At 37.5% G+C, this 144,179-nt stretch overlaps 1 protein-coding gene across 5 annotated transcripts; it reads right to left on the reverse strand.

Annotated features, from left to right (window-relative positions):
* Positions 1 to 4,634: 4,634 nt before the first annotated feature.
* Positions 4,635 to 99,854, reverse strand: MINDY3 (MINDY lysine 48 deubiquitinase 3). 5 transcript variants are annotated; one of them, XM_027121957.1, is made up of 16 exons: positions 99,518 to 99,788; positions 87,825 to 87,904; positions 83,959 to 84,019; positions 82,109 to 82,282; positions 78,801 to 78,852; positions 77,810 to 77,924; positions 75,155 to 75,228; positions 74,178 to 74,257; positions 62,634 to 62,704; positions 57,452 to 57,532; positions 29,358 to 29,430; positions 14,530 to 14,602; positions 11,823 to 11,910; positions 9,143 to 9,214; positions 8,944 to 9,048; positions 5,468 to 5,579 (listed from the first exon to the last, which is right to left on the reverse strand). In XM_027121957.1, the coding sequence occupies exons 1-15, from the start codon at positions 99,609 to 99,611 to the stop codon at positions 8,959 to 8,961; spliced, it is 1,278 nt and encodes a 425-aa protein (XP_026977758.1). In that variant the 5' UTR covers positions 99,612 to 99,788; the 3' UTR covers positions 5,468 to 5,579; positions 8,944 to 8,958. The 5 variants fall into 5 exon arrangements, with proteins under 5 accessions (XP_026977761.1, XP_026977760.1, XP_026977757.1 ...); XM_027121958.1 differs by lacking the exon at positions 5,468 to 5,579 and adding an exon at positions 5,626 to 7,263; XM_027121959.1 differs by lacking the exon at positions 8,944 to 9,048 and having other exon boundaries at positions 4,638 to 5,579; positions 99,761 to 99,854.
* Positions 99,855 to 144,179: the final 44,325 nt, after the last annotated feature.

Here is a 144,179-nt window from a genome sequence, read left to right on the forward strand (position 1 = left end):
TGGGATTCACTGTGCTTCCTGGACTTGGGTGGCTATTTCCTTTCCCATGTTAGGGAAGTTTTCAACTATAATCTCTTCAAATATTTTCTCGGGTCCTTTCTCTCCTTTCCTTCTGGGACCCCTATAATGCGAATGTTGTTGCGTTTAATATTGTCCCAGAGGTCTCTTAGGCTGTCTTCATTTCTTTTCATTCTTTTTTCTTTATTCTGTTCTGCAGCAGTGAATTTCACCATTCTGTGTTCCTGGTCACTTATCCGTTCTTCTGCCTCAGTTATTCTGCTATTGATTCCTTCTAGTGTAGTTTTCATTTCAGTTATTGTATTGTTCATCTCTGTTTGTTTGTTCTTTAATTCTTCTAGGTCTTTATTAAACATTTCTTGCATCTTCTCCATCTTTGCCTCCATTCTTTTTCCGAGGTCCTGGATCATCGCCACTATCATTATTCTGAATTCCTTTTCTGGAAGGTTGCTTATCTCCACTTGATATAGTTGTTTTTCTGGGGTTTTATCTCGTTCCTTCATCTGGTACATAGCCCTTTGCCTTTTCATCTTACCTGTCTTTCTGTGAATGTGGTTTTTGTTCCACAGGCTGCAGGACTATAGGTCTTCTTGCTTCTGCTCTCATTTCTGATGTTTGAGTTCTGTTTTTCTTGGCGAGTCTAGCCAAATGTCAATTTTGTGTATCTTCAAAAACTAGCTTAGTTTCAATGATCTTTTAAATGTCTTTTTAGTCTATTTTATTTCTGCCTGATCTGTTATTTCCTTCCTTCCACAAACTTGGGATTCATTTGTTTTTTTGTGTCTTCGAGGTGTAAAGTTAGGTCGTTTATTTGAGATCTTTGTTTCTTTACATAGGCATTTATCAGTATGAACTTCCCTCTTAGAACTGCTTCTGGTGTCCCATAAGTTTTTGTATGTTGTATTTCCATTTTCACTTAATTTTTGATTTCTCTTTTGTATTCTTCTTTGACCCATCAGTTGTTCAGTAGCATGCTGTTCAATATCCACATATTTGTGAATTTTCCAGTTTTCTTCTTGTAATTTCTAGTTTCATACCACTGTGGTCAGAAACAATGTTCGATATGATTTCAGTCTTCTTAAATTTGTTAAGACTTGTTTTGTGGCCTAACATCATATATCCTGGAAAATGTTTCATGTTAGCTGGAGAAAAATGTGTATCCTGTTGCTTTTGGATGGAATGTTCTGTATATGTTAAGTCCATCTGGTCTAACATGCAGTTTAAGTCCAGTGTTTCCTTTCTGACTTTATGTCTGGATGTGGTATCCATTTATTAAAGTGTATTATTAAAGTCCCCTACTATTGTTATACTGATGTCTACTTCTCCCTTTAGGGCTGTCAATATTTGCTTTATATATTTAGGTGCTCCTATGCTGTGTGTAATTTACGCGTTACATCCTCTTGTTGGATTGACTTATCATTTTATAATTACCTTTTGTCTCTTATTACAGTCTTTGTCTGGGAGCCAGTTTTACCTGATTAACATTTAGTTACCCCAGGCTTTTTCTTGTTTTCCATTTGTGCAGAGTATCATTTTACATCCCTTCACTTTTGAGTGTGTCCTTACAACTGAAGTGAGTCTGTTGCAGGCAGCACATAGATGGGTCTTGTTTTTTGTTTGTTTTTATACCTATTCAGCCATGATATGTATTCTGATTGGAGAACTTAGTCCATTTACATTTTAGGTAATTATTGATAGGTATGTACTTACTGCCATTTTGTTCATTGTCTTCTGGCTGTTTTGTAATTCCTCGTTTTTTTTTTCTTCTCTTGATCTCTTCATATGTGTTGTGATGATCTTCTGTAGTGATATGCCTAGATTCCTTTCTCTATCTTTTGTGTATCTATCTATTACAGGTTTTTGCTTTGTTGTTACCATGAGGTTTAAATTTATGTCTCTTTTAAGATAATAACAATTTAAGTTTGAATGTACTCTTAACTCCAGTCTTTTTAATATCTGGAGAATTTAAAGCAATGTTTCCCTTTTCTTTTTTGGTGTTAATAATTTATTTCTCATTTCGTTCTTGATCAATTTTGTTAGGTGTTTTTATCCTTTTTTATTAGTCTCCCCCCTCCCCCCAGAGAACTAACTTCTGGTGTTACTGACGTTTTTCGTATTACATATCTGCTATTTCATGGGTTTCGTGTTTTATCTTTTATTCTTACAATTCAGTGTTTTTTAGTATATTCTGTTGTGTAACCATCACATCTATTCTAGAACATTCTTATCACCCCAAAAGAAACCCCTATACACTGGCAATCATTTCCCAATTCTGTGCCTCCACTCTGTCCCCATCCTAGGCTCTTGTGACTGCTAATCCCTTTTCTCTCTCTATGGTTTGCCTATTCTGGACATTTCACATAAATGGAATCATAATGTGTGGTCTTTTGCAACAGGCTTCTTTCTCTTAGCCTGTGTTCCAAGTTCATCCGTGTGGTTGCACATATCAGTAATTCTTAATTTTCAAATAATTTTTCATTGTATGTATATAGTACATTTATTTATCCACCCATTGGTTAATGGACATTTAGGTCATTTCCATTTTTGGCTAGGACGAATAACACCACTATAAAGAAAAAATGTTGTGTGTATATATGGCTTGTAGTTGTGTGTTTAAATGTTTAAGAAAAAGAAAAAATGTGTGTATATGTTTTAAAGAAAAAATGTTGTGTGTATATATGTTTTGCTTCTCTTGGGTGTATACCTAGGAGTGGAAATGCTGGGTCATATGCTCACCCTTGATTTAACTTTCTGAAGAACTGCACTACTGTTTTTCTAAAGTGACTTCACTATTTTATATCCCCACCAACAATTTAAGATTTCCATTTCCTCCACATCTTTGCCAACACTCGTTATTATCTAGCTTTCTGATTTTAGACATCCTAGGGTAGGTGAAGTGGTATCTCATGGTTTTTAGTTTAATTTCCCTAATGACTAATTTTGTTAAGCATGTTTTCGTGTGTTTACTGGCCATTTGTGTATCATCTTTGGAGATATCTCTCTTCAAATCATTTGCCCATTTAAAAATATTTTTAATTTTATAAGATTTCTTTATATATTCTGGATACAAATTCCTTATGAGGTATGGTTTTCAAGTATTTTCTCCCATTCTGTGGGCTGTCATCTCACCTTCTTGATGGTGTCCTTTGATACACAAAGGTTTTAATTTTGATGAAGTTCAATTTATCTTTGCTGCTGCTGTTGTTTTTGGTACTCTAAGAAACCACCGTCTAACCCATTAGATGGATTTGATGATGAGGATTGTTTTTTCTTTTATAGTTTTAGCTCTTACAATTAGATCTCTGATCATTTTAAGTTAACTTTTACAGATGGTGTGTAAAGTCCAAATTTGTTTTGCATGTCAGTATCTCTTTTTATCTCATTATTTACTTTACTTTCAGTTTTTTTTTGAGATGAAAGCTTATTTTTCTAATTTCCAAACTTTCTATTTTTCTACCATATTTACTTAAAGTTATACATTTCCCTCTAAGCACTGCTTTATTTACATTCCACAATTTTTACTATGTACTATTTTCATTATCATTCAGTAAAAAATATGTTCTAATTCCCAGTGCAATTCCACTTTGACCCTTGGGTTATTCAGAAGTGTGCTGCTTAACTTCCAGACTTTTGGGGATTTTCTAAGTTTGTTTTATGGTCCAGCATATAGTCTGTTTTGGTAAGTGTCCCACTTGGACGTGAAAAGAAAATGTATCTGCAGTTTGTTTGATGTCGTGTTTGACAGCTGTCAGTCAGATCAAGCTAAGGTCCCAGTCATGCCAGTCATATGAGTTAAGAAACCTACAGTTTCCCAGCTGGGCCTCCAGATTGAGAGGCAGATAAGCCATGCCCACTGTATTCTGTTCAAACTCCTGAGCCACAGGCTTTGTAAAATGATTATGTTGTGGAATTCTGGGATGGTTTGTTATGAAGCAACTGTAAGGAGAAATGACTACACTGTAGGCTCAATGTTTGAGAAGAATCTATGCTTTTTCATAATCCTTATGGAATTTAGGACCAGAGTTAGAGACTAATTCTAGTATAATGTGTTTTACAGCCATTTGGTAATAGGCAAGATGTACCAAAAATACACTTTACAGCTGTAACTGTAGTAGCTAGTATCACACTCCTGAACACAGTGCTACCAAAAGTTGTTATATATAAAATTTTGTGCTACTTTTTTCCTATGCTAAAATCTAATCATTGTAATTGTTAATGTCTATAAAAATATAAATAAAACCCCCAAGAGACTTAGAGAGGAAATACATATTCAACTATACCGTTGAAGGTAAAAGTTCAGTTCTAAAATTCCTAAGAGGATATCTTGTTGGCTTCTCAAGTGAAGGAAAGAAAGTATTTTCTGGCTATTCACATCTCAAATTGCTGGGCAACAAACCTGTCAACATAGAGTAAATCTCTCTCAGTGAACAGGATGGGGCTTCTGCAACTTTGTCCTCTGAGTTACAGAAGTCCTAGGTAAGCATAAGGTTTGGTGTCCCTGTCGAGGGGTCGTGTGCATCCGGCAGGTGTCTGTTCTATGCTGTGCTCTCAGGGTTACTGGGCAGAATCATTTAAAAGTATTTATTTTGAGCCATGAATGTGAAAAATCAAGGATATAGTTGAAGAAAAAAAAGTGTTTATTTAGGCCATCCACTAGGATCATAATAAATAATGCAATATACTAATGTAATAACAGATGTTCTCATGCATTTATCACATTTAAAATATACAAGAAAGCTGGCTTATGGGGCTGTTAGGACAAATTTGGAGAAGTGTATTTGGCAATACAGTGAAAGCTGACAGTCTTAAGACTATCAGATTCTCTTTCCTCTATATGTCTGTGAATAAATGGTAATGTTCCCTTATAGCTTCTACTTTTTATAAACATGCCAGAGCTAAGCCAATTGTCAAAGGTCCAGGTTGACAATTTGTTATTTATCAATCAATGTTTCTAATGGAAACCAGATTTTAGAAAATAACAAAGATAAACTCTTTTGCATTTCAGTGTGGAGGCTGATATATTGCATGCCAGAATCATTTAAACAATAAACTGTGCCTGAATGAAATAAAACCCCAAAGTAGAAGTTTATAAATAGTACCTTTGATGCTCAATATAAAAATGTTATACTATGAGGCTTGATAAATGTTACCTGGCTGCAACAGTGACAAACTCTGATTACAGCTTAGCTTTGCTAGTAAATGTCACATAAAGAGTTTAAACAGGGTGACCTTTAACTTAAAGCTTTAAAACAAATAATTTAAACATATCTTAAACACTGAAAATGTGTTTTCAATTGTTATTTACAGTTAATCAATGATACCAGTGTATAGCTTAATTGAGCCAATCGCCAGTCTTTCATCCCTCTTTCAACATCTGCTATTACAATCTTCCTTATAAATACTTCGGCAAATCAGTTTAGTGAAGGAGACCGATCTGTGGTCCAGAGTAATTCAATGTATGGCCATTTGGTTTGGAGACAGCGTTTAATAGGAGTGTCATCTGTCTGTAGCATGGGATCTTCAAAACCCATAACAACTGCGGTTCCTTCCACATACATTACCTGTTGAACAAAATAAAGCCACAAGGTCAATCAATCAATATCCTTAGCGAAGTCTTGTGAGGGATCCAGAGCTTTTCATAGGCTGGCAAACAGGGCACTGTGTACTGTTTCATATGGAACTTTATATCTAGTTTTATTCTGATAGAAATTATAAGCTAGAATATCTGCTTCCTGATTAATGTGAAAATAAATCTGGAAATGAGATGGTGAAACAATTTTAACTACTAGCTGAATTTAGATTGTAAGATCATGATTTATAAGAAGTGTATGCAAATCCCAAGAACATACTATTTCTGATAAAAGAAAAATCATGCTTCCAGTAATAGATTTTCTTTATATAACATTTACTTAGTTCCTATTGCTTTAATATGGAGGCACTCAGCTATATATTCTGAGAAGGACTTATTTTCTTCTGTCAATCTAAATGTTGAATTTCCAGAGCTGCAAGCAAACTGGATGTTTGTCAATGAAATTTTCTATTATTGTACTAAATACTTCTGAAATACTATTCATGAATATACTTTGTTCTGCATGAAAAATCATGGAGAAAAAAAATTAAAGGACGTCAGGTCAGAAACAAAAATCTCTATATGTAATGGCAATGACTATTAAAAAGATACACTGGCAGGTGGATAGATACCAGAAAAGTTTAATTCTGATTTCTTTAAACAACTTTTAGAAGTCATTTGTGAAGTAACATACTAGCTAAAGCCCTACCTCATTTTAAGCGCCCACCGTATACATTAAAGCATTCAGTCATGAATTTCGCTTTGTACCAAGAGAAATTCTAACTGCATAATTTAAAAGGAACAGATACAGACGACTACCCTCTTCCAAAGTATGTGTAATGATTTTTACACTCAGTGGCTGATACACATGATTGTAATTACGTTCTTCCAAGATAAAAGCTATAAACTATTTGACCAAGGAGCCAAGAGAAACAACAACCTGATTAGCCTTAAGTTGGAGTCTCCTTAAAATACATTAAATATGGGAATATTTTCTATTACTAGGCCAGATAATTTGGTTTCATAAATCTCTTTTTAGGAGGCTCTAAAGACATACTTTAATGTGAAACAAATACTTTTACTTTTTTGCATCTGTACTTTGGTTGCTGTAGTACTTTCTAGTTTTGATGGAATAAATTTACTATTAGAACTGTGAAGTCATGCTTTTCAGCTCTCCAAAGCAAAACTTTTCTCTGAAAATCCCTTGCTCATGGTGTTAGAGCAGACCTGCTTGGGTGGAGTACCCCGACCTACCTGTGTGGCCTCCCTGGCCTGTGCCCCCTGGTGGGCCACATTCCCTTCTGCTTGGCCAGCCTTCTGTTGTCTGTTTCCTCAGCTATTTTTAGTAGTACCTTACTCTGAGGTCTACCAGATTTCTAGCTCCTGAGTAACTTTATGGTATACCTCTGCAACTTAATGGCATACATGCTTTGCGTTAAGAGTGCTTACATACTACTGTCATGTTAATAGTTCATCTTTGATTTCTGACCTCTTTGTTAGTATGTCAGACGCTTGTCATGAGCACAACTTGAAAACTTACTATATACAGGTAGCGTGGTCAAGCAGACCAAGGACACGATTGGGAATCAGGAACTCAGTTCCAATCCCTGCTCTGCCAATGACTTGCTGTGTGACCCTGGCTGAGTCACTTAATCTCCCTGTCTCAGAGGCCTCATCTGTAAAATATGGATAATATGTGACTGACCTACCTTGCAGGGATTGTATAGGCAAGGAACTAAGTAGTGACTGTAAAGTACCTTCTATGACAAGGCTACATAAAACTTCAAACTCTAGAGGAAGCACTCATTCACACGTATTAGAACAGAGCATACACGTTGGCTTACTGACAATTTATATTTTTCTATAGATATCAGTAAATCATTTTACTATGAAAAAGATCTTCAAACCTAATGTAATAAAAGTTCTAATTTATATTGTTATGAAAATAAATTTTAGTCACAGGTTTAGATTTGCTCTAACTGAAATTATGCATCTAATATACATTATGATCTATTTTCTCTAGCCATCCTCATTTAGATACATCTGAAACCAGCATGCGTATTTCAAATTAAAAAGGCATGTTAGCCACCAAATGTAAAATAGCTAGTGGGAAGCAGCCGCACAGGGAGATCAGCTCGGTGCTTTGTGACCACCTAGAGGGGTGGGATAGCGAGGGTGGGAGGGAGACACAAGAGGGAGGAGATATGGGGATATATGTATGTGTATGTGTATAGCTGATCACTTTGTTATACAGCAGAAACTGACACACCATTGTAGAGCAACTATACTCTAGTACAGAGGGTAATCGTTTAAGGTATTAAAAACGGAACCACTTGCTTCAGGACAATGGGGCCAGTTGCTGGCACTGGAAGAAGACACCCCCTGCCACAGTATTTCAAGACACCGGAGGCCATTCGTGAGGGCATTCATGAGGGCAGTAAACAGCGGTTCAGCACCAACTGTCTCTATGGCACCTTCCAACTCAAAAGCCAGTGGGAGCTCCCCACTGTGAGGGGTGAGTCTGTTGACGCTGCCGGGAATCGCCCTGCTCTCTGAAACACAGCGTGCTCAATTATCACCCTTTCTGTCATCATTTGTTCAAGTCTTCCTTTACTCCCTTAGTACAGTTTTATAGTTTATTATTTTATTTGTATAAATACTTGGTTTTTTGGTTTGGTTTCTGCTTTCTGAGATTTAAAAGTTATAGTAAAATAAAGGAATAACTTCTGTATTCCCACACACACACAAAAAAGGCACGTTAGGCTTTACACCTTCTAATATTAGCTATAGCTACTGTGACCGTTACTGGCATAAATGCAAACATAGGAGCTACATCTTAGGTGTAGGCAAAGCTCATTAATCAAAGAGGGTGAATGGGCGAGACCAAAGTTTTGATTTAAAGCCGGTGCGTATATCTGGACGTGAAGCACTGATGTGCCTTTGCCCGTGGAGCAAAGCACAGCGGGTGAGCCGCGGGCTCTAAGGGGGACGCCCTCGGCTCCCGTCGCAGCTCCGCCGTTTCCCGGCTGCCTGACGGCGGCAAGCTGCTTACCTCTCCCATGCGGCAGTTTCCTCCACTGTAAAAGGGGGATATACAGGCAATACTTACTTCATGGGATGGTGTTAAACTTCAGATAAAACGAAGTGCTTAAGCCAATTCCAGGTAAATGCTCAATAAATGCTAGGTGTTATGGATGTTAATTGAAATCCTTTAAAATATTTTTCGAAATCAAAAATCTCACTCTCACCCCTTCCTTCTCCATTTAAACAGATCAGTAACTTTCAGCACACTAAACTTGATTTAGTAAAATATCTACAACACCCAGGGGTAACAACACGTATGTAGATGGAGTTACCTTGTCCCAGTGACACTACTGCTCCAACATTCCAATGAAGATCTCACTGAGTCCAGGTCTAAAATATGCTCTGATAGTGAAGAGACTCCTAGAATAATCTCCTTCCTGAGGTGGCAAGTTTATGGGAATCAAACACTGTTATATACGCCTATATTTTATCAAGCCAGGTGAAGACAAATTACAACGTGAGTTATCTTACCTTTTCATTGTAATTTGATTGCTTCAGTCCATTGTAGTGGTAGACAGTAAAAGACTCTGGACCACTGGAACCCTGTTATAAACAAAGAACAATTAAAACTTTAAATCTCTATATCAGGCAATTTCTAATTAGCAATTGAAATTAAAATGGAAGTTTCTTAATTCCACATCCTTTGATTATGGAATCATCTGACAAAGCAAGACACTTAGACTTATGCAGTTAACTACCATAAAATCTAAACGCTGAAATTTGCTTCTGGGGAAGAGACTGGAAATTGGGGGAGTGCTGATTTTTATTATAAGCTCTTCTACAGTTTATATTTTTAAATAAATGCATGTATTACTGTAATTTTTTTTTTTTTTTTTGTGGTACTGTAATTTTTTTTAAAAAAGGACACAGTTTTAAAATGCAAAAAAATTTCCTAAAATGTATCTCTGCTTTTTTTCTGCTTATAATTTGTTCCTCTCAATAAATACAGAAAGGCAGTGATACCACTTTCGCTCAGATTCCAAACATATGCACCAATACTTCCAATTCGGTCCATAGTACCAAATTGGGGGTTTCCATCCCCACAGATATCTTCTGAATATTGTGAACCTTAACTGTGAAAAGGAAACATAGTGCTGAGAGATTTAAACAACATTCAATAGAGAAAGGAAACTGAATAAATCATTATACTAACTTCCAGAGAAAGTGATCATGTCATTCCCACTGTTCTTTGGTTCTCAGTTCGCTAAAGCTCAAGTTCACCTCCCTAAACGTAGCCTTGAAGGCCGTTAACGGTCGGGCCCCTGCAGGTGCCTGACTCCCAGTGATTCCCTTTAGTGCCTACGGCTGAGTGCCCCGTGCCCATGCCCCTTAAGGATCTTCCTGGTCATATCTGATTGTGACAAAAGTTGGTCCAGTGTCCCTCCTTGGAATTTTTTCCAGTTGGAAGCAAGAGAAGGAGCTCCTTTCCAACGAGGAGGGATGAGGTGGGGATGAGACTCCTTCCAGCCCCAGAGGCTCCCGGCACCACCTTCCAGGCGCTGCTTCCTCTGTCCTCCCGTTGCTCTGAGCTACTCCTCCCAATTCCTATCTTTCTGGCCCACGTCAGGCAGTTCAGGCTGGGATTTGCAACCAAGAAGCCTAAACTACAGGACCTAACCGACCCTTCCAGTCTTATCTCCAACCACTCACCTTCCTGAATTCTGTTTGAGACAAGCATATTCTTCATCTTCCCATGAAGAGACCTTTGGTTGTTGGCTCTTTGCAAGTCTTTTCTCATTTTTCAAGATCTGGTTCAAATCTTACTTTGTAAAGTTTGCCTTGAATACACTATTTGGGTTCCCTATTACTTTGGGATCTTTCTAACAATCGTCTCAATTTATGAATCATATACTACTTTGCATTATCTCTTCAGCTGTTATTTTGAAAGACTGTTTACATTTTTAACTGTTTTCAACTTTTCATGTCTAAAATCTAAGCTCTCATAATTTTTTGTATCCCCTTCAAATGCTTTACAAAACAGAAAACTCTAGAATTTATTCAATCATCTTAATTGTATACATGAGTCAGTGCAGTTAGTTGCTTAGATAATTTGGCTGTTGATTTTCAGAGTTAGTTAATATACTTTAACCTACAAAATAAATATTTTACTACAATTGAATACAATTTACATATCTCCAGTTCTAGTAACTAACAACTGATATAAAATAAATAGCAACGAAAGGTAGTGTAAAACAGTGGTTAAAGTACTTTGGCTCTTTGCCTGGATAACCTACACTGGATCCTGAATTGGCCTCATGCTAGCAGTATGACGTTAAACCATTTTCTTAAGTTCTCTAATCCTCTGTTTCCTCATTGACAAAAATGGGGGGGAAAATAATACCTAATTTGTAGGGCACACGGTGCCTGGGTGCATAGTACATGCTCAATAAATGGTAGCTGCGCCTGCTAGTCTTCCCGTAAACCATGCTGGTATCTGATGAAATGATCACAATACACCTGGCTAAATAATTTGGGTGGGTGGTAAAACCCTGCACTCAGATAGGAAGACAAGCCAGGTGTAGGCTGTAGAATTAGCCAATGACACAGACATAACCTGAGCATACTGAGACGGGTATAGATAGATCCTTCTAACTCAGCTCCTTCACAGCCAGGGGAAGGCATGTCCCAGCGTGAAGCAGCACAGCTCCACTCCAGTAAAAGGCTTTCCTTTTACTCAACTAAAATTCTCCTCGAACTTAGAGCACTGGTAGCAGTTCGCACTACATGCAGGCTCCTTTACCTTCTTTGCTAGTATTTAGAAAGTTCTAAAAAGATACATACCAATCAATTAACAACAGTCACCCGAGAGAAGGAAAACAGGGGTGGGAGTGGGTTAAGAGAATCTTTCTCTTTTTACTCCACAAACTTCTGAATTTGAATCTTCCTTTAGAAAAACAATATCAATGTGTCTATATTGGTGTATATACTCTCTTCCACCAACCCTGTCCCCCAAAGTTTTGTGTTGCTGTATTGGAACACACAACTCGTCTAACCTCTCTGTTGGGAAAGTATTTACATGATAATAGTGCTTTATTAGTCTAATATCTGCATGTGAGAACATTTTTAACTAGTAGAAAAAAATGCTGAAACAATCATAATATGATCCTCCCAACAGAACAAAACAATAAATATATTTCTTCAGCTATGTTACCTGATCAGGAAAAAATTCTTGAAGAAATGGACCCAATAATATGATTCCTAATCCTTCTGGATCTAATTTATTCTTCATGAGATTTATACTATGGGGAGAGAAAAAAGAAAAACAGTGGATACCAATGGGAAAAAAGCTTATTTTTCTTCTTCCATGATTAAATTACTATAACACATCTGACTGCCAAAAATCCTGACAGCTGTTCTTTTTAAACCCTTAATGACAAATACACAGGATGACATCTAATTTGCCAAAACTTGGTTATTTTTAAACCAGAGTAATCTGTTACTATTTAGAATTTAAATTATGATGATGACTTTGGAATATTGTTCCTTATTAGGTAAAGTAACTTAAAAACCCAGGCTTGTGAAAACAGGCTTTTAACCTCCCAGAGGCACAGTCTCTTTGCTTCATGGCTATGCCTGAATTTAACTATCAAAAGAGGCATTTAACTTAAAATAAACTTTTTTTTCTTTTTAAGCCCAAAGAGAAAAAGAAACAGCATCAAAAGCAGTGGTACATCAGATAAACAGAAACATCTCTGAAAAAGCTTACTTTCAAGAACCAAATGAGGTGGAGGCTTAAAATTCTTACAGTGTAAACTGAAGGTTAAAAAAGGTAAGATAATTCTCAAAGAGCTGAAGTATAGGTGTAACGATCAGGTGTAGCCGAGGCTGCTGACAGGTATTATGTGTGACTAGAAAGAAGGCGGAGCAAAGTGGACTGCAGTTTGAAGAGAGTTTTAAAAATGAAAATGGTCTTTGCAGAAAATTTTCATTCTCCATGTTATCTTTCAAACTATAAATGTCAGGTTAAATACAACTTATTATACAGTTGACCCTTGAATAACATGGGTTTAAACTGCACAGGTCCACGTATATGTGGATTTGTTTTTCAATAAATACATACATGTACCATAAATAAATTCTCTTCCTTATGATTTTCCTAGTAACATTTTCTTTTCTTTAGCTTACTTTAAGAATACAGTAATATAATATATATAACATACAAAATATGTGTTAATAGACTGTTTATGTTACTGGTAAGGTTTCCAGTTAACAGTAGGCTATTAGTAGTTAAGTTTTGGGGGAGTCAAAAGTTACACACGGATTTTCATCTGTGCGGGGGTCAGTGCCCCTAACCCCTGTGTTGTTCAAGGGTCAACTGTACAACATGCAAAGGATATGACACTTTAATGGGTCTGAGTAATGCCAGGAGGTTATGACATGAAACAGAGAAAGGCAAGGTCATATTATATTTAATATAATTTACTAGTCCTTGATAATAAGGCCCTGTTAATGGGCCATCACATATTATAAACGTGACTAGACCAAAGGACCGAATAAATAACTCAGTGCAATCTTTCAGCTACTTCTAGAAAAACAATTTGACTCTACTGTGCTAACTTTAAAATTCAGGGTATGTTATGTATTCTGATGAAACAAGGAAAATTAAGTAGCTGACGTATAGGCATCTACGTAAGAATCTGAAACAAAAAACCAATTTTGCCTTTTTCCTCCTTCCCATCTTAAGAATTGTTAGTAACCAAAATTACCTCCGTTCAATTCCCTTTTGCATATTAGAGCAATGTAAACAAGGTTTCCACTTGGAAATCAGTTAAGAAGTACGGTAGTTACTATTATCTCATTTATTGGACTAGTTCAACTGTCTCTGAATTTCTCCTCTTTAAGTTGGAATCAACAATTATGTCTAAGTTACCCTTACTAAGTAAGGGTAACATCACAGCGCTAGGTACTGACATTGAGACATATTAATTCAGATGTGATTAGTCTGCAAATGTTTATATGTATTTCATACTTTTGAAGAAAATACACCCTAACTATTTAAAAACAGAACAGGATCAAGTTCTAAAAACTGTGTACCAATATGTTTTATGCTGCTTTTGCTGAATCCTTTCCTTAAATGTTTGTAAGCTAAAGTTTGTTCACTGTCAGATACATTTTCAGAAGGGGGAAAAAACAAAAGACAACTGTGCAGAAAAAGGAAAACATAGTGTAGATCAAATGTGATTTTTAAATCACCTATATTTGATTAATATATATTTGATTACCATATTTGATCAAAAGATCTATCCACTTTACCAGAGAGAGCTTTTCCCATGGATAATAAAGATCCCAAATTTATGGAAGAAGTTATAGATGTAATAATGTACATTATTAACGAAGACAACGACTGATATTAATGTTAGGCAATACTGAAAATTATATTCTGTAACATACTGGGGCCACTTGCAAAGGTTTCAGATCATTTAGAATGTTCAGGGTCTTTAAGACTGAATGTCAAAGGCCTGCTGGTTATTTAAGCGGGACGACTAGCAATACAGACATTCTACATACCTGTCACTACTTTTGCTGAAGGTGCTAAAGACATGCACAAAATTTCAAAATATGGAAGAAGTTTCACAGTGAGAAAAATAAGGAAAAAGGCATTTACATTTTTAGGACCCTTTTGAAAAAACTAGACCATAAGTGCAGAGTGGAAAAGGAAGCTCACTTTAAGTAAGTCAAGTCTCTGCTATAATACTGATTGGTCTGACTGCTTCCTAAATCGTTGCTTAATATCAAGTGCTATGCTTCATATATGCATAAACGCTTAGATTTTTTTAAAAAAGGCAATAATGTGTGTATAATGTTTTACATTTAACAGAACCAAGAGTTGGTTAAGTAATACTTCGTATGTAGCTTACTATTCAGGATCTGAAACAAGGTCCAATGCTTTCATCACATCTTCTAGGAGTGAATCAGGTATGAATCCATTATCTGGAAAAGAATTACAGAAGCAATTTGGATCAAGTTTACTTCAAGAAATGCTATTATTGCTGCTCAGCCAGATGCCAGTGAAGAATCACATAAGAGGGATACAAAGAATCAAGAAACAGCATATTAAGTTTATTTGGGGCACAATATTATTATTAGGTACTCTCTTAGTTTTCTTGGGCACATAGGTAAAGATTTATTTTCAAGGTTAGTTTTCTAATACAAAAATGAACCACATGACTTCTCCCTGAGAACTCCAAGGAAACCTGAAAGCCAAATTACTTCTTAAACAGGCTTACAAAGTTAAATGAGACAAGTTTTTTCCTACTTAAGTTTTTAGCAGTTATCCAATTAAAATAAATCTTTACCAGTAAATTCTTTTTGTCGCCATGTTATTTTAGCTTCTTGCAAGAATGCTCATGAACCACTGTTATTTAGATCTCTGACAATATACGATCAAGAAAAGATATCTCTTGACTTAAATCAAAGATCTCTGACAATATACGATCAAGAAAAGATATCTCTTGACTTAAATCAACAGACCTGATTTAAATAAAAGCCATAGATTTAATAGCGAAAAAAATTCAAAGTTGGAACGCAGAGTAGAATCAAATGTTGATGCAGAGTAGTTTATGGAAAATGTTCCTTTTCTTGGGCTCGATGAGGAAATAGCATTGGTAAATGGCCCAAACTCAGATGATGCAATAGGACGTGATACACACAAAAAGCTTGTAGGGCAGTTTGAAACCACAGTACTTATAAACAAGCAACTTGATTCCCTTAAATGTACAATTCCCTTAAATGTACAATTCCCCTACCCATTTATTCTTTCCTGAAGACTGTCTCAGCTTTAAATCAGCTTCCAACACAATAACCTTTTCAGGGATTAGGATAATTAAGGAAAAAAAACAAAAACAACCTTGTCCTGGAGGACAAGATGCCCAAAAGCCCTGCTTCTATAATTAAACTATAGAATACAGTGGAGTTACTCTTTCTGCACATAGTGGTACTCTATCAGCAAGGAAATAAAGAAGTTAAGATTTTTTTAAGTCTTTTCTTAAACCTCATAAGCACATGCTTGCCCATGTGAAGACAGATTGGCTTTGACTAAAAGGCTAAGAATCATTTAGGATAATTAAAAATTATCCTAAATATAATTTTAGAAAGTGAACATTTAGAATAATTCCAGTTTGTCAGGTTACCAATAACTGAAGGTATAGAGAATAAAAAACTTGTTTGAAGGCACCTGTGAAAAGCATTCAAGCTTTTAAGCCTCAGCTGATGAGTCTGAAAGGCAGAAAATTACTCCTTTTGCTTAGTTAGGTCACAGCTAAAAGCTTAGCATTTCCGAATGTAAAACAGGCTTTATGTGGCTACTGGCGGCCAGCAACAGTTATCCGGATAGGTTTCCATGTTTATGGGCTGTCATGTATATCCACTTGACAGAAGCAGTGTGTATTACAATATTCTTCTGAAGCATTGAATGGCAGGCAGCCTTATCTCTTCTTACTGTAACCCGAGACTCAGCTCCCATCCCCAGAAAGGGCTAATGGGCTGTATACGGACACAAACAACTAGGAAAACAACACAATGACCTCCTTAACTCAAACGTGATTAACCTCAAGCTTAAACATTCCAACACATTTTTAAGGGGCCTAAGAGATTTACAACGTGTAAACTCGGCCATTCTGGAGTACAGCAGTGACTACACCAAGCCAGTGACGCTAGTTTTTGTACATACAGTATTTTATAACTGGAGACTGCAGAACCATTTTTTTCAATACCTCAAAGACGTTTAATACACCCAAGATTAGAAGAGGAGATTTGGAATTACTTTTTAAAACACTAATTTTGAAATTACTTTAATAATCATACCTGTCAAGACAAATTCTTTAGAAAAAGCAGCCTTAAGTCTAAGCAGATCGAAACTCACTCCATCTAGTATTTAGTCAGCTGGTTCCTCAGAGAATATGGAAACAGAGACACAATGATAAGCCCTCAATACCAACAGCAGAGGAAATCTGAGCGTACAATTGGTTGATTGCTCAAGCCGACCTAAGAAGCACCAAAGGAAAAAGCAGAACTTAAATGCATCGGTAATTTAACCACATGAATATAAAATGGCCTTGTACAGGCTTTCAAGCTCAGAAGAACGGGGAGGATGGGCGGGGAGGGCAAGGGGGCAGTGCCCGCGGTTGTGACGGTACGCAGCTACAGTGCCAACATTCACATACAGTTAAATTGTGTTTAAGACATTTGAAAAGGAGGAAAAAAGCTGTTCGTTTATAAATTTAAAAAAGAGGGGTTTTTTTGTTTCTTTAAAACCCAGTAAACAGACGGCAAGAAGCGCCCAGCTCCTAGAGCTCGGGAAGAGGAACTCTGCGCAGAGCAGCGCTGGGTAGGGGCACAACAGTGAAGTGAGTTAGCAATTTGCTGGGTAGGAGGACCAGTTCAGAATGGTGAAGAAGTCGAGCTGGCCTCGAAGGAGAAGGAAGGACCCATCCTGATTCCCATTTGGAAAGACGGTGGGGAGCTTGGCAGGCCTCCTAGCAGAGGCACCAGCTGAAGGGAGAGCTGCAGGAGAGAGCAGGTGTCAGGAAGCCACAGCGGGACGAGAAACAGCGTGAGAGGAGATGGGGACCCAGCACTGGGGACCGTTAATGTTTTCAAACCCCTGTAGGTGAGAAAGAGTACAGTTTCTTAGGAACAGAGGAGACAATCAAGATCAAGTTGAGAATTTAAGTGCTGTTGTTTTTAGTAAAAAATTAACAAATTATTTTATTTTTACTCAATGTTGTATCATACTTTACCTAGCTATTATTATTGACGCTTTAATAACATATCCCTACAATTTAATAGAACTCTTAGTGAAAAAAAGTATGTGGCTTTTGCCCAGAGGCAAGGTTAGGGCATTTTCGTAGTCGCGCTAGCCCTGGTCTCCTGGCTTGTGTCTCCCTGCTGCTTCGCGCCTCTGGCCCTGTAAACAGAGGCCATGGACAGCAGGGATGCCATGACCAGGGGGCCGAGCGCGGTGCTTAACACAAGTAGCTGCTCAATAACATTTGTTACATTCAATTATTCAAGCTAATCCTAACTTCAGATTTAAACAAACTGCTCTGTTCAGGCACCATGGTTCAACCAAAAACAGCTCTGTGAATTGTACCTAGGAAGTTTACCAAGAAATGAGTAGCTGCTTTACGGCCTGTCCTGCAGAACCACTTCAATTATGTGATGGGAAAGTTGCAAACCAAACTAAACAAGGTGCACAGGATAAAGAAAAAACTATGGCTGGGGCAGCAGGAAACAGTGATGAGAATGGTACAGCAAGGTGAATGGAAGTGACGGAAGGGATGCAAAGGTAGAGAGAAGACAACGTGATTTAAAAGGAAGAGAAAAGACAGAATTAAACAAAAGGCAACTTCTAGATAATGTCTAAGGATGGGTGAATACTAAACTATCTACAACAAGTAAAATTATTCTTAAAGATGAAAAAAATGTACCACACTGAAATCATTCAGACAAAAGATGCTATCAATATATTTTAGCAACCTACAAAGAATACAAGGGCTCTTTAAAATTAACATATATATCCCTTGTCCAAACAGGGTTGATGAAGTCTACAACGGGGCGGGGTGAAGAAAGAATAAGAGGGAGAGAGAGAGAAGAAAACAAAACAAACCCCATTACGGGTGATGCTAAAAATTTCAAATACCATCTGCGTAGAATTCAGTTCTTTGGAGATTACTGAATAAGCTCTATGCTACACAGTTTTGGATTTTTTTTCTTTTTTAAACAACAGTATGGTCAACTTATTGAGTACCTGAATAATGATGTAAAGTAGATACAAAGGCCATCTTACAGCTGAGGAAACTGAGGTTAAGGAACTTGCCCAACACCACACAGCCGAGTTTACAGAGGTGGGATTTAAATCCAGGTTGTCTGATACCCACTGGAATGCTTTTAGCATTTTAGAAAGCCATTTTCTGATACCTGGAGGCATTCCAAAATTCCTCTCTTGTCCAGTATCTTTGATCACATTGATCAATTTACCTCTGTCCCTACTCTTTTGTTTTTAAAAATTACTATAAAATGTGTATCTGAATACAAACCAAATATCCAAACTTTCCCCCACAAAAGAGGTGTAAAAACCAAAATGAAACGAAACAAAACGTAAAAACGCCACCCCCCACCCCAAATCCCCAGGAAACAAAACTATGGACTTTCTCTAAAGCCCATATGTAACACTTTATATAGGACCAGTACCTGATTCTCTTTAGGATCTGAGCACACACACTAGTGTTCATTTCCATTTCTGAATTTGGGATTCTTCATTAAAGGGACCATGTAATTAGAGATGGTATGTCAAGGTCCTGCTTGAAATTAAAATTCTGGAAGTATTACAAAGGAGAAACTAACAGCTAAAAATACATTTTTGAACTTATTTTATATGTACGCTTGGCGTCAAAATAATGATTGAGCTCCTTAGATCCTAAAGACTCTGAAGTAGAGACTAACTGCTCAGTGGGAATGACAGTCAATATCATATCCTTATTCCAATAAATTAAAAATAGTTAAAAGTAGACAAAGAGGTTAAAACACAGCTCTTTATGACCTCAGCCTTTTAAAAAGGTACTGGTAGTGGAGAGAGGGGGAAAGATTGCTTGACCTTCTGGAAGAACACCTCGAATCTGGTCTCAGTTCTCACAACTAGGCATGCAGCTCTGAAGAAGTGAACTAAACCCTCCTCACAAGGTTGGTTTTTCTTAAGAACAAAATGGTACTGGTCATCCCTGCTTATCTCCTAGATTTATGGTAAGGTTTTAATGAGACCACGCAGGTAAACTGCTTTATAAGCTGTGATGTTTCATGCAAAGGCCAGCCATCATGATTATTACTATTTTTAGACAGGTCCTCAGTTACTGATGGTCTTTTGAAACCTAAACCTGATTTATAAGTCACCTGTTTAGAACACTGAACATACAGTCTCACGGAGGCAATGCTGTAAATGGTGATTAGCCTGCAACTGCATTTAATTCATAAGATGCCTAAAGCAGGAGCTAACAGTGCTGATTACAGGTCTACCTACCTGACAGGCACGTGCAGACACCCGGGGTAGGAGCGAGGCTGAGGTGGGGAGGGTGAGACAGACACCAGAGTACTCACGGGTACCAGAACTTGGATTCTCTTCTCTTTAGCTTCCTTCTAGGTCAGTTTTTCTACAAATATTCTAAAGAGGGTGACAAACGGCAACTGTCACCACACCAGCCTCTGCTAAACGGAAACTGGAACTACCCAGAAACTTGTCAGTACTGTTAATATAGTAAGTGTTCTGAGAAAGCCAGATCTGTTCAGATCCTGAAATATAACTGTGCTATGTTGGGGGAAGGGGGGATCAAATCAGTAAATTAGCTGATTAGTTTGTGACTAAAAATGAAGAATTTTCTATTTTTAATCTTTCAGCTTCCTAGAGTGGACTGTCAATAGCTAAACCATAAACAGGGATATTCAAATGAGAAAGTGGAGTTTATTTTCTATGTAAGTCATAGACAGAAAGAGATAGCTTTTCTAAGATGACCGAACAAGTTTTGTTTGCTTCTTAACAATTCAGATTATAGTCCTGCTAAGTTGTCACACATAAAACTATATAGATGAAAACTAATTTATTTAATCAATAATTTTCTCTCTCTAGTAAAAACACAGCAAATTTATTTTCATATGTATTTCTCAGGACTCAATTCTGAAAAACTGCCACTGATCATAAATTGTTTTAATATTGCCAATAAGATAATTTTCTTTGTAATTTAGTAGACAAAATGGAGCCTGCTACCTCATTAATGATTTTAAAAAACTGAAATTGCAAAAAGCAAACAAATCTACTACTTGTGACTATAAGACACTAAAGTTTAGTTTTAGTATCTTTATTCCTGACAGAGTTGTTTCAAACTGGCCTTCTAGATAACATCAGGCTCTTCAAATCCACGTCTCCTACGGCTGTGAACACTCCTTCTTGCTCTGAAGGCGTTTCTCTATGCCTTTGTTCCTTCACAGTTATTATCTCCTAAGACATTCTGATACTCTCCTTGTACATTTCCTTTCTCAAGAAACTCATTCACTTCCAATTTCAATTTCAGTTCTAAAATTCTCACTAAAGGAACTAACGCAGAGGGATCCAAAACGCCAGGTTACAGAAAAGCCACACGTTTGATTTGACAAGGGTCTGTAGTGGTTACACTGGGGTAAGAGTATGCTTGATATCTGGACAATCATTTCAAGTCAAAATTAAGCAGCCCTATAAAGACCTGACTGGAAACTCCGGAAAGACACCCCGTTTATCCATGCCACCTTACATACTTCATCCTATATAATGTATTCCACTCTAGAAGGAATCCTCCTCTCATACAGTAATTACTATCAATATGGGTAGAAACATGTCACCTAACGTATCTTGAAACAGAGCAGGCATTTACATATGTATGTGTATACCACTTCACGACCACTCTCCCCTGGGATGTGAGGTATAGAAAAGGCAAACATCTAGAAGCGGGGTGAGAGAAGGCAGGGGGAAAAAAACCTAATACTTTAAATAAATCCTTAAGAGGAGGGTATGCCACAGGAAATCGCTTGACTCATTCTCTGAAATATATTTCTTTAAAATATAAATCCAAGCCTTGACCGTTAATTTCCTTGATTATTCCAATAACCATCACTTCTCTTTAGTACATGCTACATAATTATTTTTCTTGTGTCCTGTCTTTCCATTCAAGTCAAACACCTGCTGGCTATTCCTGGTATATAAATTTCTACCTCCTACCTCGTGTTCATAGGTATCATTTTCTCTTCTTTGTGCTTCCATTTGCCAACGTGATCGTACCTCCTCAGGTCTCCATGATAGCTCTCTAGCTAATCTCAGTTCACTTTGATCACATTTCTTTTAATCTTATATTATTTATATCAATCTTATTTTCATTTTAACTTGCTACAGTTTCCAAAAACTGTACTTGATTAAGTTTGATCCTAACTCAAAATATATTAAAAGCATTTAGGAATAGAAATGATTTATTTTCTATCTTTTCCATCAGAGGATTCATATTGGTAAGAGAATGACTGTATTTGTCACCCTCCATGACACAGTTCAATGTGCTACATATCTCAATGATTCCAGCTGAAGTTGTTAACTTACTATAAGACGAATTTCATTCAGTGGTGGGAAGATATAAAGAAGTAAATTACTTTTACTTCTAAAGACTTAGAATGAAATGTTATTGGAATGAAATGTTATTGGAAGTTTAAAAGATTATTAATTCCAAGAAGAAAGCAACATTTATTTTTCTAAGTTAGGGAAAAGGCATAGTGGAAGAAGCTAACTGAAGGTCAACTCACCAATACCAGCACCAATTAACTTGAGGTGTAGAGAGAGAGGAACTCACATTTATGAAGTACCTACTATGTGTTAAGGACTGGGCAGGTGATTTCTACAATGCTATTCATTTAATCTTCATAAGGATTCTCAAGAAACAGGTGGTTATTATCATCTGATATATAAGAAAACAGATTTATAGACTGAAAAGTAACTAAAGTTATATGGTTACTAAGATTCCTAGAATTTCTATGACTGAAATTTTTAGAGATGGAAAGAGTATATCTCCAAGAGTTAAAAATTTCAAGACAGAAGAAAGTGTATTTATAAAGATAACTGAGTCCATTCAGGAGTTGATAAGGATTAACCCAACAACGTAGGTTCCTTCCTGGTAATTTACAATGGAACATAAGGCATGGCTCGGTTTTCAAGTTATACTGGAAAAGTCAGTGAGTCAGCTGTCATACTTTAGTCATAACCATTATCGAAGTACATAAATGCAAAGATGATTAAAATAACCTAGCTAACAATGACAGAGTTGACACTGCAGTGACATATATGTGAACTTTTAAGACAACCTTTGTTAGTGTGGTAGAGAAGCTAAGCTCAGGCTCAAAAGAGAATCCTAAAGATGATTTTTCTTATCCTTCTTCTGTATTTTCTTCTGGCACAATCAATTACACAGAAATATTCTGGGGAGTGACGTCAGCAAGATGGAGGGCTAGGAGACCCCAACTCATGCCTCCCACACAAGAAGCCAACAAAAACAATAAACAGCACAAACTGAAGAAAACCCCCCAGGGAAAGTACTGGGCTACAAGGAAGCAGCAAAAAGCCCTGCAGAGCTCCAAAATAAATCAAGGATAGCTGCACAGGACAGTACAGGAAGTGTACTACCCGAGTCAAGCCATCACCCTGTCAAGAGCAGCCTGGCACCAGGAGGGATGGCCTCAGAGGAAGTTCACCACGCGGGGAAAAGGAGAACCCTGCAGGCCTCTCCGCTGGAGACGTGTGCAGCCTCTGCTGCAGTGTCTCCTACCAACATTGCTCCCAGCTGACGGAGCTGACCACAGTGCTTCCCAGCCCCTGCAGCTACTCCCAGAGGCTAGAGCTGTCGCTCAGGAGACCTGCCCTCAGGGACCCCAGTCTCTCTCTGGAATGAGGCGCGCCTCAGCACCTCACCATGTACAGGATGAGCTCTGGGCCTCAGCCTTGGTTTCAGGGTAGTGGCTTTGTCCCACAGTTACCAGCACAGTGTCTGCTGCCCTGGGCCCCGCCTACTGGATACCAGGTTATAGCTCTGACCCATCATCCTCAAGGATGCTACCATCACTGAGCCCTGCCCCCCCCCCCCCGCCCCCAGGTTGAGGCTCTGACACATCAGTGCTGAGACTGGGCAGCACTGCCCTGAGCTCGGCTGCTGAAGCTCAGCTTTAACAGATCAGCACTGCAGTTGTGCTGCTGCTACTGCCTTGTGACTGCCGCGTGGGGCCAGAAGTGAGACTCCGACCCACCATCCCCAGTCTATGCTGCTACTGCAGCCTGGGCCCAAGCCGCCACCACAGCTTGTCATCCCAGGGCCTGTGCCACTGTCACACACCCCCACACCCATAAGCCACTGTGAGGAGCCCCTGAAACTCAGGTCCCAGGTCCACGGAAGAGCTGTACGTATGTATACCGCAGACATCAGTGCCATACCTGCAGCAAGTGCACCTGTACCTCAGGACTACTGTGGTAGTTCTGTACGCACCGGATCCTAGGACCCTGGCTCTGTTACCCCGAATGAATAGCCAAAATGATCTTGAGAAAAAAAGAACAAAGCTGGAGGTAGCACACCTCCTGATTTCAAACTATATTACCAAACTATAGTAATCAAAACGGTATGGTATTGACCTAAAAACAGTCACACAGATCAAAGGAACAAAACAGAGAGCCCAGAGATAAACGTACACTTAAATGGTCAATTAATTTACAACACAGGAGCCATGATATACAATGGAGAAAGGCCAGTCTCTTCGATAAGTGGTACTGGGCAAACTGGACCACTATCTTACACCACACACAAAATTTGATCTATTTTGAGTTAAGACTTGAATGTAAGACCAGAAACATTAAAATTCTTATTATGTAGCAAACACAGGTGGTAAGCTCCATGACATCACTCTTGGCAATGATTTTTTGGATTTAACACCAAAAGTGGGGGAGTAGGTGAAATGAGTGAAAGGTTTCAGAGGTACAAGCTTTCAGTTATAAAATAAGTGAGTCATGGGGATGTAAGGTACAGCATGGTGACTATAGTTTATAATACTGTACTGCTTATTTGAAAGTCTCTAAAAGAACAAATCTTAAAAGTTCTCATCACACACATAAAAAATTTGTAATTATGTATAGTGATCAGTGTTAATAGGCCTACTGAGGTGATCATTTTGCAATACATAAAAATATAAAATCATTATGTTGTGCACATGAAAGTAATATAATATTAAACATCAGTTACACCTTAAAAAATAAAAATCCTGTGGTGGTGGTGTGTAAATCACTTTGAACTCTATCATACAGGCTAAGAGACAAGGGTTAAAAATAACTACATCTACAATATTATGTTAATGGATACACAATATAAAGAGGTGTATACTGGGACATCAAAATAAATTATGGAGGTCACGTAAATGCATTGAACTTTCTTATGTAATTGAAGTTAAGCTGTTGTTAGCTTAAAACAGTTATAAGACTAAGATGTGTTACAAAAGCCTCATGATAACCAAAGAGCAATAGACAAACCATAAAGAAGAGAATCAAAGCATACTACTATAAAAAAAATCAAGTCACAAAGAAACCAACAGAAGAAGAAAGAAACTACAGAACTACAAAACAATTAATTAACAAAGTGGCAATAGTAATTCCTTACCTATCAACATTTACTGTAAATGTAAATGGTTTTATTTCTCCAATCAAAAGACACAGAGTGGCTGAATGGATAAAAGAACAAAACCCAACTCTATGTGAGTCTATAAGACTCACTTATGCTTCAAGGACATGGATAGGCTGAAAGTGATGAGACGAAAAAGATATTGCATACAAATGGAAAACAAAAGAGAACCGGGGTAGTCATCCTTATGTCAGATGAAATACCTTCTAATCAGAAACTGTAACAAGAGACAAAGAAGGTCATTATGTAATGATAAAGGGGTGACTATATCAGGAGGCTATAACAACTATAAACATGTATGTACCATATATTGTAGCTCCTAAATGTACTAAATAATTATTAACAAATCTGAAGGGAGAACAGAGAGCAATGAAATAAAGTAGGGGACTTCAATACCCCACATTCAACAACAGTTTGATCATGCAGACAGAAAATCAGTAAGGAAATAATGGATGTGAATTACACTTTAGACAGCATATACCTAACAGACATATACAGAACACTCCATATACCAGCAGCAGAATATGCATTTCTTCTCAAGTGTACGAAAAGGATTCTCCAGGATAGATCACATGACAGGGCATAAAACATGTCTTACCAAATTTAAAAGTATTGAAATCACACCAAGTATTTTTTCCTACCACAATGACAGGAAACTAGAAAAAAAACCACAGGAAGAAAATGCAAAATATATGTAGATTAAACAACATGCTCCTGAACAACCAATGGGTCAAAGAAGAAATCAAAAGGGAAATCAAGAAATATCTTGAAACAAATGAAAACAGAAGCACAATGTATCAAAACTTAGGGATGCTGCAAAAGCAGTTTTAAGAAGGAAGTTTATACTGATAAATGCCTACATTAAGAAACAAAAAGACCTCAAATAAACAACCTCACGTTACACCTTAAGAAACTAAAAAAAGAAGAAAAACTACAACGGAGATATATGAAATAGAGAACAGAAATATAGAAAAAAGCAATAAAACTAACAGCTGATTTTCTGACAAGATAAACAAAACAGAATTAAAGAAGAGACATTGTAACTGTTACCACAGAAACACAGTCAGAAGAGACTGCTATGAACAATAACACACCAACAAATTGGACAAATGAGAAGAAACTGATTAATTCCTAGAAACATAAAACCTACTAAAACTGACTCATGAGGACAAAGAAAATCTTAATAGAGCAGTAACAAAAAGGAGACTGACAATGTAATCCAAAACCTTCCAACAAAGAAAAGTCCAGGAACAGATGGTTTCACTGGTGAATCTATGAAACAACTAAAGAAGAATTAATGCCAATCCTTCTACAAATCATCCAAAAAAGTAAAGATGAGGGGATACTTCCAAATTCACTTCGAGACCAGCATTACTCTGATACCAAAGCCAAATACGGACACTACAAGAAAACATATGAATTCATCCCTGATGAATACAGATACAAAACATTAGCAAACTGAATTCAACAGCAGATTAAAAGGACCATACACTATGATCAAGTGGGATTTATTCCAGGGATGCAAGGATGGTTCAACATATGCAAATCAACAGATCTGATATACATTTATAAAAGAAAAAAATTGTATGATCATGTCAGTATGCAGAAAAGGCACTTGATATAATACAAAATCCTTTCATAATAAAAACACTAAAAAATATGGTACAGAAGGAATGTTCCTCAGTGTAATAAAGGTCATAAACAACAAACCTACAGCTAATATCAAACTCAGTGGTGAAAAGTGAAAATCCTTTCCTATGAGAACAGGAAAAAGACAGGATTGCTCACTTTTGCCATTTCTATTCAGCATATTACTGGAAGTCCTAGCCATAGCAATTCGGAACAAAAAGGAAATAAAAGGCATTCATATTGGAAAGGTAAAAGTAAAATGATCTCTGTTTGTGGATAACTTGGTCTTATTATAAACCCTAAAGACTCCACTAAAAAACTGTTAGAAAAATGATTTCAGTAAATTTGGAAGATACAAAATCAACATACTGTTATCAGTTGCATTTCTATACACCAACAAGAACTATCTGAAAGTGAAATTTAAAAAGCAATTGCATTTACAATAGCATCAAAAACAATGAAACGCTCAGGCACACGTTTAACCAAAGAGGTATAAGACACTGAAAACTGTAAGACACCGATGAAAGAGATTGAAGAAAACACAAATGGAAGGATACACTGTGCTCATGGATTATATCAAGAATTAATAGTGTTAAAATGTCCATACTACCCAAAGTGATCTACACAGTCAATGCAATCCTTACCAATATTCCAGTGACATTTTTTCACAGAAATAGAAAAAACTATTCTAAAATTTATTTGGAACCGCAAAAGATACTGCACCATCAAAGCCATCTTGAGAAAGAAGAACAAAGCCAGAGGCATCATGTTACCTGATTTCAAGCTATACTGCAAAGCTCTAATAATCAAAAGAATATGCTACTGGCATAAAAACAAGCACACAGCCCAGTGTAACAGAATAGTAAGCCCTGACATAAATTCATGAATATATGGTCAGCTAATTTTTGATCAGAGTGCCACGAACATACAATTGGGAAAGGATAGTCTCTTCAATAAATGGTGTTGGGAAAAATGGATATCCACATGCAAAAGAATGAAACTGGACCCCTATCTTACAGTATTCACAAAAAACAATTTGAAATGGATCAAACACCTAAGTGTAAGACTTCAAACTGTAAAGCTACTAAAAGAAAATGTAGGGAAAAAGGTCCTTGCCATTGGTCTTGGCAGTGATTTCTTGGATAAGACAGCAAAAGAACAGCCAGCAAAACTAAAATAAACAAGTGGGACAGCATTAAACTAAAGAGGTTCTGCACAGCAAAGGAAATAATAAAACTGCAACCTATAGAGTGGAAGAAAATACTTGCAAGCCATGTATCTGATAATAGGTTAATACACAAAATATATAAAGCAAAATATATAAAGACCTCAAGAGCAAAAACACAAATAATTCAATTAAAAAGTTAGCAATGGACCTGAATAGACATTTTTCTAAAGAAGACATACAAATGGCCAACAGGTATATGAAAAACTGTTCAATATCACTAATCATCAGGAAAATGCAAATCAAAATCATAATGAGGTATCACCTCACACCTGTTAGGATGAACTTTATCAAAAAGACAGGAGACTGGATTTCCCTGGTGGTCCAGTGGTTAGGACTACGCGCTCCCAATGCAGGGGGCACGGGTTTGATCCCCGGTCAGGGAAGATCCACACGCCACATGGCACGGCCAAAAAAAAAAAAAAAAAGACGAGATTAAATGTTGGTGAATTTGTGAAGAAAGGGGAAACCTTATGCACTGTTGGTGAAAATATAAAATGGTATCTCTATTAAAGAAAACAGTACAGAGATTCTTCAAACAATTAAAAACAGAACTACCATATGATTCAGCAATTCCACTCCTGGGTATATATCTGAAGGTAGTGCAATCAGCAGTTCAAAGAGACATCTGCACAATCACTGCAATATTATTTACAACAGCCAAGCTATGGAAACAGCCTAAGTGTTTGTCAGTGGATAAAGATTACAGTGTTTATGCGTGTGTACACACACACAATGGGATATTATTTAGCCATGACAAAGAGGGAAATCCTACCTTTTGTGACAACATGGATAAACCTTGAGGACATTATGCTAAGTGAAGTAAATCAGACGTAGAAAGACAAATACTGTATGATATCACTTATATGTGGAATCTAGAAAAGCTGAATTTGTAAAAACAGAGTAGAGTGGTGGTTACCAGGGGCTTGAGGTAGGTTAATTGGGGAGATGTTGTTTAAAGGTAGAAACTTGCAACTAGTAGATAAATAAGTTCTGGAGAACTAATGAACAGCAATGGTGATTACAGTCAACAATACTGTATTATAAACTTCAAAATTGTTAACAGATCAGATCTTAACTGTTTTCACCACAAAAAAGAAGTAATTATGTGATGTGATAGAGGTGTTATACCTAATGCTAAAATAGTAATCATTTTGCAATATATAAATATATCAAAGCAACATGTTGTATACCTTAAACTTACAGAATGTTATATGTCAATTATATCTCAATTATTAAAAAAAGAAATATTCTGAAACATTTATTCATCTGAATAAATAAATAAATGACTTAAGCTCTTTGAAAAGTTATTCAAGAGGTGGTATTTTTCCCTATTTAACACCATCAGAGATCAAGATTCAAGTAACCATAACTTTAGTACCACAAGAAACACAAAACCCTTACACCATGTGAGAATATGATGATCACTGAAGTTTCCTATTTTTTTTGGTTCCCATTTTCACCATTTCCTATTTAAAAATTTCAAGACATGCAAGCCTACATTTCTTTCAATAATCCCATAACTCTTTAAAAATAAAACTCAGGAAAGTATCAATATATTTCAAACATATGAAAATATAAAACAGAGGCAATGTTAATAAAAAATAAAATCTTTTACCTTCTGGATCGTAAGTTTGAAAAACTCTTCTGGCTTGTTCTGAAGGAGCCTCAGGGGCAACTAAAGCCATATCCTGAAAACATAAAAAAGCATGCTATCAACGAGCTACAATATAATGGCATTGAAAATAATGACTGATAGTTTTGCTTTATATTATTGTCCAAGTAAAAAATCTAACTGGAAGCATACTCTAGTTTTCAAATATTTAAAAATTAAATCCAGAGATACGACAGCAAACAATTACATAGGAATGCAATTGAAATTTACTACTTTAGGAAGTATGTTACATCAATACCTAGGCACAGATCAATAATCAAGTTCTGCATGTTCAGAATTTTAACTTTTATTAAAGGAAATATCGAAAAGGCGGATTTCTTTTTCCCATAAAACTAACTCTCTATCATGACTAGTTTCTTTACAAAGTAAGCAATATTACAATTTACCAAAAATAAGCACAGAATTCACTGTTATCTTGGACTCTTCACAAACCTTTACTCCACATATATCAACCATTATGAAACTCTACACTTGACTGACATGAAACTAGAATCTAGGTTCTAATTGTTTTCCTCTATTCGTAAATCTGGTCCAAGCATCTGCCTGTAATTGTGTTCACTCAGACACACCTCATCAGAGAACAAGTTTCCAAGCATCCCTTTTTACCATCTTGAATCCTTTTTAAGAAGTGGGTATAAAGGGAACATATCTCAACATGATAAAAGCTATTTATGACAAATCCACAGCCAACATAATACTCAAGGGTGAAAAGCTAAAAGCCTTCCCGCATATAAATTAATGAACTTAAGAACACTCCCTCAACACCATACACAAAAATAAACTCAAAATGGCTTAAAGACTTTAATATAAGACATGACACTATAAAACTCCTAGAAGAGAACACAGGCAAAACACTGACATAAACCACAGCAATGTTTTCTTAGGTCAGTCTCCCAAGGCAATAGAAATAAAAGCAAAAATAAACAAATGGGACCTAATCAAACTTATAAGCTTTTGCACAGCAAAGGAAACCATAAAGAAAAAAAAAGACAACCTACAGAATGGGAGAAAATATTTGCAAATGATGCAACTGACAAGAGCTCAATTTCCAAAATATACAAACAGCTCATACAACTCAATAACAAAAAAACAACCCACTCAAAAAATGGGCAGAAGGGGCTTCCCTGGTGGTGCAGTGGTTGAGAGTCCGCCTGCAGATGCAGGGGACATGGGTTTGTGCCCCGGTCTGGGAAGATCCCACATGCCGCGGAGTGGCTAGGCCCGTGAGCCATGGCCGCTGAGCCTGCGCGTCCGGAGCCTGTGCTCCGCAACGGGAGAGGCCACAACAGTGAGAGGCCCGCGTACCACACACATACACACAAAAAATATGGGCAGAAGACCTAAATAGACATTTCTCCAAAGAAGATATACAGATGGCCAATAGGCACATGGAAACATGCTCATCGCTAATTATCAGAGAAACGGATTCAGAACTACAATGAGGTACAACCTTGCACAAGTCAGGACGGCCACATCATTAAAATGTCTACAAATAATAAATGCTGGAGAGGGTGTGGAGAAAACGGAACCCTCTTGCACTGTTGGTGGGAATGTAAATTGGTGCAGCCACTATGGAGAACAGTGTGGAGGTTCCTTAAAAAACTAAAAATAGAAGTACCATATGACCCAGCAATCCCACTCCTGGGCATATATCCGGGGAAACCCATGGTTTGAAAGGATACATGCACCCCCACGTTCATAGCAGCACTGTTTACAGGAGCCAAGACATGGAAGAAACCTAAATGCCCATTCACAGATGAATGGATAAAAAGATGTGCTGTATACACACACACACACACACACACACACACACACACACACACACAAAATGGAATACTACTTAGCCATAAAAAGGAATGAAATAATGCCGTTTGCAGTAACCTGGATGCACCTAGAGATTATCATACTAAATTAAGCCAGAAAGTCAAATACTGTATGACATCACTTATATGTGCAATCTAAAATATGATACAAATGAACTTAGTTACAAAACAGAAACAGACTCACAGACACAGAAAACAAACTTATGGTTACCAAAGGGGAAAGGGGTGTGGGAGGGATAAATTCGGAGTTTCGGATTAGCTGATACAAACAACTATATATAAAATAGATAAACAACATGGTCTTCTGTACAGCATGGAGAACTATATTCAATATCCTGTAATAAACCATAATGGAAAAGAATATGAAAAAGAGTATATATATTTGTATAACTGAATCGCTTTGCTGTACACCAGAAACTAACTCAACATTGTAAATCAACTATACTTCAATAAATAAAAAAAAAAAAAAGTTGTGGGGTCTAAAAGTCAAAAAGAATTTAAATTGCTGTTTCTCTGTGGAAATACATTTTTGTAAGAAATGCACTAATTAACTTTTGTCCTAATCATCCTGCCCTTACCTCAAAGATGAATAAACTCTAAGAGTCAATTAGAGTAGTTATTTTTAAAAACTTAATTAATTAATTTTTGGCTACATTGGGTCTTCGTTGCTGCATGCGGGCTTTCTCTAGTTGTGGTGAGCAGGGGTTACTCTTCCCTGTGGTGCGCGAGCTTCTCTTGTTCGTGGCTTCTCTTGTTGCAGAGCACGAGCTCTAGGTGCGTGGGCTTCAGTAGTTGTGGCATGTGGGCTCGGTAGCTGTGGTACTTGGGCTCGGTAGCTGTGGCTCGCGGGCTCTAGAGCGCAGGCGCAGTAGTTGTGGCGCACGGGCTTAGTTGCTCTGCAGCATGTGGGATCTTCCTGGACCAGGGCTTGAACCCGTGTCCCCTGCATTGGCAGGCAGATTCTTAACCACTGTGCCACCAGGGAAACCCCTAGAGTAGTTCTTAGTGGGCCATGCCTGAACACCTCCTCAATAGTATGTTTGGTTCATATAGGAGTAGAAATCAAATGGGTACGGGAATCAAAACAATGGAATATATACAAGCTCCTACAGTTTTAATGTGTTAAAATAAATGATAAAGTACTTTTTAAAATCTGTTATTTTATAACATAGTAAAATTTGGTAATGTACAATTATTTCCCTTTTACCATCCTGTGTTAGCAACTTTTAGGGTCTCCTTTTCGTGCATTTTCAATGTTATTTTGTAGATAATACACATGTCAAAGGACATGCTTTCATCTGGTTCAACCTTCAATGCCTTTCTGATTTTATGATCCAGTCCTTTACTGCTGGACACTTGGATTGTGTCTAATCTTTTGCCATAACCAATGCTGCACCAAATAAACTTGAACATGTAATTTCATACATGAACAGTTGTATCTGTAGGACAGAGTTCCAGAGTAGGATTGCTGGGCCAAAGAAAGAAGGCATTTAAAATTCTGGTAGAATACTGCCAGGTTCTTGGGTTAACTTTGTTCATTTAACCTATTTTTAACAATATTTCTTAAAGTGCTTTTCTGTGTCCAATACATCACCAGGACAGTCTTAGCTCTATAATTACCTTTATATCAAGGCTAGGATTGCAGCGTCAGCTCTCAGATTTAGGGAGCAATTACTAGCACAGGGCTATCGTTATTATTACTCCTTAGCTTCTTTTACCACTCCCAAACCTTAATTGCAAACATTTCTACATGGATTCCAGAATAAGCTTTAGCCCCCTGAACTATTTCCAACTCTCCTTCCTTTTTTCAATTCTTCCCTTTAGAATGGCTGTTGGAATTTGTGGATGAGTGCTGTCACTGAAATCCTCATGGAGGAGAAGGTATACAGCTGGAGATGAGATTTTACGCGAGGGGGAACATTTGGAGACACAAGATGAAGATATAGTCATTCTTCCTATTCACAATCTGTTGCATTTCAACCTTTATTACTAGTAAGTGATGAGCCAAAGTTTGAAATGAGTTTTAAAACATTACTTCAAAATTTCTAAATATTAATTAAAAGTATGATCTAAATAGTAGGAAAGGGAATATTGTTTTTCTTGGTCAAAATAAAACAAACACTCTTTTGGGGGAAGAGGTGGCAGAGAATATAAATGAAGCATCATTTTAATCTTCCTACAAAGTGAAGTTTTGGGAAATTACTATCATTTATAAAGTTGGGGGAACAAGGAAGATTCCATTTTTAGCCAGAGAAAAAGGTCTGCATCAAATTCTCTGGCATTAAAGATTTCAGAAAATGCAGGAGTGCAAAAAAAAAAAAAAAAATTTAACGTGAACTACCTGATGCCTCATCTCTAAGTTCCAAGTGCTACAAATAAAAAATATACTATGCTTATGTAGAAAAAAATTAAACTTAATAAAATGTTCACTGCTTATCATCTGCCTCTGGTTATGAACATATAAAAAAAATTAGGCTTCAGAAAATGTGTTCTTAGCTCTTGTTCGAATAGGCCTGGCCTGATATAGAAAGATCAGTTGAAGGCTAGGGAAAACTCCAGGCATACTCTGGTTTAACAAGTGTTCATTTAGAGTAAGGGCTGCCACATGTTTTCTGTAATGGGCCAAAAAGTAAATATTTTTGGCTTTGCAGGCCATAAGGTAGCATGATAATACAATGCATAGGCAGCAAGATGGTACGATATATAAACAAATGCACATGGCTATGTTCCAATAAATTACAAAATAGGTGGTAGGGCTTGATTTGGCCTGTGGGCCATAGTTTGCTGACCCATGATTTAGAGAATATATTATATTTTTTCCCCAAATGCTCTAACACTGAGTAAACATGCCTTCTTTTGACTCATCTGCAGATATAATGATATCTTAATCACCTTACTAGGTTTTACCAAGATGATATTTTGGGTCTCATCTGAGAGAGAAAAGAGGGTAGGAAGTTCTAGCTGGCAGGAACAGAATCATGAGAGGCAGAAAGATGTGAATTAGTGTAGCACAAGGGGAACTGACAGAGCTGAAGAGGACTGAGAACCGTGAGAGGCAAGGAGTAGTTAGGCAGGGAAATCAGTGTCGATGGGAGAACGAACTGACTCTGAACGTGCAGGGTTTGCAGGTGACGCACGTGGCTGTCTTAATGCTCGGCACACTACGATCACCCAGGGCTGCCCATCGTAGGCTTCTCATGCGCCAGGAGAAAGAGGCCATGGGCCCTAGAGGAGGTCAAGGCTGGAGAGCCTGCCAGGTAAGACACGGAAACAGGTGAACACAGATTACTTCAAAGACGTCAGAATAGAGTATTTCCAAAAAGGAATTTAGAGAAGTTCTTGCTTGAAGCTTAAAAGTGTGAAACAAGTATTTCAAAGTAAGTATCTCAAAACGCTGTGAGGAAACAACAAAAAACCTCCAGATGTAAACTACCAAAACAGAAATTCCTTTTTTCCTCTCAAAATACAACCCAGTGGTAGTGGTCAGGTTCCACATAATAAAACCATCAACTCTAACTGTCATGACTAATAAAGCAAATTGTGTCTTGAACGATTAAGAAACAAAAATCTTGCTTGCTCCTTTGGTCTCAGTGATATACTAATAGCTAATACGCTAAACTCCTTAGGAATTAACCATCCTTAATCATATCACTTATTTTAAGATGTGTTTATACAAGAGGGGTGAAAAAAAACAAAGGCCAAAACAAAAAAGATTACAGTAAATTCTAATGAAAACATTCCAAAAGTTTTCATCCACAAATCAAAACCAGTACAATCTTCCAAATTGATTATTGCTTGCTTATTCTGAATGTTTACAATGCTTTTTAGATTATTATAGAAAAAGATCTCTTAGTTAAAGCTTGTTTAAATTTATATAATGTTTAAACGTTTATAGATGAAATCAGGACAAGTTACGAAACCACCTTCTCTTCCCATTAAAGTGCTTCATCCTGAACTCCTTTTACCTTTCTAATTCGATTTAAAATAACAAATTCCAACACTCACTTTTACCAATTTATTTAACTTAAACACTTCTGAACAAGCCTTCCGGTTTAAGACCTGGAGCAGAATGATCCATGTAGTAATTTTGGTAATATATTAATATTACATATATTTCGTATTTGCATAGCAAGTTTGAACAGCAAGTATAGAATTCCATTAATTGAGAAAGAGTCCTTTACAACCTTAAGATATACAACTTGTGTGAGATATAACTGCCAAATTTTTCTCATTGCACATGAAATGATTTAACTAGAAAGGATAAAGTAAAATAGAACTCTTACGTAAAGACTGTGTAGGTGTGAATAATAATACAAAGAAGAGGATTCTACCCTCAGATTTTCCATTTCCAAAACTTAATATGGCAATAGCTTTCAGATTACATATTTATTTTTCCCATATAACTATCCACACGGCCATAATGTTTTGATACTGTCAAGCCTATTAGATGACATAAAGACCTAGTCTATACATTTAATGTCACAATCTAATGGAAGAGAGAAAAATATGTTCCTATGTTTCCACAAATATTATTAATATTATCTTAAAATTACCTTCTCAAATAACATTCAAACATACATTAATCCCCCACCCTCAAAAAACTGTTGAGTTATAAATAAGTAGAGATTCCAATGATGTAATTCCAAATTATCTAAGTCAGCAAGGATACTTGTAAGCATTTTCTTTTTTTTCATCCCCAGTTGTAGCACTTAGGAGAAGACTTCACTGTGTACTGCACCTGAAACTCTTTAAGGTACTCCCACTAGCAAGAGATTCTAAACATGAGTCTAATATTTAAATAATATTTTAATTCACTATGCTTTTAAACTCTGATTTATCATCAACATTATTGTTAACTTTAAAAGTAGTTCTCTACATTAGTCAAATATAGTCAGATGCTTTCATCACAGGACTGTTAGGGCAAACAACCCCTTCTCAGCCAATTTACTGGTCAACAGGGATTGCTAAACAATATAGCGTTTAAAATTATCTAGCCTCACCCAACTTCCCTTAACTGGCAAAGTGCTACAGAAGAGAAGAGGGGGGAAAAAACCCCCAAAAGCCAACAAACAAACCAAAAAACCACCAAGGTGTAACGGGACTATCTAATATCCTAGAGTCATGAAACAAATATCTTTTTCATGTAGCACTGTCTGTTAACCATAAACCTTTTAAAATGTTGTAAAATTAGCTACCCTTCTAAACACCTACAGAAATATAAGGAAGGCCCGTGTTCAGCTCGTTAGCTAGGTGTAAGTATGTAGCTCATTACTGGAAAGGTCTTTAAAGCTTATTTATTATACCTTTCATCATTATCAGGAGCAATCTGCTGTCAGGAGTAATCAAGGAGCCTCTGAGAACTTGTCTTCAGGAATGGTCATGCACACATAGATGACATTCTAGCTTGCAGACAACATCTGATAGTGCTACTAAGAGTCCTTCCAAAAAAATAATAAAGTTAACTGGTATATAATTTCCCTTTAGGCTTTAAGTAAAATTTTGCTTTAAAAATCACTTTATTGGGCTTCCCTGGTGGCGCAGTGGTTGAGAGTCCGCCTGCCGATGCAGGGGACGCGGGTTCGTGCCCCGGTCCAGGGAGATCCCACATGCCGCGGAGCGGCTGGGCCCGTGAGCCATGGCCGCTGAGCCTGCGCGTCCGGCGCCTGTGCTCCGCAACGGGAGAGGCCACAACAGTGAGAGGCCCGTGTGCCACGAGGCCCGTGTACCGCAAAAAAAAAAAAAAAAAAAAAAAAAAAAAATCACTTTATTGTATGTTCCATATTGACTCTTCACTACCTACCTAGGAAAATAATTTGGGAACCAGTGTGAAACATATTGTAAATCAGTTGTCAAATGCTCTCAAGAGTATAATGTTCTTCAGTGCCAGTGTCAGAAACAGAATTCAGTTAATGCCATTAATTGAAAGTAGGTAGGACAGTGGTCTTTTTTCTTACTCTTCCATGATTTCCCAAACAATGCGCAAAAGGCCCAGCTACTCCAAAACAGCCCACTGCTGACTTGTGTTGTGTCAGCAGAGAAGTCAGGGTAGGAAACATAAAGCAAAGCCCTTTGGGATTCTTTCTACACAGGAACATACACTCTAAATGTGTAAGTGAAATAAGGTAGTAGGAGGAAAGTCTCCGACAGATATGCTCTGCCATGATCATTACAATTATTATAATATTAACCACTGGCCTTCTTTTTCTCCCTATTGCCACGACTGTACAACTCACAGTAGGGACCCCTCTAGCCTTTCTCCAGTGGTTTCTGCCAGAGAATTCATCCCTCAGGCCCAAGGCGTCCACTCTCTTATGCATCTAGAATCACTTTCTGTGTTCTCTCGTTTACTATGAAGAACCGGACTGAGAGAAGCTCTTTGCCATTTAACTACTGTATGTCATTAAAGAAACAGCTAACACAGCCATTACTCTCTAGGCGCATGGACACCTACAAAATTCAAGAAAAATGATTATCTGACTTTTTTAAATGGTAGAAATTAATACTATATAGTCACCTGGGCAAAAATCAATCTGACAGTCAAAAATTCCTCCTTATTTCTAGGCAGACTCTTTATATCCTTTAAATTAAACTCTGTTAAATCACGTGGACCCACAGTTACCCATGGTGGTAGATTTGGTACTGTTGTTCTCAATTCCTTGCGCTTCCCTGTAAGAGTACAATCGCTGCTTTTTGCTATGGGACACGTAGTACCTCTTTGTGGGTGTCTACTTCCTAGCCGCACTGACATCAGGGATTAGCCAGGTGCCTTTTTTGGCCAGAGAAATACAAGCGAAGTGACATTCTGCCAGCTCCTGGAAGAAGCTTTAAGTGTCATCAGTGGCTGGGCCAGGCATCTTCCTCTTCTCCCTCTGCCAGGAGAACTGCCCCTTCCTGACAGAGGCTACTCCTCGGTCCAGATCACCGCAGGGGAGAGGCACCTGGAGGACACGTGCAGCCAGCATACAAATTAAGAGAAAGAAGCTTCGGTGTGTGTGGGGGGGGGAGAGGGCTATGGTGGGAACAGTGTGCCCCAGCACAGGCAAAAAGACGGTGCACTGTTTGCAGTTCAAACATAATAAAATTCACTTTGTCAAATTCCTCTTTATCATCATCCCATGCAGGCAGTTCTAGACAATTTCAGTGGTCAAACATCCCACCTACCTGGGGTGGACTGCTCTCATTGCCTCCCCTCCCTCCCCACTTCTTGACTACTACTGCGTAAATCACTCAAATTTTAGGATTGTTTGTGACTTCAGGAAGCTGGCAAAAAGAATTAAACCCTAATATTCTGGCTGGGGTTTCAGCTCGCTTATGTCACATGTATAATATCTGCTCGTCCCATTCAAACTTGACCTATTTTTTCCCTTCTATTCCTCCATGCTACCCACTGACACTGATTTTAACAATACAAGCTGCATATGGAGAATCTCCACATATACACACTTCCTGTGTTTCCTATGAAAATGGATGCCTAGAAAAATGACTGACATAGTAGTCCACACAACACTGGTCATTTAAGCTTGGTAGGCTTGGATTAGTATAAATGCAAAGTGAGGGACGTCCCTGACCCTACATTCCCCCAAATCCTACCTCCTTTTCTATTATTTTAAACAGGGTTTGACCGTGAAAAATAGTGAAAATACTCAATTTTTAATACTCTTAAGTTTTATCAAGCTTCACAGAGAAGTTCTTACTGTTCATTAAGTAACTGTTCTACTTCCATGAATAGGCTTTACATTCATGACTTGAATGTTCATGTTTAGCCTTTCATATCAAGATAAGCATGCAAACGTAGTATAGATGGGGGGCTTCCCTGGTGGTGCAGTCATTGAGAGTCCGCCTGCCGATGCAGGGGACACGGGTTCGTGTCCCGGTTCGGGAAGATCCCACGTGCCGCGGAGCAGCTGGGCCCGTGAGCCATGGCCGCTGCGCCTGCGCGTCCGGAGCCTGTGCTCCGCAACGGGAGAGGCCACAACAGCGAGAGGCCCGCGTACCGCAAAAACAAAAACAAAACAAAACAAAACAAAACAAAACAAAACATAGTATAGATGGTCTGGGGAGAAATGATTATTTCAGCTGGTACTGTACCTGATCCCAATTTTTGCTTCCATCTTAATCTCCTAGCATAACGAGTATGGTTCAGCCATACTGAACCAATTACTATTCTCCAAATATAGCCCGACGTTTCCCATCCCACATCTCTTGCCTTTTTGCTTACGCTTTTCCCAAGGCTAGAATACATTCTTCATTTCATCTAAGTCTAATACACATCATGTCCTTTAATTCAAGTATCATCCCTCTGCACCCCCCACCCCTCTTTCAATCTCTGTTTCACACTACAATAAAAATTTGCTTGTTTTCCTAAGGGACATTAGTAGCTAAAAGCTCGGGAGACAGAATCCTTGCTTTAGCCAGTAGGTGTTAGTTTTCTCTGGCCCCAGAGTATAAAATGTAGATGAAAACGGAACGTATTTTACAGGGTTGCATTGAGGATTGAATGACAAATGCATGTAAGATGCTTATCACAGTGCCTGATACGGAGCAAGCACTCAGTAGAATTACCTAGTAAACTATTATAATGTATTATTATTACTATTTTTGGCCTCACGGCGTGGCATTCGGGATCTTAGTTCCCCGACCAGGGCCTGAACCCGCACCCGCTGCAGTGGAAGCGTGGAGTCTTAACCACTGGACTGCCAGGGACGTCCCTACAATGTTATTATGGATCCTTGCATTTCAACAGTACTTAGCACCATGCCCAGTGTTTGCTCTACTAGGTACTGGGGGAAAGCAGATACATCAGGTAGTACCCTGAGCATGAGGAGGCAGGAAGTTTAAAGAAATTCCAGGAGCATAAGGGAGTGAGAGAATCAGCAATCACATCACGAGAGATGTCAAGCGAGGCTGGACCATGAATGCTGAGCAGGACTGTGATCACAACCTGGGCAGATGATAACATAAACAAAAGCACAGGAAAATAAACAAAATCATAAACTTGTTAATACTTACTATCATACATTAAGTATATGCTATAAGGCCTTCTCTGCTACCCACTCCATTTGCTACAATTATTTTCATCAATTCTAGACGGACAGGTAGAGATGTGGACTCATCAATGCTGATTCTAATGGAAACTCACGGACTTCACTCATAACAGAACGCCTTTAGGCCTTTATATCAGCGATACTTTATCTTGCTTGGACAACTGTTTGGGTTCTACTGTAACAAAAAGTTGTAAGAAACAAATTCAAATGGAAAGAGGAACTAATTTCAGTAAGCTGGGTAACATCACTGACATGATTAACTAAGAGAAAAAAAATTCATAAAAACCAATACAGAAACATGACAAGTTATGATTTAAACTATAAAAATTAATACTTTAGCTCTTTTTTTTTTTTTTTTTGCGGTACGCGGGCCTCTCACTGTTGTGGCCTCTCTCATTGCGGACCACACGCTCCGGAAGCGCAGGCTCAGCGGCCATGGCTCACAGGCCCAGCCGTTTCGCGGCATGTGGGATCTTCCCGGACTGGGGCACGAACTTGTGTCCCCTGCATCGGCAGGCGGACTCTCAACCACTGCGCCACCAGGGAAGCCCAATACTTTAGCTCTTAAATCCATTTCCTTTCTGTAGCAGATAAGGCATGAAATTTAAACAAATGTACAAACTCTAAAATATACTTAGGATAAACGGATGGGATGACTAAACCGCGTTAATACATAGGAAAACCCTATTATTTTACAAAATGCCCAACTGTGAATCTAATTATATGCCAACTCCCAAGACTTTTACCCAGTAATTAAAGATACACAGAAGTGAATATTCTTTATAATAAGATCTACAAAGCATCATTTTACTTCATTTCCTTAAAACTGTGGATACATGTAGAGGAATGTATTAATGGTAAAGTAGAACTGTCCAACTTTTGAACACCCTCAAAAAGGGCTCTATCATGTAACTGCAGTAGTCTTGTTAATGTTACACTGAAGAGTGATACACAAAGGAGCTTGCTCTGTAGAAAGAATTCTATCTAGATTCCCAGGAACAGATACCACTGTAAGAACAGTCTGCTCATGCAGGAACAGTTAAATGTTTTGTTTCTCCTTTGCATTAAATTCAGTTTCTCTATATACTGTGCCTTTAAACAGAAGTGTGTTCTTATCTAAAAGGAAAACTGCTTTATCATAGGAAAGGTCAAAGGTGACACTCTGTATACACATACAAAGAGTCCTTTTATAACCATAAGAGAGAACAAAAAGGAATGTAAAACTCATCTTCCCAACTTCAAAAGAAAGTCTGAAATGGATTACCAAGGAAATTAGTCACTGATCTTCTGAAGATGAAATTAGATGTTACAGGTAGGTTCCAACTACTTTTATGTTGTACCAGCAGCTGTCATCCCAGAGATTCAAATGCACAAAACCAAAAACGGCAAATTTATTTGTCTAACACTTTATATACATATAATTCTAATAATATTAAAGTATCATATTTTCAAATTTAAAGCCCTCGTCTTGAATTTGCATTGAAAATTAAGTCCATAATTAGTTCCAATTCAAGGGGAAAATATGAAAGTGACCCAAGTAATTTAATCTTAGGCCCCAAATATAAAAAAAGGAAGTCAACGAGGCAAAGGGAAAAATGATGATTAGAGAGATGAAAAACATAACAGGACAAATGTCCAAATGTTCTATCAGGTAATACTTGGGCATTCAAAGTATATTAACATGTCTCAGTACGAAAAGGCCTGGCTTCTAAAAGAAGAAAAGATTTAATATATTATAAAACAAATGCTACGCCACCTTGTTTTAACAATAAAGTTCTAAATTCCTTAAGCATCTACTGTTCAAAATCATTTCTTCTACCTGTTCAGGAGATCTGCAGGTTTTCAACTAACTCATGAAGAGTACCATGGTATATGTGAACACCCTGCCCATGCACACAGGGCTCGCTCCCTCCCAAGGTACAGATCGAAGGTTTTACTCTGCCATGGTTCAGAAGGCCTTCTTGGAGCATTCTCTACCTTACTTAACAGAAACTGTCTCCTTCTTTGACGAGGTCCATGTACGTACACTGTACTACAATTCACTTCGACCACATCCACAAGGTCGTTTTATTGTCAAACCATAAGTACAACACTGAGATGAAATCATTTAAGCAACTGATCCTCCCTAACCATTAAAATGATGTCTTTTTGCCTTGGCATCAACCAACTGGGAAATAATGTTGCAAGAATTCAGGGTGTAGGGGGTGCTGAATTTCCGGCAGGGGCTTTTGGCGATTTAAGGAACCAAGTGGAACTTTCCTCTTCTCCCTAGGAATGTCCCACTTTTGGACAAGAACAGACAGGTAAAAAGAGCAACATTTAAACAGCTCAGTTTTAAATTTTATTACCTTGTAAAAATCTTTTTTTTTTTTTTTTTTCTTTTTCTGTTCCTTTCCTCCATTTGACATCAGTAAAAGTTTTAAACACCACAAAACTGATTTGGGTGTAAATGGCAAACGGTACCAAAACGAAATGAAACCAAAAATCCAAAGGACAAACAGAAAAAAAGCCTAAATAAACCCTCAAGTTTGGTCTTGGGGGTTTACACATCACAAGAACCGTCAACTCAACCCCCGGGCAACGTGACCCCTTGGAGAACGGCTGGGTCCACACCAGTGACACAGGAGACCGGAAACAACGTCTTTTGTTAATTAACACAGCAAGGGTGACACTGGGTAACTTGTTTTTTTAATACAGTACATTGTACACAGGTCCCAAGGAAACCCTGCATAAGCCCCTTGTGGAGACTTGAGCCAACGCACTGGCTGTTTATAAAAATACTGTGTTGCTACAAAAGTATAAATTAATGCTACGGTACTAAGAAATATTAAACACATAAAACTTCCAAGGATTAAGAAAAACATTCATTAGTACCTGTAGAAAACTCTGGCCTAAAAAGATTTTTTTGTGTTTCTTTTCTTGTAAATTTTTTTTTGGTATTTTTTTAAGATGGCTTGAGTTTCTTGCACTGAGAGAGAGACACACAGTCAGCTGTGCCTATGGCATTGCCTAGAACGTCTTAACTACTGAGAAAGGCTGGGGGTGCACACGCATGGGTACTGAGTGGGGCCCAGGAGGGAGGGGCACCAAGGCTTTATCAAGATTTACCTGATGTGAAAGAATCACTGATGCGAAGTCACGGGGAAAAGAAAAAGGCAGGATCATCACAGCACCACTGAGAATAATTTATGCTTTTTTAAAAATATCTCTGCTTCAGGTGGTTGCACAAAATGATTTCCTGATGCTTGGCATCTGAATGGCCCTGGACGCACTGCCCGGCGGGGCCGGGAGACTCCAGCCCCGTGCCAGTCCACGAGCTCGCTCACCGCTTTGGAACCCAGCCCCCCGGCTGGGTGGGAGGGAAAGGTCCCAGGTAGGGACCGGCTGCCACCTGGGTTGCTGGAGGAGCCCCCCTTCCGGCTGGCCTCAGACCCCATGGTCTCTTGCCAACCTGGACTTCAGGAAGCGCCACAGGGATCCCAGACCCCTGAGGCTGCGGACCAGGCCAGGCTGTGCCCCTTTAAGGAACTTTGGATCGAAGAGTCAAGGTGCCCGGTGGGACGCGTGGGTGGGGAAGACACCCATGGGTCCTGATGCTGACACCCAACTGCAAACATAGCAAATCCTTCTCTGTACAGGAGCTGAACCTTTAAAGCATCGCCCGTGGTGGTGGAGGGGCATGAATATAACAAACGGCAACCCGCTGCCCTTCACCCTCATCAAAGTGGGAGCAGGTGCCTCTTCACACAGAAACCACAGGGTCCCTCCAGGGGATGGTGGGGCTCCACTGACCACGATCCTCAAACGCAAATGAGAGAGGAAGAAAAACAACAACAACAACAAAATCCTCCAGAAAACCCTGAAAAGGGGACACTGGGAGGGAAACAGAAGAGGGAAAACACTGCGTCACTGGTGCACCATAACTGGCCTAGCAAACATTAGCCACAGTGAAGAGGGGGCAGGCCCCTTCCCAGTTCTCCCACTGGCCCGGCTGGATACAGGGGGCTGAGGTGGGGCTGGCGGGGCTGAGACAGGAGCCCCCAGCCACTGTCTCCAGCGGACAGCCTGAGCCTTACTTAGCCTCCTGGTTTCATCTAAACCAGCAGCCTTTCTAGAGGCCCTCCCTCAGGTACGTCCCAGGGACAGAGGCACTGCTGCCGTGCCCAAGGCAAGGGCAGAGCTTTGAACCTGCCCGGCTCAGTGGGCAGGAGGAGACTGCTGGCCGTGCTTTGGGTACTTCCTCTTCCCGTCTCTGCAGGCACATGCATCGTCACAGCAACACTCAAGTACAGTCCCCTTCTGGGCCATGGCTCACAGGACCTCCCTTCTCCATCTGCATCCCAGGTTCATTTCAAACCTGTCTTGTGAACCTGTGCCCACAAGGGTGCATGCTGCATCCCTGACAGCTCTTCAGGTGCCCACTTTCCAAGGAGTCTAGTCCAAGTCCAGGCGCAAGCCTAGGGGACCCCTAAAGGCAGAGGGTCTGCTTCACAGTGGAAAACACGCCCTGCAGAGTTTTTCTCTGGTGTTTCTCGGAAGTGCAGGAGAGAAAGGAGCAAACTGAAGGAGAAGACGCTTGCCAGCCTACAGAGCTGGTGTCAAAAAAAGTCCTCCCCAGAAATCTGGAGATGCAGAACGTCTCAACTGTGTCATCGGACTGTCCTCTCTTCACCAAGAAACCTTCTATTGGCGGGTTCTGTGAAACCCCTGCTGCTTGATGACTCTGAGCTCCTAAAAGGTCCCTGCAGTTAGATTCTGTGCTTTTCCCCCTCAATATTAACTAGAAAAGTCCTATTTACATAGGATAGCAAGCTACATTTTTTCCAACCACGTTCTCTAGAATACGTCAGAGTACAATATCATGTTTGTTGCTTCACACAGATGCTAAGATTAAAAAGATGACCATGTCTACACTGGATAGAAAAGATGACTTATAAAACATGGCAGAGTTCAATTTAAAAATTTAAAGATTACATAGAGAAGATGGTCATAAATTATCTGAAGTTTTACAACCTGTTCATAAAGGTTATTAAAATTTATTTTCAACATTGACGTTCAAATAAAACTCAATTGTGAAAAATCTCTCCCAGTCCTACAAAATGTGTTCAGTGATTCTCTACGGGTCAAGAAGACAGTTCCAATGATATTAAAAGTAAGTTCTGGGCCACTGGACATCTCAAGTATCAAGTGATTTTATTAAGTAAACAGATGGCACTGAAATTTAAAATGACAAACTTATAACTCTTTTTAAAAAATTGTAATTACTTAGACTCCTAAAGATAAGCTGTTCATCTCGAAAAGAAAAACCAAAACAGTTATTTCACTGAATAGAAACAATTTTCTTACCCATCCTCAACCATGAAGGCAAATTTTAAATATGATAGCGTATATAATGTGACAATGTTTACTTACAAATACTCATCAAAATTGTTTTTATTCACTAATCTGGAGAAAGAACCTGTGTATGTTATGTGTATTTAAGTTGATCAGGCAGAAGAATAAAAGCAAGTCATTCTGTTTCCGTCTCCATGTAGGATACTGCGTGCATTAACGGTTATTTCTTGATTTATAAGCTTAAGATCTACTGAATAATTTTTTTAACAACCTCATGGGAGTATATATAATTGCTTTACAATGGTATGTTAACTTCTGCTTTATAACAAAATGAATCAGCTATACATATACATATATCCCCATATCTCCTCCCTCTTGCGTCTCCCTCCCACCCTCCCTATCCCATCACTCAGGGTGGTCACAAAGCACATGGCTGCTTCCCACTAGGAATCTATTTTACGTTTGGTAGTGTAGCTATGTCCATGCCACTCTCTCACTTTGTCACAACTTACCCTTCCCCCTCCCTGTGTCCTCAAGTCCATTCTCTATGTCTGCGTCTTTATTCCTGTCCTGGCCCTACGTTCATCAGAACCATTTTTTTTTTTCGATTCCATATATATGTGTTAGCATATGGTATTTGTTTTTCTCCTTCTGACTTACTTCACTCTGTATGACAGACTCTAGGTCCATCCACGTCTCTACAAATAACTCAATTGCGTTTCTTTTTAAGGCTGAGTAATATTCCATGGTATATATGTGCCACATCTTATTTATCCATTCATCTGTCGATGGATACTTAGGTTGCTTCCATGTCCTGGCTATTGTAAATAGAGCTGCAATGAACATTGTGGTACATGACTCTTTTTGAATTATGGTTTTCTCAGGGTGTATGCCCAGTAGTGGGATTGCTAGGTCATATGGTAGTTCTATTTGCAGTTTTCTAAGGAACCTCCATACTGTTCTCCACAGTGGCTGTATCACTTTACATTCCCACCAACAGTGCAAAGGGTTCCCTTTTCTCCACACCCTCTCCAGCATTTATTGTTTGTAAATTTTTTGATGACGGCCATTCTGACTGGTGTGAGGTGATACCTCATTGTAGTTTTGATCTGCATTTCTCTAATGATTAGTGATGTGGAGCATCCTTTCATGTGTTTGTTGGCAATCTGTTTATCTTCTTTGGAGAAATGTCTATTTAGGTCTTCTGCCCATTTTTGGATTGGGTCGTTTGTTTTTTTTGATATTGAGCTGCATGAGCTGCTTGTATATTTTGGAGATTAATCCTTTGTCAGTTGCTTCATTTGCAAATATTTTCTCCCATTCTGAGGGTTGTCTTTTCGTCTTGTTTATGGTTTCCTTTGCTGTGCGAAAGCTTTTAAGTTTCATTAGGTCCCATTTGTTTATTTTTGTTTTTATCTCCATTTCTCTAAGAGGTGGGTCAAAAAGGATCTTGCTGTGATTTCTGTCATAGGTGTTCTGCCTATGTTTTTCTCTAAGAGTTTTATAGTGTCTGGCCTTACATTTAGCTCTTTAATCTCTTTTGAGTTTATTTTTGTGTCTGGTGTTAGGGAGTGTCCTAATTTCATTCTTTTACATGTAGCTGTCCAGTTTTCCCAGCACCACAGATTGAAGAGGCTGTCTTTTCTCCACTGTATATTCTTCCCTCCTTTATCAAAAATAAGGTGACTATAGGTGCATGGGTTTATCTCTGGGCTTTCTATCCACTGACATATATTTCTGTTTTTGTGCCAGTACCATACTGTCTTGATTACTGTAGCTCTGTAGTACAGTCTGAAGTCTGGGAGCCTGATTCCTCCAGCTCCATTTTTCTTTCTCAAGATTGCTTTGGCTAGTTGGGATCTTTTGTGTTTCCATACAAATTGTGAAACTTATTGTTCTAGTTCTGTGAAAAATGCCATTGGTAGTTTGATAGGGATTGGACTGAATCTGTAGATTGCTTTGGGTAGTAGAGTCATTTTCACAATGTTGATTCTTCCAACCAAGGTAACAGTATATCTCTCCATCTGTTAGTATCATCTTTAATTTCTTTCATCAGTGTCTTATAGTTTTCTGCATACAGACCTTTTGTCTCCTTAGGTAGGTTTATTCCTAGGTATTTTATTCTTTTTGTTGCAGTGGTAAATGGGAGTGTTTCCTTAATTTCTATTTCAGATTTTTCATCATTAGTGTATAGGAATGCAAGAGAGTTCTGTGCATTAATTTTGTATCCTGCTACTTTACCAAATTCATTGATTAGCTCTAGTAGTTTTCTGGTAGCATCTTTAGGATTCTCTATGTGTAGTATCATCTCATCTGCAAACAGTGACAGTTTTACTTCTTCTTTTCCGATTTGGATTCCTTTATCTTCTCTTATTGCCATGGCTAAAATTTCCAAAACTTTGGTGAATAATAGTGGTGAGGGCTGACAACCTTGTCTTGTTCCTGATCTTAGAGGAAATGGTTTCAGTTTTTCACCACTGAGAACGATGTTGGCTGTGGGTTTGTCACATATGGCCTTTATTATGTCGAGGTAGGTTCCCTGTATGCCTACTTTCTGGAGAGTTTTTTTAATCAAAATGGCTGCTGAATTTTGTCGAAAGCTTTTTCTGCATTTATTGAGATGATCATATGGTTTTTCTCCTTCAATTTGTTAATATGGTGTATCACATTGATTGATTTGTGTATACTGAAGAATCCTTGCATTCCTGGGATAAGCCCCACTTGATCATGGTGTATGATTGTTTGGATTAATGTGCTGTTGGATTCTGTTTGCTAGTATTTTGTGGGAGATTTTTGCATGTATATTCATCACTGATATTGGCCTGTAGTTTTCTTTCTTTGTGACATCTTTGGTTTCGGTAACAGGGTGACGGTGGCCTCGTAGAGTGAGTTTGGGAGTGTTCCTCCCTCTGTTATATTTTGGAAGAGTTTGAGAAGGATAGGTGTTAGCTCTTCTTTAAATGTTTGATAGAATTTGCCTGTGAAGCCCTCTGGTCCTTAGCTTTTGTTTGTTGGAAGCTTTTTAATTACAGTCTCAATTTCAGTGCTTGTGATTGGTCTGTTTATATTTTCTATCTCTTCCTGGTTCAGTCTTGGAAGATTGTGCTTTCCTAAGAAATTGTCCATTTCTTCCAGGTCGTCCATTTTATTGGCATATAGTTGCCTGTAGTAATCTTTCATGATCCTTTGTATTTCTGCATTGTCAGTTGTTACTTCTCCTTTTTCATTTCTAATTCTGTTGATTTGAGTCTTCCTTTTTTTCCTGATGAGTCTGGCTAATGGTTTATCAATTTTGTTTATCTTCTCAATGAAACAGCTGTTAGTTTTATTGATCTTTGCTATTGTTTCCTTCATTTATTTTTCATTTATTTCTGATCTGACCTTTATGATTTCTTTCCTTCTGCTAATTTTGGGTTTTGTTTTTTTCTTTCTTTCTCTTAATGCTTTAGGTGAATGGTTAGGTTGTTTATTTGAGATTTTCTTGTTTCTTGACATAGGACTGTATTGCTATAGACTTCCTCTTAGAACTGCTTTTGCTGCATCCCATAAGTTTTGGGTGGTTGTGTTTTCGTTGTCATTTGTCTCTAGGTATTTTTTGATTTCCTCTTTGATTTCCTCAGTGATCTCTTGGTTATTTAGTAGCATATTGTTTAGCCACCATGTGTTTGTAGTTTTTACAGTTTTTTTCTTGTAATTGATACCTAGTCTCACAGCACTGTGGTCTCAAAAGATACTTAATATGATTTCAATATTCTTAAATTTACCAAGGCTTGATTTGTGACCCAAATATGATCTATCCTGGAGAATGTTCCATGAGCACTTGAGAAGAAAGTGTATTCTGCTGTTTTCGGATGGAATGTCCTATAAATATCAATTAAGTCCATCTTGTTTAATGTATCATTTAAAGCTTGCGTTTCCTTATTTTCATTTTGGATGATCTGTCCATTGGTGAAAGTGCAGTGTTAAAGTCCCCTACTATGACTGTGTTACTGTCGATTTCCCCTTTTATGGCTGTTAGTATTTGCCTTATGTATTGAGGTGCTCCTATGTTGGGTGCATAAATATTTATTTACAATTGTTATATCTTCTTCTTGGATTGATCCCTTGATCATTATGTAGTGTCCTTCTTTGTCTCTTCTAATAGTCTTTATTTTAAAATCTATTTTGTCTGATAGGAGAATTGCTACTCCAGCTTTCTTTTGATTTCCATTTGCATGGAATATCTTTTTCCATCCCCTCACTTTCAGTCTGTACGTGTCCCTGGGTCTGAAGTGGGTCTCTTGTAGACAGCAGATATATGGGTCTTATTTTTGTGTCCATTCAGCCAGTCTATGTCTTTTGGTTGGAGCATTTAATCCACTTACATTTAAGGTAGTTATTGATATATATGTTCCTATTACCCTTTTCTTAATTGTTCTGGGTTTGTTATTGTAGGTCTTTTCCTTCTCTTGTGGTTTCCTGCCTAAAGAAGTTCCTTTAGCATGTTTTGTAAAGCTGGTTTGCTGGTGCTGAATTCTCTTAGCTTTTGCCTCGCTGTAAAGGTTTTAATTTCTCCTTCGAATCTGAATGAGATCCTTGCTACGTACAGTAATCTTGGTTGTAGGTTTTTCCCTTTCATCACTTTAAATATGTCCTGCCACTCCCTTCTGGCTTGCAGAGTTTCTGCTGAAAGATTAGCTGTTAACCTTATATGGATTCCCCTGTATGTTATTTGTTGTTTTTCCCTTGCTGCTTTTAATATTTTTTCTTTGTATTTAATTTTTGTGATTAATATGTGTCTTGGCATATTTCTCCTTGGATTTATCCTGTGTGGGACTCTCTGCGCTTCCTAGCCTTGATTGACTATTTCCTTTCCCATATTAGGGAAGTTTTCAATAATCTCTTCAAATATTTTCTCAGTCCCTTTATTTTTCTCTTCTTTTTCTGGGATCCCTATAATTTGAATGTTGGTGCATTTAATGTTTTCCCAGAGGTCTCTGAGACTGTCCTCGATTCTTTTCATTCTTTTTCTTTATTCTTCTCTGTGGTATTATTTCCACTATTTTATCTTCCAGGTCACTTATCTGTTCTTCTGCCTCAGTTATTCTGCTATTGATTTCTTTTAGAGAATTTTTAATTTCATTTATTATGTTGTTTATCATTGTTTGTTTGCTCTTTAGGTCTTCTAGGTCCTTGTTAAACGTTTCTCATATTTTCTCCATTCTATTTCCAAGATTTTGGATCATCTTTACTATCATTACTCTGAATTCTTTTTCAGGTAGACTATTTCCTCTTCATTTGTTTGGTCTGGTGGGTTTTTACCTTGTTCCTTCATCTGCTGTGTGTTTCTCTGCCTTCTCATTTTGCTTAACTTACTGTGTTTAGGGTCTCCTTTTTGCAGGTTCGTAGTTCCCATTGTTTTTGGTGTCTGCCCCCAGTGGGTAAGGTTGGTTCAATGGGTTGTGTAGGCTTCCTGGTGGAGGGGACTGGTGCCCGTGTTCTGGTAGATGAGGATGGATCTTGTCTTTCTGGTGGGCAGGACTGCATCCAGTGGTGTGTTTTGAGGTGTCTATGTCCTTATTATGATTTTAGGCAGCCTCTCTGCTAATGGGTGGGGTTGTGTTCCTGTCTTGCAGTTGTTTGGCATAGGGTGCCCAGCACTACAGCTTGCTGGTCGTTGAATGGAGCTGGGTCTTAGTGTTGAGATGGAGATCTCTGGGAGAGCTTTTGCCGTTTGATATTACGTGGAGCTGGGAGGTCACTGGTGGACCAATGTCCTGAACTCGGCTCTCCCACCTCAGAGCCACAGGCCTGACACCCGGCCGGAGCATGAAGAGCCTGTCAGCCACATGGCAGGGATCAGCTCCACGGACTGCAGGGGCCTTCAGGGGCACCCAGGCGCCAGGGGGGGACCATCCTCCCACAGCAGCCTCTAGGGTAGGGCCCGTGTCAGACCACCGGGATCTACTGAATTCTTGTAATCAAAGACAACTTGGCACACTTACGTCCCCTTTTCCCCCTTTATCAAGTACTAACATGCTTATATCACAATGTGAAATAAATCTTCGGTGTTTTCTGCTAATTTATTTCTTTAACAGCAATCTATAGAGCATGAACACTGTGCCTGACACCGTTCTTGGTGTTAGGAAACAGAAACAAAACAGACCAAAATCCTGCTGTCATAAAGCTTACTAGTGAGGCAGGTAATACATAAAACAAATAAGTAAGATATATAGTATGTGCCTAGTAACCAGGATTTATTAAAACCTTTCATTTCAATAAAAAGACAAGCAACCTAATTCAAAAATAGACAAGGGACCTGAATAGACAATTCTCCAAAGAAGATATACAAATGGCCAAAAAGCACATAAAAAGATGATCAACATCATCAGTCATGAGGAAAATGTAAATCAAACCACAAAGACCACTTAGCTGCAACTAAGAGTCCACATGCTGCAAGTAAGAAGTCTACATGCTGCAACTAAGAGCCCGCAGGCTGCAACCAACACCCAGTGTGGCCAAAATAAATAAATAATATTTTTTAAAAAAATCTATTTTTGAGGGAATTCCCTGGTGGTACAGTGGTCGGGACTCCTCACTTTCACTGCCAATGGTGTGGGCTCAATCCCTGGACAGGGAACCAAAATCCCGCAAGCTGCGTGGTGCGGCACGGCCCCCGCCAAAAATAAATCTATTTTCGAGAATGAGCGGGAGAGAGAATCTTAATGAAAAGGGGGAAAGGATGGGGTTGAGCTTTTAGAAAAGGTGGCTAGAGAAGGCCTCACTAAGGAGGTGACACTTGAATGCTGACCTGAAGGTAGGAAGGAATCCTTTATACAGACATCTGATGCAAGATCCTAAAGGGAAGAGCAGGGGCAGAGGGCTTGCCTCACTTTTGAGGCAGAGGGAAGGCCACCGTGGCCAAGCAAGACAGGAGGGGAGAGTAGTAGGAAATGAGATTAGAGGGCAACAGGGAATCTGATTAGCAAAGGAAGGGCCTAGGGGGTCATTCTAAGGACTTTGGCTTTTACTCTCAGTGAAAAGGGAGCCAATGACGTGAAGTGACTTACATTTTAATGGGCTCCTTTTAGTCCTGAATTGAGAAGCTACTACAGACCCATGAAGGGCAACAGCATGGTCTAGTCATCAGTTAGGAAGCTAGAGCAATGATGGAGGAAAGAGAATTCTCCAATTTGTCTTTCAATTCTTTCAGTAAGTTTTCAGTTTCTCTTTCGTCCTTCAAATGTTCTGTCCTTATCGCCTCCATAGTTTCATGGATATAATAACTTCTCTTACGGTTTTTGGTTTTTTGAAGTTTTTCTTTCATGCCTTTACTGTCTCTGATCTTTTCGGTTCCTTTTTCCTTATTTGCTCTTATTTCTGTTTTTCTTTTTTTTTGGCCAAGCCACTTGGCTTGCAGTATCTTAGTTCCCCAATCAGGGACTGAACCCGTGCCCCCTGCAGTGAGAGCGTGGAGTTCTAACCACTGGAATGCCAGGGAAGTCCTTGATTTCTGTTTTTCACGTTAGCATTCCTCAAATATCTGATGATCCTTGGTGGTCTGCTAATATGTGGAAAAACTAAAAAGCACTGTCTGTGTGGGCAGGACTTGGAAACCTCACTGTGAGATTATTTGGTTGGGCCGTTTCATTGCAGTATCTTGACCTGGTCAATTTGGCCAAAGAAAAAGAAATTGCTTTAATCATGAGTGGGTACATTCAACAAGTGAAAAGCTGCTGAGATCTAATCATTAAAAACACACATCTCATGAGGCTTCTCACCCCTCATCTATCCGAGCCACTCTATCACCAAGTCCTGTCAGCTTAACTCGGGTATAAATCTCTCAAATTTATATACAGTTGATCCTTGAACAATGCAGGGGTTGGGGGTGCTGACCCTCACTCAGCACCATCGAAAACTCACATTTAACTTATAATCGGTCCTATGTATCCATGGTTCCTCTGTATCCGTGGTTCCGCATCCACGGATTCAACCACCTGGGGATCCAACCAACTGGGAAGTGTGTAGGATTTACTATGGAAAAATAATCCGTGTGTAAGTGGACCCGCTCAGTTCAAACCCGGTGTTGTTCAAGTTGTACTTCTATCCATCTCTATCATCATTCCCCTGGACCAAACTACACTTTGCTCACCAGGAAGACTACGGGAGTCTTGTTCACCTACTCCTAGGATATCCTTCAGTGTCTGTCTTCCACAACTGGCCAGAGTGATCTTTACAAAGTGCATTTTTTAGTCCTGCTCCCTTCCTTCATATCTCCCCCCCAAACTACTCCCACCGATTTTTAAAGTCTAGTGGCGGTCCTTACTCTTAGAAGAGAGTCGCATGGGCTGCCTACCTTTGCAGCCTCCTCCCGCCCCCGGTCCCGCCCCCAGTTCTCAGCGCTCCTGCTCTCCTCTCCGTTGTTCACACCACAGTCCTTTCTTCTATGGCTGTTTGCTTGCTCCAACTGTTTCTTTAAGTAGGGAATGCTCTTTTTTCCCTCTCCCTGTAGTTTCGTCTTACTGATGCCTCAGGGCTCACTTTCAACATCAATTCCTCAAGGAGAGGTTCCTAATCTTCCTTAAAGCTTTACAGACCTGTGTTTTGTTAGCATCCATCACAGCTGTAATTTTATAAGTGTGACTCTTTGATTAATGCCTCCCCCGTTAAAATGCACACTTCCATAAAAACAGGTGCCTAATCCTTTCCCTTACCATGTATTCACAGCACCCTGCATAATACCAGGCACATATTATACGCCCTGTAAATATCTGACAAATGGGTATATACGTGAAGGCAGAGAACTGCAACTATTACCACCTCCAGTGTGTAAGTCACATGAAGAAGGTGACTGCTTTTCAAAGGCATTTTACAATGCCAAATTACAGACTGCCTTGAAAACTGTGACCTTAAAACATGCTTTTTTACTTCATCGTAATCAGGACAAAGAAATCAGCACACAAAATACATTTCCAGACAAACACACACACCAGTTTTACAGAAAAAGATATAAACATTCACATTAAGGTCTGGGGCAGGTGGGGGGCCGGGAACAAAACTCTGTTGTTCATTTCAGGCCAAGAACATAAAGTGAACCTACCTACCAGAAACAAAGAAACCAAAAATCAAACAGAATAACAAAAACAAAGCCATAGCTAAAATTACTTATGCAAATACATAAATATCCAAGAAAGAATGACCAAATAATGGATCTTGTTGTAACATAAAGAAAAGCAAAATTGACAGTATTTTCTATATGCTAAAGACTATATAAATACTGCTTCATTTAAAAAAACTTAAAATTGGACCTAGTAAATGCTACCAAGTATCATCAATGTTATTTACCATTTACATGTTCTTCCAGCTTTAGAATACTTTATTTCAAAGGGAAACTTTTTTTACCTGTAACTCTATAAAGATAACACGTTCAAGCATCCAAATTCAATTGTGCTAAAATTCACGGAAAAGGAAGCACCCGTGCTTTTAAGAAGCTTCAGAGTGAGTCATGAGGACATGTTTTTAGAAGATATAAACGTCACTGGAACCCAACTGTAGGAAATTCGTGCAAAGGCTTTATTCATTAAACTAATGAATTTCTCTACAGTATGTGCCAGTCTATATACCAGATGGGGAAAACACAAAGGTAAGTATCAAAACAATCAGTACAAAATTTAAGAGTTCTAAAAGAGAGATAAGGTATTTGGAATACCTGGTCTTTATGATTTATAACAGTAGAAGAACCTGAAATCTTAACGTAAGCTTTTCTAGAATTACTTTATGCGTGTGTGCACTTTCCTATCAGGATTATTAGCAGCTTCAAGGATGCAAATACACGAAGACAGATTTAAAAACCCTGACTGACATCCACGGTGTACGCTGAGTGTGTTTTGTCAGGTCCACAACTGGTGTGGCAGGGTTTTTAAAGTTTTTCTATGTACTTCATGGCTCAATTCCACTTTTCAATGCAGTGGCTGGGGCCTACGGATAAGAAGATGAATGAGAGAGTCCGTGCCCCACTGCTGACCACGGGCCATGCAAAGAAAGGCGCGGGTAGTAGCAACGGTGCATCATGTGATAAATGCAACAGCACAATGGACCCACTGCTATGGGAACAACAAAGAATACCAGGACAGGTAGGTAAGGAGTGTCTACTCCATAGAAAGGTGGGTATCATTCACTCCCATGACTCTCTCAACATACCTAACATTTCGATGTTTGAAAACAAAATGTCTGCATATTTACATAGTGCAAGTGACACTGTTCCTTCTATTAACCTCCCGTGAAACCTCTTCTGCTGTTTTGACAACAAAATCATTTCTTAAATATCAATCATAAAATTTAAGGTTTAAAATATTTTTATCTTACTATCTTTTATATTTGACACATATAGTTTGATAGAATTTATTAGTTTTCCTAATGTTAAAGAATAGGGTTGGTGATAAAAATAATAATTGGCTTGAAAATACATTGCTGTATGTGAATTGGAATTGATTTCCTTTTCTGGAAATTTATAACACTTGACACTAAAATGAGTCAAATGATGAAATCCTCACAGGCAGGAATTAGTTGTTTAGGTTCTGTAGTTTACATTTGCTTTTAACTTCTTCCTCTCTACTTCAGGAGGAAAATATATAGCAAAAGCTGTCAGACGAAATGTAACAAATCAGTATGGTCTGTACTCTTACGGTTGTATTTTATAGCTTTCCCTGTTTAAGGAAAGGTAAGTATGTTTCTTTCACTAAATCCACTAGCTGGATGTTTGCCAGCACAATAAAAGTGAATACAGTAATAAATAATGAAATAGATCCACAAAACTTAGCACTGTCAGTTCAGTCTTTGGTACAATTTATACAATTCATACTTCTTACAGAAACAAATAAAGTACTTTAACAAGTACAAGCTGAAAAAGCACACTGAGTAATCAGGAAAGTGCAACAGAATTAAGAAACATCAAAAATATAATTATATATTTTCTTCCTTTAGTCCAACATCTAGCAACTCTATGTAGGCGTACCAGAAATGTTTAATAAATGTACAATAATGAAAACGGCAATGATGATGATGACAACAGCTAAGATATACTGGGCATTTAACTTGTACTAGGTACTGCTAATTGTTTAATATTTAAGCCTGACAACAATCCTAAGAGCAAGGCACTATTATTAAACCCTATTTTAAAGACATGGGAGAAGAGGCTGAGCCATGTTAGGAAGTGGCATGGTTGGGATTCTAACGAAGGCTGTCTGACTTCAAGGCTCTTAACCACTCAATTGTGGAAAAACAAATATTATAAAGGCTGGGATTTAGCAACAGTTTTGTTGCAAGAATTTTATAACAAACATATTCAAATGTATTTAATCTATTTCAATATTGTAATATTGTATCTACTAAAACTGTAGGAAATATTCCATCCTGAAAGAGCAACTGACTTGTATACCACTGAACTATTAATAGATTTTAAAATGCTTTTTCCTAGATGTTATAACTAAAACTATTTTATATCACGTTAGATTCTTATCCTCTCTGCAAAAGAGTAAACCAAAACATTTAATTTCAATTATTTTCACCATGACACAAGGTGATTTCTGAAAAAAATCAAGAGCCAAAGTTCTAAAGTTGGAAAAGATAAAGAAATTATAAGTAAATCATGACTGATTTTACTGAAATGATTCCAAAACCAAAGCAGCACAACAGTACGTCCTTTAGTATTAACTTTTTAGATTTTGAAACAATCCACTTCACAGTGGGAATACACTGAAGTCTGTACAAAGATCCAAACTAAACATGGACTTATATTACTTGTTTGCCTGATGTCATACTTACAAAAAAAAAAAAAAAAATCCTGCAATAAGCATACCTTGGCAAAAAATACGGTGAGGTGAGTTTCACTGCCAACAATCCAAATAGGGAATTTTGGAGATTTCAAGTAAGAACCAACCTAGAACAAATGTAGCAAAATAAATAAACAAATGAAAATTTTATACTGCCTGTTAAATATCTGCCAACAAATATATGAAGCATGACTGACGTGTCTAATTCATATCGAAAGGGAATAATGGATTGTGCCAGAATGCCTTACCCATAATGGTCAAATGCTAAGTGTAAAAAAGGAATGTTATAAAGACTGTCAGGGCTAAGTTTTTACTACACCTTTCCACTAGAAGAATAATACAGATTTAACACAGCTAAAAATAATTAGTTTAGCTCTAAGAATCATTCTCAGGTTTCACTAAAGATCCTAGATAAAATGACCACTTCTAGAATTTCAGCTTAGTACCTCAAACCCTAAAACTATAACCTTGACAACAATTATCAGGAAAATAATTATAAATTAACAAGTGAGTAGATATATGAATAAATAAGGGGAAAAACCTTAAGAATATTCTGTCTTCAAAGAACCTGGGGCAACACAGTAGTCTCTCTAAAGCAAAACACACACTCCCAAACATTTAAGAATATAAAAGAATCCTGTCTTTGATTTGATTCTTCATGGTAGAAAGTAAATTCAAAGTTTTACAGTATTAAGTCTCTTTAAAATATGTAAGAAGTTATACTTTATAGCCTGCCTTCGAGGTTATATATTTAATATAAAAACGACAGTACCCCAAATTTGAGAGTATCATTTTTTTGTGCGTGACCGAGGAAAAAAAAGCTTAAAATTCAAGACTTGTGAACTCGGATCACGTTCACATGAATCACCCACACTCGTAGATGGACAAAGACTCTGACAACTAACCTTACCAATCACACGTGCTGAATTTTCTTTTCTCACACAGACTCCCTAGAACTGGAAAATTCCAAGTGGCTGCTCGCAGCAGTCAGGGCCAACCATTCGCCCCTAAGCAGCCAAAAGCCCTGCTCTGGTGCCCGGCTTTCAACCACCCTTTGGAACTGACTGCTATCATTAGGCGGGAAATGGGAACGAGGCGGGTACTCTTTTGTATTCGGGGATCGTAAAGCTAGTATCTTTGACCTACGAGGACGGGGAGGGATGAGCGGATGTGCTAACAGCAGTGGTGAACCAGCAGAGGAGGAAGGATGGTTTGAGGACAAGAGAAAAGTGTTAACAGCACGAGGACAAAGAAACAGGAAAAGCTCTGGTCACAGTTCAGAGTGAAGGGATTTTAGAGGTGTTCAGTGCAAGGCCTTCCACTTTACATAAGGAAGCTGCAAACTCCACAGGACCCGTGCTTGGCCGGAATTCAGACAGCTAACTAGTACAGAGCTGGGGTCAAAGCTCAGGTTTTATAATTCCTCATGTGGCAGCTTTCTATTACATCACGCTGCCTCTTGCAGTGAAAAGTTCAGGTGCTGTTTAACTTCTCCTTTAGAAAAAGTGTGTGTGTGTATATATGTGTGTGCGTTTAAGGTAGAAGTAAAACATGAGGATAAAATTACAAACAGTGGGATCAAAGGGTAAATGAGTGCTGAGCTCACGAAGTGTCTGTAATAAGAAAAATAAATAAAAGAAGGCATAAATGGAGCAACCACTTTGGAAAACAGTTTGACAGTTCCTCCAAAAGCTACGTATATAACTACCATATGACCAAGTAATTTCACTCCTGGGTATACACTCAAGACAAATAAAAACATGCTCACTAAAGACTTATATATTAATGTTCATAGCAGTATTATGCGTAATAGTCAAAAATCAGAAACAAGCCAAATGTCCATCAACTGATAAATAGAAAAATGAAACTGATATATCATACAATAGAATATTATTTGGTCATACAAAGGAATGAAGTACTAATACGTGTTAAAACATGAATGAACACTGAGAACATTATGCTAAGTGAAAGAAGCCAGACACTAAAGGCCACATACTGTAGGATTCCATTTAAATGAAATGTCCAAAACAGGCAAAACTGCAGAGACAGAAAGTTGCCAGGGGCTGGGGAGGAACGAGGTGACAGCTGAAGGGTTTAGAGCAGGAGTCCCCAACCTTTTTGGCCGGTTACGTGGAAGACAATTTTTCCATGGACTGGGGTTGCAGGGGAGTGGGGGGAATGGGGGCGGGGGCGGATGGCTCAGGCGGTAATGCGAGCAATGGGGAGCAGTGGGGAGTGGCAGATGAAGCTTCGCTCGGTTGCTCGCTCGCCTGCCGCTTGCTTCCTGCTGTGAGGCCTGGGGTTTGGGGACCCCTGGTTTAGAGGATCTTTTTGGAGAGAGGAAAGCATACTGGAATAAGATAGTGGTCATAATGGCACAGCCCTATGAATATACGAAAAACCACTCAATAGCACACTTTAAAATGGTGAATTTTATGCATGAGTTATGTATGAGTTTTTTAAAAGGTGCACAGCCAAAAGCACTGAGTCACCTTTTATCTCGCGCGCGTGCGCACGCATACAGGGGCAGGAGAGGGAAAGAGAGAGAGAGACACCTAGAGAGCCCGTGAGAGAGACTGTTTCATTTGTCTTAATGAACACATATGAGCAGAATGATATGAAAATGTTAATTTCAATTCTAAAGGGCAATTTGCTGCACTATCAAAGAACAGGGAGATGTTCAGATTCACAAAACTAATACAAACACAATTATTCCCTTAAGGCCATTTCTCTAAATAAGTGAATGTATATATATTTTCAGAAGGATATCTACAGTTATATACAGATGAGCACCAGAGTGTAAGAGAGAGTGTTTTTTTGTTTTTGTTTTGTTTCTTTAATGCTGTCTTAACTCAGCTTTGAGGCCCTGACTGGGGGCTGGTCAATTCCCTTAAAAAAGACAGCTCATTAAGTCCAAACCCCAGACACCTGACATGTCTCCTCACCCCAGGCCACTCTGCATGGCCCTAATCGCTCTGGAGTCAGGCCCCAGACAACAAGGGACAACTCCCAAGCCCAGAGCTCACCCAAACTATTCAAACCAGCCAGGTCACAGGGAGCCCAGGCAACCCAGCTAACTCCATCCCAATTTCCACACGTAAGCTGCTCCCTAGGGCTGCAGCCTGCTGTTGCCTTGTCCCCAGGTATAATTCTCTTCTTGGCCCTGCCTGGTAGCATTCTCTTGTTTGGAGCTGTAGGTCACAGAGTTCTGCCTTTCATCTATCTGAGTATCAGTGTGCTGTATCCCACCATTAAAAATATCTTTAAACCTAGAAAACACCATAGTTACCGCTAGAACACTAGAGCAGTAACACTAGGTTGGCACTAGAGCAATAATACTGGAGTAACAGGAGAATATACAGCAGCTAATGACTTCCCACTAAGATCTTGGGGATAAAACAGACATTCCTCTGTTCTATCTAACAGTTAAAGAAAAGCAAATGCACATATTTAGAAAATTACAATTCTGGTGAAATTGTCTGCTCATTCATTCAACAAATATTGACTGAGCATCTAATATGTACCCAGAAAGACAATGTGCCTGCCTTCAAAGAGTTCATATTCCATTAGGGACAACAGAAAAACAAATTCAAGATTAAAAAAAAGATAACTAAATCAATAAAAAAGATCACTGCAAAGTGATTATTCCTATGAAATAATGTGAAAGAGTCACTGAGGGAATGGTCCAGGAAAGGGTCTCTGAGGCACAGTCTGAAGTAGAGTCTGAAGGAGAGAGTGAGCCATCCATTTAAGAGCTGGAGTATTCCACGCAGAAATGAAGGAAGTACGAAGGCTCACCAGGTAGGAAAGGGCCTGGCGTGTATGAAAAACTGACAGGAGACCAACGTGGCTGGAGCACAGCAATGGAGAGAGTGCAACGCAACTCTGGAAGGACAGACAGAATCCAGGCCATCAGGGCCTTAAGGCCACAGGGTGAAGATTTCAAAATATATCATCATCACACCCTATCTGTCTGCAAAACACACACCACACAGTTTTTAGAAAACAGCTTCACTGACATATCTTTGACATACAAAAATTGTATGTATTTAAGGTGTACAACTTGATACCTGGATATATGTACACACCGTAAAAAGATCACCACAATCAAGCTAAGTAACATATCCACCGCTTCTGTGTGGTCACCATTTTTTACGTGCACACACACTTTTAGGAATATGAGCGTCTGCGGGTGTGCTGGGGAGGAGACGCAGTTTGATTCTCCAGTCGCTAGGCTGCCTCAGAATAGCTTTGCCTTGTGTAATTAAAGTCACTGAAAATATAAGAGTTGCTACTGTTTGACAGTACAATTACTACTAATGAATAAGGGCAGGATGACACCTATTTGATTATCATATCCTTGTCACCCCTGTCCAAGTGTTGTCATGAAAGAGGAATGCTGTCTGGTAAAAAAGAAAGGGAGGGGAGGAAGGGAAGGAAGGAAGGAAGGAAAAAAGAAAGAAAGGCACTGTTATTGTTACTAAAAATAATCAACCACTGCTATGGAACCACCATTCTAAAATGGAAAAGAATATGAGAGCTACTTCCTTCTTTCCCCCAAATCAGAACATCTTATTAAGCGCAAATCATTAACGATTTAAACTCCATTTAAAACTATTTGGAATATCCAATAGTTATTTCAGAATGTGCAGGAAAGCTATGAAATATATATCAAAAAATGAGAGTTTCATGGCAGTTCCTAATTCCAGCACATGTGTTAAAGAGTTTAATGCTGTGAAGTGCTTGGATTTTGTTTTTTAGTGTGAAATCAGTTTTCAGATGAAAAAGACAAGTTAGAATTTCAGGCATTTAGCAGATTCTTTTTCTTTGCCTGATAAAGTACTATCAGTTTTTTCAGCGAAGCATACTGTTAGTGAGGCACAAACAGGGCATTCTTCCCCCTCAGTTTCCCCAAAACTATATTTATATTTGATAACGGATATCTGTTTTTATAAATTATTTCATGCTGGCTTCTGCCCCCGACCCTCAAAAAGGAACAAGCCTCAAAAAATAAGGAGACTCAGCATGATCAGCCAGCTTAACTCCATCCTTGATAAGCCTGTCAGTTCAGGAAGGGTGGCCAGAAAAGAACTGAGAGTACACACTGTCTGTAGTAAGCTAAAATATGTTGTCCCACGAGAAAAATGCTCTCTGCAACAGTGGACATGTGAATAAAAACCATTCAAAGTATCTTAAAAAGCAACTTACCTTACAGTATCTTAATGCTTCCATCAGTGTTAAGAATCCTACAGCTGCTTGTTCATGTATACCAAGAAGTTCTGCAGCAAAAAAGTTAGCACTGCATTAGCATATAAATCTGAAAAGCACTTCAATGTAAATATATATATATACTCTACATCAAAACTTTTACTTTTACCCAAAACTATACTTTAAAGCTCAGCATATATTTATTGTTAGGAGTTGATTGCTAGGAGTTCACATCAAGTCATCGTGACAGTGCTACTCATTATAAAATACCATTAAATTAGGTAGTGGGTAATGTGATCCTTCAGATGTACATTAAATGTATTTATAAAACTTTATATTCAATGTTAACTTTTGATGGACATTTGATACCAATGCTCTCTCCCATAAACAAACACAAGCAGCATGCTTAAGACTGGGGAAATAAGGATGAATAGAACACAGTAACTGCTTTACAAAGGCTAAGAGCTTATCAAAGGAGGCAGATGAAAAAACTTGTGCTCTCTGTTTATATGAACACACACATCTTATAGTTGTATTAAAGCATCTGCTTACTGTGTTAGGGAAGGCGTACACAAGTGGTAACATCTGAGTTGAATCTTGTAGCATATGTAGGAATTTTCCAGGCCAAGAAGAGGATAAGAAGAAAATTCAAAGCAGAGGAAATGGCAAAGAACTATGATAAATCAATGTATCTAAGGGGTGAAGAATTTGTCAAAGCTTCCTTAAAGGTTTCTAGCCTGGGGAACTTGATAAATGGTGATTAACTAAGGGAAAGAATTAAGAAGAAGTAGGTTCTAAAGTGGCGTGAAGAGAGAATATGAGTTTGGTTTTAGACAAGCTAGGATTGAGGCGCCATTAGGACTTCTAGCTAGAGATGGATACACAACTAGAAGTAAGGCTCAGGAACACGGAAGAGAAATTAGGGTTGGATGTAAAGTTTGGGGAATCACCTGCATAGAGATGAGAGTTGACATCATGGAAATGGCTAAGAAAGAATAGAAAAAGCATAGAAAATGAAAAGACAGATTATTCCACATCAGAGATGTAACTGTGATGGTAATAAAGTCTTTTCAGACTACAGCTTTCAGCTGAAGTACATCAAGTACCACTATAATAGTAATTTGGGTCCACACATATTTCTAAAAAGCATGTTTTTTCCCGGTTAAAAATTATGTCCACTGTAAACACAATGTATATATAACTCTACATCCTTTTTACCATCTGGTTATATATCATCCATTTTCCTATTAGGATATTATGTTTTTCTTATCAATTAATGTAATAATATCAACGTATTTGCTTTTGTTGTAAATAGTTTACTGTGTGTCCTGAAGTACAACATCCAGATGGTATTAACCAGGAACTTGTTGCTTAAGCTTTAAGCTTGGTAAATTCAAAATTAATAGAAGGCACGTATACATAGAGTTTGTATTTTTTCACAAACTTCTTACAGGCAGAGAAGACATAGTGATAGTTCCCAAATTTTGGTTATGATCCTTAGAGATGCCTAAGTCCCTTTTAGAGACTACATGAAACCGAAATGATTTACATGAAAAGACGTTAATTGTCTTTTTCACTCTTACTCTCTCATGAGTGTATAGTGGGGTTTTCCAGAGGCTAACTGATACGTTATTTCCCAACAGATTGAATCTATAAACAGATATGAGAATCCAGCTGTCTGCTAATAAACTAGACATTAAAGGGACTTGCAAAATTTTAAAGCAATGTCACTCTTCTTACGAAATTTTTTTCTTATTTGGGAAGATAGTTTAATTAAAAATATTTATATTTAAAGTAATTTTAAAATGAATGCATCTTTTAAAATTTCTCAGTCTTAATTTTTAACAAAAAACCCAGTGATTATTATTTTCTTATAAACCAAACAAGCGAGAGCTTTTTGGGATCCTCACTATATTTAATAGTGTAAAGGTCATGAGACCAAAAAATCTGAGAATTGTTGAATTATAGCCTTCAAAGGAAAAAGAGCAGCCCGAACAGGCAGCGATGGTCCTCCACAGCCTTTCGAATTTTTTCCTCCTCTTCCTTCCAAAATGTAAGCAGCACTAAATGTTTTCAAGTTCAAAGAATACACGTTAAGAAACATTTTCACACTTTAATTTCTAAAATCAGTTACCACCACCTAGTGTTACAACTTGATACTACATCATCTATTTCCTTAGAATTGTAAACAAATGTCTAGAATAGTACATTTATAATATCATGCTACTAAATATAGCAAATTAGCTGTTCATAATTCTTGAATAATGAATTGTTCAGATTAGGTCAGTAATCACATGTTTAGGTATGTTGTTTGGATGGTAGCTTTTTAAAAATGTGTTAACTCCTATTTCCTTAAACAGGACATGTACTTATAATTTTTATCTTCTTTTGATAGCTAAAGTGCATCATTAAGAATATTTATTGTACAAAGTTGTAATTATAGTGAGGATACACTACCCTCATATTAAAACTTAAAGAATTTAGTTATAAGAGACTTCATAAGTCTCAAAGAAGTCTGCTTACATTTGCAGAAAATTCTAATAATTAAGTCATTACATTTCAGAATTTTCTGTCTAACTTCGTTTTCTTAGCCTAGCATTTAAGACTAATCATGGTGATTGTCTACCAACCTTTCCATTCAGTCAGTGGCACTGTACCTAAATGCAGAGTTTTGTATTCCTGAGTTTGCTTTTCTATAGCCTTCTCCTCCACTCCCAACTATCACTTCTCGCTACTGTCAGGGTGTCTACAGAAGTCCTTCTTGGGCCTTTCAAACTTGACGCTGACTTGGAAAGCAGATAACTGCACTACATTTATTTAACAAACATGCTCTGGGTGCCGAGTATGAAAAAGAACAATGCTAAGCACAGTGCAGGAATACAAAGGTACCAATGGGAATATGAAGACGAGGAAGCAAAGAGCCTCTCTGCAAACCATGTATCTGATGAGGGGTTAATATCCACAATATATAAGGAACTCCTACAACTCAGCTGCAAAAGACCAAATAACCCAGAAAGCAAAACAAGACGCCAAAACAAAAAAATCTGGGCAAAGAACTTAGACATTTCTCTAAAGAATACATAAAATGGCCAATGGTATATGGAAAGATGCTGAACATCACTGATCATCAGAGGGGTGCAAACTGAAACCACAATGTTAGGCTAACCATTCTCAAGAACACAAAAGATAAATGCCGGCGAGGGTGTGTAGAATCTGAATCCTTGTACACTGTTGGTGGGGATCTAAAATGGAAAACAGGATGGAGGTTCCTCAAAAAAATTAAAAATAGAACCACCATATGATCCAACAGTTCCACTTCGGTGTATTTAGTCCAAAAGAATGAAATCAGGATCTCAAAGAGATATCTGCATTCCCATGCTCACTGCAGCGCTGTTCACAATAGCTGAGAAACTGAAACAACCTAAGTGTCTAGCAACAAATGAATGGATACAGAAACTGTGCAATATCCATACAATGGACTATTACTCAGGCTTACAAAAGAAGGGACTCTTATTATATGTGCACATGTATGAACCTCGAGGACCTTATGCTAAGCGACATATGCCAGTCACAGAAGGAGAAATACTGCATGATTCCACTTAAACGAGGTTTCTAAAATAGTCAAACTCCTAGAAGCCGAGAGTACAAGGGTGGTTTTGCCAGGAGCTGGGAGGAGGAGATGGGGTGGGGAACTGCTGTTCCACAGACAGAGACTTTCCGTGATGTAAGACGAATAAGTCGCAAAGATCTGCTACACAATCTTGTACCTACAGTTAATACCAAACTTAAAAATTCGTTACAGGATAGATCTCACGTTAAATGTTCTTACTACAGTTAAAAAAATTCAACCCCTCCGCCCCCTCCAAAAAATCCAAAGTAGAATGTGGTAAGTGCCATGAGGGCAAAGTGCTCAGAGGCAGGATGGATGACCTGCAGCTGTGGGAGTCAGGGAGTGCCCCGGGGAAGGGAGGGCACACGAAGTGCGAGCTGAAGGACTGGACAGGCACAGACGCGAGGGATACAGGTCTTCAGGCACAGGGAGCGGCATGAACAAAGAAATGAAAGCAAGTAGCATGATTCTGTTCAAGCACAGGTTCATGATGGCTGAAAACTTAAGCTGGGGTGAGATTATGTAGGGTCCTTGAGTAAGTAAGGTAAAGAATCTATAGTTAAAAATATGGAGGAAAAAAGAAAAAAAGGACTTGAAGGATGTTAGAATACCTAAAACAAAAAGCAATACAATACAGAAAAAGGCTTGGTTGTCTCACTTATAGGTAAAGGTACATGCCATCTGAGCCATAAACTTTGTGAAATCTATTTTTGAAGTGAGGAGCTTTTTAAAACCCCCTTATTAGCTGTCTGTCGAATTGCTGAGAAGTCAGGTCGCTAGAGAATTGGTGTCTAGCCAGGGTTGCCAGATCTAGCAAATAAAAACAAAGATGCCCAGTTAAATATAAATTTCAGATACAAAATATAATTTTTCAGTATAAGTATATTCCAAATACTGAACGGGACATACTTACACTAAAAATGATTGTTTACTTGAAATTCAAATTTAAATGGGAGTCCTGCATTTTGTCTGGCAACTTAGTTCCAGCTAACTTAATATATTTTTACAACTAATAGAATTTGGAGAAAAGGAGCACTTCTGACCTTTCCTCACATAAATTCTGATAAACCAAATACATTTCAAATTTGTATAGCACCTGGCCACTAACTGCAATTCACATTAACTACTTAAAAATATGAAAATTTCAAAATGATCTTAATCTTCAGAGTTTAGATTCTCGTACTGTCTATGTATCTTGAGTCTATCAGCTTTCAATTAACTATGCCTGGAAGGACTGCCATAGTGATTTATATCAAAAGAAAAAAGAAACGAAGAATGTGGGTTTCTGATTTATAAGACCTGACTCTCTTTCAATCCCATAAAATGAAGAAAACATTAAAATAAAAATAATCATCAAATAAACATACGAAAGCAATAAATGTACAATACATACAAAAAGAGAGGGTACGCAAACGCTATGGGATTCGTTTATGAAAGAAAGGAGGCCATGGGAAGACTGATCTATGGGAAAATAAAATCAAAGAAAACCTCAGCTCAAAATCCAGGCAACAGTAAAAATGAAGATATCTGGCAGGTTAATAGGGGCCAGACCACAAAAGGATTTTAAGACCCTGCTAAGAAGTTTGGATTTTATTTTAAGTGCATGGGGAAGCCAGCTATTGAATGGTTTTAAGTGAGAGAATATCATGATCTGATTTACTGTTTAAAATACCAGGCTAGTTACTGCGAAGGACTGAGGCGTGGGCAAGAATGAATTCAGTGATTAGTTCTATTGCAGTTTTATTTGTACTCTATGGCAGAAGCAAAAGCTAGTTTTAATAACTGAGGTAGAATAACGTACATGAATTCAAGAACTATATGATCAAAAATATATACTTTCATTTAAAGATATAAAAAACTAGATGGGAAGACCTAATATTGTAAAGATGTCACTTCTCTAAAATAATACACAAATTTACTGTAAGCTCAAGCAAAATGTTTAGAGGTTTCTTAAAACTAGAAATTAAAAAGCTGGAAAAGCATTTAATTGGAATAGATAGTATGGAAAAGACCATGATAAATTTAAAAAAGTAAAATATTAGGGAACGTGCTAATAAATACCAAAGTGTATTATATAACTATGTAACAGTGTAGTTTTGGCATAAGAACTCACAAATAGATTAGTGGAATAGAAGACTCCAAAAAATGACTCATACCTATGGGAAAATCTGTTATTTGATAAAGCAGGTGTTTCATATCTGTGGAGAACTGACTGGAATTAGGAAATTCTTTGGGAAAAAGTAAAAAGGTAGATCCCTACTTCATACCACTCATAAATAAATAACCAGATGGATTAACGAGCTGAACATTAAAAGAAAAATAACATCTACAAAAGCATTTGAAGAAAATACTAGAGAGTATTAGTTTTAATCTTGGGTAGGAGAAACATAAAACAGATACAAGGAAAAAATTTAAAAACAAACGCCATAACAGAAGAGATCAAATGATTTAATCTCATAAAAATGAAAAGCTTTGGTATATAAAAGATACCAGTGGCAAAGTTAAAGGAGACAGAAAAGGCTGAGAGAAAATATTTGCAACACAGATTTAACACACAAAGAACGAAGAATTTATAAAGCATCCCTAGAAATTGTAAATAAAAGAAAATAAATAACCTCTCCCCAAAAAATGCCAAAAAATAGAAAGAGACAATTCCCAGAAGAAACACTGAAAGTTGAGAAACATTATAAAAAGATGGTCAACTGCAGCCTCACTAGGAATCAGAGAAACATGAATCAAAACAAGCTACCAGGTGTCAATAAACTGATGGACAAAATATTAAAGATGGAGAGCTCTGAGTGTTGGCCAGTATGCAGAAAAACAGGAACTCTCCTACATGCTGGAAGCATAAGTTTATACTTCTCTAGTTGGTAAAGCAAATTTTAGAAGGTAATTTGGCATTATCTATCGAAGTTTAACAGGTGTTCCTTAAAAGGTTAAATAAACACAGAATTATCATATGACCCAGGATTTTCACTCCTGGGAAGATGCTAAAGAAAAATAAAAACATATTCTCACAAACATTTGTACATAAATGTTCCTAACCACATTACTCATCACAACCAAGTGGAAACAAGCCAAATGTCCATCAACTGATGAACGAAAAAAGAAAACGTGGTATAAAGCATACAATGAAATATTGTTCAATAAAATGGAGTGAAGTGCTGGTACATGCTAAAACATGGATGAACCTTGAAAACATTATGCTAAGTGAAATAAGCTGGTACGGAAGACCAGATATTAAAGACATGATTCTGTTACCAGAAATGTCCAGAACAGGCAAACCTACAGAGACAGGAAGCAGATTAATGGCTGCTAAGGGTTTTGCGGAAGTGACTGCTAATGGGTTCAAGGGGTATTGCTGAGATGAAACAAACATTCTAAAATTGACGTGGTGATGGCTGCACAACTCTTAAGAACATAACTAAAACCAGTGACTTGTACATTTTAAATGGGAGATGTGTAAGGTATGTGAATTACATCTCAATAAATCCACTTAGTTAAAAAAAAAAAAAAAAAAAACCCAGAAGCCTAAATTTTGTTAACATATGTTCTGCTTTTAGGATTCTATCCTACAGGAATACTTGAATTTGAACAGAGAGATATATACAAAAATGTTCTCTGCAGAATTGTTTGTAACAGCCAAAAATGGTAGTACCATCTAAACGTTCATAAAAAATAAACTAGGGGCAAAAGACAAACTGGGGGAAAAATGTTTACTACATATATGACAGATCAAGCATTGATATCCTGTATAAATAAAGGTGAGAAAACTGCCCATTTATCTTTCATTGAAACTTCTTGGCCTTTCCTGGATAAACACGTAATGTCCATTTTCTTTCCCACTGCCAGATTGATGATTATTGCTAGGAAAAAGCCTAATTATAAGCTTTACTGGTTAGATTCACTCTAAATAATTCTATGTAACCTCATCTCAGCTCTTAATTCTGATTGCACATTTAAAAACTTCTTTCATAATCCATCTTTATATTCCTTCTTACAGCAGTTGATTCAAACTCTTTCTCTCCTTTATATGCCTCTAACTTTCTGTCCACTCATTCTCAGCAACTTCAAACTCTCAAGAGTTCTCCCAATTCAAATCTTGCATATTTCAAAATGCCTTTTTCTTTTCTCAACACATTCTTTCTTCCTGTTTTAGAAGAACTGTGCATCTTTCCAAGGTCACTGTTACTCTTGACTCCATTTACTATCTCTCCTATTAAAAGCAGTTCCCTTTCTAACAAACAATTTAGGTGACTTCTATCCCTTAAAACTATACCTGTGTATACCATCTCTTGGCCTTATTTTGACCAGGCAGTGAACTCCTGTTTCCATCCTTTCACCAGCAAAATTTCCTTGCTTACACTGCTAAAATATTTACTCCCTATGATATGGCTTCTATCTCAATTGCTCTTTTAATTGCTAAATTCATAGCCTCCCCCTAGCCCTCATTCGCCTTGATTGAGGGATACAGCACAGCTCATTCACTAACTCTGTGTCATGGACAAAAATCTTTGGATTAAATTCTCAATCTCAGCTTCCCTCCATAAATGAGGCAAATAACTACCTCTCAGGGCTACTGTGAAACTTAATAAAATAAACTTCTTCCACATCATCCTACATATTTATTTTCACACTGAAGACTCTGTTAAGTATAGTTTAAGAGGCTGTATATCATGATGATTACGTATGCTGGTTGCAGGGAACCAGACTACTGTGGTTGTCTGCTGTTTACTAAACTGTATGGATGAAGCAAGGTACTTAATTCGGTGCCTTACTTTCCTTTATTCTATGACCTTCATAGAGTAGTTATAAGAACGAAGTGAGAAAATGGAAAAAAAAGAGACAGTCATTAAATACTAAGAACAGAGCTTGGCGTTGTTAAGATAATACGTGTCACTGCTGCATAATGGGCGTTCTTAACAATCGTCAACAGTTGTAACTGCTCTTTAAAGAAAATGAAATACTTGAGGAAAAGGATTGTTTTCTGTCACCAAAACATACACAGTGACTTAAAGCTGACTTCCCATGATGTTTCTTTCTCGTGTTCATTTATTCATAAACTTTATTTGAAAACCTACTGGTTATTTGTACCTTACCCTCATCTGTCTAATTCATAGCTGAATTCTACAAATTCTACTTTCCTGTAGGCTCTTTCACAGAGGAAGAGTGGTCCAGGAGGAGAATGTACTACGGGGGACTGAGTGCTGGCCTTGGCTATGGTCAAAAGCTGTGTATGCCTGCCGTTGGACACTGGGCGGATTACTAAATTATCTGAGCCTCAGTTTTCTTACCTGTATATATTGAGGTTGAGAAGATACATATTCAAAACATACTGCTTAGCACAAAGTACCTAAATCCTAGTGGCTCTGTTTCTCTTCCTCTGCCATGCCTATTTCATCTCGTTACCTCCCAGCTGTCTTGACTATGTGCTATAGCTTTCGACTTGTCATCCCATCCCATTCCAATGCATTCTACAAGCTGACAGATTAGTGTTCTTATCTTGTGTCTTACGTTATTGCTCTGTTTAAATATCTTCAATGACTCTCTTCGTAACGTCTGCCAGCTAATGTTTAAACTTCTTCAAATCAAGATCCTCTGGGTTCTTACCCAGCCCTACGTTTGCGATCTTCCCTCCCACTGTCTCCTTCACAGAAGCCAATTCTCTTGTCTCCTCAAACCTGGCTGCCCATTAAACTCATCTAGGGGTAATTTTAAAATGATCCATGTCCAGACCCCACTACCTAGAAATTCTAATTTGTTTATTTATTCTCAGCTGGGGCCTGAGCACTGACTTACTCTTAGGCACCCTAAGTGATAACACAGGGTCGGGATTAAGATACACTGCTCTAATCAGACTCATCTGTCTCCCTGTTCCTAAAGACACAACCTATATTTTTCCCTCTCTCTCATTCCACGTGGCCCCATTAAAAGGGTAACTCTTACTTTATGGCTCTCCACCTATCCCACAGGTTTTCTCCTTCCCCTGAATTGTATAACACTTTATTTCAACATGCTTCGTTTTACCTCGCATTATAGTTATTTGTGTGCATGTTCCTGTTTTCCTCTTTTGAGGGAAAGCCAAGTTCTTCCCATGGGCCAGCTGAGGCATTTTAGAAATTTAATCTTAGTCTTTACAATCTAACAACCCTTTGAGGAAGATATTACCTCCCTATTAGCCAAGAGAAGTAAAGCAGCTCGCCTAAAGATTTATAAAACTAGTAACTCTTTAATTATAATTTTTCTTTGTATATTACATATATCACAACCTCCTCCCATGTTGTCAGACAGAAAAATATCTAATAAATGCTGAATGAATGTATGGATTTTTAAGTTTGGTGACTGAAATCAGATTCAACCTTAAGTCAACATTCCTAACGATTAAGGGAAAATGCAAGAAATACACCCTGCCTATTTTCTTTTCCAAGATAATTATTTCAAAGTTATTGCTTAGTTTTGATATTTAAACTATACTTTTAAAAAAATCCACAGCAAGACAACAGCTTTGAAAGCTAATATTTCAAGAAACAGAAAAGGATGAATTAGTACACATCAAGAACCTAAACTGGAATAATTGACCAATATCCTGTAAAGGAAGTACACAGCATGAAGAAGAGCCTATGGGAGACTTGAGAGACTGACATGCCTTTAACCAGCAGGATTAAATACTTTCAGCTATCAATCAGAGTGAGGGCTCAAGAATAGGATGGGCGATGGGCTCAATTACCAAAAAAAAAAAAAAAAAAAAATAGAGCAAGATAACCTGGCTACTTTTTCTGTCAGTGAATTTTACCAGAAATCACCTAAATTAGGTTCTCATTCTAACCTCATCACTCAGATAATTTTGCATATATTATCTAACGTAGGAAAGAAGGGTAGCTCTTAAATTTCTTAAACAGTAAAATGAAGGGCTGGATTGTGTTAAGGTGCTTTTTAATTTTGAAATTCATTAATTTTTACTGATTTTTTTCCCTTAATATTGTATTCTTTCATGTTTCTGTTAACTATGTGTCTTTCTAAAATTTGAGAGAACTTCAAATTTAAGATCAAGATTCACTCATTTAAATGGGAGCAAAAAGCAGTAACTATTATTTTCTCAATCATAATCTTTGCTTCTGTCATTTGGTGACAGTTTTATCTAACTATAGAAGAAAAAATAAACTTCCCTGTGAACCACAGGAGCCATGATGCTTTCTGTTCTGTACCACATACTTCAAGAGGAGGTACACGACAGTTATTCAGTAGGAATGAAAGCAGGCTGACTGAGTAAGAACAAACCAAAGGGAATCTCTTCGGGGCTGTGTGTCAGACCTGCCTACTGGACGGCCTGGCCAAAGGGGTTTCATGCCAACATCCCTGGCAACAACATGAAGCTACAGGCAAGAAATGATGAAGGCCAGAAATGGAGGCGATGGTGGTTTAAAATGCTCGGATAACCTTAAATGTGCCCCACATTTTAAAGGAAATTACGAACATTAAAAGTAATACAGGAAAAAACCCACTAGTCTCTTAAAGCAAATATTTCAAATCACAATACTTGTAATTCTCAATTTCAAGCAAAATGCAATAGTGTTCCAGACTCACAGATACCACTGGATAAATATGTACTAACTTTACGTATACTAAGAGGACTATTCATTACTTTTTCTAAAGAAGTCCTACAATCCTAGTTTTATACTAGAGAAAACTAAAGGCTTGAGAAGTAACTTGACTCAAGTCATACACTTGGGATTTGAACCCAAGTTTGTCTGCCTCCAAAGTCTATGCTCTTCACGTTACAGCACCTTGAAAACTGTAAGGGATTCTCCTATAACAAAGCATTTATCTTAACCTCTAAGTAACGCAGAGCCACTAAACAGATTAATTAACCATCAACTGTATTCTAGTGAAATATTAATCATAAACGAGATAAACACAATGAAGAACATACTTACTCATTCCTGAGCATTCTCTATCACCGTCCCATACGTTAGAAACTGCGTGTCCCGTTAGAAGGAGGTTAATTAAACTTTGGCTATTAATAAAAATTAAAAAGTAATTAAAATATGAATACACTAATTTTCAAAACAAATGATTCCTAAGGTAAGGCATAAAATAATGACTTTTTACATTAAATTACATTGTTTAGAAAACCAAGTTAGAGAGAAACCTTATAGTTCTCATTTTATGTACTTTGCTGAACAACCACCTTGCTAAATGTGTCACTTGCTGTATCACCGCAATCGTATCTATTGTTCTACATGTGCATATAAACTTAACAACTTTATCCAAGACATTGTATTTAAATGGATGAAAAAAAATGATACTTAGACTAACACTTTACTTAATATTTATAATCGCCTTAAAAAATACAGATGTAATTGTAAAATTTGTGTTTGATGGAAGATACGTGAATTTTAACCTCTGAGGCAGAAAGATCTCAAGAAAAGGACTTATGTTTTAGAGTGAGTTAACAATCGATCACTGTGTTATCAATTTTACTAGAAATAGCTATAAAGAGCTTGAGAGGGAGGGTATTCTCAGAGAAAAATAAATAAAAATTTTTTTTCACCCAAGCAGGAAAGCATTTACAAATAAGGGTATACTTATTTCTAAGTCGAAATGAGTAAATTTCATCTATTAGAAAATTTCATGAACAGAATATTAAGCAGAATTTGTTAAAATATCCCCAGTGTCATCTTAAAACAAAATATTTCCTATAATAAATCCAATGCACACATAAACCTAAAGTGGAAATTAACGCTTCATACCTAAAGCAAACACTGCATAAAGCATAAGACTGCTCAAGTTCCTAGACCTTATGCTGCTAGCACTGACAGACAAAACTATCCGACCCAGTAGTGTTTCATCTTAGGTCAAGTCCCTAAAAACCGAAGTCCCTATGAGGAAATAATAGATTTTAGTTAATTACCTGCCATGTCCATACACAGGATCTATCAAAGGTTCACTTGAATCTTCAATTTCATTTTTTATGTTTTCAATGCCCTAAAGAAACCAAGAATTCATTGGCTTATTTTAAAAACTAAAAATGAAAATTATGGTAGTTTAAAAACTGATCAATTTATACCATAAATTAATAAAACACAATTACTTAATTAACTTTTCTCCCAAAGAATTACCCAGATTTGAAATGGGGGGTGCATTTGAGATGATAATGGTGAGTAGTAGTCAGTCTAAGAATCTTTTATTTTCTTCCATGGGCTCCACATAAGAACACAGGTAACAGATCCAATGTTGGTATGTGGGTTAAAGGAGTAGAGAGAGAAAAAGAATGTTTAAGCTTCAAGAGGAGGGAGGAGAAAATTATTGTATCCCAAAGTTAACACTCACTTAACTTCAGGTGAAACTGTATTCAAACCTAATATACCTGCTAAGGCATCTGATGTATTTTCTTAGATCATTAAAAAAACTTATTGGCACTAAATACATACACACATGAATGCTAATAAAGATATGAATTTAAATACACAAAAGGTGTATCTGGTACATAAGAAAATGGAAGGTTTGCTTCTGATTGTGTGTTCTTACATATTGGTAATTCAAACGTGCACTGACAAAATAAAATGTAGACTAGGGGGGCAGGAAGCTTCCTATTTTTCCTGAAAGCCAATTTTCAGATATTTTTAACCCCCCAAAAGAGCATCCAAATCTCTGAAGTCTAGATACTGGATAAGTACAAGAAGAGCTAGGCATTTTAACTCCATCAATTCCAAAATGACAAAGATAAACTGCCATTCATTGTGCTATTCACCTAACTTCAACCTTTGGTTCTATCTGATAACAGGCCATTTCTAAGAATTAAAGAGATGATGATCAGTAATCAAAATAGTAATGATTGTGTAAATATTACAGAAGGATACAAACAAGTGTGAGATCTTGCACTGGCCTTCTTTGTAAACAACTACACAAAACAGACTATGATACAGCCATGATGAATAATATGAACGAATGACATAATCACTGGGGAGAAAGGGCTCATCATTTTAAAGACCAGCTCAAGGAGAACAACTAGACATGATGGTTTTATTGGCTGTAAAGGACAAGGGACAGAGGAGGCATCAAAATTTTTGAGCATAAAAAATTGGGAGAATACTGAACGGTCACGATGAACTCATAAGAAACCAGTCATCTTAGATACCTCCATGACTGCCATTCCCCAACTGCTAATGAACTACCAAGTACTTTAAGTTCTTTCTCTTAAATATTCTCCTAAATGTGTTAAAATATCTAAGTTTAAAACATGCTCCTTTTCTTTTCCATGGTCACTGCTCTGGCTTAGGTTCACCTATTTCAGTAACTACTTTTCCATTTTTTCCTGACTCTAGTCTTGTACTCCACACACCAACCCCCTCCAGTACAACTCTGATACCAATTTAAAGAATCTTTTATCAACAAAAAGATCTCGTTACCCCATTGTTCACAATTTTTGTTTTGTTCTAAGTTTGGCCACATGAAAGGAAATCTTAAGTATTTCTGCACAGTATACAAGGATCTTCATATTCTGAGTCTTTCCTACGTAAATGCCCAGTCTCATCTTCCACAATTGCCTTTCTGGTATATTATGCTACACTAATACTGAACTACTTAGAGTTTCCCAAATGTGTGTTATATCCCCAATTATAAAGGCATAATCGTATGCCTTTATACTTGCAGTTCCCACAGCTTGGAATATCTTCCCACAGCTATTCCGTCCAGAAAACTTCTCCTCATCCATCAAATGATCCCTACAATACAAGGTCTGCCCTTGACCTCACCAAATGAACTTTGGCATCCCTTCACCTATTTCCCACCATGCTTTGTGCATGCAACAAACAAATAAACACCAAAACACACTGCCATGATGGAAGTAACTATTAACGTGTCCACTTTTTTTTGTTTGTTTACAACACTGAAGAGGAATGATTTAAAAAAACTGTATCCCATATTATAAGTTTAGTTCCTAGCACAGAGTCAATGCCCAATAAACATCTGTCAAATGAATGAAGTCTGATTTCAGATACAGCAAATCTAGCAGGATAACTGAGACTTAACAGGCTGCTAGAGATGTGAGGTTGGCATTTGGGGAAAAGGGTAGGACTGGAAGTGTACATGTTGGAATTAACCACATAAAGGTAAGCTGAGAGAATAAAAGAGGTAAACAACAGGAAAAGATGGAAATGAAGCTATAAGCAAAAATGTAATTATGAGGCATTACAGAAAGAGAACTAGTGATGTATCAGGTAAGTTAAGAAGGGAGTGGGGTTTAGAAAGAGCTTCCAGAAGGAGTTAAGGGGTCAAGTGCAAGAAACTGCCAATATCAAAGAAAATAAAATTCCAAAGAACTGACTGTTCTTCATAACTAGAACATTACTGATAATCTCCGCAGTCCAGAAGATCATGGGTGAAAGCTGGAAAGTGGTTAAGTAACAGATGAGTGAAGAAAGAGAAGTCAATTCTTCATTATCAGCATAAGAGATTTTAATTCTGAGATTTAGAAACAACATGAAGAATAAAATTTCTCTTCACCTCAGGAAAAATACTAAACTCAAACTAATAAAAAACAGAAGAAGTATCTTCTTCAACAAACCTTTGTCAGTAACACAGAATACAGAAAAAGCAATACTCCAAATTTGTTTCCCCACACTGAATACTGGTCCAAGACAGCATCTTTTAATTCTGATAAACTTCTGAATGATCTTTTTCTGGGGAGGGGGAAAAGAATTAAGTATTAACAACATGATGAGACTGACTACATTCATAAATAGGAAAAATTTTTAATTGTCTTCTACATTAAAATGCATACATACAAATAGGAGATTTTTGTAAGTGTATCAAATTTTCAAATACAAATTTAGCCATTAAAGGCAAAAGCTACTGCTGACAACTGTCACTATCTATAATAGATACCATTAAAATAGAATGCCTACGTAGTAGGGACCTCTTCATCTCTCAGGCGAACTGTCTGGCAACAACTTCTTCAATGATCATACAGTTATTTAAGGAATGAGGTGGCCGTCTTCTAGGATATGGTTAAGAACAAAGAAAACTTGACTTTTTAAAGCCTGAAAATTATTTAACAAATATCTGAACACCAAAGATAAGGTGTACATTTGTGGCTTCTTTTAACATGTTATATTTCAAATCAAATGCCACCCGTAATTCTATCAACATAGCTATCCCTTACCTTTTATTTTATAACAAAAAATTTAAATACTCTGATGAAAATATGGTGCTTTTAATGAAAATTATAGAAAGCATATTTTGGCAAACAATAAATAATAATGCAAATATTTGTCACACTAGAAATCTTTATATTCAGTCAGACAAACATTAAGCTAAAATGATTTTTTCATTATAATGATGAAAAAGCTTTTAATGTTATGAAAGGGTATATTTCCATAGTTAATTTGGGAATCAGAATATTTTAAGTACACATTTACAAATTATTTTTTTTTTGAAATCGGAAAACAAATTAATCCTCAAGCATACAAATCTAACTACCTTTCCACAGTACGAACAGACTTAAAATGGCAATGTGTCCAGAAGGTAAGTATTTTAAATGTTCCAACGTTACTTACTGAATTAATGCATGAAATCGCTCAAAGCCAAGCTCTTCGACAGCCAAGGCAGCTATACATAAAAGACACTTTTCAGCACTACACATGGCAAATAAATGACACAAGATACACACAGCAGGCTGTAAATACTTTCAAGCAATTAAAAGTTTCCCTCTTTCCTTACTCCCTTAAAGTTCTCAGTTTATTTTCAACTTTACTGTAACATAAATTTATATTTCAACATCTTAGTTACCATGATTATAACTAAAATGGATTTAATACTGAGGATGGAGAAGGGTGATTAAATAATAAACATTTCTTTTTTAATTCAGTTGTGCTGAAATCGTTAAAATATGAGAAATTATTGACAATCATAGTGCTTCACACATAGTTGTAATGTGTCCTGCGCTTTAAATAATCTTTCAATTCATAGCGCCAAGTAAAATCCTCATAGCTAACCTTCCTCCTACATAATATAAAATCTTTAGGCTTGATGTTTAATTATTAAACAGATGTATATAAAAAGGCAGAGCACTTTGAAAGCACACAGGTTCAACGACAGCTATAAGTTTGTTTCCGCATTTATTTGTATAACTGTTGGGAAGTTTTCAGTAACTTATTTAGATTACGTTTATTAATACAGTACAATTATAAGTTTTTAAGAAATCAAAGGTAAAGTTTACTTAACACTTTTCTAAGTGCCAGGCCCCTTTCTAAATGCTCTACGGGCCTTAACCTCATTTAATCCTCAAACAACCCTATTACCCCATTTTACAGAGGAGGAACCTGAAGCCCAGAGAAGAATCCTCCCAAGAGCCCAAAGCAATAAACAGCAGAGCTGAGATCCGAACCCAGATAGTCTCAGCTGCCCAAAGATGAAGTCTTTAAAGATATCCTACACGGATCAAAATGCCTACTCTCATTTATCACAATGAACAATTTCATACATATTTTATACAGTAAATCTTAGTACTTTCAAATATTAATTCTCACTAGACAACTGAATTGATTCGTTATGAAATCAAAATTAAAATTTTGATTTACAATGTAAAATGTCACATTATTCTAGCCTTCCAAAGTCCAGTTTTAATTTTCAAATGTTTCAAATTACTTTTTTAAATCTTTAAAAGTCCAAAAGGATTAATTTAAATAATCTTTTGATTTGTGTGTGGGAAACAAACTGAAATTGAACCTGAATATTCACTACTGCAAACAAGTGTGCATTACCAAAAGCCAAAACTACACACCACACAAGCCAATGAAATTAACGTTTGTACAGAATGTAATACTGACAAGGAGGAAAACAGTTCATGTTTAAAATTTCAGGATAAAATAAAAATTCTACCTAATCTTTTCCAAACTGTAATTGTTCTGCAGTGCCTGATTATCTGAATCATTTTACTGGGTATATACTATGAAAGTTGACATCAAGATAGTAATTTAGAGAAAAGAGGCAAGCAAAATAAAAAGCTTAGCAGGCAGGATGGTGGAAAAATATAACACAAGAAAAAGAACATAGCTGGGAATAAAGGAAGGAACAGGTAAAACAGATTGTTATATGGAATAAAAATTTTAATATAAGTTCATTTCATTGTCAACATCTAAGGTGAATTTTCAAATTTTCAGTTACCAAAACTTTTCAAATTTATACCACATTAAAAACGAATATCAAATATAGCTTCATTTCATGTCCATTTTTAAAATGAGACAAAGTAAACTGGAAAATTACTAAACTATGTTTTTTGGAGGGGAATTCAATATAATATGCCCACCTAAATGAATCACTGAAGTGCCAAAGTTAATGAATCATGAGGCCATTTAACCTAAAGCTTTTTAACCTATCAACACAGAAATGTACAGCACATCCCAGGGAGCACACAGTATACTAGGATACTAATGAAAAATGTTACAAGAAAAGATCTCACTATTTTCTTACAAATTAATACGCAGACCAGTTTTAAGCGCATATTCTTTAAAACCACTTCTAACTAGTTCAATTATTCCTATTAAAATTTTAGTATCTTAAACAACACTTTTAACCACGCTTACATGCAAGCCAGTAAAACCTGGAAAGTGTTTTAAAACCAGTGTCAATGACACATTTTTTGACTATCAACCTTGTGAATACTTGTTTTCTTCAATTGTCATTATCAACTCTAAAAATATATTAAATTCTCTTTGAAAGGCTATGTTTGAAAGGCCTGAAAAGGAAATGTCATTCAACTGTTTAAATTTTAAAAATTCTTCCTTGCAAATGCACTATTAGTAGAATCTGCCACTGTAACTGCAAAGGTGAGAGAGAGAAGGCGCTGACATCACAGAGATGGTTCAGCTCAAGGAGGCAATGTGCCTCACAATCCCACCAGGAAAGCCAGGTGTGCGTCTCAAGCAACTGAAATCTACTTTCTAGAAACTGGGTGTCTAGTTTCTCTAAAAACAAGTTCCGCAGAGATGATAGTTAATGGATTGCACCACAGGTAGATTAAGTCACTTATTCAATATAAGCACCTGGAACTACCAATTATCAAAAGCAACCTACTGGCAAGTTAATTCCTGCAAAGAAAACCAGAACAGCAACTCTTTTTATCTAGTTTCTGTACCATCAGAAGTCTCCATTTTACTAGCTCATTTTGGCAGTTTTTAGGTCAACTATGTAAGAATTTTCAAATACTAAAGACCATAGAATTCTTGTGAATGAGAACAGCTGTTATTTAATTTATCTTAAAGAGAAATCTTCAAAGTATGAAAAACTTAAATGAATGCAAAATTAAAACTCATAATTAAAACTATCTTAAAGTAATTCATCCATAGTAACCATGTCCAAGAAGTTCAGGAGGAAAAGAAACAACACGTAGTGAAGAAAAACGTCCCCTTCTTTACTTTAGGAAACAACTAAAGATATTTAAGACATTTTCCAATGTTAAAAAAAAAAAAAATCTCATTTTTCCCCAATACCAGAGAAAACATTAAGGTATTTGAAATGAAAGAATATAGAAACATGTTATTTAAGCTTTCTAAACGAGAGTTCCAAAGCTCAAAAGAGATTGTCATCAAGCAGAAGTCAACTAGAAATTTTACCTAAGTTTATTTTTAGAGATGCATTTCCTGTTTTTTCAAAAATGAAAGAAAAAATAAACAATGTAACATCCTCTAGTTAATTTAAAATAATCAAAAGGGAAATGAAAAATACTAACAAAGCTCATGAATTAAGCTTAGGCTAAAAAAGAGACCTTATAAAATGTTTAAAGCTTTTTTCCTTTAAAATTTTCAATAGTTTTATTTAAACAAACATACAAGAAATTACTTCAGGAAATCAAAGTGTATCTTACAAGAATGGTCCATTTGGCAACTAGACTGTGCAGGACTCCCAGGAAGACCAGCAGTCTCCTCAGCCGTCTTTCCTCTTAACCATGAAGCCAAGCAGTACGGGCCAGAGTCGCTACAACAAGCAGTTTCTAAAATAGCACATAAGGTGTGACAAAGGAGTTCCTTCCGCTCTCCCTCTAAAAATAACCAAAGGGTAAGTTATAACGGTTGTCTGTAGGGAAAAAAATCCTGTCATAAATAACAATATTAAGAATGCATTAATTTAATGGTGAAAATCAAGCATTTTTAGTGGAGGAAAAATCCATAAACCACCGATCTTAAACTACAGTTCAGAAAAATGTGCTTGAGGGTTAAAATGTCACCTCTGTTAAATATTTCCATTAATGAGAAAAAGAATCCTGGAAAATGCAGAATTAAACATAAGAAGAAAGAATATGCTACGTGGAATAACCTGATACTGATCGCCCCTTTCTTAGGCTGCAAATGGAGCCTTTCAGCCATGAGGATTCCTTTATTGTAGAACCAGGCCAGCGTATGGGCCTGCTGAGACCTCTGTTTTTCCCCATTTCTGAATTAGTCTAACGTCTTTAATCTCCCAGTTCCACAGGGGTAAGGATAATAAGATAACACACCGTCAGCACACACAATACCACCATCCGTTACATTAGCAGAGGCCACAGCGGTTATGCTGCATAATACAGAAACCACCGATACTGTATTGCAGTGATTTGAGCATTAGACATTTACAGAAAATAGCACAAATGCACAATTTCTTCCTGAACCTTAGCCACCCTCCCCCTTTCAAGCAGTATTAATCTCCAGAAGTAGTACCATTTTCTGAAACTTTCAAACAAAGGGGATAAGATGTATACACATCCTATGTAAAATTTTATGCCGGAACAAGCTTTCTCTCTCTCCTAATTAAAAGTTCTTTAAAAACAGGAACTGTGCCATTCACCCTCTAGCCACCAGAGCGTTTACGACATTTATGACAATGCTACATAAATTTTTTTATCCATATGAATATATTTCTGTGCAAGGAATATTATAAATTTTATTAATAAAATCTTCATGTAAATAATAGTATTTTTTGAATAGTTTCTTCTCAAATTTATTTTGCATTTTGGCTATTAATTAATTAAAAATACATGACAGTGACACTTTTAACTCAAGTTCACAACCACTAGTAGAGTCTACCTGCATGGTTTGGAATGGAAGCTGTTTTGCCCTTATATACAAAACCGCAATTATAACATATCCCACCTTCTTTCAGCGGTTACTGTGAGTTCACATAAAACTGTGCAAGTGAAGGAAATATCTTTGTAAACTGTCAAGCAGGATGCAAATGTCTGTTCTTATCAGGTAGCACATACAGTTCTCTGACTTAATCATATTGCAGAAGCCATGAAAGCTTCATTTGCAATTTAATTCAGAATTACTTGAGGTATTATCTGAATTGTGTAAGGCGTTATACTAAAAGATGCAGGAATACAAAGATAATTCTGACTTTTTGCTCAAAGCTAAATAAGACAAAACAAACATAAATGACTATCCTTATAGTATGCTATCATTTAACAGTTCAGGGAAATGCCCCAAAGGATTTTTCCCTTAGGGTAATATCCTGTCTTATACCTCTTAGGAAAGACAAATTTGGAAATATACATTTTAAAATTTGGAGTCATCCATGAAACTTTCTGAGACATTTAAAAAGTAAATCTCAGGAAAAAGTAACCCACTCATAGTTTACTTTTTAAGACAGATAATTTCAACTAAATTACTGCCAATGAATACTGCATGGATCATCTATAAAATAGAAGATGGAGTAAAAGTTGATAAAAGACAGCTATCATACCTTGGCAATCCCTCCAAGAAGACTTCTCAGAAGAAAACAGGAGCTTCTTCAAAAGAAATGCCTTTATAAATTAAAGCAATAATTATTAGAATGTATTATAAACATACCTTACATCATTCTTTTATTTTAAAATGGAAAATAAAACTAATTTGCACCTCCTTTCTGATCTTTTGAATAGTGCTATAAAAATTTCAAATGGCTTCCCTTCACGTTCAACAGTAACTGAGCATAATTACTTACTCAGAATATACTACTATAAGCTTGATTCTACATCCATACAATTCTTCCTCCTTTATAATACATATTTTCTGTCAAAGAGAAAAACTGACTCAAAATAATAACCACATAACTGGAAAATTAAAGAAATTTACTGCTCCATTCACAAAGTGAAGGCCCTTTAGACCAGGAAAAAATCTGTATTTCTCTTTGATTCCTTAGAGGAAAAGAAATCTAAATACAAAAGTGGTTCTGCTCTCCTAGCTCTGATTTATGACACAAGATGACCAAGGTGTGGGTCATCACTTTGTTACAAGGAGTCCTAACTTCCTGGTTTAACTCATAAAGCTTTAAGATTCCAAAGAAAAAACAAACTCATTTCTAACCTTTCCTTAAGTGAGCCAACTATGTTACATTGGTGATTTGATAGATAACAGTTCAGTGTGTAACAGTGTTTCCTTCTCAAAGTGTAGCTCAAGGACTATTTGCATCCTAGTCACCTGACTTGTTTATTTAAAAGACAGATTCTGACACTCCACCTATTTTATCTCTAGGGGGCAGATTCAAGAAAAAAGAGGTTACTATGGTGATTCTTACTCACAGGTGTTTGAAAACAGTAGTATTCAGATAAGAGGACTGCTTATAGTCAGACAGACCTAGATTTGAATCCTGGTTTCATTACTTTACTAATTAAAAATAATAATAGCACAAACTTTAAAAGGTTGTAGTGAGGATTATATGAGATAAACTATTAATACACTTAGCACAGTACCTGGTACCTAATAAGCAATCAATTCAAAGTATTTTAAAAAAAAATAAGTAACGTTCTGTAATATTCACGTTGAAATAAAATCTACAAATACTACAACCAAGTGCTTCTGATTCCCCCCCCCCACCCAATAACAAAAGCCATAAAACTAATATAACTACACTTGAAAACTTTGGAATGGTGAATGGGACAACCATTATTTCAACACTAATAGAACCACCATTAGCATTTTGATATACTTCCTTCCAGTCTTCCTTTCATACCTGTTTTAAATTTTATTTTAAGTGAGAAGCATAATGGGTACGTGATTGTTTTCCACTTTTCTGTTTTCCCACACAATTCATAACTTTAACTCTTAATCTCTACATGTCTATTCAAGCTATTAAAATTTATTTAAACATTAGTCCATGTTTAAACTACATTACTGTGCATTACGTTGTTTGCAATTTTTTTATACTATAAAATATATAATATATATATAAATATATGTTTTATATATATATAAATATATATAAAATATATCTGGACTTGCTCTAAAAAAGCTTCTTCTTGAATACAACCTTTTCCATATTAAGGATTATTTCTTTAGGAAAGATCCACAGAAGTACAATTATTCTCATCAAAGAATCTGCATTATCATGGTTCCAATTATAACGTAAAATTCCTTCTCTAGGTCAAAGTACCAATTTGTACTACATAGAGGTATCTGAGTATGCCAGCATCACCCTACCCTTATATGCACTGCCAATTATTTCATATCTAAAGATTAGAAAGAGTAAGCATAGAATCTAGTTAAAGTTTTATTTGTACTTTCTTGGATTCCTAGCGAGGTTGGACATCTCGATTCCTTGGTTGTCCAGCATCATACCACCTGTCATGACTGCATACACTTGCCCGTTTCACCTCTGAGGTTTTAGTGTTTTTCTAACCAATTTGTAGTTCTCTGTATAAGAAAGACACTGATTTATTGCTAATATTACCTCACATTTTTTTCTGAGCCTGGAACTCATCTTTTATCTTAGTTGGTAATGCATTATTTTCAGCTTTCTGTGCTTATTATATCAAGAATAAACTTGGTATATGCTACAAATAACCTAAATTCAGTTTTTCCCCTCAAATTATCAACCAGTCCTATCAGTGACACTTAGTAAACATTTTATTTCACCACTGATTTATATTCCTTCTTATGATGGTATGTGATTAATTCTTGGTAAATTATTATATGTAATGTGGTCTACTACTGTATTATCTATCGGGTTCCACAATATGCCTATTCTTCTAGCAAAAGTGTCATGTTCTAGTTTATATAGTTTAAAAAAGTTTTAATATCTGGACTCGCACATTTCCCTTCATCACTCTTAGTAATTTAGTTTTGACTTTTACATTGAAATATTAATATAAACAAAATTCTTCTATGAATGAAAACATTTATATGACTATGAAGCTAAATTACTACCTCAAAGATACATCACAGTTTTGAACATTACAATTAACCCTTGTTACATAGCAACCCCACTTGTAAAAATAACTACCATTTTGGAATATACTAAATTTTATAAACATGAAACTGCTGTGGTTTACTTTGATTTAACTGTATTCAAAGACTTGAAATAAAGACCCTAAGGGTATTATTATTATGGTCCAAGAGGGTCTATGTTAATATAATCTAACATGCATATGAACAGGACAAGTAATCTTCAAATTCAGGTAAGATTCCTACTAGCAACCAAAATCTGTCTCAATTACTCAAAATAACAGCCTCATAACTAATTTATAGTTAAATTTTATTCTTTATACTCTGTAATCCCCAGGCAAAGCTCAAACATTCAAGTTTTTCTTAAATTTTTTTTGTAAATCTACTAATGAAAAAAAATGTATCAACTTTACTCTTCAAAGAAATAAAACAACGACCTACAAAGGATATATTTTAGAATGAACCATAAAGGAAAACTTCTTTTCTCCTTCAGAAAATACATTTTAAATTTAATAATGTAAGTGTATGGAGTATAAGGTTTGAGAGACAAATTTACTTTGCAGCTAACAGTTCAGGAATGCATTCTTTATGCCCAATGAATAATAAATACCACATTAAATATGTATTTTCAAAATGTGCTGATTAAAACAAACAATAAATTCAAGCTTCTTTTATAACAGTTGTAAAGTTACACTCCTGTTCAGACATTGTAAATATTATAGCAAACTGAAAATTCAATTCTCCATTTTAATAACGTAATGGTTTATAGCAAATCAGCCTCTGAATTTCAAACAATGCAACACAAAAAGATTCAAAATCAAATACATACATTGAGATTCACTCTACCTTTTGCCCAAAGAAAAAACCTTTTTTTTATTTTGGGGATTCTGTTTGAAATTGGTTGCTACTAATTTTACTTTAAAGACCAAAGCTAGAGCCTAAAACAGTATATACTGTCAACTTATTTTAAAATTTGATAAAGTTTTAGGCCATGAAAATATTAATGCATCTTCAACTTTTTAGAAAAACCGTTTTTAAAGACAGAACAAATGTAAATAGTACCACTGCTACGGTGTCACTATCTTTGGCATAAAATGTTATTACTCAACAGATCACTGTATAAGAGAGATGCCATGATCATTAACTCCAAATTTTCTGAAAGTCAGAGAACACCTACTATGTTTTCTTGAAAATAAAGAGAGCCAAATGGCTATTGCTGTGTAACCTACTCATGTTCTGAAATCATTTTTATTTTGGATATTTAAAGCAATTGACAAGAACAAAAGTTAAGAGGTAACTGATCATGCCTCATGATTACAGAGTACAGGTATTAGAAAACAGAAAGTAAAGCATGAAACGTTGGAACACGTCCCTCAAAGGAGTTGGTAAAGTAGCAGTCTATGTTACCTGAACGGGTGCAATAACAGCACAGGGGCCACCTTCAAACTGTTCTAATGCAGATCCCTCTGATTCACTAAACACAAACCCTAAAAATGAAAGCAAGTAGCAAAGATTAAAAATGTAATTCAAGTAGTAGCTAAAAGAATTTTTAATGTACTTTGCTTTGAGAAAGATCACTTATCACAACAGCAAAATATCCTCAAGTCAGTCAAGTGCAGTGGTTCTTAACCTTTTGGAGGATAAAGGAGCTCTTTGAAAAAAGATATGGAACCTAGGCTCCCTGCCAAATGCACATAAACACACACACACACACACACAATTTTGCATCCAGGGACCCCACTGAGTGGACCAGAGAGATAAAGTGTGGCCTTCAGTAAAAGGACACTAAATCTGATTTTTAAATAATTTACTGAAAGGAAGACTTGACAGTCTACATACTGAATTTAAACAGATATTTTAGGACCCTTTTCAGAAAGTACCTTTTTTAGTTTCAATCTTTGAGTCACATTCTCTAAGCTAAAAATTAAAGAACATCATACACAGTGCATGTGGCCATATTGGTTCTATCTTAATTTAAACACTACCCAACTAGCACTGACTGAGTATCTAGTACAAGTTCCTGCAGAGAGCACCGGCACACTGCAGAGAGCTTGGGGCCGGAAGTCAGGAGAAGTGAGTTACTATCTGTATAAGCTTCAGGAAATCATTTCACCTCCCTAGGCCTCATACTTAGCTTTAAAATGATCACTTCCAATTCCAACACGCTAGGAATGTGTGAAATTTCACTAATGGTCATAATTCTTACATTTATTTAACAAACATTTAATGACCCTGAGATACTATACCAAGCATCTACGATATATAAATGACGTGAACGACAAAGTCCCTAGTCTGGAGAAGCCAACAGTCCAGGTGAAGACAGACATCTGAACAAATAATTACTAAGATGAAGGGATAAACGAATGTTATAACAGAAGTATGAAGTGTTGAGGATACACAAAGTAGTGACTTGATCTGAGTCAAGTCATACCAGCTAACTTTAAGGCTGACCTTGAACAGAAATTTATCAGAGAGGCAAGGGTGGCAGAATGACTTTCAGGTAAAGAAAATACCTTTATTAAAGGAAAGAGGTTTCGTAAGAGCAGGACAAGTTTATGGATCAGAGGGAACGTTAATGCAGCCAAAGGGCAGTATGGAGGCACATGGGAGAGATGGGAAAGGGGAGGAGGGAGAGCTGACAGGATGTTAATACTGGGAAGGGCCACACCATGACAAGTACTAATTAAAGGAGTAATACAATCATACTGGTATTTTTTTCTTTTTTAAAGGACCAGAATGGGGAAGAGGCCGTTTCAACACACCTATACAGTGCCAAACTAATAAAAGAAACTTAAGTGTGGAGGGAAGACACTATATCCAAACAGTATTTCTAAGGTAAAAATTAATATTTGATGAATATGTGCAAGTGGGGAAAGGCTTGGGACATAAGAACTTAGAACTGACTGACGTTTCTAGCTTGACACACTAGATAGCAGGACAGATAAGAAACAGTATGAAGCTTCCCATTCCATCCCACCTCCTCTCTCTTTACCCTTCAATCTCTCTTTCAAACAGTATTTAAATGTATCTCACATATTTAAAAACAAAAAAAAATTCTCTTCAAGATTCTACCAAAAGGTCCTTGGTATTTACCCAAAGGAGTTGAAAACTTACGTCCACACACAAAAACCTGCACACATTGTTTACTGCACCTTTATTCCTAATTGCCAAAACTTGCAAGCAGCCAAGATGTCCTTCAGTAGGTGAATGGATAAATAGTACATATTATTCAGCATTTAAAAAATATTAGCTTGCAAGTTGTGAAAAGACATGGAGGAACCTTAATTACATATTACTAAGTGAAAGAAACCAATCTGAAAAGGCTACATACCATATGATTCTAACCATATGACAGTCTGAAAAAGGCAAAACTATGCAGACAGTAAGAAGATCGGTGGCTGCCAAGAGGAGGGGAATGGGTGAAGGGTTGAACAGACAAGGCACAGAGGATTTTTAGGGCAGTGAAAATACTCTGATCTTATGATGATGGATACATTCCATTACACATTTGTCTCGACCCACAGGATGTGCCACACCAAGAATGAAAACTGTGGACTTTGGGTGATAACGATGAGTCCACGCAGGTTCAACACTGTAACAACCAACGTACTACTCTGGTGGGGGACACTGACAGTGGGGTGGGGGGCTGTGCATGTTGAGGGAGCAGGAGGTATGTGGGAAATCTCTGTATCTTGCCCACAGTTTTGCTGTGAACCTAAGATTGTTCTAAAAAGTAAAGTCTTAATTTAAAAAATCATTTGACCATAGAAACAACCACCACCACCTTCCACCCAAAACTCCAAACACCACTCTCTCAAAGCCCACCTAACTGTCTACATGCACTGTCTCAATTTCCTTACCTCCTAATTTACCCAACCCACAATAATTTGGTTTTCAACCTGTGACTGCACCAAACTCATTCTCACCAAATTCATCAATGACCAGACAGGCGATTTCTCAAGTCTTTCTTATTTCAGATGAATCTCCCAGAGAATCATCTGAAATGCTGACCACTGACTTCTGAAAATCTTTTGGCCCTTGGCTCTAGTGGTACATCTTGTTCCAAATTTTCCTTTTCTGATTCTTCTCAGTATGAGCGGTGATCAATTCCTTCTAAATGCTAATGTTCCTCAGGTCTTGGCTTTAGAATCTTTTTTCTTTGCATTCTCCCTGTGTAACTCATCTACTCACAAGGTTTCCATTATGGGTGATAATCCCAATAGAGCTCAGATGAGAACTCCAGACACAGACAGAATCCAAATTCCTCAACATGGTTTTGCATGGTCCGGCTTCTGCCTATATCTCCTCCCTCATCCTTTGCCACTCTCCTTCTTTAGGCTCTAGGCATGCTGAACTTCTTCCAGGCCCTCAAATATCCATTTTCTCTCTGGTTTCTTACACTTTGAACATGTTGTTCCCTCCGCATGAAACACTTGCTAACACTTTCTCTGAAAAAATCGGACTTATCTTTAAGGCTTCACCTTAAGGTAAGGTCCTCTTGGTTCAAGGACCCAAAACATATCTCTACCCCATTTCTAGTCCACCTTCAGGTTCAAACCACCATCATCTTTCACTTAGAACACTGTTAAGAGTTTCCAACCAGGTCCCCCCATTCTGCCCACATTCCCACTCCCACCCCACCCCTTATCTATTCACCATAGTTACCAGAGAAGTATTTTAGAAACAGACATCAGGTTTTGTCACAGCCTGCAATGGCTTCTCATTGCAATTGCAATAAAACTTCTTTTCATGGCCTAAGAGACACTGTACGATTTATCAACCCCACCTTCCCTCAGTTCACTCTTACCTTCATCATCTACAGTGATCTTAGGCCCTCAGAACATCCCAAGGTCTTTACCTGGGGTCTTGATGCTTGCTGTTCCCTCTGCACGAAATGCTCTTTTTCCTTCTCTTGTCATATAGCTGAATCCTTCTCATCCTTAAAGACCCAGTTTAGGTATTAACTCCTCAGAGAGATATTCCCTGATAGGCCTATCTAAGTAGATCTTTCCCACCATCCCTCAGCACAACCAGTACTTATCATCATCTGCAATTATATGATTGTTCACTTGTTTGTCTTGCCTTACAAGTATCTTGCCTGCTCTATTAACTGTTTTCCTAGTATGTTATATAGTTAATAATAAATGCTTGCTGAAGTTTTGGGAGTGAAGATAATGGGGATGTTTGTTTCTAAATTCAGTCTCTAAAATGTGAAACAACAATTTGGTTGGGGAAACATGGGTCTGGAGCCCAGGGCAGGGTTTAGGATTAGAGATAGCAAGTTGAATCACCTTAAACATGGCAGTTAAAGTGAATGAGAACATGTAGAACACAGATAATGAAGCCGGTTAACATTTAAAAAAAAAAAAAAAAAGTGAGCAGACGCTGAAGCAGCAAAGGAGATTGACAAAGACTTGAAAGGTAAGAGAAAAAACACACTGAGGTCCTAGAAAGAAAAAATCAGCAGTCACCTGTTACAAATGCCGAGTGGAATAAAAACATTAAATGAAAATACTGGATTAAGCATGTCACTGGGAATACTAAAAAAAGAAATTTAGAATGCTGGGAAGAGCAGCCAAATTTTAAAGGGCTGAGCCATGATTCAGAATACAAGGAGAAAGAGAAAAGGCAAACTATTTGTTAAACAAGTGAAGGGGAAAAGGATGATGGCTTGAAGGGTAGTTGGATAAAGAATTATTATTTTACAGAGGGAAGGGCATGAGTTTAAAAGAAGGAAAAGAGTGATTAAATGGGAAAGAGAGAATTTAAGGACTCCAAGTCCTGAAAGAACTGAGACAGTGTGGTGTGGTGGTGGTGGTCGTGGACTGAATAAAGATAGGTTCTCAAGGTGTGGCCTACAGACCCCGGGAAGTTCCAGAGACCCTTTAGGGGACCTGCTAGAGGTGAAAATCATTTTTATTATAATACTAACATATTTGCCCTTTTCACTGTGTTAATATTCACAGCGATGGTACAAAATGAACAGCAGGTTACATTACTGGTGCCTTAGCACACATTAGGTGACATTAAGCTGTACCAGCAGTCACTGTACTAGGAAACACCACAATATGCTCTCAAACACACAAAAAAGCCAATTTAACTTTAAAAAGCCCTTACTAATGCTAATCTTATTAAATCTTGACTTTGAATACAATGTACTTTAAAAAAATGGTCTGTGTGACAAAATGGGAACTACCCATAAAGCACCTCTGCTACATACCTTGAGCGATGGTTGACAGATTCTCAAAGCACATGTGTAATTTTTTGAACTGTGAGCTGAGCTAACAGCTTTTCTGTGGAATGCTGTTTTTACTTTGAAGAGCTACTAACAAATTATGATTATTTAGACTTTTTCTCAGAAGTGAATGAAGTGAGCCTGATACTTCAAGGAAAATAACTTGACAGTATTTCTGCCAGTGATAAAATCTCAAGCTTTCACGTAACAACTAAACTTCTGGAAAACTCAAGTCCAGCACTGTAGCTTGACAGCTTCTCAATACTCAGAGATTTTTCTGACAAGATCAGAAATAATGTGACTTTTGATATGGTATAACTATATGTGTTAACATTTAGAAGATCTGCATAAACCAGCAGACCGATAACTTCCAAATGACCAATGCACGCTGTTACAAATTAACGCATGGGTAAAAGATCCAGTCAAAGTACAAGACAAACCAATGAATTTCAATTTAACAGAGGACGAAAAGTTCACTGATGTGGCTTCAGATTCTGTATTTCAAGTAACCGCTAAGAAACTACCACTTGTTGAGTTTTGGTGTAGTGTCAAAGAAGAATATCCACAATTATCTGAAAACACTATTACAAGACTCCTACATTACCAACTGCATATCTGTGTGAAGCTGGATTTTCCGCAGATACTTCAACCGAAACAACATATTGTAACATATTGAAACAACATATTGTAACATATTGTTAAGACAGAACGGAGAAGCAAGTGGGAGAATCCACCTGTCTTCCTATGAACTAGACACTGAAGAGATTTTTTAAAATGTAAAATAATGCCACAGGCCTCATTATTTTTTTTTTATTTTTCATATTGAAGCCTGTAATCGTTTTTAAGAATGTAACAGGGCCCGGAGTTTAACAAACTTGAGAAAAAGGAAATCTTAGCAGGCTTCCAAGTTAGACATACAGGCAAAGAGGAAGGGAGGAGATGCTGCTGATTGCGAGTGGGGGCCATGAGGGCATAGAAAATTGAGGAGAATGTTAATTCCAAAACACATAAGAAAAGCAGACAGGATAAAGAACTAAGAGAAATACTGAGGGCTCAGCTAAGGTTTAATTCCTACATGTGTATTGATGCTGACCACAATTTCCCCCAGCAACACACACCACCACCTTGGGAGAAACAGAATAGAGGATAAGAAAAATGCAGGATAAGAAATAGGTATGGTGGATGGGGCAAATGTAGTAAGGACAAATGAGAACTGAGGGTGCTGGTTATCACATCAAGACAACCAAATCTGACAGCCAATCTAGAAACAAGAGGTGAAGCCAAGGGGCCTCTGCTCTTCGTCTACCTCTTCTACTGGGAAGAAAGGGTCATTGGTGTTGGGCCTAAGTGCAGAGGTGAAACTAGGCTCTTTCAAACGTCCAGCGTATGTGATAAACAGGTCTCAGTAATGGATTCTTGCCTTCCTTAAAATGACTAATAATGTAACTCAATTTTCAAGATCCATGGGTGGGGCTTTTAGATGGAAATGCATTCTGATAAGTCGCTTTTGTACTTTAGAGATAAAACCCCCAGGGAGAGAATTCTAGGCAGATCTGCTTCATGCCAAATTCCGTTTAATTACAGTATATATGCTTGAGTGTGTTATTTGATAATGAACAAAGGCTCTTAGAGCTTAAAAATGAAATAAAGTTAGACAAATGGAAATTATTCTATCCTAAAACAGGATAATGCTAAGTAGGCACCCTCTTTTATAATAAGGTTTCACTTGAGTTTGAATTTTTTAGGATACAGTTATTTTTCTTGTCAAGTGTTCTCATATTCATCTCATTTCCTAGTTTTAAGAGGAATTAACTTATCACAAAATGGCTGTCTTCCTAATTAGATCTGAAATAGGCCATCTAAAGCATCTGATCTTAAATATACGATTTTGTATCACATTCCACAGCACTACAGACATAGAAGTCTTTCTCAGTTCTACAGCTCATAACTAATTTAAACCTGAGTCATGAACCTCTTTGCAATTTCCCAGTCTTTTATTTTCATATGACTGACTTAAATTATTCAAACCAGTTTGACAACTACTGCCTCTATAGTTCTAGCCTTCCATGTTAACAAAAGGCCACAGAAAGACTTCATTTGTCACTATATGTCAGATAATACTGGTTGAGTGGAATCTGAACTGAGCCTTAGTTTCCTCATCTACAAAAGGAGGATAACTATTGATACATTTATCTTTTGCTACCTCTTGGGGTTGCTGTGAGATTTTCAAAACCTGTAAAGCCTAATACAGACGTAAGGTATTATGATAGATGCGTTGAGCTGAAAAACACATTATGTACTCAAAAGTACCAAGAAATTAACTTTGTCACATAAGCTTCCAAATTGTGAGTTTAAAAAAATTGGTTTTTAGGTGACATATGACGTAGGTAGGTGGGAGAAAGTAAAACCTATATTTGAAATAAAAGGATTCCATCAACAACAAAATCTCTGAAATGATATGACCCACAATATTAATTTACCTTCACTTTGGAAGACAAATTAACAATACTGGCGTATCATTTTAGTACTTTGGTAAAATGTTAAATCACATTATAATAGACATCATACTTTTGGACTTTAATCCAAATGCTTTAACTCCTGCATACAATTTATGCTTATATTTTAACTAATCCCTCACTTTTCCAAAGTTACTTAGAATCTTTTATTTTCATATTACATAACAAAAATTGTCCTATACCGGAAAGTCCAAAACTCTAATTTCAATCCACTACAGCTCCCTCCCCATCTCCACCCCAAAACACCACTGAACTGCTATAAACTGACAAATTGGGCTTCTCTTCTAGCTAATCTTTAGGTGAAACAACGAAGTAACTTAAAACTTGAAGGAAGGGGGCCAAGAAAAGGAAAAAATGGGTTCTCAGAGTTTATAATTTAGACCAGGGTTGGCCTGTTTTTTAAATGCAGTTCTGGAACACAGCCATGCCCTTATTATCCAGGGCTGCTTTTGCTGCAATGGCAGAGATGAGACAGAGACAATAGAGGCACTGGCCCTTTAAAGAAAACATTTGCCAAACACTGGCTAGACAACAGTACTGAAAAGAAAACAAATTCTCAATAAGTCAAAATGTTTGCCTTTGTAATAAGATTAACACTTACTTTTGTTAGATCTAGATGACTCTTATTTTGCTCTGCTGGGATGAGGTCAATGTGACCATTTCCTACTATCCTGGTCTAAGCCACGGTCTTTTACCCTTGCATTACTGCAACTGTCTCTCATTTGGTCTTGCTGTCTCACTCAATACACTACTGTCTATCCTCAAACTTAGCAGTCAGATCAGCCCTTTAAAAACCTGTCCTGGGGCTTCCCTGGTGGCGCAGTGGTTGAGAGTCCGCCTGCCGATGCAGGGGACACGGGTTCGTGCCCCGGTCCGGGAAGATCCCACATGCCGCGGAGCAGCTGGGCCCGTGAGCCATGGCCGCTGAGCCTGCGCGTCCGGAGCCTGTGCTCTGCAACGGGAGAGGCCACGGCAGTGAGAGGCCCGCGTACCGCAAAAAAAAAAAAAAACAAACCTGTCCTGTCGTGTCTCTCCTCTGCTCCAAACCTTCCAATGACCTCTCACCTCATTTAGAAGGAAAACCAAAGTTCTTACAATGGCCTATAAAATCTTAATGATTTGGGCCATATTATTTCTTACACCATCTTTATCACTGTCCTGTTCCCTCATTCCCTCTCCAGCCAAACTAACCTCCTTCCTGTTCCTTGAACAAAAAGCCAGACGTATTCTGCATAAGTCATTAAGTCTTTTATGATGGCCATCCTCACTGCCTGGAACACTCTTCAGATACCTGCATGACTAACTCAGTTACTTCAATAGTCTGCTCAAATCTCACCTTAAAATGAGGCCCGTCCAGGCTACTTCACCCTGTAATTCCTTATTTCTCTCCCTTCTAGTATATATGCTTAACTTATGCTATATTATGTTTATCATTTGTCTTCCCTCCCACCCTATCAAGTCTAGGTCTGGAACACTGGTCAGTTTGTGGGAGAAGGGAAAGAAGGATAAATGTGCTTACAAATAAGGAGGTAGAAAATATACGCTTTTCTTTAAAAAGTATTATAGGCAATTGAGCAGGAGGGAAGCAGGCAGGAGTAGGGAGTAAATTTCCAAGTTAAAAAACAAAACAACTTCAAAGCTTTAAATAATGTGACTTATTGCCTTTAAACTAAAAACTGTAAAAAAAAAAAAAACCAAAACCAAAACCCTATTTTTTTCTTCTCTTAAGAAAAAGTATTTGCAGAAGAGAATTATCTAAAACTGTCAAATGAATTTTAAACAAACAAAAAAATATTATGTGCCACTCTTGCACTTACTGCTTTAACCTATTATCTAAAACTGCCGTAGCATTAAAAGAGAGAGAAAAACAAACAAAAATCCCAACTGCTGCAGCTGTTTAACATATCAAAGGAATTTAACACGACCAATTAACATGACCATTTAACATGACCAATCAATAAATGGAATATCCCTGGACATAGTTCTATGTCTCTTTACCCCAAACACCTCACATCTATAACTTGCTTCCAAAAGACTAATGAGATTACAGCTGTCAATTCAAAGCACAGATAGATGATGAAATAAAGACAAAGCTGATGTCACAGTACGAACGCAGTAAGGCAAGCGCACCAAAGCAGTGTCCTGTGCCCGTTCCCACAATCCCAAGTCACGGCCACAGCAATCGTCAGCAATGGTCTCTGCCTCCTCTAAGAATGGATAAATGAATACAAAGTTAACACAGCAAGATCGATGACAACATCCCTCTGAGTCAGAGGTGACAACTTAAAAGTACATATTTGGTTGCCGTAAAAATCATGATCACTTTAAGACCTTGAAGAATTACACAGCCACAATATAACCGCACTCTCTGTAGAGCAATAATCCTTTATTTTGAAATGGTATTGATTGAACAAATCTTGTAAAGGAACTTCTGTATGACTACAAGGTGGCAGAGCATTCTCATATGTCATTACGAAGTTCTCTTTTAGTGATTATCCATCAAATTAACAATAACTTCCTGCAACTGTCAGGGCACGGCCAGAGCGCGATCTTCGGCTTGGTTTACAATTAAACACTTTTTAAATCAAGCTACCCTTTTCTGAGCATTTACTCCATGTCAGATATTGTGCTAAGTGCCTCAACGAATTCACCTGCCTTTAATCCTCACAACAACCCTGTAAGATTGGCACTACTATTATCTGCACTCTACAGAGAAGGAAACTGAGGCTTAAGTAAGCTAAAAACCTTGAACCTAGAACCGAAGTATGCCTATTCCAAAGCCTGTTCTTAACCATTATTAGAACTGCCTCTCTGAATTCTCCTTGCCTCTGCATCACAGCACTAAAATAAATGAGGCTGAATATCACCTTATTCCGTGTTGTATTACTAATTAGTTAACAGGAAGGAAAACTTTTCTCAATCCTTCACAGTCTTGCGTACTTTAGGGCTGTTCACTATTAGGATAAGTAAGACAAACTGGAAAATAAATTTTAAAATCTGCAAATGTGGATGTCCAACATTTCAGAAAATATTAGTTAAGCGACATAATTAAATCTGTATAAAAAAAAAAGCCAAACTAATTACATGCCTGGTTGAGCCACACAAAGGAAAACAACAAAGGCAGCTGAATTAGGAAATGGGAGAGTTGGAATTCGTTCCCGGTTCTATCAATGTGTGCATCTTTGGCCTGGTCATTTAACCCTTCACAACTCATTTTTCTCATCTTCAGAACAAGAGTAATGAACTAAATAACCTACCTGGCTGTAATATATTACGATTCTAATTTTACCAGCTTTTACCAGTATCTGGGAGGAAGGAAGGGATTACTTAAACCCTGAACTTTTGTTACTAAATACACATTACGAAGTAAGGACTTAGATTTACTATGCTAAACTTCCCCCAAACCCTCTGAGAATCGGTATTTTCTAAATAAATATTTTAATAACAAAATGTTTTAGTAATAGTACTAACTAGCTATTATTTGTGTGCTTGGGATGTTTTACATACGTCCATTACTCATCCTCCTGACTCCAAACACTATGCTCTTAACCTCAACCTCACCATTGTCCCTTTTGAGTCACCTGAAGTAATATGCTCGTTGTGTTTTAATACTGAAACTTACGAGTTAGGGATGATCACTAATAAATATAAATAGATGGTGTTTTTTCATTTCACAATTACTCGCAGTATTAACAAAACTTCTTATATAACTCAAAAGCCTGTCTGGGTAATTAGATCGGCCCAGGAAGTCCTATGGACCATATTCCTTTGAACTGGAACAGATCCCACACCACCTCAAAACCGGGGACACTTCGGGTCAAGGGAACAAACACTCTGCAGCCGCAACATTACATTTCTGCACCGAGTACCACGCCTAACCCCGCCTAACTGAAATACAAGCAACACAATCGCTTTCTGGAATTAACCACTGCGACTTTCACGTGGACTTCCCTCTCTCCAAAATGAGACCAAACGACCAGACTCGTTAGCGGGTAAAGATCCAGGCGGCCGGAGCCCTGCTGGAGGATCGGACGCCGGGGCACAGGGCACACCTTCAGTGTCACCCGCTGCTGCCCGGCAGCCGCCCCCTCCTCCTCTCCAACCCAAAGGCAGCCCAGGGAGTGGCAGGGGCGTCTCGGGTCTTTGGCGGCCCGCTGGCACCGTTCCCCTACTTAGCCTCTAACCCTCAAGGCAGGGAGGGCTTTTCTAGAAGTCCCGTTTCTGGGCTGAGCAGGGGAACCGGGACGGAGTGCGGGGCACGCGAGCGGGGTGCCGCGAGAGGCGTCACGGCTCGACTCTCGCGGGGCTAAAGCGAGCGGCGGCCGGAAGCCAGAGTCCAGCCAGGGTACCTTGCGTCCAGCGGCAGAAGATGGTGTCAGAGAGACCGGGGCTGCTCTTGGCGCCCCACACCAGCTCCATCAGCTCTTTAGTCAGTTCGGACATGATGGGGTACCGGCGAGCGGGTCTTGGCTTTCCGGACTCCTGCCCCGGCACATGGGGAAGGGGCGGCTTCGGAGACCGGCGTGGCGGGACGGCAGCGGCAAACGAGCTGGAAGGTTAGACGCAAGGAAGGCAACAGGAGAGAGACCTACTTGCAGGGACCGAGCCTGTCAAGCCCCCTCGGAGCCGCAGCGAGGAGTTTCCCGCACCGGAAGTACTGGGGCCACTTCCGGCTTCTCTTTCACTACCGCCCCCAAGGCCGGAGGGCCAGGCGGCGCCTCCCCGGAAGCGGAAGTGGGGGGGGCGGTGTTGGGAAGAGCCGAGGGCGGGTTGGCGAGCACCTGGCAATTTCTGAGCTCAGTCCCAGGGCCCGGTGGTGCAATGGCGTCTTTTGTGTTGGGAGAAGCGTCGCGTCCCGTGGGCGCTGGCACATTCCTACACCTGGAGTACCCCCTTCCTGTCCGCGCTGCTTTGGCCTTAGCTGGGGTGTCTGAGGCCCAAGCCCTAGGGCCCAGAAACATGGCCTATACCTTAAAATGTGTAATATTAATTCTGCCAAACCAGAGCTTTGAGACGATGGTTGAATCTCCGGGAGGAAACATCTGTGTCTGTGTCGAGGAGCCGCCGATAAATTGAAGGCTGTCAGCCTCTTGCTCAGTCATATAAAGTCAAACCAACTATTAACAGAACCGAAAAATGTCGCGTAATGGGCACTGGAAATGCCTCTCCCAGGTGTCTAACGCAGAATTACAAAGCTACTTAGAGGAAAACAGATTCAAAGCGGCCTGTCTGTAAATGGTAGTGCAATTTCATCTACATCTTTCTAGACTGTAGGGTGTGTGGGCTAAAGACCAGGTTATAAATCATTGACAAGCATTCAGTTAAATTTAGTTTGGGTGAAAACTTCTATCTGTGCTGCTTCAAAAGAAGGGAATTTATTCTGGCTGAGCTTTGAATTTACAACGAAAAGGCAAACTCTGATGGGTTTCTTTCAGGTAGCAAGTAAGAGGGTGTGCTAATTTATACTTTATTTCCGACTTAGGCAACCCTTGCTGTAGTTAAAAGGAACTGTTCAAAGTGCCTGAACCATACCCATAGCCTTCCTCCTAATTGTTATTCCCTTCGGAATATCCTTTATCTTACTATTTTTTCAAACCAAATCTTACCCATTCTTCAGGACGTAGTATAAGTTGTCACTTTGTAGTAAAGCTTTCTCCAGTTATTAAAACCTAAAGGAAAAATTGTAGCTTCTGAAATTTCATTCTACCTTATCTATAACTTGCTTATATTTGCAAAGAATTATTTACTCTTCTCGTGCGGTATATGTTTATGGAAGCCAAGGAGCTGTCTTATTCATGGCACCTAATACAGAGCCTTGAATATACCTGGGTCTCAGTACCTGTTAGATGACAGAATGAAACTTGTCTTTATTGGAACTTAAGAATTCACTATCTTTCAGTAAGGGAGGGAACCAGGGGAAGTACCATTGACTGGTCCAATTAAATATTTAATATTTGCATGGGTGATTTACAATTTGCATAACTATTTCACTTCCTGAAAGACAGAGAAGGGTCAATGTTGATAGATCCTGTAAGTGGCAGAACTCTTAAGTTGAGGTGTTTGCCACATTTGGTTTCCTTCCATTAATATACAGATAGTAGTTATAGATTTGACTGTCCATAGATAGAAAGAAAAAGCTATACTTTCAAAATATTTTTGAAAATGAATTATTTCTTGATCTGTGATTTTTCTTAGTTTCGGGCTATGGGCAAGCTGGCAAAATCTTGGGTAGACATTGATATGTATGTTCTTTCCACCTTTAGATTGTAGTCTTTATTTGCAGTGTTCTGCATTTTTTAATTAGCAGGACATATTTTTAAGTAGGAATATTTGATTAATGTTAAATTATTTATGTTCCTTAATTATTCATTACTTACTGCATTTAAATCGTGAACTTGCTTAAATTAGAGTAAAAATGCAAATTAATCGTCTTTTAAAATGTTCTTATTCAGTAATTACCTAGAAAAATAAAAATTGCAAACAGTCAAGTTTGTTGCATATATTTCTGGTACAGGACAATAAAGCCTTCTTCTTTTTTTATAATGACTTGAAAATTATGTAAATTTCCTTCGGAGTATTTATCTTACTCCATACTTTAGCATACTATTATTTTTTTTCCTTAGGACCATCTATGGTTTTGATTAAATTGATGTGTCTCATTAAGATGCACATAGGTTGCATAAAAGATCTTTAATCCTAAAACAGAGTTTCCTGTTCACACATTAAGTTTTATTTGTGGTATTTCTCTTTCTTTCAAATTCAAGTCAGGGCACTTCCATAAAACTGGGCTTAGATTTCCATAATAATTAATTCTCTTTAGCCATGTTACTACTTCACAGAAGCAGTATTAATTACTCATTATCAAACACTAACTCTGTGCTTAATTATCTTTTTGTCTTTCCCCAAATTTGCCTGTCAACTAAAAGCAAAACAGCTTCATTACCAGGTTCTTAGCAAGTATCATGAAAAGAACAATTCTCTAACTAGAAGCCCTTGACTCCTAATTTAGTGTATTTGCACTACCACTTATTTAGGAGAAATCAATCTTTCAAAAAACCTGCCCTTCAATAAGATTAATAAGTTCTAGGCAGGTTGCTAAGACAATCCCCTACTCATTTATTAATAAAACTATTTAATTTATATGCCCTATGTCTTCCAATAACAGTGTAAATCTATCAAGCAAATGAAACTCTTTCCTTTGCATGACCCTAACCTCATCTCAGCAGGATAATTTTCCTATCAAGCATACCAAGTTCCTTTTAAACCCACCATTTTCATACTCAAGTATAACACAGTGTGTCATTTCCCAAAGCATTGCCTACGAACATTAATACCTGGTGGAAAAGGGGTTCTATCATTAAATGCGGTCTTAAATAAAGTTAAACAAGAGATGGGATTATATTCAGGGTTAAAAGACACCTAAGTGTCCATTATCAGATGAATGGATAAAGAAGATGTGGCACATATATACAATGGAATATTACTCAGCCATAAAAAGAAACGAAATTGAGCTATTTGTAATGAGGTGGATAGACCTAGAGTCTGTCCTACAGAGTGAAGTAAGTCAGAAAGAGAAAGACAAATACCGTATGCTAACACATATATATGGAATTTAAGAAAAAAAAATGTCATGAAGAACCTAGGGGTAAGACAGGAATAAAGACACAGACCTACTAGAGAATGGACTTGAGGCTATGGGGAGGGGGAAGGGTAAGCTGTGACAAAGTGAGAGAGAGGCATGGACATATATACACTACCAAACGTAAGGCAGATAGCTAGTGGGAAGCAGCCGCATAGCACAGGGAGATCAGCTGGGTGCTTTGTGACCACCTAGAGGGGTGGGATAGGGAGGGTGGGAGGGAGGGAGACACAAGAGGGAAGAGATATGGGAACATATGTATATGTATAACTGATTCACTTTGTTATAAAGCAGAAACTAACCATTGTAAAGCAATTATACTCCAATTAAAAAAAAAAGGACACATTTGAATCATTTTGTTCACTGAGCTTCTCATAGTTTATGTTCTGCAGAATACTGTTTGGGAATCACTGATATAATGGAATAGACTTTTGATAGGAATTAGAAAACTGAATGTTAGTTTTTATTTGGGTACTGTGACCTTGGATGGGTCACTTAACTCGCCATACTGTGCTTTCTTCATCTATAGAGAGGACTAACTGATCACCTCAATATCCCATTTACTTTAGCTACTGCTCAACTTCTATGATTTAAAAAATTGGCTGTTTAGAAGTTTAAATATATGGAAGGAGTGAGAAGGAAAAGAATGTTGAGCAAGCATAAAGAGTAAACAAATAATTTAACATTATTCTTCACTAACACATAGAATAAAAGAAGTTAATTCGCCACTGATCACTTACTTGTGCTAACATTTTAACTTAAGATCCAATCCAAACTTGCGAATTAATCCAGAACCAGCTATATTAGATGAGTACATAATATATTCACACTTGGATGTGTCATAGGTGCTTCAAACTCAGTATGTGCCAAATCAAACATCTTTCCGCATAAAACCTGCTCCCCTTTCAATGTTTCATAATCAGTGAATGGTGCCATTATCCATAAAAAAGCACATTTTAAAAAACATCTTTATTGGAGTATAATTGTTTTACAGTGGTGTGTTAGTTTCTGCTATATAACAAAGTGAATCAGCTATACACATACATATATCTCCATATCCCCTCCCTCTTGCGACTCCCTCCCACCCTCCCTATCCCACCCCTCTAGGTGGTCACAAAGCGCCGAGCTGATCTCCCCGTGCGATGCAGCAAAAGCACATTTTTTAATGGTACCAATAAATAACTTCTTTGAGCCTCAGTTGCCACATATATAAAATAAGCTTATTAATAAGAATTACATTGTACAGTGATTATGGGATTTAACAGAGTACGTAAAAGATATAGGCACGATGAAAAATCCTATTCTTATATTAGCTATATTAATGGTTTGAACAAGGAAGCATCGGAGGAAAGGTGGAAGATGAATTATTCCTGCATTTGAGCTGGAGAAGGCGTCAGAGAAGTTTGAACTGGATAGAATTTTGACTAGAGAAGAAAGGGAGGATGTACATTTAGGCATTAAATAACCCATTGTGGCAGGAGCCTGGTATTTGTGTCACTAGAGAGAGATGAGTTAAGAATATCAGGTTGAGGAGGGTGCCGTAGACTGAATTGTGTCTCTTCTGAATTCATGTTGAAGTCCTCACCTCAATGTGACTGAATTTGGAGATCGCGCCTTTAAAGAGGTAATTAAGGTTAAATGAGGTCATAAAAATAGGGCCCTAATCCGATAGAACTGGTGTCCTAATAAGAGGAAGAAACACCAGGTCTCTCCCTCTCTCTACTTTTCTGTCTCTCTCTCTCTCTGTGTCTCCATATGTACACAGAGAAAAGGCCATGTGAGGGCACAGTAAAAAGGCAGCATTCTCTAAGCCAGGAAGAGAGGCTTTACCATTAATCAATGCTGACAGCACCTTGGTCTTGTACTTGCAGCTTCCAGAACTGCGAGAACATTAATATCTATTGTTTAGACCACTCAATTTCTGGCATTTTGTTAGGGCAGTCTGAATAGAATAATATCGAGAGCCAGAATCTTAAGAATGTTGAATACTATCTTACACAATTATAGAAGCAAGTATTGACTGAGCACAAACTTCCAGTTCCTGTAGTAAGCTCCTTACATGTATTACAGTACACACCCCTCAAAACGCAGTGAAGTACTACAATGATCTCCTAGAAGCATAAGGACTTTGCCCTGAATCATGCAGTAAATGGAAAAACCAGGAGGCAAACCTAGGTTTCTCTGACCTAGAATCTGTGCTGAAACAAGGTTCAGAACACAGGCGATTTGATTCCAGGGTCTATGGCCTCGGTTCTTGATAAACAAACTTTATTCTAAATATAACAGGAGCTAGTTAAGATTTTTTAATAGGGGAGTGATAACATCATCTTTCAATTTTATAATGATACCTGGAAGAAGGCAGTGAGATGAGAAAGCCTGGAAACATCTAAACCAGTTAGGAAGGAAGTTATTGGAATAAATGCAATCATGAAGAGATGCTTAGCACTTGAACTAGAGCAGTCCATGGAGATTTCAAGGAGGGGCAAATTCCGTGGACATTTTAGAAGCACAACAGATAAAACCTGGTGATTGACTAAGAAAAGACGGTGCTATTAAAAAGTTAATAAAACACAACTAGGTGTCAATACAAAATTAGCATTTCTGTTGACCAGAAACATAATAGAAACATGAATGGGGATTAAAGCTGGAGGTTCCAAGTGTGGGAATAGGACTAGATGAGCAGGAAGTTGACTTCTGAAGGCTGAAGTTGACTGAAGCCAGTACATGAAAACTGGAGTTGAGGGAGGGAACACCTTGCCCATTAAAGGAAGCTACGACCTCTGACTAAAAGTGTGTCCCTGGTAATAAAGAGGGTAGAGGAGAACAGGCAGATCTGAGGAGAATGGGGAGGAAGTGTGTCAGTTTTCTGTGCAGTCTAACAACCTACCACAAAATTTAGTAGCTTAAACAACACAAATGTATTACCTTAGTTCTGCAGGTCAGAAGTCTGAAATGGGTCTCAGCAGTCTAAAGTCAAAGCATTAGCAGGGTTGTTCTCCTTTCTGTAGGTTTGGGGAAGGGTTCATCTCCTTGCCTCGTCCAGCTTGTAGGGGCTGCCTGCATTCCAAGCCTTGTCACCCCTTCCTCCATCTTGAAAGCTGCCGGAAACCCAGTTGTGGAGTCCTTCTGCTATCCCATCACGTCACTCTGAGCTCCTCCTCTTGTTCGTCTTCCACCTTTAAGGACTCATGATTACATTGAGCCCGTCCAGCTACCCTGGGATAATCTCCTTATTTTAAGGTCAGCTAATCAGCAATCTTAATTTTTATCTGAAGCCTGATTCCCCAATTACATAGGTTATATGCCCAAATTGCAGGGATTAGGACATGAGCATCTTTGGAGGGGTGCACGCCTCTGCCTATCGCAGGGCATGGGAGATAATGACTGATCAGTGTCTTGGAAGCAATGAGATGAAGATATTCATTAGGCAATTAAAATCTGGGGTCATTCACCCAATAACTATAACTATATATATATATATATATATATATATATATATACATACACATATAGGATCAAGCAGTTTAAAAAAATGGAAAAATATACTTGCCCTCATTGAATTTACGCTCTAATGGGAATGACATGGAGAAAAACAGATAAATGAAGTATATAGTGTGTTACGTTAAATTCTCTAGGAAAAAATAAAGCAGAGAAAGAAGAATAGAGTGTTGGGTGAGGAGTAGAGGACTGCAATATTAAATAGAGCCCATTCCTGACTCACAATAAAGCGGTGTGTAAGCAGACGTGTAAGCGTGAGCCAAGATGTGTGAGGAAGGAGTATTTCAGGCAGAGGAAATAGCAGGTGCAAAGAAAAATTGAGAGTTTGCCAGGGCAGTTGGCAAAGCTGCGAGGAGAATCCTGACGTGGAGGACAAGTGAGGAACTGACCTTTGTTCTGTGCTGCAAATTTCCTACTGGGGTGCATTGCGGGTCCACCCAGCTTTTTTCTTCCCCACAGATACGTTATCTTGGGAACCACAAGGGCTGTAAGATTACATGGAGGAAGGGGCAGAGTTGCTTTAACTGTAGCCTGACCTTGCAGCAAGGTATCTTCTTGCTCTAGGCTCCACTCAAAACTTCTGTTTCACATGATGAATGAGACCGAAATTATACTCAAGTATGGAATGTATTGCTTCTGAAGCATAAAGCAAGCTACTCAGCATTGTTCTTCCTCAGTGGCAGGAGGTGCAAGGTACAATAACTTGTCCTTTATTTTGGAGGGATGTCTTGAAATGCCCAGACAGTGGAACCCATTAAGATTTCACCGATTTGGTAGGCCCTTGAATCTTTGTAGAGTTGATCTCTTAACCTCTTCAGGCATCCAGAGTACTTGCCACTTCTTAGTTAACAGGTCCAGTTAACAGGATGTCCTGTGCAGTAGCTAGCCTCCAAGGATGTCCCCAGTGGTTCTCTCTTTCCGCTACTCCTGCATGTGTGTATTCCCTCTTCACAATGAATAGAGCTATCATTCCCAAGTCAAGGTCATGAAAGTTTCTTCCTTACTTTCTTAGGGGATGCGAGCTGCTATGTCACAAAGACACTCAAGTAGTCCTTAGGAGAGATCCATGTGATGAGGAACTGAGGTTTTCTGTCTATAGCTAGCACCCACTCACCAGTCATGTGTGTGAGCCTAGGTGAAAGTGGGACCTCTACCACCAGGCAAGACATCAGATGACTGCCGTCCTGACCAACACCTTGAATGTAAACTCATCAGAGACCCTGCGCCACAACCTCTGAGCTAAGGTGCTCCCAAATTCCTGACCAACAGAAACTACCTGAGATAATAAATATTTATTGTCATTTTAAGTCACTAAGCTTCGGGATCCTTTGTTACGCAGCAGTAGATAATGCACCATCGATATACTGTATCCATGTGCTGTTCTGTGCAATTTCTAGATAGTCCCAATCTCTTGGGGTATACAGTAACAGAGAGCAGCAAAATAAATACAAATTTGGGGCCAGACAGTGCATATGTACTGTTGTCCGTCCTGTGTGAATGTGAACTCTCTCCGATCCTCCTTCCAGATAGGTAATGACAAGACACATTCATCACGTCAATAGCCATTTTCCATGTACCCAAAGTCGTTTAAATCAACTGTGGTAAAGATACCACAGCCTGTGCAGCAGCTGCAATCAGGGCCACCCTTTAGCTAAGTTTGTAGTAATCTGCTGACATCCACCTTTATCCATCCAGTTTCAGGAGGGGCCAGACTGGTGAATGAAATGGAGAACATGCTGGTCACCATTATCCCAGCATCCTTTAAGTCTTCTAGTGTGGCACTCATCTTTGACATTCCCCTAGGATGCCATATTGTACTTGATGTTCTGTCTCAGCTGGAGAAGTCTCAGGGGCTTCCACTTGACCTTTCCTACTCTTATTCTGTGACTAGAAACCCAAATATGAAAAGTCTGATGAATGTCAAGTATGTCTGGGGCGGCCAGCCTCCAAGAGGGCTCCCAGTGACCCTTACCTCTTGCTGTTCATGTCCTATGTAGTCCCTTCCAAGAATTGACCAATAAGATATTGCACAAGTGACACTGTGTGATTTCTGCAGCTAAGTCATAAAGGGGACTGCAGTTTCCGCGTTTGTTCTTTAGGTTCCCCCCACCTCAGGGAGAAGCCAGCTGCTGTGTCATGAGTATGAGGATAGTCCAGTGGAAAGGCTCACATAGAGAAGAACTAAAATGTTCCCCCAGCAGCCAAACACCTCGGCAGCCGTGTGAGTGAGTCACCTTGACGTGGATGCCCCAGTCCCACGCCTGTCCTGAGATCACTGCAGCCTCAGCTGACATCTGACTGAACCTCATGAGAACCGCTCAGCCAGAATTGTCCAGGCAAGCTGCACCCAAATGCCTGCCTAAAGAAGCTAGGACATGATACATGTTTATTTTTATTCTAAATCATGAAATCTGAAGGTAATTGGTTATGTGGCAATAGATAATTAGTACAAGTTTTGATACTGGGAGTATGGTGCTACTCTAAAAAATATAGGAATTGCTTTGAGTCTAGGCAGTGGGGAAAAGCACAGCGGCCATGGTTCACGGGCCCAGCCGCTCCACGGCATGTGGGATCTTCCTGGACCAGGACACGAACCCGTGTCCCCTGCATCGGCAGGCGGACTCAACCACTGCGCCACCAGGGAAGCCCCAGAAGGCCTTTTTAATTTTTTTTTTCACATCTTTATTGGAGTATAAATGCTTTGCAACGTCGTGTTAGTTTCTGCCGTACAACAGTGTGTATCAGCTCTACGTATACATATACATATCCCCATATAACCACATATCTCCTCCCGCTTGCGTCTCCCTCCCACCCTCCCTATCCCACCCCTCTAGGTGGTCACAAAGCACCAAGATGATCTCCCTGTGCTATGCTGCTGCTTCCCGCTAGCCATCCATTTTACATTTGGTAGTGTGTACACGTCAATGCTACTCTCACTTCATCCCAGCTTCCCCCCATGCCCTCAATGCCGTTCTCTATGTCTGCGTCTTATTTCCTGCCTTGCCACTAGGTTCATCAGTACCGCTTTTTAAAATTCCATATACATGCATTAGCATACAGTATTTGTTTTTCTCTTTCTGACTTACTTCACTCTGTATGACAGATTCTAGGTCCATCCATCTCACTACAAATAACTCAATTTCATTTCTTTTTATGGCTGAGTAATATTCCATTGTATATATGTGCCACATAGAAGGCCTTTAAAAGGAATGTTAGTGAAAGCCTAAATGGTAGCAAAGAGACTGTTAGTGGAAGCCTGGTGGTTCCAAGGAGACCAACAGTGAGGAAAGTGAGAAAAATATTGGAAACTACAGAGAAAGGGATCCCTGTGTAACATGCTATCTCCTGCAGTCATGCGGAAAGTAGAAAATTTCCTTAGTGAACCAGGTGATCTAGCTTAGAAGATTTCCAGGCACCGTGTTGAATGTGCCAGTTGGCTTCTTCTTGTCACCTGTAGTAAAATGCAAGAGGAGAGCAATACGGTCCGGAAATAACGGTTAAGCATAAAAGAGCTAGGCCTTGCTGATTTGGAGAATCCCTAGACTTTCCACATGACAAATAATGTAAAAGTTAAGAAACGGCTTCCAGGTGAAGATTAAATACAGGGAAATGTAAAAACACATGATCTAAAGACGAAAAGAAGAATGTGACTGTAAAAACCTTAGAAAAACCAAGCAAGCAAAAGACCCTCTGAAGATTTTAAGGGTGTGTGTCTCATGGATCTTCTACTTTAAACAGAAGGGCTTCTAAGAGTCTTAAGTATGTTATGCTTCAGCTGCCTCACTGGGAATCCAATTAGAAAAAGGCTTATCTCCAAGAGAGCCATAGTCTGGCTAGGCTGACTATTTTCCAATAGATTAAACTCTGATAAGATTCACAGGAGACCCACAAAGTTTAAAAGATAATCATACTTATAGAAACAGCACCAGTTTAGACAGGAAGGAATAGAGACAATAAAAATAAAAGTTGGACTTTGAACCCTTAAATTTATATAGGAAGAAGGCTAAGAAAACTACCTAGCTGTAAACATGAGATACCTTTCATGGTAAAAGGAAGGGTGACAAAAAAAACCAAGAGCTCAGAGAGCAGACCCAAAACTACAGCGAACCATCCCCAGGACTTAAGTCCTAAATCAAGGAACTATCAACAGATGTCCCATTGTGTCCTTCTATATTTCAGAAATGTTAGGGACCCATAACTCCTGAATACCTCCTTTTTTACCAGTTTTGGATGGAAGAGATTATTGTGATTATCCTATCCTGCCCCACCATTGTGACGTGTGTATGGACCAGGCAACTTGTCTCAGCTCCCAAGTCTTCAGAAACTACAGGCGAGGAAGCTCATACCCACCTAATTTAGATAAGGTTCATGGAGTTCAAGCTGATGCTATAATGGTATGAGACTCTTAGGGCCTTTAGGCAGGGAATAAATAGATGTTACATGTAGGAGAGACTTATTATTAGAGGACAAAGGGTGGTCTGTGGGACCTCCAAGATGGCAACCAGTGATCCCTGCCCCTGAGTAGTCCCATCCTACACTGAATGGGGCTGAACTGTGTGACCCACGCAGTATTGTGGAAGTAATGATACGTGATTTCTAAAACTCAGTCATGAAAGGTACTGCAGTTCTGCCTGATCTCTTAGACATTCCACTTTGTGGGAAGCCAACTGCCATGATGTGAGGATACTCAGGCTGTCTGTGAACAGGCACACATATTGAGGAACTGAGGCTAGATACGTCCTTCCCAAATCTCTGAATCCCACTTCTTTATGATCAGGGCCCTGACTTGGGCAAGGAGAATTTGGCCTTCTCTGAAGTTCAGCTACTCTCACAAATAAATTGTATATCTGGCCTTCAGGTTTGTTTGTTCCCTCATTGCAGAAAATGAGTTTTTGGGTTTTTTTTTAAAATGCTGCCTAGGAGAATTTTTGAGTCGCATACTTTGTCTTAGATTGCTGATTAATGGACATGAGCCTACATGTTCTTCAGTGTCTCATTGGTATTTACAAAGTGTTCAGTCTTTGCAATCCCGTGTGTGTCAGTCATTCGACACTGGTTGCCCCAGGGGTTCCAGTTGGGTCAAGGGTAATTCTTTGTAGAAAGGGGCAACTGTCAACTTTAACTGACAATAATTTCCAGTAGCTGGGGAATGACTACACTGACCGGTTCAATGAAAGGAACCTAGGTAGGGTCTAATAGCATCCGTTACAGGTACCAAAAACAAAAAAGCCTTTGGCAACATCATACTTAGTGGAGGAACTAGAACATTTCCCCTTTTAGACTGGCAATAAATTACAGATGCCTACTATCATCACTTTCGTTCAACGCAAAAAGGAGGTCCTAGTCAGCAAGGCAAGAAAAAGAAATGAAAGGATTGATAAAGTGGAAACAAAACTATCGTTATTCATAGCCTGCCTCATGTTTTATTCTACAGATAGCGCTTTTTTCTGGAGTTCTATAGCACAGTTTGCCTTTAATGCTCAAGACCTTTCTTTCTTGCTGTTACTAGTGATTTCTTCTAGGGCTTGTCTGAGTTCCTCACAGCATTTATTGAATCCCCTTTGGGCAGGTTGAGACTGTAGTAAATGAATATGGAATTGAGCTGCTTAATTTTTGCCAGTCTAATATCTAATTCTTCATCTATATTCTGGAAGAAGAATGGCAATTTCTGTGGGGTAAAGCTCAGAAACTGGATGGAATGGGACAGCCAGAAAAGAACATGCTACTGGTTTTAAATGAAGTCAGCAGTGGTAAAACTGGATAGGAAAATTGGTTCCCTAAGTTGAAGCTGCTTTTAATTTTATCCTGGACTGTCTCTGCAGTTTTTCTGGATATCTTCAGTGGGATCTGTCCAAGTCTGCTTGACTCAGAGTTGACATTGGAATGCTGTGTACAAAACCAGAGGAGGAAAAGGTGTATGATCATCAACTCTCTGGTTCATTTAGTGTCAGGATGACGAGCAGGGCTTCTGCTCAGGCAGAATGCCACACTCGCTGAAGGATGAACGACGTCTTCTCCTGAATCTTTTGGTGCTACACGTTCTGCAACATTGGGAGGCAGCCATAGGTGAAACTGGAGTCTAGACAGACAGAGGTCTGGTTCACATTAACCCCTTCTAAAGCAAACAACAGTAGAGCCCCAAGGCTGCTTCTATTTTCTTTGGTTTTCACTTGTGAAACTTGTTACTATAAAAAAAATTTTAAACATACAAAAAAAAAAAAAGAAGAGGATTATAAATATCTCTCTCCTAGATTTAACAATGAAGTCATTTGTTTCATCTATTTTTGGTAAATTTTTGAATATAAATTACAGACATCGTAACAACATACCTGTAATTATTTCAGTATGCATCTCTAAATTTAAGATACTTTTCTACATAATCATAACAGCATCATCACTCCTAACAAAATTAATAATAGTTCCCTAAAATAATATTATTTCACATTACTCACATGTCTCCATTAGTTCATACAATGCTCTTTAAAGCTAGTTGCTTCAGACCATGGTTCAATCAATGACAATATATGTCATTTCTCTAAAGAATATGTTAATATAGAATATTCCTCTTCTCTCTCCTTTTTCCATTACATTAATGTTTTGAAGAGACTGGATCAATTTTACTTTAGAATATCTGATTTTTTTTAAATGTGTATGATTGTTTCCTTGTGGGGATTATTTGACTTGTACCTTACTATACATTTTGGTACTTCCTGTAAATTGAAAGTTTAGGGGTAAAAATTTTATTTGATTAATTTGAATAAATTAATTCGATGGCAAAACACTTCTTTGTAAGAATACTTTAAGAATAAAGCTATGTATTTCTCATTGTATCACATCAAAGGGCTGGGTGTCTAATTATTGTTGTTAAAATTGATCACTCGAGTAAGGTGTCACCAGTGGGTAATCTGTAGGCTCTACTTTAGCTCTGTGTCCATTCAATTTTCTGTCAACCTTTTATCTAATGGTTAAGCGTCCACTGAAATCCTTGCGTGAGTCAATTAATTCATCAGGAGTTGCAAAATGATCATGTTCTGTTTTTTTGTTGTTCTTTTTCCTAACTTCTTGAGCTGAATGGTTAGTTCATTATTTTTCAATCTTTTTAATGTAGCATTTAGTGCTACAAAATTACTATCTAAGAATTATACAGGTTTTGATATATAGCATGTTCATAATTATCATTCAGTTCAAATATTTAATGATTCCCATGATTTTTCTTTCTTAACTCGTTATTTCCAAGTAACTTTTAAATCTTCAAATATTTCTTAGAGGAATCTATTTATTATTAATTTCTAGTTTCATTATATTCTGTTCAGCAGACACACATTTCTGTGATCCTGATACTCTGGTATTTGGTGAGACTTGCTTTCAGGCTTAGTTCATGGTGAATTTTTATAAAAGTTTTGTGCATGATTGAGAAGAATATCTGCTCTCTGATTTTTTGGTACAAGCTTCTGTGTATTACTAGTAAATTAAAATGTCAGTTCATTGTTTTATACATCCACAGCCTTAAAACTTTAAAAAAATCTAGTTCATTAGTCATCTGGGGAGGAGAATGTTAGCTCTCCCATGGTTAATATAGATTTGTCAGTATTTTTTCTTATACCAAGCATTGCTTTATATATATTCCTATATTATATATTAGGTGTTTACACATTTGGAATTGTTATGTCTATCCGGAAAATTATCCTTTTATCTGTAAGTAATGAACTGAATAAGTAGTGGTGGTGTCCAATACTTAGTTTTCCCTTGTTTAAGTCATCTATAAATTATGTTTCTCTTTTTTATACTTAAGGTTTATTTTTGTTTACCATCCCTTCCTTTAGGATTTAACTTCTTACTTCCTAAAGCATACCTTTTCTGAATTCTGCTAATGAGAAGCTTTTTGTGGTCACTATATATTTGTTTGTAAAAATGTCTTCTTTTTCAGTGATAATTTCGTTAGGTACAAAATACAAGTTCAGGTTCTTCCTTGCTATATGACTTTGAGAATACTACTTTACTTCGATGTTCCTCAATTTTTTTATCAGTGAAATGAAAGTTTAAAATTGTACCTACATTATGGCCTTATGAGGCTTAAATTATGTCCGTTAAATGGGTTAACATTTGTAAGGTCCTAAAGAGTGAATAAGGTGGGAGTTGTTTTCTCTTACTCCTTAAAGATAACATTCTACAGTTGTCTGTAGTTTATTGTTACTTTTGAGAAGTCTTTAGTTTATCTAATGGTCATTTATTTTTAGGAAATCTGTCTTGTCTCTCTGTTTGCATTTGAGAACATGTCTTTATCTTTGGTTTTCTATTGTGTTATCTCAGTATGGTTCACTTCTATTTATCCTGCTTGGTGTTGTACATTTTCAAATGGGAAATTCAGGTCTTTCATCAATTTGGGAAAGGTTCCAGCCATTTAATTTTTAATATTTTCTCTCAGTCATTATTTCTTTATTTATTTTAAAAATTTATTTATTTTTGGCTGTGTTGGGTCTTTGTTGCTGCGCACGGGCTTTCTCTAGTAGTGGCGAGCGGGGACTACTCTTCGTTGTGGTGCGTGGGCTTCCTATTGCAGTGGCTTGTTGCAGAGCAAGGGCTGTAGGCATGTGAGCTTCAGTAGTTGGGGCACGTGGGCTCAGTAGTTGTGGCGCACAGGCTTAGTTGCTCCGTGGCATGTGGGATCTTCCCGGACCGGGGATTGAACCCGTGTCCCCTGCATTGGCAGGCGGATTCTTAACCACTGCGCCACCAGGCAAGTCCCTCTCTCAGTCATTATTGTCCCTCTCTGGAAATCTGAAGAGACATACGTTGGGTTTAGTCATTCCATCTTCTATGCCTCAACTTGTCTTCTGTATTTTCTGTTTATTTTTCTCTACAAAATTATATATAATTTTGTGAAATAAAGTCTTCTATTTATTAATTTCTGCTTACCTCTGTCTTTCCTGCTTTTAGCCAGCTTAATTGAATTTTAAATCAATTATTTTATTTTTATTTATACAAATCGAAACCTTTGATTGTTTTCCAGATTTTCCAGAACTTTTATAATAGTATTTTCTGACTCACTTATGAGGAAATGTTTTCTTGTTAGTTTTATGATTTGGATTATGAGGACTTTTTTTTTTTTGGCCACGCTGTGTGGCTTATGGTATCTCAGGTCCTTGACCAGGTATTGACCCCAGGCCACAGCAGTGAAAGCCCAGAATCCTAACCACTAGGCCACCAGGGAACTCCCAAGCTTATTTTCAATTAAGTTTTATTTGTGGGAACCTTGTATGGCTGTATTATCTAGATCGAGTATTTGTCCCCCAAAGAGATTTTGAATTTGGAGTATTGTGCAGCCATAGACCAATTTTAAGTTACTTTCTGAGCTGAAATATTCCTGGACAACATAGATAGTGGAAATAAGAACTTCATCCTATGTGAGGAAAACCTCTTATCACAAATTCTCAAATCTGACTTTTTATTGATCCATCTAGATTCTGTGTCAAGACAGACAAGCTTACTTATTTGTTTTTCGAGTGTTGGGCATATTTTCTTTTTATTCTATGCTTTCACTAAAGGTGCAGCCATTTGAAAGTCTCAGTTTCAATTAGTCACATCACACAAGTCCAAGTTATCATCTTTTGATTTGATGCCTTAAAAACCCAAGAATTTTGTTTTTATATCTTTATTGGAGTATAATTACTTTACAATGCTGTGTTAGTTTCTGCTGTACAACAAAGCAAATCAGCTATATGTATACTGTATCCCCTGTATCCCCTCGCTCTTGAGCCTCCCTCCCACCCTCCCTATCCCACCCCACTAGGTCGTCACAAAGCACCGAGCTGATCTCTCTGTGCTATGCAGCAGCTTCCCACTAGCCATCCATTTTACATTTGGTAGTGTATATATGTCCACGCTACTCTTTCACTTCGTCCCTGCTTCCCCTTCCCACCGTGTTTCCAAGTTCGTTCTCTATGTCTGTGTCTTTATTCCTGCCCTGCCACCAGGTTCATCAGTACCGTTTTTTAAGATTCCATATATGTGTGTTAGCATACTGTATTTGTTTTTCTCTTTCTGACTTACTTCACTCTGTATGACAGACTCTAGGTCCATCCACCTCATTACAAATAATTCAGTTTTGTTCCTTTTATGGCCGAGTAATATTCCATTGTATATATGTGCCACATCTGTCAATGACACTTAGGTTGCTTCCATGACCTGGCTATTGTAAATAGTGCGGCAATGAACATTGTGGTACATGACCCTTTCTGAATTATGAAAACCCAAGAATTTCGAAAGCACACCCCAACCCCTAACACACACATGTCTTCTTCCAGGACAGCTGGGGAATATCCAACTCATTGGATTATTGGTCTTTTTTCGGAGCTCTTCTTTAGGTTTGGTCCATGGGGTTATCTCTTATTTTCTTGCAAGTACTAGTATGCTGCTGAGAGTATGCTTTATAAAGTTATTTTTAAACATTCTGCAGATTCCGAATGTTCAATCCAATGTCACTATGTGTTATATAAAAAATCAATCTTACAGTATTTTTCTTCTAAAATTTGCTTTAAAATTTATGTAAGGAAACTAATCTTGAGTTATTTGTAGTGACGTTGATGGACCTAGACTCTGTCATACAGAGTGAAGTCAGAAAGAAAAAAACAAATACCATATGCTAACACATATATATGGAATCTAAAAAAAAAAATGGTACTGATGAACCTACTGGCAGGGCAGGAATAAAGACGTAGACATAGAGAATGGATTGAGGACGTGGGGTGGGGGAGGTGGAAGCTGGGGCGAAGTGAGAGTAGAAGCGACAAATAGACACTACCAAATGTAAAACAGTTAGCTAGTGTGAAGCAGCAGCATAGCACAGGGAAATCAATTCGATGTTTTGTGACAACCTAGAGGGGTGGGGTAGGGAGGGTGGGAGGGAGATGCAAGAGGGAGGGGATATGGGAATAGATGTATGCATATGGCTGATTTACTTTGTTGTACAACAGAAACTAACACAGTATTGTGAAGCAATTATACTCCAATAAAGATCTATAAAAAAGAATAGAAAACTAATCTTGCATCATAACAAAGTAGGATTCATCCCAGGTTCACAAGGTTGCTTCAACATATGCACATGAATCAATGTGATGCACCACATAAACAAAAGAAAAGATAAAAACCACATGATCATTTCAATGAATGCAGAAAAAGCATCTGACAAAATTGAACACCCATTCATGATTAAAAATTCTTACCAAAGTGGGTGTAGAAGGAACATATCTCAATATAATAAAAGCTATTTATGACAAACCCACATCTAATATAATACTCAATGGTGAAAAGCTGAAGGCCTTCCCACTAAAATCTGCAACAAGATAAGGATGCCCACTCTCACCTCTTCTATTCAAAATAGTATTGGAAGTCCTAGCCACAGCAATCAGACAAGAAAAAGAAATAAATGGTATCCAAATTGGAAAGGAAGAAGTAAAATTTTCATTATATGCAAATGATATGATACTATATATAGAAAGCCCTAAAGACTCCACACAAAAACTACTAGAACTGATAAATGATTTCAGCAAGTTAGCAGGATACAAGATTAGCATACAGAAATTGGTTGCATTTTTTTACACCAAAAATGAAATATCAGAAACGGAATGTAAAAAAACAATACCTTTTAAAATCGCACCCCCAAAAATAAAATACTTAGGAATAAACCTGACCAAGGAGGTGAAAAACTTATACACTGAGAATTATAAAACATTAATAAAGGAATTGGAAGATGATTCAAAGAAATGGAAAGATATTCCATGCTCTTGCATTGTAAGAATTAATACTGTTAAAATGGCCATACTACCCAAAGTCATCTACAGATTTAACGCAATCCTTATCAAATTACCTAAGACATTTTTCACAGAACTAGAACAAATAATCCTAAAATTCATGTGGAACCATAAAAGACTGAGAATTGCCAAAGTAATCCTGAAGAAAAAGAACAAGTCAGGAGGCATAACCCTACCAGACTTCAGACAATACTGCAAAGCTACAGTAATCAAAACAGCATTGTGCTGGCACAAAAACAGACATACAAATCAATGGAACAGAATGAGAGCCCATAAATACACACACACACCTATGGCCAATTAATCTTCAACACAGGAGGCAAGAGAATATACCATGGGAAATAGGCAGTCCCTTCAGCAAGTGGTGTTGGGAAAGTTGGACAGCTGTATGTAAATCAATGAAGTTAGAACACACCCTCTCACCATACTCAAAAATAAACTCAATATGGCTTAAAGACCTAAACATAAGACATGAAACCATAAAACTCCTAGAAGAGATCATAGGCAAAACATTCTCTGACATAAATAGTACCAATGTTTTCTTAGGTCAGTTTCCCAAGGCAATACAAATAAAAACAAAAATAAACAAATGAGACCCAATCAAACTTATAAGCTTTTGCACAGCAAAGGAAACCATAAACAAAACAAAAAGCCAACCTACAGAATGGGAAAAAATATTTGCAAATGATGCAACTGACAAGGGCTTAATTTCCAAAATAGATGAACAGCTCATACAACTCAACAACAAAAAAATAAACAACCCAATCAAAAAACGGGCAGAAGACCTAAATAGACATTTCTCCAAAGAAGAAATACACATGGCCAACAGACACATGAAACGATGCTCAACATCACTAAATATAAGAGAAATGCAAATTAAAGTTACAGCGTGGTACCACCTCATACTGGTCAGAAGGGCTATCATTAAAAAGTCTACAAATAACAAACTCTGGAGAGGGTGTGGCAAAAAGGGAACCCTCCTACACTGTTGGTGGGAATGTAAGTTGGTGTAACAACTTACATTCTGAGAAACAGTATGGAGGTTCCTCTGAAAACTAAACTAGAATTACCATATGATCCAGCAACCCTACTCCTGGACATATATCCAGACAAAACTATGACTCAAAAAGATACATGCACCCCTATGTTCATAGCAGCACTATTCACAATAGCCAAGACATGGAAACAACCTGAATGTCCATCACCAGATGAATGGATAAAGAAGATGTGGTACATATATACAATGGAATACTACTCAGCCATAAAATATGAAATACAGCCATTTGCAGCAACATGGATGCAACTAGAGATTATCATACTAAGTGAAGTAAGTCAGAGGAGAAAGACAAATATCATATGATATCACTTAGATATGACACAATGAACCTACCTATGAAACAAAACCATAATAACAGACTGGTGGTTGCCAAGGGGGAGGGGGTTGGGGGAAGGATGGAGTGGGAGGTTGGGGTGAGCAGATGTAAACTTGTATATATAGGATGGATAAACAACAAGGTCCTACTGTATGGCATAGAGAACTATATTCAATATCCCATGATAAACCATAATGGAAAATAATATATTAAAAAGAATATATATATGTGTATGTATAACTGAATTACTTTGCTATAAAACAGAACTTAACACAACATTGTGAATCAACTATACTTCAGTTTAAAAATATTGAAAACTGATCTTAATTATATATTTTCTTTTTTAAATTAAATTAATTTATTTTTAACATCTTTATTGGAGTATAATTGCTTTAAAATGGTGTGTTAGTTTCTGCTTTATAACAAAGTGAATCAGTTATACATATACATACATTCCCCATATCTCCTCCCTCTTGCGTCTCCCTCCCACCCTCTCTATCCCACCCCTCTAGGTGGTCACAAAGCACCGAGCTATCTCCCTGTGCTATGCGGCTGCTTCCCACTAGCTATCTATTTTACATTTGGTAGTTATATATTTTCTTATGATCAAGAAATGATTAGCTCTTGAAGAAATGCTGTGCCATATCACAGAATGCCAGAAAGTCAAAGAACAATTGATGTAAGCAAATCAGTTGCCACCTAACCCTCTCACTGATAGATGTCATCTAATCGCTGATCAGTGATGTACGTTCTATAACTTGATTTATACGTCCAATAAATATTTGATATTGCGTTGTTTGTAATTTTAGGATTTCAATTCTGCCATTCCACCAACAGGTGGTGCCACTGTACTATAGTTTGAATTTTGTGGGGGGGGCGGGGGAAACCCTTTTGGACTAGTTGCACCTATAAGTATCTCCCCTTTTCTAGAGGCTTCTGTCATTGCTTTTGTACCTTAAGAACTTTGATTTTATGGTTTCTTTAAAAAAAATTTATATTCTTAAAATTATCTTGTGGAATAAACTTGGCTGGATTCTTCTAATATATATTATACTTCTAGAAATTACAGGACATATGTGTGTTATTTTGTTTACAAAGCAATTAATAACCAAAAATAATAGCTATGCATTCTGATATCTACAGGACCAATGAATGCTTTCTAATTTTAGATTATCACAAGTTCTCATTTTATAAAGAAAACTACAGGCCAATATCCCTGATGAATATAGATGTAAAAACACTCAATAAAATACTAGCCAACAGAATTCAGAAGCACATTAAAAGAATCATTCACCATGAGCAAGTGAGATTTATCCCTGGGATGCAAGGATGGTTCAACATACACAAATCAATCAATGTGATCCATCACATTAATAAAATAAAAAAAAAGAATCATATGATCATCTCAATAGGCACAGAAAAAGCATGTGACAAAATTCAACATCGATTCATGATAAAAACTCTTAAATTAGGCATAGAAGGAACATATTTCAACATAAAAGGCCATATATGACAAGGTCACAGATAATTTTATAATATTTAAAATACTCCTTTGTATTTGTAACAAAAAACTCTTCATTTTTTTTTATACTGAGAAAAGCAAGTCAATACCCAATGCCTATTTGTGTGTGTATGTTTTTTTAATGATGCTTTTAATTAATTAATTTATTTATTTTTGGATGCGTTGGGTCTTCGTTTCTGTGCGAGGGCTCTCTCTAGTTGCGGCAAGGGGGGCCACTCTTCATCGCGGTGCGCGGGCCTCTCACTATCGCGGCCTCTCCTGTTGCGGAGCACAGGCTCCAGACGCGCAGGCTCAGTAGTTGTGGCTCACGGGCCCAGTTGCTCCGCGGCATGTGGGATCTTCCCGGACCAGGGCTCGAACCCGTGTCCCCTGCATCGTCAGGCAGATTCTCAACCACTACGCCACCAGGGAAGCCCTTTAATGATGCTTTTAAATATTACATTGGTCACAGCTCTGTCAAAAGATCTGTTTCTAGTTAAGTGTTCCCAGAAATAACACCACTGGGAAGATTCCTTCATGTTGCAGCAAGTCATGCAGGGTCAGCTTGGAATGGAATGGTCAACCCCATAGGCACTGGCATAAAGAGAATGAAAGGCTTTATCCCTTTCCGTGTTCTGCCTTTGGTTCACTGTGTAAACTGGCAAAGTTATCTCCTCAAGGGTGCTTGTCAAAGTCACAGCATGATCACAGAAGGTGGTAATAAGGCGTTGGGACTCACTGACAGAGAGATTACTTTGAGGCTTCTTGTGATTCTCTTCAGTGATTTCAGGAACAGCTAGCTCTTCTTTTTCTTTAATAAATTTATTTATTTATTTATTTTTGGCTATGTTGGGTCTTTGTTGCTGCGTGTGGGCTTTCTCTCGTTGCGGTGAGTGGGGGCTACTCTTTGTTGCGGTGCGCGCACTTCTCATTGCGGTGGCTTCTCTTGTTGCAGAGCACGGGCTCTAGGCGCACAGGCTTCAGTAGTTGTGGCATGTGGGTTCAGTAGTTGTGGCTTGAGGGCTCTAGAGCGCAGGCTCAGTAGTTGTGGCGCACGGGCTTATTTACTCCACGGCATGTGGGATCTTCAGGGCTCAAACCTGTGTCTCCTGCATTGGCAGGTGGATTTTTAACCACTGCACCACCAGGGAAGTCCCAGGAACAGCTACCTCCTAAGAAGCCCCATCTCCAAATAGGCCTGGCTCTGTCTAGTAGATTCAAGCTGTATCTTGCAGCTCATTCAAAGCACAGGCCTTTTCTTCCTTTATCAGACCCAGCACGTTCCTGACTGCGTTATATTGTGACTTATCCTTGTTATAGGCCTGGACACCTGAGAGGAGGTGGGACAGATCTTGGGAAGGCACTAAAAAACTTAGTAACTAAGGGAGGAATAAAATGACCCTCATGTGAACAAATACTCTACTGCTCTAGAGATCAAAGGACTACACCATAAAATAAGATACTGTCTTCCTTCCTACTGGCAATAATTTTAAATCTTTATAGCTATTTTGATGAATTGTTACACATTTCTTTGGACAATTTGTCAACATGCCTCAAAAGTCTTACAAGAAGTACCTACGTTTTGATCCAGCATGTGTGCTACTATAAATTATCCTAAGGAAATTATAAAATAATTGATAATTATCTAGTGTGCAAAAATATATATGTGAGGATTTTTTGAGGGCAAAAACTGTACAAAAATAGGAATTGGTTGAATAAGTTATGGAGCATTTATTAACACAAAACTATACAGTAACTAATGTAGATGAAGTAAAAGTATATTTATTAATATAAAGATATTCTTGGTATTACTGAAAGATAAAGGGTAGGTTATTAAATGTGTGTGTGCATATGTATGTGTACATATATCTGCATAGGGAAGAAACCAAGTTGAGCTAGCTAAAGCAAAAGAAAGGGAATTTATCATAAATAAAGAGATATCTCCAAGATAACAAAGCTAATTTTTAGGAGAAACTTCTTAGGAAAAGGCTAAACCACATATTAAAAACTTATAAACATTCTTCATCTCTCATCTCTGTTTCTCTATACCTATGTGCTTACTCCATGATCCATGTGATGAATTTGTTTATCCTAGAACTCCCTATTTTATATATTAAAGTCCAGCTATACCTAGAAACTGCCTGGTGTTCTGTAAATTCCAGCTCCAAATTCCTAGGGAGATTTTGGTCTAAGAATACATGAATATATGATGTCATTCCTTAGTGTATTAAGTATGGCCAGAGGAATAAAATTGTGTCAGACAAATGTGGCTGCCAGGAACCCACTAGGTTTAGAAAGTTGATGTCATCACTTGAAAAAGGGGAATGATTATGGGTGGGCAGAAAACCCACGGGAGGTATCATAAAATATGTAGATGTATTATTAATAAAAAGCTGAATCACCTATTGGTCTTCATTCAAATAAATGGCAGTATAAAGTTCTCCAACAATTTGAAAATACATTTTAAAGTTTATAGTGACATACTCAGCACACGTTTCTTAAAGTTACCCCCACCATACATACACCCCACACCTGATACTAAAAACTTTATCCTTCCTCTTTCCAGATCATCTAAATTCTCTCTATATACAATCTTCTTTTTCTCTTCCTTCCATATCCCAGATCTATTTCATTCTTTTTCAATGCCCTTTCTGATGTAAAGCATTCAAATCAGTCTTGCTTCTTTTTTAAAAAAATTGTGGTAAGAACACGACACTAGATCTACTCTCAACACCTCAAATGTTTAGGTGCACAATGTAGTATTGAAATTTTATACCCATTAAACGGCAACACCTCATTATCTTTTCCCTGCAGCCCCTGGCTACCACCATTCTACTCTTTGTTACTGAGTTTGACTATTTCAGATACCTCATGTAAGTGGAATCATGCAATATTTCTCCTTCTGTGACTGGCTAATAAATGGAAAGATATCCCATGGTTGTGGATTAGAACACTTAATATTGTTAAAATGTCCATACTACCCAGAGAGATCTATAGATTCAATACAATCACTATCAAAATCTCAATGGCATTTTTTACAGAAACAGAAAAAAACCCCCAGCAAAACTCTAAAATTTATATGGAACCACAAAAGGCACTGAATACACAAAACAATCTTGAAAAAGAACAAACCTGGAGGGATCACATTTCCTGATTTCAAAATACATTAGAAAGATACAGTAATTAAAACAGTATGGTACTGGAATAAAAATAGACTTATCAGCCAATAGAATAGAATGCATATACTGTCAACTGATTTTCCACAAGGTACCAAGAATACAATTGGAAAAGGATAGTCTCCTGAACAAATAATGTTGGGGAAACTGAACATCCACTTGCAAAAGAATGAAACTGGGCCCTTACACCATATACAAAAACAATTCAAAATGGTTTAAAGATTAAATGTATGACCTGAATCTATAAGACTCCTGGAAAAAAACATAGGGGAAAAGCTTCGTGATATTGGTCTAAGGCAATGATTTTTTGAATATGATACCAAAAGCACAAGAAATAAAAGGAGACAAGAGGTAAGTGATATTACCATCTTGCTTCCTTCATGTCTCCTGTCTCCTACGACTGTACCCTGCACCAAGGACTTCCTCTGACACATTCTGAGCCAGCACAGGACTACTGATGTTTTATTTTTTCCCTGTCACATATGTAGGGGAAAAAATGGAAAGATATAAAATAAAGCCTTACTACTGTTTATCACTAGAATGTGAAATTATGGATAATTAAAAAATGCATTTTATTTTTCTTATCTGTTTTTCTACTTTCTTAAAATGATAAGTATGCATTAGTTGTAAAATAAATTAAAATCCATGTATGGAAAATAAACATATAGATACTTATCTTGTGCCAATGATTCTCATTAATATTGCTAACTTATTTTAATTTCATCTCTATTTTATCCCAAGCAGATCAAAGCGTTCAAATCAAATACCTAGCAAAACTCCTTACTTATAAGAGTGGTTTAATAAATAATCATTTTAAAAATGAACAAGTAAATACACAAATGCATAAAATAAAACTTAGTCCTATAGTTTACATGGCAGTCAAACAGAAATACCTACAGAAATCATGTAACCAGGGCTAATATTGCTTTAAGTCACAAAAAGACCTAATGTAACCCTTATATAAAATTGATTTCTACCAAGAAGTAACTCCATCATTTTGCAAAATGTTGTCAAAAGTTATTACCCTATACTCAGCTGGAGTTGGATAAGAGTTTAACAAAATCCACTATTAGAAATAATATAATGTACCAAGCTAGAAGCTATCCACTTACTGTGGAGTTCTGTTGTTACATGTTGTTAAAAATTGAGTTTTGTATTTTGTTTTAGGATTTTACTTTCAATATACTTTTTAACATTGTGAGAAATCTTGGAATGAAACTGGACCCTTATCTTACACCATATGCAAAAATCAACCCAAAATGGATTTGAGACTTGGGAATTTTCCACTGGGGCATCCACCTGTCTTTGTCCCTGGCAGCTGTCCCTCCCCCTTCTGTTTTATTTGACTTTAACCAGTAACTATTCCTCTCCATTCCTCCTGATAGAATCAAGCTGTGTGAACAATGGCTGCTAACATGCAGGAACAATTCCTTCACTCCCAGCACTAGCCGACTTTGGTGATGTTCTCCCCCTAGATCCTTGTAAAACATCCTGCCCTTCTTTCCAAGAGAAGACACCTCTTGGAAGCCTTCTCTTGCCGGGCATTGATGAACAAAGGCTTAGGCTAAGAGTGTTCTGGCATAGTTTCTTCCAAAATATGAATAATGATTAATATTAAGGGAATTCAGTTAAAAGAGGACATTCTTAAAACATTTGCTGATAGAACAAGGCTTCTATCTGATTTCAAGGAGTGGGTCTTAGAACAGTAGAACCGACTCAGTATAGGCATGATATCATTATTTTCAATATGTCTATATGGCATGCAAAATGTAAGATTAGGTACCTCAACACCAAGAAAATCACTCATAAACCATCTTCCATTGCTCTTGGTAGCAAGAGTAGAAGCTATTTGCCAGACAGCAGACCTCCAACCAAAAGATAGGTGTTCTAGTCTGCACTAAACTTTTGTGAATTTGGACCTTGTTGGTAGCTTAAATGAATTGAATTTTACTCTTGAAGTGGGGAAGGGTGTCCTGAACTGTGTTGGTGATTAAAAGGACAATTACATAAATAATTTGAATAAAAAAAGAAGGGGCTAAGCGCTCTAAGAAAGGCAAAAATCAATCAGATTCTTCAGAGGAGGAAGATATAGTATGTGGTTGGGAAGATCGTTTCATTCACAAGAGCCAAGATATGGAAACAACCTCAACCGACGAAGATAAAGAAGATGTGGTATAAACATGTACACAATGGAAAATTATTTAGCCGTGAGAAAGAAGGAAATACTTTCAACTACATGGGTGGACCTTGGAGGTATTATACTAAGTGAAATAAGTCAGACAGAGCAGGACAAATATTGTATGATTTCAATAAAAAAGCTGAAATCATAGGAAGAGAGAGTAGAATGGTGGTTACCAGGGGCTGGGGGTGTGGGAAATGGGACATGTTGGTTAAAGAATACAAACTTCCAGTTATAAGATGAGTAAGTTCTGGGGGTCTAAAGTACAGCATGGTGATTATAGTTAATAATAATTTTTTATATGTGTGAAAGTTGGTAAGAGAATAAATCTTAAATGTTCTCACCATAAAACAAAACAATTATGTGATGTGATGGAGGTGTTACCTAACACCATGGTGGTAATCATTTTGCAATATGTAAGTGTGTCACATCAACACGTTGTACACTTTACATTTACACAATACTGTATGCCAGCTATGTCTCAATAAAGCTGAAACAAAATGAAAAAGCAAAAAAATATATTTTTAAAAAGCTTCCCATGGTGGGCTGGCATCTGAAGGTTGAATAGAACTCCTAACACTCTATTCCAAAACAGAATCTGACAAGGTGGCTTGTTCTCTATTGTATTTCCCATGCCTAGTATAATACTGTCACACAGTAGGTCCTCAGAAAATATTTTTGGTTGAATAAAATAAAATTTTTTTTGAGAAATTTAGATATTTCAGAAGGTAATTTTTAGAAGCTCTAAATTTTCCCATTACCTTATAGCAATATGAATTTCTGAAATTATATCTACAGGGAAGATGACATTATGCTTCTTTAAATTTTTACTAATACTTTGATTTTTGATCTTTCCTATTTAAAAATGTTCACCTATCTTTTTGTAAGTCAGGAAGCTTGAATGCTCAGGCTCCTTTATTTCTCTACCTCATGGATTTTGATGATAAACTCCATTCTGGGGAAAGAATAGTTGAGCTTAAACTTCAAATAGAATCTCATGAGTCATACACATGTCTGCTAACAGGAGGGAGACAAGGAGAGATGTGCCAGTACAGAAGATAATGGGGAGGGAGTTGCTTACTTTATTTTCTTCTCCTCTTAATCAGGAAGTAGTTGTTCTTTCCCCACTTTTATGTTTTTGAACAATATATTTCACCGACAAGAAGAAACTTAATGATGAGTCAATTTCAGGAAGCAGGAATTTGATTTTTTAAATACTTAGTTCTTTATAGTTAGCAGAGATCCAATGGTGACATTTAAAAATGATTCTGTTTCTGTAACTTGGCTACTCTTTAAAATAAAAGGACGATGTATGTGGAATGGTGTACACCTACACAATAATTCACGTCAACCATGCCCTTACTACAAACTCTCAAACACTTCCTCACATAAATCAGTTCTAAGACCTAAGAATCTCACTCATTAAAATTTACTTGAGGTTCCTGTAACCTTTTCTCAGGAAGCAACAGCAGGTATAAAATGTGCAGATTTTTTTTTTAATGTGTGTAAAGCTTTAATTCCAGTCTATAAAAGAAAACATTTTCTGGTGGGTAGTTGAAAGCCTGGCAGAGGGTGGGGCGGAAAGTCATGGAATTTTGGAAGTATCACATGGTAGATTATGGCAAATTAGAAATTTGTCAAAGAATACTGATGGAGTAGATGCCAGGCTGAGTCAGATTTTCCCAGTGCTTGGGCAATGATCTGGTTATAAATTAGGCTCCTTTTAAAACTGCACTAACATTTTTGGTCCCTAGGTTATTAGAACTCACTTCTCCCAAATGCAGCAATGATAATAGTCAGTTCACATATGGTGTAGCTGGTGTTATACTATTTATTGCTAGTGATAATTTCATAAACTGGGTGTCAAGTGTTTGGAAAAATCTCATATCATTCTTTTGTTTAGTAACTACCAATGACTCTGTTTCAGCTACAGAATAAAAATTCTGAAGCATGACATGCAAAGCCCCCTGGGGTCTGGTATGTTGCTTAGATCTTATCACCTCATTCTACTACTCACCCAGCTCCTACATCAAGATTCAGATCCATGTCTCCCTTCTTTATTCCACTGCTGTACCTTTAGAGTCGCTGTTACTGCATTCATCACAGTAAATACTTATTCAGAAGTTAATCTCCCTGAGGGAAGGAGCTATGGTTTACTAATCTTTGTATCAACAGCACCCAGTACACAGTTGGAGTGTCATAAATGTTTGTTGAGTTAATAAATTTATTCTCAGTCTTTAAAAAAAAAAAGCATAATTTGACATATGAGGTAGGCAGACTCTAAGAAGGACCCTAGTAATCCTCACCTTTGTGTACTCCCCTCCCCTTTAAATGTGGTCACACCTCTGCATGTCATGAGATACCACTCCCATGATTATATTATCATGATTATGTTACATGGCAAAAGGGAGATGATCTGGTTGGGCCTAATCTAATTTCACAAGCTCTTTAAAAGCAGAGTGTCAACCGACTGGTGGGAGAAAAGGAAGTCAGAGATCCCAAGTTTGAGGGACATTGGATGCATCATTATTGGTTTTGAAGATGGAGGGGACCCCATGCCAAGGAATGCTGGTGACCTTGGGGAGCTAATGGTGGCTCCCAGCTGACAGCCAGCCAGGAAACGGGGACCTCAGTCTTACACCCACAAAGGAACTGGATTCTGCCAACAACCTGAATGAACGGGGAAGTGGATTCTCCTCGATCCTTCAGATAATGGACCAGCCCGCTGATACCTGGATTTCAGCCTTGTGAGAACCTAAGTACACAGTCCAGTCACGTCGTCCCAGACTTCTGACCTACCCAACCAGGAGATAAACAATGGGTACTGTCGAAAGCCAGTAAGTTTGTAGTAATTTGCTTTGCAGCAACAGAAAACGAGTAGAGCTAGTGAGCAACCTCATCAGACAAATTAGATACATATATTCTCCTCTGTTTTGGTTTATTAATTTAATTAATGGAAAATAGGTGTACCCACATCCAGTTTATACTGGTTAACTAGGTAACAATGCTTAGTCCAAGGCAGTTTGGTCATTTAAAATAAAGTAACAAACTTATCCAATATACTCCACATTTCATGCACTAGGTGGGGTTCTGGCTGAAATTCAGTTCTGAGTATAATATTCAGAGTCAGAACAGCTTGATGTTCTAGCTCACAATAGCAGGGACATCACTGCAGACAAACATTTGATGTCAAAGAAGTCAACACGATAGCCTTTACGTTTGAATATTCAGGGGGCTTCTGCTGTAGCAAGTACATTTGTTTTATAATTACTGAAGTTCTGTTCGGTTCTGTGTCAAATACGCCCGACATTTAAAATTTTTAAAAATTTTTGGAAAATATCTTCTCTTATTTTTAAGAAATAGACCTAAATGTTTCTAATACTAAAAAAACAAACAAAAAAACTCCATTTATAACGATTATGAGATAATTGGAAATTCGAATACTGGATATTTAATAATATTAAGGAATGTTTTAGATGTAATATTGTATTTGGTTTTGTTAAAAGAAGAAAGTCATTCCTTTTAGAAATTCATATGTAAATACATATAGATGATATAAGGGATTTGCTTTCAAATAATACTGGCTGGAGGGAAGTGGATGGCAGTTTGGATAAGGCCATGGGTTGGCTATAGGCTGATGATTGCTGGACTAAGTGATGGGTACATGGGAGGTTATTTTTTAAAATGCTGTCTTTGATACATCCAAAAGGATATTTACTAATTTTTACATAGCACTTATAATGCTTTAATGTTGGTATTTTCAGGTTAACTGGTTAGTTGTATAGCTAGGAATGAAAGTATTAATGAATTCTTTAGGTTTGGAATTGGTGAAGAAGTGACTTTATGTTAAGTAAAGTATGCTTTTATTGAAGCCATATATATATATGTGCACTGTACCCTAGCAGCCTGAAAACATTCATATGATATTATCAAAATGCTGAATTTATAGTCCCTTTAATATCTTTGGGCTAGAAATAGTAGGCAACAGATGATGATCACTCGTGACTGTGGTAAACTCCTCCAGTATTTATCACAGAGATTTAGAGTACACTAAATCATGATAGGTCCCATGGTGTACACAGAAGCTAAAATACCTGGACATTTCAGTTGGGTAGCCAAGACCTACCTCTAATACACATAGCACTGGCCATGAGGTAGGCTGGCCCTACAACTGCACTCTTACATCTGTAGGGTGTGCTGAGCAGCAGAAGAAAATTTCTAAGACCGAGAAGATCTTATTACAAAGACTTTTCTAAGAATATACACTGTGTGTGGTTGGAATAAATATTTTTGAGCAACTCCTTGATGGTGAGAACAGGAGTGAGATTCCTAGAGGGCATGCCATACTGCAGGGCTTGTGTTTTGGGGAGTGGGGTAGGACAGTTTTGGGAAGAGTAGAACAGTGGCTGAGCTCTGTGGTCCTCCTGTATTCTTCCCCTGTAACACATCAGTCTCTCCCTTACAAAATGGTTGAACTAATTTTTAACTAGTATGATTTAGAAGCCTGCCAAATCGTTAGCCTGCCAGGGGTGCGCGCATACACGTTGGCCCATAAATTGATAAGAAACCAGTAAATACTCTACGGCATTTGGGAACAAGACTGAAACATGAAGAACATACAGGATTCAGAGAGTTAAGACCGTGGTAAGTCATAAAAGTCAGTACAGGAGGTGTTGAGACTTGAGGTAGACATCAGAAGAAGTGGAGAAGTAACATTTTCCTGCAGGGGTAATTGTTCTGCGGGGAGATGCATGGCAGAGTGGGGACCAATGAAAGAGAAGCCCAGCTGGCATCGGGGCTTTGGATGGGGATGTGAGCAAATGTGATGAGACCAGCTGGTGGAGAGCCTGAATTCCTGCCGGGGGGAGGTTTTAGAGTTGATCTAATAGACAATAGGGAGCCGCTTGCTTTGGCAGCAAGTGAGTAGCTGAAGAGTTTTAGTTTATTAAAGAAGATTTGCACTGGAGAAGTGTTTCCCAAACTGGTCTGAGAAGAATCCCTCGGGGACAATTGTGAAAAGCGCACATTGGCAAGTCCCTCTTCTAGTGCTGGTGTTTTAGTGGATTTGGGATAAAAACAGGGTTTTTATAAGCTCTCAGAGTGAGTCGTTTATACATAACTCTCTTCTAGGTAGTTAGAAAATGAATCTAGTAACAGATTTAGTGTTTGCTGTGACTTTCAGTGGGATTAGGCAGAAAAGGCAAGGGTGGTGTGGAAGAAAGAACTTTGGTGAGCTTCATTTAACCACTTTGACATTTTCCAATTAATGGCTTTAAATGCTTCCCCTGACTTTTTGAGTCTTTTCTCTTACTAACAAGTTTCTGAATTGTGGTATACAGAAAAAAAGAAAACGTATGTTTAGCTTAAAAGAATATATTCCAAGATATTGCTATCATTACCAGGCAGTTTATAATGAAATGTCCAGTCTTTGTTCTAACCCATTACATTTATTTCTGAAATCAACTGAGGATTTTCTAGTTTTGACCAGTAGAGAGAGCTATAACTCTTGCTATAAATAGTCGTCTTTTTTTCCAGGCAGAAATACCAACACCAACCTATAGTATATTACTGAACTATTATACCCTAGAATTTATAATAAATATCCTAGAAGTGAAATGTGGTATATCCTTCATAATTTATAACTTGGGTCTTGTACATACATTATGTTCCTTTTTACGTATCTCCCAGTATGAACTCCTTTGCTAGTCAAAATGGACTACATTACCAGAATATTTTTGGCCCTTTCTTTCCCATCCACATTTATGTAGGCTTTCCCCCTTTTCTGGAACAGAAATGGTTATCATTTGTCTAAATTTGACTTGTTTGCTTGAGACCTAATTCAGAAACAACTCTTTAATGAATCCTTCTCTGATCTCCCACCTCTCAACTTGTATTACACGGTATCTCGAAACCTGAATCATAAGCACTTTGATTGCAGAGTTTTTGCCTTGTCAGCTCATAGTGGTTGTTAAATCAATGAAATGGTCAAAATGTAATATGTGGTTAAATTATTACAATACAAAGGATTACTACTTTTAAACACAGTAATAAATTATCTACATCAGTATTGCACTAATGTGTTGACAGTGAATTTTTAGTCATTCCAAAAAAGAAAATAGTTGTAAGAAAGAACTCTGTGCTAACTAGAAACTTAAGGATTTAAAAATGAAAATTGGAGGGAACATTTGAAAGATATTCAAGTGTCTTAAAATAACTCTTTCAGTGGTTAAGAAACATTATGTGGTTAAGAAACTTCTCTTGCAGAATGATTATGGATTTCTTTCAAGGAAAAAAAGTGTATTATAAAAGATGCACTGTGTTGAATCAAGAAATAAGTTATACAAAGACAGTACCTATGCTACTCATTGTACTTTGCCTTTGAAAAGGACAGAAAAAGTGTTGTATAAGAACTACTCTGTTTAAAGTAATAAATTCTGTGTACTTAATCTTAAATATCTATAAGACTGGTTGCCTTAAACCAAACCTAGGGTATTTCTCTACCAATTTCTTAAGCTTTCTGACTTACTAACCTAGAAAAGATAGAGCAAACATTCATAATTTTTCTCTATCAAAATGTAAATACTGTATAGTTTCTAAAACCTCCTTTAAACAGTTGAAAGGCATGTGTTGGAAAATCTTATGACCAAGTTCCATTATACTCAGTGTGAAATGACATTAGTATGTAGAGAGATGAAATTATACTGATACAGCCAATTTAAAAGCATAGTAGTCTAAAACAATTGATTCACACACACACACACAGACACACACACACACTCACAAGTGACAGAAAGGTGAAAACAATTTAAATCTCATTAGTAACAAATATACTTTATAATAACAATGTGATAAAATTCTTCACCTATTAGCTACAATGAAAAAAAAAAGATACTGCTCACTATTGGCAATACTTATAGACTGTTGGTGGGTGTGAGAACTGGTACACTCTCTCTAGGAAGGATCTTGGTTATTACAGTATATTACTTGTATATTACTTGTATATATATATATATATATATATATATATATATATACACTTGTATATTGTATATTACTTGTATATTACAGACCTGAAAAATATTACAATATTTACTCGTATATTACTTGTATATTACTTGTATATTACAGACCTTAAAAATATTACAATATTTACTTGTATATTACTTGTATATATACATACTTGTATATTGTATATTACTTGTATATTACTTGTATATTACAGACCTTAAAAATTCTACACTTTACCTATTAAGAGCCCTTTAATAAATTCTTGCTAAGAAGGTATACAGAAAATCATACAAAGGCCAATGTGCAGATAACCCCATGACATTTTGAGGAAGGAAGGGGTGTTCACGGTTCTTGATGACGGGGCCGGAAGTCACTCTCGGAGCCCCCTTACTGGCCTCTTCTGCTCTTGGTCAACAGGCAATATGGGCCCAAGGTATGCCTTTTCACATGGGATTCTTCATTTCTGGCCCCTGCTGTTGCCTCCCATTGAGATCTACTCCCCCTGCCCCCCTTCCCTTGTATCTTAATCCTCAGCCCTCCTGTGTGGATGACATTATGGGGGTCATAGCACTCCTGGGTGGCTATAAACAAGACACACTTATTTTCCACAGTTCTGGAGGCTGTAAGGCTGAGGCCAAGGCACCTGCAGATTCTGTGTCTGGTGAGGGCCCTCTTCTTCGTAGATGACATCTTCTCACTGTGTCCTCACATGGTAGAATGGGTGAGGGAGATCCACGAAGTCTGGAGACTCTTCTTTTCTGGGGGACGGGGTGGGGGCGTGTCTTGTGTGGGATCTTAGTTCCCTGACCAGGGACTGAACTCGCGCCCCCTGCAGTGGAAGTGCAGAGTCTTAACCACTGGACCTCTAGGGAAGTCTCTATGGAATCTCTTCTTAAAAGGGCATGATCCTATTCATGTGGGTTCCACCTTCATGACCTAATCACCTCCCAAATGCCCTGCCTCCAAATGCCATCACATTGAGGATTAGGTTTCAACATGTGACTTCTGGGTGGACACCAATATTCAGTCTCTAGTGCACTGGGGAGGGAGTGGCATAGAGGCCGACTTTGCTTCTATTCTTGTGGCCTGGGCAGAGGGACGCTTTCCTCCATCCCTTTTCAGGGTGACAACTGAAACAGATTGGAGGTGTCAAGATTAGGAACTACATGTCCATCTGTACTGACCCCTACAGTGGACTGGAGGAAACACAAAGGGCTGGTGGAAAAGTGGACACCCGGGTAGATTTTCCCAGTGTTCAGGACGGATGGCAGTAGATTCAACTTGGTGCCTCTGACAACTCTTACACTCCTAGTTCCCTGATCTAAGGGAGGCTGTAATTGAAGTCTTTTCCATAATTATATTTTTCTCTGAGAATAAGGTCCACTCCACCCCTTTGTCAACCATATCATATGCATACTGTGTAATTTGTAGACATTCAAATTTGAAATGCGGGCTTCCCTGGTGATGCAGTGGTTAAGAATCCACTTGCCAATGAAGGAGACACAGGTTCGAGCTCTGGTCCAGGAAGATACCACATGCTGCAGAGCAACTACGCCCATGCGCCACAACTACTGAGCCCGTGCTCTAGAGCCTGCAAGCCACAACTACTGAGCCTGCGTGCCACAACTACTGAAGCCTGCACGCCTAGAGCCCGAGCTCCGCAAGAAGAGAAGCCACTGCAGTGAGAAGCCTGCGCACCGCAACGAAGAGTAGCTCCTGCTCGCCGCAACTAGAGAAAGCCTGAGCATAGCAATGGAGACCCAATGCAGTCAAAAACAAATAAATAAATAAATAAATTTGAAAATTTTGAAATGTATTTTCATGAGAAACTTTAAAATTACTAGTCTTTCAGTTTAAAATTGGGGACTGGGAATCCTAAATTGAACAATTTCCACCCCCGCCAGCCTGCTGTTTTACAAATAAATCTTCCAAATTGTATTCAGCAATTTTGTAGACCTTTTGGTATTCCAACCACTTTCAGCATTCTTCCAATGTATTTAATTAATTTTTTTCTGCTGTTACAATAGAATAATTTATTTCCACATTGTTCCTTACGGTCATTAAAAATTTAAAATATCAGGTATCTGGTTCTTACCTGTTCAAAATGAATCCAGATGTTCACCTACTGAAAGGGTGCCAGTTTTTTGTTTTCTATCATACATTTAACTTTGGAGAATAAATTTGGAACAGTTCTGTAGGGACTATTGGTCGCAGATGGCTGAGTGATAATAAATCCTCAGGTTGAGATACAGTCCTTCTGCATTGCAGCACTTGAACTGATTTTAATAATTCAGAGTACTCTTCATCATCCAAATAAACAAAAGGTATCTCTTAAGTATTTCTTTTTTTTTTAAAAAAAGATATGTAATTAGCTTATGACACCTTATTTTTTTTCTTACTCTTAATTTCTTTCTTACTTTTAATTCAGCACTCTGACGTTTCCTCCAGGATTGTTGCTCCTTTCTTCCAGGCCATAAAAGAGTTCAATTTCTTCCATGTTCAAAAAAAAAAAAAATCCCTCTTCCTGCAGGAAGCTTTCACTTGTATCCTAGGCTGAGTTTTTATAATTCTTTCTCTCTTATGTATCATCATATTTGCCACACGGCTTACGCATCTGAGCTCCTTAGAGGTGGGGACTGTTTCTTATCAACTTTTGCATCTCCACAGCTTAGCAGTGTGCCGGATATACAGTAGATGCTCAATAAAAAATGAAGGATAGTCCTTTAAGTCAGAGGTTGATATCGAGTCACTGATATTGTCCAGTGAAGGACCTAATCACGTCCCCAAAAGTCCTACCTGATACCATCACCTTTGGGGGTTAGGATTTCAACATATGAATTTTGGAGGGGGGCACATAAACATTCAGACCATAGAATTAACAGATTATGTAACTGATGACCCTGTACCTCTAAAGAAAAGTACTAATATTAAAACCTTGACTTCTTGATCTATCTCTGTGTAGCTTTGGGATATATTTTGCCCCACCTACGTAGCTTTTGCTGGTCAATTTCCACTACAATATATGGCCTTTGAGAAGTACCATGTTCCTTTTATTCTTTGTATTCTCAGCTCTAACACAGTGTGTGGCAAGTGGTTAAAGCTCACTATGTATTTGTTGACTAGATGAGGTTACTATGTCTGGGGAAAAGATAGGTTTCCCATCTCATTACTGACTAGATCCTATTCTAAGTGTTTCCATTCCTCCTCTTATGATTTTCCCTTTCAATGACAACGAAGCAGAATTCTGATTTGTAAGAACGTGTAACCTGGTGAAAACATGTCATGCAACAGTGCTTTTCTGTTGCAGTGGCAGTAAATGTGATGCTTATTCTCCATGTTTTGATCAGAGTAAGAGATACAGAATGAGCCATTAGACATGTCACCTCGTGGACTTCTGTGGGTCGCCTTTGTTATTTAAGGCAGATTCAATGTCAAGTCATAAAATGATGAGCATATGGTCTTATTATTAGTTTTCTCTGGAATCCAGTCTCTTTATATATGACAAAAATCTGTTACTAATACTTTTTGAGCCAAAGAGTCTCTATAACCTGTAAATTTAAATCTGATCTTGACTGTAGTATATGCCTCCTGTAGGTAGAAAAGATGTTCCTATTAACACTGGTACAGTTCCTTTGGATTATGATTTTCAGTGTCATGTTTTTTTAAATAAAACGTTTTAATTTTCTTTCATCTGAGCACTGCAAGCTTTATTTTTAGGACCAAAGATTTAATTCCAACAGGATATGTTTAGAACTCTCATGTACTGGCTTTCTGAAAACACTGAGTTTCATCTTATTATGAAACGTGTAAACAGGTTATAGCTCAGAAACAGGTGCTAGAACACTCAGCTCTTTGAACTTCATAGGGATGTCTTCCAGCAGCGCACAGCGGACCGTTCACATGTGATTTCAAAGAGCACTGCATTTAAATCTCACATCTTTCTATCCTTTTCCGCCCTTTGTTTGTTAGCTGGCAATACACAACGTAAATTTCACTCATATGTTAAATGAAAAAGCATCCCCTTCCCGATTTTGTCAACATACTTCCAAAGGAGACCACTTGTCAAACTAAGCAAAGGAAATCTTCCAAGGAAAATTTTCACAAACAATTGTGATTTAGTACAAGTGTGTCCTCCCCTTTTTGACCTGTAACAATGTTTACTGAGCATCCACTAAGTGCCATGTATTCTTCAAAGGAGAAGGGTACAATTGTAAATACGACAGGCAAGATCCCACATCTCATAGAACTTGCATTTTGAAGGAAGGAGATGAGTGAGCAACCAATCAACCAAATAACGAAACAACCAAGACTTTACAGCTAATGACAACTATCATGGAGAAAATAACACAACACTTGCCAGAGGGTGACCTAGGACTGGGTGCCTGGGAGGGTGTGGGGCAGTTAGAATAAGGACACTCTTTTTTTTTTTTTTTTTTGCGGTACGCGGGCCTCTCACTGTTGTGGCCTCTCCCGCTGCGGAGCACAGGCTCCGGACGCGCAGGCTCAGCGGCCATGGCTCACGGGCCCAGCCGCTCCGCGGCATGTGGGATCCTCCCGGACCGGGGCACGAACCCCGGACTCTCAACCACTGCGCCACCAGGGAAGCCCCCGGGACACTTTTTTTAATGCTTGTTATTCAAAAGCATTTAAAAGCAATTTCCTGATGCTATAATATTTCCCACGTAAAAAATAAATATGCATTTCGGAAAAGTAAAGACAGTATACCACATAGACAAAATAACATTATCATACTTAATAAAATTAATAATTATTCCTTAGTGTTATCTAATAGTCAATCCATATTTACATTTCCCCTATTGTTCCCCAAATGTCCTTCACAGTTGGTTTGTATGAACATTATTGAAACCAGGGCCACATATTGAACTTTATGTCTCTTTTAATCAAAAACTATTTCATGACACAGGAACCTAACTGCGTCTTGTGGAATATTCTACCTATGGACGTTACCTCATTTCTTCTGCATGCTGTAATTTAACTTTATAATTTAATAGCTTCTATTTCCTGAAACCTAGAATTTAGTTTCAGTCTTGATTAGATTGAGTTAAGCATTTTTAGGTAGAATGCATCATAAGTGATGTCGTATATTTCATAATGCATTATATCTGGAAACACATAATATCTGGTTGTCCTACCATTTTTTAAACTAAAAATTGGCCACCAGGTTAGGAAGAATACATCCTTGTTCCTTTACAGCACATTAAAAATTCCCTTTACAACCAGGAACTAATCTGTGTAGTATACTTTGGCACTATATACACATCCATTTCTTAATCAACGATTTGTGTAATGGTTTTAAAATCAATTTGTAATCCTTGTCTGGATACATAATTTCATTGGCCTTTGAAAAATGGTGACTCTTTTCTAATTTTATGCTTCCTTCTGGGATTATTTGCTGGTCATCTTAGGTAAAGTAGAGGTTTTCCTCATGAACTAGGGTCATATGGTTACTTCAAAATACAGTTCCTATTGAAAAGGCAAAGATACATGCGTTTAATTTTTCTGTTTGATTTCTAATTTTCAAAGAAAAAATTGATTTAAGAGCCAATGTAAAAGGAAGCAATGAGCTTTTCCCCCCCATTTTTTTCCTTTTTTGGGGGTATTATTACAGATTAATGGATTTTTACAGATTTAATGTTTTATCAAACATTCAACAATCATATCATCTTATTCTTTTCAATGCTCAAAACTGTTAACAGTTTTGGCCAGTGGAATACTCTTAAGGCTGATTTGGGTCCTTTTAACATGGCTTCATTGTGGCATTGGTTAGGAAAAATTTTCATAAAGAAATCACATCCCTAAAATTTAAAAAAATTGATAAAATGGGCTTCATTAAAAAAAACAAAAACCTTTGCTTATATAGAAAAAGTCAAAAAATTACAACATCCTTTCGTGATAAAAGCCTTCAACACATTGGGTATAGAAGGAACGTACCTTAACATAATAAAGGCCATATATGACAGACGCTCAGCTAACATTATATTCAACAGAGAGAAAATTTCCTCTAAGATTAGGAAAAAGACAAAGATGTCACTCTCACCACTCTTATTCAATATAGTACTGGAAGTCCTCACTAGAGAAATTATGCACACAAAGAAATACAAGGCATCCAAATAGGAAAGAAGTAATAAAATTTTTGCTATTTGCAGACGATATAATTTTGTATATAGAAAATCCCAAAGAATCAACCAAAAAGGTTTTGGAACTAATCAGTGATTTCCGTAAAGCTCCAGTATATAAAATCAACATACAGAAATCAGTTGCATTTCTATACACTAATAAAGAAGCATCTGAAAAAATAAAAAAAAAATAAATAAAATGATCTCATTCACAATAGCATCAAAATCAATAAAATACCTAGGAATACATTTAACAAAGGAAGTGAAATATCTGCAGAATAAAACTATGAGGCTTTGCGGAAAGGAACTGAATACACACAAAAAATGGAAAGATACCCTGGTTCATGGATTGAAAGGATATTGATAAACTGTTTATACTACTCAAAGCCATCTATAGATTCAACATAATCTCCACCAAAATACCCATGATGTTCTTCACAGAAGTATAAAAAAAATTCTAAAATCTTTATGGAATCACAAAAGACCCCAGAGAGCCAAAGCAAACCTGAGGAAAAAGAACAAAGCCTGAGGTATCACACTTTCTGATTTCAAGTTATACTACAAAGTTTTAATAATAAAAACAGTATGTGACTAGCATAAAAATAAACACATAGACCAATGGAACAGAATAGAGAGCCCGGAATTAAACCTCTGCATATCGTCAACTAATATTCAACAAGAAAGCCAAGAACACACAATGGGGAAAAACAAATGGTGCTGGAAAAACAGGATAAACACATGCAGAACAATGATATTTCACCCTTATCTTATATATACCGCTCACAAAAATTAACTCCAAGTGGATCAAGGACTTAAACATAAGATGAAATACCATAAAATTCCTAGAAGAAAACATAGGGAAGAAGCTCCTCAACACTGGTCTTGGCAATGATTTTCTGGATATGACACCAAAAGCACAAACAACAAGAATAAAAATCAACAAATGGGATTACATCAAACTTAAAAGGTTCTACATAGCAAAAGAAACAATTAAAATGAAAAGGTAAACTACAGAATGGGAGAAAAGTTTGCAAACCATATATCAGATAAAGGGTTAATATCTAAAATACATAAAAAATGCAAGCAACTCAATAACAAAAACAAAAAACCAACCAATCTAATTTAAAAATGGGCTGAGGAACTAAACAGATATTTTTCCAAAGGAGATATCCAATGACCAAGAGGTACATGAAAAGATGCTCAACATCACTAATTATTAGGGAGTGTAAATCAACACCACAGTGACATATCACTTCACATGTTAGAATGGGTATCATCAAGAAAACAAAAGATGAGTGCTGGTGAGGGTGTGGAGAAAAGGGAACCCTTGTAGACTGTTGGTGGGAATGAAAATTGCTTTGACCATTATGGAAAACAGTATGGTGGTCCCTCAAAAAATTAAAATAGAACTACCATATGATGTATCAATTCCCCTTTTCCATATATATATATATATCTCCATCCAAAGGAAGTGAAAATAGGATATCAAAGAGATATATGCACTCCCATGTTTACTGCGCCATTATTCACAAGACCCAAGATATGGAAACAAGTGCCCTTCAATGGATGAATGGATAAAAAAATATATATACAATGGAATATTATTCAGCTATGAGACATAAGGGCATCCTGCCATTTGCATCAACAAGTATGGACCTTGAGCGTTTTATGCTAAGTGATATAAGTCAGACAGAGAAAGACAAATACTGTATGATACCCCTTAACATAAAAAAGCCAAACTCATAAAAACAGAAAGTAAAATGGTGGTTACCAGGGGATGGGGAACAGAGGATAGGACAGATGTAGTTTAAGGGTACAACCTTGCAATAAGCAGTAAATAAGCACTAGAATATAGACAACTATATAATATTATAATCATCAAACTTGTTAAGAGACTAGAACATAATGATTCCAACCGCTTGAAAGAAAGGATAATTATGTAATGTGCTAGATGTGCTAATTATTGCTACAATGGTAATCATATTATATAAAGTATCAAATTAACATACTGTACACCTTAAAGCTACACAATATTATATGTCAAATATATTTCAATAAAAAATAAAATTTTAAAAGAGAAAAAAATCTTGTTCTTCCCAAGACATCATTAGCATAATGTAAACACATTTACTGAATAGATCTAGGGTCAGTAAACTAGCTTGATGTGCCAATTTCAGCCCACCACATGTGCTTATAAATAAAGTTTTATTGAAACACAGACACATTCATCATTTAGGATTGTCTCTGGCTGCTTTCCTGTTACAATAGCAGAGTTGAGTAATCTTGTCAGAGACCTTATGTTCTCCCCTAAGCCTAACATATTTACTATCTGCCCTTTTGCAGATAGTTTGCTGACCCCCAGTTGGGATCAAGCAATATGACATTTTTTGTTTGATGTTGTTTCATGGGTTCATCTTGTTTTTTTCTAACTAAATTTTTAGCTGCTACTTAAGAGCAGGAATGGTGTCTTACATTTTGTCTGTATCTTTCATTATCCCCAGGCACTCCGTAAATACTTGATTGGTTTATCTACTGAAAGTGTACTTTCACAGATGTTTTTTCATTTGCTTTTAACAAAGAATATCTGTTGATTCAAAGTAATGAAGCATCTAGACACATGTGCATATTCAGTGTATTGGAAAAATATGTGAATGTCCTGGAATTATTGTGAGTGAAAGAAATCAATTTTCTGTACCCTTTATATTACATTACAGAGATGACCCTACATTTCTACCTATTCCACAAATTTGCATTTTAGAGGAGAGTAATTTCTTTCACCAACTCACTGAAGTCATTGTTATTTCGCGACTAGGTAATAAGAGACGACTTCAGTCTTTAGAATGAAATTTCTGTACTGGAAAAGCCTTTAACTTTGCAGGGGGAAACACTAAGGTCAGTGTCTGTGGCTCTCAAGGGCTTTTGCTCAGCTTGACATAGAAAGAAATTAAAAAGAAAGAAATCCATACTGGACAGAGCAATAAAAATTAGTGCACAGTTTAACTCTAAGGAAGACTCTCACTGGGCATAGACAGAAAATTCACTGAAAGGACAGAAGCGACCATCGACTTTAAACAACCTGTTTTACCTTTTCTATGTGCAGAGTGCCTGTGGATTTATATATGAACAACTTTGCTAAAATTCAGTGCAAGGATAGGCTGTGTCTATTTGCAATGGGAATGTTGGAAGAATTTGAATTTATTTCTGTTGGTCCTTCTGTGTTTAGTGGTTTATGATTCTTGTCATCTTGTTTGGCAAAAGTGATAGCCAAGCACCCACTGGTGTACATTCACATTTTTTCCACATCTTGGCTAATGTGAACAGTGCTGTAATGACCATATGACCACAGGAATACTGATATTTCTTTGAGATCCTGAATTCATTTCTTTTGGATAAATACCCAGCAGTGGGATTGCTTGATCATCTGGTAGTTCTATTTTTAATTCTTTGAGGAATCTCCATACTGTTTTCCATCATTTTATATTCCCACCAGCAGTGTACAAGGGTCCCAATTTCTCCACATCTTCACCAGTACTTGTTATATTTAGTATATATATATTTTTGGATAATACTAAATTGTACACTTAAATTTGTTAAAAAGGTAGATCCCATATTAAGTGTTCTTATCACAATAAAATAAAATTTAAAAGAAGTGACAACCAACAGCGGGGGTCTATCACTGTGGTTGGTACTTGTAGTATTTGTTATGTATGTGTATTAGAATTAGTGATTTGCTCAGTGCAAATCACAATTTAGCTTCTCGTTTTGAAGTAGTGACATCTATATGGAACTAAAGTCTATTAAATAAATACAATTTCTGTGCAACAAGCAAGTTATTTCTTGTACTATTGTTCATAAATAATGAAGAACTGTAAAATGAATACTTAAAGAAATATAGACCTATTAAAATAATGCAGCATTTGCCTAAGTTCAGGCAGTTACAGGATTTACTATAACTGTAAGTTATCTCAAAACTGACTGCAGTGTTCCATAAATTTAACGTGTGGATAGTTCGGCAAGCAGCTTATTAACAAAACAGGAGAAGCACCAACTCGTTTCATCTACTTTCCCTAAGTTAGAAGTATAAACCACTGTTTGTCATGTTAAAGACTTCTATAGACAGTCTAATAATATATTTGACACTTTTCTGTAAAATTATATCTGAGTGCTATACATATCTGTGTGTATAGATATATATACATAAGTATGTATATACATGTGTGTGTTTATAGATATACATATATATACATATATGTGTATATATGTATATATATGTCTGTATATATGCATACACATATATTTGTGTATGTGTGTATGTATATAAATATGTATGTGTGTTTATGTGTGTGTGTGTATATATATATTTATATCATGAAAAAAGTTCTTAGATTACAAAGAGGCTTTATTTTTCTTTTTTTAAAACTTTGGTTTATACATCTTAAAACTTAAACTGGATCATGTTTTTGTTTTTGTTTTTGTTTTTGCCCTGGGACTACTGCTCTTGGGTTAGTTCCATTTTGATGAAATCTGTTGTTGATAAAAGAGAGTTCAAACTCCTCTAAACCAATTAAAATGTTTTTGCCTCAGGAAGTAAATAAAAGCACATGATAGAACTAAAGCAGAATGGAGAGTGGTAATCAGTATAGTAGTTCAGTATTGAACAATAATGAACACTGTAACAATAACACCTAAT

Source organism: Aethalodelphis obliquidens, unplaced genomic scaffold (genome assembly GCF_003676395.1).
Source record: "Aethalodelphis obliquidens isolate GAN/ISIS:26980383/991018 unplaced genomic scaffold, ASM367639v1 scaffold23, whole genome shotgun sequence".
NCBI lineage: Eukaryota > Metazoa > Chordata > Mammalia > Artiodactyla > Delphinidae > Aethalodelphis > Aethalodelphis obliquidens.

Bases quoted from the DNA above. Each gene is read 5' to 3' on its own strand.
- MINDY3 (XM_027121956.1), bottom strand. From the start codon at position 99,611: ATGTCCGAACTGACTAAAGAGCTGATGGAGCTGGTGTGGGGCGCCAAG. The intron at 78,853-82,108 runs GTAAGATACACT...TTTTATGTATAG, and splicing joins TTGCCAAATGGACCATTCTT to CTGCCTTGGCTGTCGAAGAG. The intron at 14,603-29,357 runs GTAAAAGATTTT...ATTCTTTTCCAG, and splicing joins TCAAACTTACGATCCAGAAG to ATAATGGATTCATACCTGAT.